The sequence below is a fragment of the Nycticebus coucang genome, chromosome 17, assembly GCF_027406575.1.
Source record: "Nycticebus coucang isolate mNycCou1 chromosome 17, mNycCou1.pri, whole genome shotgun sequence".
NCBI lineage: Eukaryota > Metazoa > Chordata > Mammalia > Primates > Lorisidae > Nycticebus > Nycticebus coucang.
In genome coordinates, this window is record NC_069796.1 from 33,196,246 (window position 1) to 33,338,991 (window position 142,746).

A 142,746-nucleotide genomic window follows, 5' to 3' on the forward strand; every position below is an offset into this window, starting at 1 on the left:
GGGGAAAGTCAAGATAACAAATTACACTGCCAGGCAAGTGAAACCCATCCCAGATACACTAGCAGTGTTGTTTATTTTAGGACTTCATGTCATTTTGCATACCATGTGTAATACTTCAGAAAAATCTGTGGTGGGTGTTTTTTCTATCTGATTTGAAACTATTGATTTCTCTTCCAGGTATAGAAGCCAAGAAAAATGTGATGGTAACTCAAGCTGACCAAATAGGTCCTCTTCCCAGCACTTTGATAAAAAGTGTGGACTGGTTGCTTGTATTTTCCTTATTCTTTTTAATTAGTTTTATTATGTATGCTACCATTCGAACTGAGAGCATTCGGTGGCTAATTCCAGGACAAGAGCAAGAACATGTGGAATAATGATGGACTGAAAGGAGAAGTTGGAAAGAGGAATTTTAACCCTTCATTTTGGAAATTAGGGCAACAGTTTCATTTTCTCTAGTGAAGTATTGACTTGGCAACTTCACTTAGGTTAAAGAAATCATGCATTTGTTGAACTACTGAATGTGTAAAAAATTACAAACTGGCGTTTTAACTAGTATTGATTACAATAAGCAAGTGCAAAAAAAACTTCAATGGCATGCCCTGTTCTGATTTTTCCTACTTGCACGTAGAGTAATCCAGTGTGAAATGTGAAGACCCCCTGGTGGAATAGTGAGTACAATGACAATATGCTTACTAAGAAGGCAGCAAAAATAGTTTTAGAGAACTCCTGATTCCTTATGTATGTTTAAAAAGGTTTTTTAGTTTGTTTGCAATTTCTCTTCCAGAGTCCATAGCAGAAGTGTCATGTTATGGAAAAGTAACTAGAATTGATTAGTGTGAGCCTACAGGTAGCAACTGATGGAAAATAAAAGAGTCAAATACCTGTTATTTGTGTTCTCTGCTTTCTTTTTTCTTTTTTGAGATAGAGTCTCAATCTGTTGTCCCAGGCTACAGTACCATGGTGTCAGCCTAGCTTACACCAACCTCAAACTCACTGGGTTTAGGTGATCCTTCTGCCTCAGCCTCTCAAGTATACTGCTGGGACTGCAGGTGCCCACCACAACGCCTGGCTAATTTTTCTATTTTCCAGTAGAGACAGGGTCTTGCTTTTGCTCAGGCAGGTCTCAAACTCTTGAGCTCAAGTGATCCTCCCACCTTGGCCTTCCAGAGTGCTATGATTACAGGTGTGAGATACTGCACCTGGCCAGTTTTCAACTTTGTGTGATGTTGTGAACAGCTATGACTGGGGTGGTCCCTAGCAGGAGGGGATGATGACTCAGGACAGTACCATTATTCCATTTTACAAGTGAGCAAACTTAGGCATAGAGAGGTTAAATAACTTTTCGAAGCTGGGATTTGAACCTTCAAATAAGCCTACATTTATAAATGTAAGGAAAAAATCCTGTAATGATTCCATCTCTTATAATAACATTTCAATTGTTACTTTGTGAATGCCAGGTACTATTGTAAATAGTTACATACACTATTTTATCCAACAATAGCCCTATGGGATTAAATTGTTAAATATCCTCATTTTAAAGAGTAAACTGAGATCCCAAATAACTTGCTTCAAACAAACCAAATAACTTGCTTATGCTCATGCAGCTTCCAGTGTGGGACCAAGCTTGAAATCTAAGTATAGTTAGAGCAGTGATTTTTTTTTTTTTTTTTGAGACGGAGTGTCACCATGTCGCCCTAGGTAGAGTGCGGTGGCATCACAGCTCATAGCAACCTCAAACTCTTAGACTTAAGTGATTCTTCTGCCTCAGCTTCCCAAGTAGCTGGAATTATAGGTGCCTGCCACAATGCCGGGCTATTTTTGTTGTTGTTATTGTAATTGTTGTTTAGCCGGTCCGGGCTGGGCTTGAACCTGCCAGCCCCAGGGTATGTGGCTGGCGCCCTAACCACTGAGCCAAAGGCGCTGAGCCTAGAGCAGTCACTTTTTTTTGAGACAGAGTCTCACTATGATACCCTTGGTAGAGTGCTGTGTCATCACAGCTCACAGCAACCTCAAACTCTTGGGCTTAAGCGCTTCTTTTGTCTCAGTCTCCTAAGCAGCTGGGACTACAGGCGCCCGCCACAACGCCTGGCTATTTTTTGTTGCGGTTGTTACTGTTTAGCTGGCCTGGACTGGGTTCAAACCTACCACCCTCGATGGTGTATGTGGCTGGTGCCGTAACCACGGGTGCTGAGCCTACAGCAGTGATTTTTTTAACTGGTGTGCCATGAAAAGATCTTAGTTGTTTTGTGAAAATATTTTGACTTCTTTTTTTTTTTACTTTTTGGCCTGGGCTGAGTGGCTGGTTTTGAACCCACCACCTCCGGTATATGGGGCTGGCGCCCTACTCCTTGAGCCACAGGCAACACTCTCTTTTTCTTTCTTTTTTTTTTTTTTTTGAGACAGAGTCTCACTATGTCGCCCTCGGTAGAGTGCTGTAGCATCACAGTTCACAGCAGCCTCAAACTCTTTGAGCTTAAGTGATTCTCCTGCCTCAGCCTCCCAAGCAGCTGGGACTACAGGCACCTGCCACAAGGCCCAGCTATTTTTTTGTTGCAGTTGTTTAGTTGGCCGGGGCCGGGTTTTAACCCACAACCCTTGGTGTATGTGGCTGGCATCATAAGCACTGTGCCATGTGTCATGAAAAATTTTAAAAGATCCTTAATTATTTTCAAAAGAAGTTCAGAGCATAGTAAGTGTATTCTTTTTTATACTCTTTTTTTTTTGATCAATATAATTTAAGTGTGCTATGGAAGTCTAACAATAGGTTCGAGTGTGCCATGAGATAAAAAGTTTAGAAAACACTGCTTTAGAAATAAATCTATGGGGATGGCAGCCTGCTTTGCCTGCGCACCACAGAAATTCATCGAATGCATTTCCCTCCAGTCTTTCTTCGTGTGTGTGTGTGTGTGTGTGTGCGCTTTCCATAATCGTAGTCATAATACAGCTATAATTAAGCAACTTGGCTTTTTTTTTTGCTTAACAAATGATAAATAATGGTAAGTATTTCACTGTTAGTAACTGTTTTCCTAACCTTAGCTATAAGTAGGGCTTTGAGTAGATTCAGCATTACCTACCTAACCTGTCTACTTCTGTTGGATAATACTGTTTCATATAGTCTCATTTCCTTGGAGGAGAATCCCTATAGAGGGAATTATTCTATCAAAGATGTAAGAATTTTCATGCCTTTGGTTTTATAATAGGGCCCTATTCTCATGCAGGGGGTGAGGGAAAGCTTTCAGAATAACTAGCAGATCCATGCCTTTGCTTCTGAGCCTTCACCAAGGCTACATGGTATTCTCCTGGAGGGAAATGTGGAGCAGAGCTTTTCCTTAGAAAGGAGCTATGTGGGGTGGTGCCTGTGGCTCAGTGAGTAAGGCGCCAGCCCCATATACCGAGGGTGGCGGGTTCAAACCCAGCCCCGGCTGAACTGCAACCAAAAAATAGCCGGGCGTTGTGGCGGGCGCCTGTAATCCCAGCTGCTTGGGAGGCTGAGGCAGGAGAATCGCGGAAGCCCAAGAGCTAGAGGTTGCTGTGAGTCCTGTGTACATCATGGCACTCTACTGAAGGCGGTAAGGTGAGACTCTGTCTCTACAAAAAAAAAAAAGTTTAAAAAAAAAAAAAAAAAAGAAAGGAGCTATGTGTGAGAAGAGAGCATTCACAGCTGCTGTTGCTGGATATGACTGCCATGGGCCCTAGCATCCTTCTTTTGTTGCTTTCAAGCCTAGATCTGAGATGCCACAGTCTCAAACAGTGGTGGAAAACTATGAAAGTAAACTTACTGAAGGTGAATGAAGGGTTACTAATACAACATTTTTCAGTTCTCACATTACAAGCAAATTTGAGGAGTATATATTTTTGTGATTATAAACACCCAACGTAAATAGTGAAAATACAACCTTTTATTCCACACCTAGTATGTGTCTGCCTTTGGCGCTAGGCAAAAGAAACCTAAGAGTGCCTTGAGACCAGTGACATTTTATCAGGACCTCTACAGTGACTCCTGCCTGAATTTTGCTTTTGAAATAGTTACAACTTGCCAAGTGGGCAAACAAGAAGGAGGTAGGTCAGGCCAAAAGTCCATTTTTTCTAAGCGTTTTGGATGGACTGCCAGTAATTGCTAGGTTGAACGTAATAGGAATTCTCTTTCTTTTTTTTTTGTGTGGTTTTTGGCCAGGGCTGGGTTTGAACCCGCCACCTCTGGCATATGGGGCTGGTGCCCTGCCTTTGAGCCAAAGGCACTGCCCCTGAATTTAAAGAATTCTCATTCTTTAAAAATCTGTTATGTCGATTGTAAATTGAGCTGCAATAAACAGTCTAATGTGGAAACAGCCCAAATGCCCACCAATCCAGGAATGGATTAATAAGCTGTGGTATATGTACACCATGGAATACTATTCAGCCATTAAAAGAAATGGACACTTTACATCCTTTGTATTAAGCTGGATGGAAGTGAAGACATTATTCTTAGTAAAGCATCACAAGAATGGAGAAGCATGAATCCTATGTACTCAATTTTGATATGAGGACAATTAATGACAATTAAGGTCATGGTGGGGGTGGGGCAAGGGGAGGGCAGAGAGAGAAAGGAGGGAGGGGTGGGGAAAGGAAGAGCAGAGAGAGGGAAGGAGGGAGGGGGTGGGGCCTTGGTGTGTGCCACACCTTCTGGGGGCAAGACACGATTGCAAGAGGGACTTTACCTAACAAATGCAATCAGTGTAATCTGGTTTATTGTACCCTCAGTGAATCCCCAACAATAAAAAAAAAAAATCTGTTACGTCTTCTGCAAAACTGCTTATATTCATTTGCTTAAATTAGTAAGAAAAAAAAGAATGTAATTTTAAAAACTCTATGCTTTAAATAGTTAATTTTATGATAGGTCAACTACATCCTGGAAAAAAAGGCAAAAAATATATTAATACACATCCATATAATACTGCTCCAAAAATGGTACCAGAGAACGCTTATCTAAATCTGTTCACACCTATCTCCGGAGTGTTCATCCTGAGTGGATCCTAACAAGACAGCCAATTTTTTTTTTTTTTTTCTTTTGGCCGGGGCTGGGTTTGAACCCGCCACCTCCGGCATATGGGACCAGCACCCAAGACACCCAATTTTTACAGAGTTATAGTAGTAAAGCCACATTTTCCAGACTGTTTTGTCTCTGCAAATACGGACGAGCCACTTGGCTTAAGGACCTGGCAGCTAAGCAGTGACTGAACAGAGTGTACGTTCGAACCCTGGGCCGCTGACTGACGAGCCCCTCATACTAACCACTGTGGGCACTGTCCCCCGTTGAGTACTGGATTAACGACAATGGGGATAGTCCCCAAGCGCCCGCAGCTCAGGCCCATTGCCCCTGCCCGCGACATCCTCCCGCCCGCGCACCGCAGCCCGGAGGGAGCCCAGCGTGTGCGGCGGGTCTGAGGGAAGCCGCCGCCGGAGGCGAGGGCAGGATTCCGGACCCGGAACTGCAGGACAGAGGCTGGCCAGCTGCCCGCGTCCCGGACACCGCCGAACCAGACGGCCCGTGCGGGGGCGACGCAGAGCGACTGGGAGGCAGGAGCCCAGGGCGGCGCGACGGCGGGGTCTGCCGCGCCGCGCCCGCTCGGAGGCCCGGAGAGTCGGCGGCCACCGGGGCCCCTGGGACCTTCGCGACCCGGGCCTGCGCGGCGGGGAGGGCTGCGAGGGACGACCAGGCGGGCGGGGGCGGCGGGAGCCGCGTGGGGCCGGAGCAGGAGCAGGAGACGGACAGGCAGCCCGCCGGGCAGCCCTCGGCCGGCGGCCATGGCGGCCATGGCGGCGACGCTCCGGGCGCCGGAGACGACGCGGCGCTTGTTGGCGGCGCTGTGGAGCCAGAGCCCGAAGCTCGTGGCCATGGTGAGTGCCGGTAGCGTGCGGGAGGAGCGGGAGGAGCGCGAGCCCCCGCGGTGCCGGCTGAGGGGCGGGAGGGAGGAACCCGGAGGCCCCGGAGTGGGCCGGGCCCGCGCGCTCGGCCTCGTGTCCCTGCGCTCGGGCGCTGGACACCTGTCCCGCTCGCCGGTCGGAGACCACGGTATCTGCGGCATCTGCCACCCTTTCCTGGGCTTAAACATTCTGCCATAGCTTACGAACTTGCTACCAGGAAACAAACGAGAACGAGTTTTGTTAAACAACAACAAAAAGCAGACATGGAAAGCGGTTGTAAAGCTCTTCCGTGATGTGCTTGATGATTTTTTTTTTTTTTTTGTAGAGACAGAGTCTCACTTTATGGCCCTCGGTAGAGTGCCGTGGCCTCACGCAGCTCACAGCAACCTCCAACTCCTGGGGTTAAGCGATTCTCTTGCCTCAGCCTCCCGAGTAGCTGGGACTACAGGCGCCCGCCACAACGCCCGGCTATTTTTTGGTTGCAGTTTGGCCGGGGCCGGGTTTGAACCCGCCACCCTCAGTATATGGGGCCGGCGCCTTACCGACTGAGCCACAGGCGCCGCCCTGTGCTTGATGATTAAAGGTGCTGCTGGGACCTCACGCCACGGGGGAGCTCGGGCCGTCTCGGGGACCGCGGCTCCTGTCAGCATTCACTCAGGGGCAAATTCGGATTTTTTGGAGGAATTATTAATAAATTATCCTTTCTGGTGCCACATTGGGGTTTTGTTTCCACTTCAAGGGGCTTTAAATTTTCCTGCGTTAGAAATTAACCTTCTGGAGTAAATGGAGGGAAAGCTTTACCATGCAGCACCACCTAGTGGAAAAGTGTTGCGTTAAACTTAACTTTTAACTCTTAAATTGCTCGTTAGAGCCTTTCTAGTGGGTTGAAGTTCTTTAACAGAAGAAATTTAAAATAGCTTGAAGTTGGAGAGAGAGAAGCACTTTGTTTCTCACCAAGGTAAGAGCACAAGTGGAGGCTTACAGTAAACTAGGCGTGCCTCAAAGCATGTCTCTGTCCAGGGTGCTGGTGATCAAGTAAAATAGTGTTCTGGAATAAACAGACAAGATCTGACCGGCTACTATGTGCCAGGCTCAATGCTGGTTGCCTTCACATTCGAGGTCTCTTTTAATCCTTTCAAAAAATTTGGCGGGTAGATATTGTAATATCCCCACTGTAGACGTGAGAGAGGACACTGGAATTGAGAGACACCAAGTTCAATGTCCCACAGCTTAAAGTAACAAAACTAGGTTTTGAATCAGTTTACTCTTTCCAGTCCCAGGTTTTTTGCCACTCTCCTACCTGCTATGTAAAAAAATTTATTTTATTTTATTATTAAGTCATAGCTGTGTACATTGATGTGATCATGGGGCACCATACACTGATTTTATAGACCATTTGACATATCTTCATCACACTGGTCAACATAGCCTTCCTGGCATTTTCTTAGTTATTGTGTTAAGACATTTATATTCTACATTTACTAAGTTTCACATGTACCCTTATAAGATGTCCCGTAAGTGTAATCCCACCAATCACCCTCCCTCTGCCCATCCTCCTCCCACCCTCCCTTCCCTCTCCCCCTTCCCCATATTCTTAGGTTATAACTGGGTTATAGCTTTCATGTGAAAGCCATAAATTAGTTTCATAGTAGGGCTGAGTAAATTGGATACTTCTTCTTCCATTCTTGAGATACTTTACTATACGTAAAAAATTTAAGCCCCACACTAAAGGTTCTTTTGAGAGTGTGTCTTCATGGGGGCCACTGGTGTTACTATTTATTTTTAATTGTTTTTTATTAATTCATAACTTTGTACATTGATGCATTTATGGGGTTCAGGGTACTGCTTCAATATACAATGTGAAATGCTTACATTGAACTAAGTAACACATCCATCACAATTTGATACTCATTTCTTAATAGTTTTGGTGTTACTATTTAGATGGAGTGGTTTCATTTCCCAGTCCTGGACATCATCCTTATTGCTAGGTAGACAGGTGCCCTGAGCCTGAATGAATACCCTGGGTCGCATTGGGGATGTGGATGGTGGAGGTTGCTGAGAAAGACAGCTCAGAGTGTGTTCTGCAGACCCCAGGTGCCTGCTGCACTGCCCATGGCATGTTTAATAGTTCTTTGCAGCTACTCAAACTGGACACAGATTTTTCTGTTCCTTTTCCAAAATTCTCAGAGTTGGCTTGGCGTGGTGGCTCACACCTGTAATCATAGCACTTGGGAGGCTGAGGTGGGTGGATAGCCTGAGCTCACGGGTTTGAGACAAGCCTGAGCCAAAGCAAGACCTCATCTCTAAAAATAGCTGGGTTTTGTGGCGGGTACCTGTAGTCACAGTTACTGGGGAGGCTGAGGCAAGAGAATAGCTTGAACTCAAGAGTTTGAGGTTGCTGTGAGCTATGATGTCTACTGAGGGTGATAAAGAGAGACTCTCAAAATTCTCAGAGTTGACAAAACATTTGTTTTACTAAGAATTTTAAATTATTTTTTTTCTTTTTCCTGTCTCCCAGGCTAGAGTGCCAGGGCATCAGCCTAGCTCACAGTAACCTCACACTACTGGGTTCAAGTGATCCTCCTCCTTAGCCTCCTAATTAGCTGAAACTACAGGTGTGCGCCCCCATGTCTGGCTAATTTTTTCTATTTTTAGTAGAGACAGGGTTTTGCTCTTGCTCAGGCTGGTCTCAAATTCCTGAGCTCAAGCGATCCTCCTGCCTCAGCCTCCCAGCACATTAGGATTATAGGCATGAGCCACTGCACCCAGTCATTATTTCATATAAGAAAGCTTTATGTACAGCTATGATTTAATAATAAAAAAAGAGCTTTGTGTAAAATTTCATAACTGTTAATTATAAAACTAGTGGATAGGTCTTTTTGTATTTATTTATTTATTTATTTATTTGAGACAAAGCTTCACTATGTCACCCTGGGTAGAGTGCTGTGGCATCACAGCTCACAGCAACCTCGAACTCTAAGGCTTAAGTGATTCTCTTGCCTCAGCCTCCCAAGTAGCTGAGACTACAGGTGCTTGCCACAATGCCTGGATATTTTTTTGTTGTTGCAGTTGTCATTGCTGTTTAGTTGGCCTGGGTCAGGTTCGCACCCGCCACCCTTGGTGCATGTGGCCGCTGCCACAACCACTGTGGTATGGGCATTGCCAGTTCTTTTTGTTTTTTAATAGTAAATGGCAACAGAGTAAGACTTTGTCTCAAAAACAAACAAAACTAAAAGCAAAAAAGCAAAAACTTCAATGTTTTTTTTTTTTTGTAGAGATAGAGTCTCACTTTATGGCCCTCGGTAGAGTGCCGTGGCCTCACACAGCTCACAGCAACCTCCAACTCCTGGGCTTAAGTGATTCTCTTGCCTCAGCCTCCCGAGTAGCTGGGACTACAGGCGCCCGCCACAAAGCCCGGCTATTTTTTGGTTGCAGTTTGGCCGGGGCCGGGTTTGAACCCGCCACCCTCGGTATATGGGGCCGGCGCCTTACCAACTGAGCCACAGGCGCCGCCCAAAACTTCAATGTTTTAAATATTTTTGTTTAATTAGATATTCTCAGCTTGGCGTCCGTTGCTCAGTGGTTAGGGCACTGGCCACATACACTGGGGCTGGCAGGTTTGAACCTAGCTGGGGCCTGCTGAACAACAGTGACAACTACAACAACAACAAAAAATAGCCAGGCGTTGTGGTGGGCGCCTGTAGTCCCAGCTACTTGGGAAGCTGAGTCAAGAGTATTGCTTAAGCTCATGAGTTTGAGGTTGCTGTGAACTGTGATGCCACAGTACTCTACCAAGGGCAACATAGTGAGACTGTCTCAAAAAAAAAAAAAATTCTCATTTTTCCCTTTTGTTAGTTCGTGGGGAGAGGGTAGCTGATCTAGCAAGGAAGCAAAATTAGAAAATTGGTTCATTAGTATTTTTTGCATTCTCATAGAATAAGTTGTCTAAAGGTAAAACACTTTTGTTCTCTTAATTATATTAACGTATGTGATAAAAGATATTAGGATTTCTGAAGTAAGAATGAGCTGCAGCTTAATGGTGGAAAACCTGCAAAGTGGAGCTTGGCCCCCAGCTGCCCTTTGTTGAGGAGCTCTCACGGTAGTTCAGTCTTTTGAGTGACTGTCTGTCTCTCACTGAGGGTATGATAGCCTTGCAAGCAGGTAAGATAAGGTAGGAGATAATGCCTGAAATGAGAAGCCAGCTTTCCTGACTTCTAGTTGAGTATTTATCTCTTTTTTTTTTTTTTTTTTTTGTGGTTTTTGGCCAAGGCTGGATTTGAACCCACCGCCTCCAGCATATGGGACTGGCGCCCTATCCCTTTGAGCCACAGGTGCCGCCATTTATCTCTTTTCTTTGGCCCCAATGTTTAGAGTTCTTTCAGTTAAAAAGCAGTACTAGAATTGTGGATCTTTAACCAACAGAACCTGGGTTTGTGACTGTCATTATCTGAGTGAGTAGAAATGAGGCGGACAGTGCACATAAGGGCAATGGACTGGGCAGTACTCTGGCCAAACCATGGAGGGAGTTTGTCTTACTGATACTCTGAGAAAAGTGTCTCATAAACTTACTCCACTAGATAAGGGCTCCTTTAGTCTGCAGGATGTGTGGACTCCTGGAGGTTTTTATATAAAATTCTATGTAAATGTGCATTTGTTTTTTTCCCTTTGGGGAATGGTTTTCATTGGATGTGAAAGGGGGTGGTTATTCCATATAGTGAAAACCCATGTGAGTAAGCAGTGAAGGCTACTAAGGTGATATGGGGCCATCCAAAGAGCAATAGACCAGAAGTTTAGAGCTCTGAGTTCTAACATGGGACCTGCCAATGGACTTGGAGGATTTCCCTGGATGAGTTTTTTTCTTTCTTTTTTGAAACAGTCTCACTTTGTCCCCCTTGGTGAAGTGCCATGGCATCACAGCTCACAGCAACCTCAAACTCTTGGGCTTAAGCAATTCTCTTGCCTCAGCCTCCCAAGTAGCTGAGACAATACACGGAGCCTGCCACAATGCCCGGCTGTTTTTGTGTTGTAGTTGTCATTGTTGTTTTTAGCAGGCCTGGGCTGGGTACAAACACGCCAGCCCCGGTGTGCACGGCTGGCACCTTGACCACTGAGCTATAGGCAATGAACCCGGGTGAGTGTTTTTTACCTCAATTTCTTAAGTCCTAGAATTCTGCAGAGTGTCCTAGATGGTCAGTGGTAATGATCAATCTCAGTTTTATCTGTAGTCAACTGGACAAGCTGAATTATGAAGTTTGAGGTAACAAGAGGGCAGAGATAACATATCCTTTGGAGGCAGCTTATTTTGCACAGAGTTAGCCTTGTTTTCATCTGTCTTTTGAGAATAAAGAAATGGGAAGCTAGGGCAGCTCCTGTGGCTCAGTGGCTAGGCACCAGCCCCATATACTTAAGGTGGCGAGTTCGAACCCGGCCCCGGCCAAACTGCAACAAAAAAATGGCTTGGGTGTTGTGGCGGGTGCCTATAGTCCCAGCTACTTGGGAGGCTGAGGCAACAGAATTGCTTAAGCCCAGGTGTTGGAGGTTGCTATGAGCTGTGATGTCACGGCACTCTGCCGAGGGCGATAAAGTGAGACTCTGTCTCTATAAAAAAAAAAAGAAAGAAAGAAAGTAATGGAAAGATAGAATCTGTTGCTCTTGGGACTTTTTTTTATGTATCTCGACTTAAGGTAAAGAGCTATAAGTTTATTTGACTTTAAATTAACCTCTGCATTTTCAGATATGAAATGTGTTCTCTCTGTAGTCAGCAGATGCTCACTGGTTGACAGCAGAGGAGAGGAACCAAGTTATACAAGACCTTAAAGCAGCAGGATGGTCAGAATTAAGTGAGAGAGATGCCATCTACAAAGAGTTCTCCTTCAAAAATTTTAATCAGGTAATTATTATAAATTTTTGCTAAGACCATGGTCTATTGTCACTGTAACTCTTTCTAATACTATTGGTTATCTGGTCCTATGTGGATCTAGTATCCATCCTCTCTCTTCCTTAAGAATTCAGAAGTAAAGTTATGTTCTCGTTGATAGTTGCTACCAGGTAGGCAATTCTTAGTTCTGAGGGAAAAGGGAGGTTTGCTTGTTTGGAAAATCAAATTCTGAAACCCCTATTGCTTTGATTTGGTGTTGGTTAGGGTGTTTGGTTTCTTTTGAAAATTCCAAGAACATTAAAAGTGGGTGTGAGCTTTTTACATTTATCAGAAGGGGCCATGAGTTAAACCTGTTGAGAAATGTTCACCTACTTGATGATTACCCCAACTTTTCCTAGGTGTTTGGGAATTTTTTTTTTTTTTAAGAGACAGAGTCTCACTTGTCTCCCTCCGTAGAGTGCCATGGCATCACAGCTCACAGCAACCTCCAGCTCTTGGGCTTAGGTGATTCTCTTGCCTCACCCTCCCGAGTAGCTGGGACTACAGGTGCCCACCACAACACCTGGCTATTTTTTTGTTGCAGTTTGGCTGGGTCCAGGTTCGAACCTGCCACCCTCGATATATGGGGCTGGTGCCCTACCCACTGAGCCACAGGCACTGCCCTGGCTGGGAAATTTTTTTTTCTTCTGTCTCTAAATCACTTCCCAAGCTACATCTCTTCTCTGATTGGCTTGTTTCCCCAAGCCCAGTAGCCAGCTCTTGATGCTTTTCTTAAAACCTGACCTCCCCTTGGAGACTCAGTTTTAACAAGGTAGCTGTTCCATTAGGGCCCCACCCTGTTTAGAGAGTCATCTCCCATGACTTACTCTTTAATTATTACTCCATTGCATTTATATAAGGTAAATGCTCTTGACTATTCATGTTTGTTCAGTTAGTTTGGTAATCCTTTGGACAGATTTATTGTTTTTATTTAAATTGGGTGTCAGTATCTAGAAGTCAGAGACCATGTTTGCTTAAATAACTGTCTATTGTACCTAATATAGTTCTGGGTACAAATAGGCATTTGATAAATGTACACATTGATAACAGTGTTTGCTAGTTTCGAGAAGGGTGTGTGGGGACCAGATTTCCATCACAGAACCTTTGGCATGTTTTCCTAGTAAATGCCATTGGCTCCACTGAGCTGCATGCCCTATTCTGTGTTCCATCCATCTGGCTGCCAGCGTTCTGCTGTGCGTCCCCAACTCCTGAGAAAACCTGGACCAAGCAGACTCCCTGTCCCTGCTGCCCCACATGCTCAACAGCTCTTGTCAAGAGCTTAGCACGCTGTGGCTGGTGGCAGCGAATCCCATTGGTACAGTAAGCTTGTGCATAAGCTCTAGGTAGCATTTTCCAAGCTTATTAAAATTCTTACATGTGTACAGCTTGACTTCTTTAAGCCAGGCCTAATTTATTGGGCTTGAACATGTGGCTTAAAGTACTTGAACGGCGTTGCCTCAGGCCCTGCCCGTGAGTCAGTCCCTCAGCACCACTCTGACCTTATGCTCTGACTTTCAGAAATGGGAGGAAAGGGAAGCTTGCAAAGCATCATGGATTATTTCTAATGTTAGTCACTGGAACGTTTAATTAACTAGACTTTTTCCCCTTTATCCAGCTTTTAGGGAAAAAAAGCAGATGACAAAAAATATCAGCCCATGTCAGGAATATATTCAGACGACCAGCACTGAGATTATATCCTTTTTCCAACCAGGCTCCATGACTTCTGCATGTACCATGTCCTATAATGGTAACTGATGTCATGGCAACTGTCATTGCCTTCCAGAGAAAGACAACTAGCAACTCTGTCTTGTAGCTGAACAAGTCAGGCTCATTGCTCTCATCACAGTGAGGGAGAGTGCACACTGCAGGGTGCCGTGGGCACCTTGGGAAGATGGCAGTAAAAGGACTTGCTGTAAGATTTATGCTTCTGGTAGTGATATTGGAAAGCTTTTCGTTGTTGTTGTTGTTGTTGTTTGTTTGTTTAAGACAGCGTCTCTCTGTCACCCAGGCTGGAGTGCAGTGGTTCAATCCTAGCTCATTGCAGTTTCTAACTCCTGCCTCAGTCTCCTGAGTAGCTGGGACTATTGGCAAATTTACCCATACCAAGGTAATTTTTAAATTTTCGGTGAGTCGAGCTCTTGCTTTATTTCACAGGCTTGTCTGAAATTCCTGAATTCCTTGTCTGAAATTCAAGTGAACCTCACATGTTGGCCTTTCAGAGTGCTGGGATTATAGGCATGAGCTACTAACTGTGCCTGGCCAATATTGGAAAGTATGTTTTTTTTTTTTTTTTTAGACAGGATCTTGCTTTGTCATCCAGGCTAAAATGCAGTGGCATCATCATAGTTTATGGAAGCCTCAAATTCTTAGGCTCAAGTGATCCTCCTGCCTTAGTCTCCTGCATAGCTAGGATTATGGGCATAAACCACAGTACCCTGCTAATCTTTCTGTGTGTTGTAGAAATGGGGTCTCCTCCTTGCTCAGACTGGCAACATTGGAAAGGTTTTTTTTTTTTTTTTGAGACAGTCTCACTCTGTTGCCTCAGGCTAGAGTGCTGTGCAATCGTAGCTCTCAGCAACCTCAAACTCCTGGGCTCAAGTGATCCTCTTGCCTCAGCCTCCCAAATAACTGGAATTATTGGTACTCGCCACAAGGCCTGGCTAGTTTTTTTTTTTTTTTCCCCTAGTAGAGATGGGGTCTTGCTCTTGCTCACCTGGTCTTGAACTCCTAAGCTCAAGAAATACACCCACCTTGGCCTTGCAGAGTGCTAGGATTACAAACATGAGCCACTGGGATGGCCTGATTCTGTATTTTAATAAATCTTACTTGTAGGGAGAGCAAATTAAAGCAGGGCCACCCAGGATAGTGGCTCATGCCTGTAATCCTAGCACTTTGGGAGGCTGAGGTAGGGAGATCACTCGAGCCCAAGAGTTCAAGACTAGCCTGAGAAATATAGTGAGAGCTCATCTCTGCAAAAAATAAGATAGTTATCCGGGTGTGGTGGTGTGCTCCTGTAGTCCCAGCTACTTGAGAGAGTAAGGCAGGAAGATTGCTTGAACCCAGGAGATTGCGGTTACGGTGAGTAAAGATTGGGTCACTGCACTCTAGCCTGGGTGACAGAGTAAGACCCTGTCTCATAAATAAATCAATACATAATAAAATAAAATAATACATAAAATTAAATAATAAAATAAAGCAGAAGCAGTGGTCATGCATTAGCCAAGAGGAATATTTGGTATTTCACGGCTTAGCCAATGTTTGTGTTTTGTCTGTGTTCAGATACCATTGCAGAGTAGTCATGGAGTGGCCTTGTCTAACACTGATGTTCAGTAGGAGAGGACCAAGGCCTACTTAATAGTCCTAGGCAGTCTCACAAATATCAGGAGCTGCTTTTCTCTTGTGTACAGTTTAGGTGTAGAGTAGTGACCCTCTGGCACTGGCATATCCTCATTCATTCATCCTTCATCTAGGAAAGAAAAGTCATTTTTTAAAGTGTAACAAGAATATTACAATGTAAGAATAGGATGGTGTAAATAAAAAAAAATCTACCATTGTAACTATTTTCTTCTTTTTTTTGTGTGTGTGGTTTTTTTTTTTTTTTTTGGCCGGGGCTGGGTTTGAACCCACCACCTCCGGCATATGGGACCGGCGCCCTACTCCTTGAGCCACAGGTGCTGCCCCATTGTAACTATTTTCATTCTGTTTTGTTCTCTTCTGGTCTTTCTTCATAGCTATAGTTTATTTACAATGTGACAATTATATATGTATTTAAATTTTTTAAAAATTATTTTAATTTTTATCATAAAAGCCATATTCCTTAATTTAACAAATAGTACCAGCCACTGTTCTAAGCTCATTCTAGAGGAGAAAATAGACAATAAACAAATGAATAAGTAATGTAATTTCAGCTAGTGGTGAGGTCCATGATGAGGAATGGAGCAGGCTGTTAGAACAGAGAGTGGTGGCAGGGTGGGTCACCATGGAGGGGGGAGTGGTCTGGAAAGGCCTCTCTGAAGAAGGGATGTCTGAGGGCTGATAAACATGAAGGAACTAGTGTGGGAAGGTACAAGGGGAGAACTGTCCAGATGGGGAGAACAGCAGGTGGAAAGTCCCTGAAGCAGAATGATCTTGGTATGACTGAGGAAGAGCCAGGAGGCCAGTGCTCTGGAACAGACAGAGTGGAGAGAAGGGAGGGGAGCAGCCAGAGCTCTGGGGCTTTGTTGGCCTTGTGAAGAGTTTGGATTTTATTCTGTGAAAGACAGCTATGGGAGGATTTCAAGCAGGGAAGTGTCATGTGGCTTGTGTCCTATAAAAATCACAGTAGGGCGCCTGTCCCATATGCCAGAGGTGGTGGGTTCAAACCCAGCCCCGGCCAAAAACCACAAAAAAAAAAAAAAAAAAAAAAATCTCCCTGGCTATGGCTTGGCACCTGTATCTCAAGCGGCTAAGGCGCCAGCCATATACACTGGAGCTGGCGGGTTCGAATCCAGCCTGGGCCTGCCAAACAACACTGACAATTACCACCAAAAAATAGCCGGGTGTTGTGGCGGGCGCCTATATTCCCAGCTACTTGGGAGGCTGATGCAAGAGAATCGCTTAAGCCCAAGAGTTGGAGGTGGTTGTGAGCTGTGACGCTGCGGCACTCTACCCAGGGTGACAGCTGGAGAAAAAAAAAAAAAAAGGGCGGTGCCTGTGGCTCAAAGGAGTAGGGCACCGGCCTCATATGCCAGAGGTGGTTGGTTCAAACCCAGCCCAGACCAAAAACTGAAAAAAGAAAAAAAAATCTTCCTGGCTGTTCTGCTGAGAATCGATCGTAGGAGGGCAAGACTGGAAGCTTGCAGATTCGTAGAACACTTTGGTGGTTATCTAGGCCAGAGATGATGAGAAACTATGGAGGTAGCAGTGGGGGTGGAGAGAAATGTAGGGTTTCTCATATATTTTGAAGATAGAATAATCAAGACTTACCGAAAGTTGGAAGTGGGAACAGGGGGAGGGGGCTCAAGGATAGCCCTAAAGGTTTGGTTCTGTAGAGTGAGGGTTGGTGTCACAGGTAGAGTGGCAGGGTAGGGGGGTAGGGAGGTTAGCATCCTGTTTTAGACATGTCAGGTTTCAGATACTTGTTAGTCATCCCAGGGGCTCTATCAGGATAGCAGGTGGATAGAAGAGGTTAGAACCAGGCTGGAGATGGTGGTTTGAGAATTTTCAGAGGGGAGAGTTGTGACAGCACAGCTGTAGATAGGCAAGAGAGGACAGGATCACATGGGTAGTAAGGGCACGGGGATGACATGTCTGTTGTGGTAGGAAAGAAGGAAGAGGGTATGGGTATAGATACATATAGGTTGGTACATTTGTAATGCGTAAAGAGGTAATTCTCTTTTAATTGCTTCTATTATTTTAGTGAGGTCATCAATTGAGAGCAAGCGGGGGTGAGAAGGAGGAGTACTAGAGATCTGGGGAGCTAGGAAAAGGAGTGGAAAAATCATCTTGGAGACTTTAATGGACTAACTTGGGAAATGTGGCTGATTGCTGGGCAGTTCTCTGTGTTACTACAGATTTATGGTCAAACTTTTTTTTTTTTGGACACAGAGTGTCACTGTGTCATCCTCAGTAGAGTGCTGTGAGGCAACTCACAGCCGGTTGCCCAGCTCACGGCAACCTCAAACTCTTGGGTTTAAGCAATTCTCTTGCCTCACCCTCCCAGGTAGCTGGGACTACAGGCACCTGCCACAGTGCCCCGCTATGTTTTTTTGTTGTTGTCATCGTTGTTTGGCAGGCCCAGGCCATGTTTGAACTCGCCAGCTCTGGTGTATGTGGCTATGCCCTAGCCACTGAGCTATAGGCGCTGAGCCAGGTTAAACTTTTTTTTTGATTAAACTTTTTTTTTTGTAGAGACAGAGTCTCACTCTATGGCCCTCGGTAGAGTGCTGTGGCCTCACACAGCTCACAGCAACCTCCAACTCCTGGGCTTAAGCAATTCTCTTGCCTCAGCCTCCCGAGTAGCTGGGACTACAGACACCTGCCACAACGCCCGGCTATTTTTTGGTTGCAGTTTGGCCGGGGCTGGGTTTGAACCCGCCACCCTCGGTATATGGGGCTGGCGCCTTACCGACTGAGCCACAGGCACTGCCCTTTAATTAAACTTTTAAAAATTATTTTCTTCTTCTTTTTTCCTTTTTTTGAGACAGAGTCTCACTCTTTTCTCCCAGGCTAAAGTGCTATGGCAGCAGCTTAGCTCTTAGCAACCTCAAACTCCTGGGTTCAAGTGATCCTCCTGCCTCAGTCTTTGTACAACAATACCTGGCTGATTTTTCTATTTTTGGTTGAGGCAGAGTCTTGCTCTTGCTTAGGCTGGTCTTGAATTCCTGAGCTCAGGCGACCCTCCCACTTGGACCTCTCAGAGTGCTAGGATTACAGGCCTAAGCCACTATACCCAGCTGGTCAAACCTTTTTAAAAACTTTTATTCTTTTAGAGACAGAGTTTTGCTCTGTCACTGACGCTAGAATGTGGTAGCATCATCATAGCTCACTGTAGCTTCCAACTCCTGGGCTCAAGTGATGGTCCCACCTCATCCTTCTGACTAGCTAGGACTATAGGCTTGGCTATCATACCTGTCTAATTTCTTTAATATGTTGTAGAGGTGGGAGTCTTTCTATGTTGCTATGCTGATCTCCAGCTCCTGGTCTCAACTGATCCTTCCATCTCAGCCTCCCATAGTGCTGGGATTGCAGGTGTGAGCCACTGTGCCTCACCTCTGGTCAGACATTTATTATTTATTTATTTAAGAGACAGAGTCTCACTTTATAGCTCTCAGCATAGTGCTGTGGCGTCACAACTCACAGCAACCTCCAATTCCTGGGCTTAGGCAGTTCTCTTGCCTCAGCCTCCCAAATAGCTGGGACTGCAGGTGCCCGCCACAACGCCCAGCTATTTTTGTTGTTGTTGCAGTTCGAACCCACCACCCTTGGTATATGGGGCTGGTGTCCTACCAACTGAGCCACAGGCACCGCCTAGGTCAGACATTTAGAGTGAAGATTCTGTAAGTTTGTCAAGCCATGTTTAGCTGCATGAGCATAAGCTTGGTGTAGGTTCAGAGTTGGGCTTAACATAGACTGAACTTTCGGTGAGGCATGGTGGCTCATGCCTGTTAATTGTAGCACTCTGGGAAGCCAAGGTGGGAGGATCACCTGAGCTCAGGAGTTCGAGACCAACCTGAGCAAAGTGAGACCCCATCTCGACTAAAAGTAGAAAAATTAGCTGAGTGTTGTGGTGGGTGCCTGTAGTCCCAGCTATTTGGGAGGCTGAGGCAGGAGGATTGCCTGAGCCTAGGAGTTTGAAGTTGCTGTGAGCTAAGCTGAGGCCATGGCACTCTAGCCTTGGTGACAGAGCAAGATTCTGTCTCAAAAAAACACAAAAGAAAAAACAAAAACAAAGACTGAACTTTTGCCTAATGAGTGCAGTGGAGGAACAGAGAGGCAGGGGAAATAAGGGTGTGTGCAAGGAAGGGATTAAAACCTTGGCCCTTGGAGTGTAGGCTGGTGAAGGAAGTACAGCTGTGACTTGGGAACTAGATTATAAAGAGCTGGGAGTGTCAGTGATAAAATCTTTTTGGAGGGCAATTGAGCAATGCCTGTTAGCTTTTAAAATCCATGTACCCATTGTCCTAGTAGAAATTTATCTTCTAGGTGTATTCCTGCTGGTATGCAAATTGGATATGTAAGGATGTCCATTAGAGCTGTGTGGGCCTCTAATTTTTTATTGTGAGCAGATGTTTCATGTCTCCCATGCTGCAACCCACTCCACAGGAGTTAAAGGACACCCACTGTGCCCCAGCACCTCTCCTGACCTCGATTCTACAAAAGGGAGAAGCCACACTCAGAAATGATGACACCTCTCCTTAAGAGTATGACCCACAGTGGGTGATATCACTGTATTTTAATCTTTGTTGAACATAATAAAAAAATACATTGTTTGGCTCAATAGGTTATGAACATTTTTCAGTCCTTTAAATAACCTTTTCATTTTACTTACAATAAAACTTTTAGGAGTATTATGATTTTATTTTGGTTGGGCTGTTACAGTTTTTAGGTTTGCTATACGTGATTTTAGCCAAAAGGCCAAGAAGTGATTGAATGGTTTGCTTATGTAGTATGTATACAGTGGTATCACAGTTTGCTTTAGTCTTCATTTCTTTTACTACTATGGAAAATGAACCATATTTCAGTGACTCTGGATGAAAAACTTATTTCTCAAAGCTTTGGTCTATTCCAGGTTTTACTATAATAATAAATACCCAGCAAAATACATTGGAACTTCTTTTCTCTCAGAGGTCTAAGATATGTTAGTTTTTTTTTTGTTTTTTTTTGACACACAGAGTCTCACTATGTGGCCCTTAGTAGAGTGCCGTGGCGTCACAGCTCACAACAATCTCAAACTCTCAGGTTAAGCAATTCTCTTGCCTCAGCCTCCCAAGTAGCTGGGATTATAGGCGCCTGCCACAACGCCTGGCTGTTTTTTTGTTGCAGTTGTCGTTGTTTAGCTGGACCAGGATGGATTTGAACCCTCTACCCTCGGTGTACATGGCTGGCGTTGTAACCACTGTGCTGTAGGTGCCGAGCTGATATGTTAGTTCTAAATAGTCCAAATTCATTTGATAGCTCAGATGGATATGAACACTTAAAGATTATAAATGCAAAGATTCCCACAGGATGTTCTGAGCATAGATGGAATAACCACAGTGTCAGCTGCGTAAGCCCACTGTCTCTACCTGTGTGCTGAACAGGCTGTGCAGTGTGCCGTGGGTTGGGTTGTTAGTGTCAACAGATGATGACACTCTCTGAGCAGACAGAGCCTAGCAATGTCAGGACTTGAGGCAGGGAGTTTCCACACTCAGAATGCTTGGCTTAGACTGAGTGGGGTTGGCATTTGTAAAGATGTTTTGCTTTTTCCCATTCATGTAGACTCCACTTGAATGGGAGCAAACCATTTAATCCTGAAGCAGCAATGAAAATAATTTTATGGTTGGGGGTCACCACAACATGAGGAACTGTATTAAAGGGTTGTGGCATTAGGAAGGTTGAGAACCACTGATGTAGACAGAAGGAGACAGGTCTATAAATGACATACTAACTTAGGTGTTTGGGAACTGTGGGCACCTGCACTGAAAGAACAAAATGTCAGAATTGTGGGTATGAGTGTTTCATAAAGATAGATTTTGTTATAAATTGTCATATATGAGGATAAACAGGACACTTACTTACAAAGTCAGAGGAAATTTTAAACTTTAGAAGTAGGTGCAGAAAGAAGGTTAGGCTTTGGAACCCAGGAAAGAGGCTACTCCAGATGCCAGCAGGTGGAGCCCTCCAGGGCAGGAGCCCAGGCCGGGAAGGGTGACCCCCTTCTCTCACTGCTGGATACCTGGGCCACCCTGATAAAAAGCTTAGTATCAGGAATAGGTAAGCAGTGGTGCTAGGCACTTACTGGGTTTGGTACCTTTGGGGTGAATGATGAATTTTGTGTGGATGAAATGAAGAGTTTCTAATTGATAATGGAAGGCATATTTGATTCAGGAGAAAGTGACCAAGATTTATGAGAAAGCCTTGTAGTTCTCTGCATTCTTGGAGCAGCTCCTGTACTTTGTGCTTCCTTCGGTGGGTCTGCCCAGCAGTTCAGTTATGTTAGATTGGATCATTGGAACTGGGTGATGTTCGGCTACTTTGACCTATAAAAATGGCACTTAATGCAGTTCAATCTAATTGTTTGTCAAAGTGTCATATCTTTTGGGCGGCGCCTGTGGCTCAGTCGGTAAGGCGCCGGCCCCATATACCGAGGGTGGCGGGTTCAAACCCGGCCCCAACCAAACTGCAACCAAAAAATAGCCGGGCATTGTGGCGGGCGCCTGTAGTCCCAGCTACTCGGGAGGCTGAGGCAAGAGAATCGCTTAAGCCCGGGAGTTGGAGGTTGCTGTGAGCTGTGTGAGGCCACGGCACTCTACCGAGGGCCATAAAGTGAGACTCTGTCTCTACAAAAAAAAAAAAAAAAAAAAAAAAAAAAAGTGTCATATCTTTTTGCAGGGCAAGGTCCAAATTTTATTTGTTCTACACTTTGTTTTGTTTTTGTAGAGACAGAGTCTCACTTTACGGCCCTCGGTAGAGTGCCGTGGCCTCACACAGCTCACAGCAACCTCCAACTCCTGGGCTTAAGCGATTCTCTTGCCTCAGCCTCCCGAGTAGCTGGGACTACAGGCGCCTGTCACAACGCCCGGCAATTTTTTGATTGCAGTTTGGCCGGGGCCGGGTTTGAACCCACCACCCTCTGTATATGGGGCCAGAGCCTTACTGACTGAGCCACAGGCGCCGCCCTTGTTCTACACTTTGGTCATCACATTCACACACATATTGGTTATTGTAATACTGCCCTGGAAGGCTAGCTGGAGGGGAGTGAGGAGGAGCCTTCTTAATGGCCCGGGTCTGTAGTGGTAGTCCAGTCCAAACACTGCAACTTAGGTGTGTTTGGGGATTTCTTGTGCTCAGAGAAACTCCTGCTCTAGAGCAGCTGAAAGTTACTATTGCTGACTACTTCGTAAAAATGTTTATTGAGAAATTGGATAATAGGGTTATGGTTAACATTTTGAAACACTTAGTGTAGTCAAAGGCTTGATGATACCAGAAGGAACACAACTGCTGATGAAAGTCTTACCAATTACCTGCATTGATGCAGGATGTTGGTTGGAGTCTTAACAGCTCTCAGTGAACCAGTTAGTTCAGGTTTATTGTCCTTTGTTGTGCATATCAAAGTTAGAGTCAGTAAGGCATCTGAGCACTCTGGAAAGTGTCTTCTACCTGTTGAGGGTAGGAAGAACTCCCGAAGAGGATGTTCCCCACGGTTTGAGCATCTGTAGGTTAAAAGGTGTTACTTTGCTTTTGTTCTTTCTTTTTGTTTTTTTGAGACAGAGTCTCACTTTGTCACCCTCAGTAGAGTGCAGTAGCATCACAGCTCAAGCTCAAACTCCTGGGCTTAAGCAACTCTCTCTTTTTTTTTATTTTTATTTATTTATTTTTTTTATTAAACCATAGCTGTGTACATTAGTATGATCGTGGGGCACCATACACTTGGTTCATAGATCGTTTGACACATTTGCATCACATTAGTTAACATAGCTTTTGTAGCATTTTCTTAGTTATTTTGCTAAGACCTTTACATTCCACATTTACTAAGATTCACATATACCCTTGTAAGATGCACCGCAGGTGTAATCCCGTTAATCCCCCTCTTTCCCCTCTCTCCCCCCTCCGTCCCTTCCCTTTCCCCTTTCTCCCTATTCTTAGGTTATAACTGGGTTATAGCTTTCATGTGAAGGTCCTACATTAGTTTCATAATAAGGGTGAGTACATTGGGTACCTCAGCCTCCCAAGCACTTGGGACCACAGGTGCCCGCCACAACAGCTAGCCATTTTTTGGTTGTAGTTGTCATTGTTTAGCAGGCCTGGGCTGGGTTCAATCCCACCATCCCTAGTGTATGCGGCCAGCGCCCTAACCACTGAGCTATGGGTGCCGAGCCGTCACTTTGTTTTTAAAACAAGTTTGTGTTTCTGGGACCAGGTAAAATGAAAATTTATATTGTTATCACACATGGTAGCTTGTATTTAACATGCGCCTCCTGGTGGGCTTTTACCCTCAGTAGACTAGAAACCTGAGAAAGTGCCCATAGTGTTCGTATGGAGAGTAAAGACATTTTATTTATTTATTTTTTTATTAAATCATAGCTGTGTACATTGATATGATCATGGGGCATCATTCACTAGCTTCACAGACCGTTTACCAAGTTTCACATATACCCTTAAGACATTTTAAAAAACTTTGCCTGGCTCGGTGCCTGTGGCTCAAGCTGCTAAGGAGCCAGCCACATACACCTGAGCTGGCGGGTTCGAATCCAGCCCTGGCCCGCCAAACAACAATGACGGCTGCAACTAAAAAATAGCCAGGCATTGGGCGGTGCCTGTGGCTCAAAGGAGTAGGGCGCTGGCCCCATACACTGGGGGTGGCGGGTTCAAACCCAGCCCGGCCAAAAAAACTGCAAAAAAAAAAAATAGCTGGGCATTCTGGTGGGCGCCTGTAGTCCGAGCTACTTGGGAGGCGGAGGCAGGAGAATCACTTGAGCCTAGGAGTTTGAAGTTGCTGTGAGCTGTGATGGAACGGCACTCTACCCAGGGCAACAGCTTGAGACTCTGTCTCAAAACAAAACAAAACAAAAATGTTTTGCCTAAAATTTAAGAAGCTAATAAAAATATCTGTGTGATGTTCATGTTGGTATTGATTTTGGAGTTCTTCCTGGAGTTTGGGGAACCCTGGGCAGGACCATGTTGATGCTGTCAGCTGGTGGCTGGAACATTAGTGCTGGTGTCCACCAGGGCAGGGAAATTAGAGCCTAAAATGTTGTCATCTGGAGTCTTGTTTCTGTTGTTTGTGTCATGCAATAGGTTTAGACCTGCTATGTCTTTATAAAAGCAACATACAATAGATAGATGAGGAGAAATGTTAAACAGGTGTCAAGAAGGCAAATACGACACCAAACTGCAGTGTGAAAACACAGTGGTCATTACATCGTCCTTTAATAAAAATGGACTTTTAACTGCATCGGTTTTTCTTAGTTGTGCATTAAATCTTCTGTTTAAAAAAAAAAAAAAAAAATCTTCTGTTTACAGAGCTTAGCCTGAGTATTTTGTGAAAGTCAAACAGCCAAGAAGTATAATTTCCTCAACAGTCTTTGTCTTGCCCTTTTACAGATGGCGTAAAAGCAGGTGTGTAAAAAATAAAAAAGCAGTTTGAGCTGACGTGAAAGGTATTTCAGATTTACGCTTTGCAGATGATATTGGTATGATTAATGCATTCATTGCTTTTTTTTATTGCTTTTCACAGATAATGTACGTGATGCATGGAAAATGTTGTGGGTTTAAATCTTTGCCAGATTTAGACTGTGAATATCAACAGATGTTATCATATAAGTACCATAATTATTATAAAATAAAAAATTCGTCATGAAATATATTGACATAAATTTCATTTATGTAAATTGCTTTCGTTAGTATAAAACCTTAGTGTAGCTGTTGGGGTTTGTGAAGCACTTTCGATGAGATTAACTTGGTATAAAGTGGTCACAAATGGGTTGCTTTAAATTTAACTGACAAGAAAATAACACTCAAGAGTTAGGAAATTACCGAGACATTTGTTTTCAGTCTGTGTTGCTTAAATAGGTTGACTGAGAATTAATAACAGTGGACTGCTGGCTCAATAATTGCAGAAAATAACTGAAAGGAGACTTTAAATAATAACTTAAAAATATTTTGGTCTTGCTCTTTCTTGATCTGTTTCTGTTTTTCTTTGGTGTGCCTGCCCGCTGCTTCAATATGGCCATCATCAGTAGTATCGGGTTTGCACAGGAGTTTTGTCAATAGAGTTTTGGTGCATTAGGGCTGTGTCATAGAAACTTGCATTCAGATGTGTCAGAATACAGATCCTGGGTGCCTAAGGGAGCAGCTGTATCAACTAGCCAGCTCTTGGCTAGTGCTATACGCATGCTCCTGTGACTGGGTAGTGGCCAGTTGCTGTCTGCCCTTAGGAGGAATTGGGTTCAACATTGTGGACAGGTGGGGGAGGTTCTTTTTCCCTGGTTCTGAGCTGTACATATTTTGGGCTTTTTTCTACATCATTTTAAAATTCTGTTTATTTTTTTATTTTATTTTATTTTATTTTTCTAGTTTTTGGCTGGGGCTGGGTTTGAACCAGCCACCTCTGGCATATGGGGCTGGTGCTCTACTTTCTACACCATTTTAAACAAAACAAAGCAGTGACATCCTTTTCCCTGTGTTGTAGGTAATTTACCATCACATTGCCATTCTGATGAGGCTAAAATGGGGCACTCAAACTCAGTCACTGAATTTTGTGGGACACTGAACCAGACTGAGACCATGGGATTACTTGTGATTATACTGGGTCATGTCACTGTTAGTAGGGGCCAGACTCACATCCCCAGTTCCTACAGCAACTTTTTAGAACGTACTGTGATACAGAAAGGTGGTTGTTTTGTATTTGTTTTTTTTTTTAGGAGATACCTTGTTTTCCAAGGACTACTTGTTGGATTAGTTTTCTCCCTTAAATGGGTTTTACCATACTTCCCTGAGAAGGGGAATATTCACCAGTTGAAACAAACAAAGCTGTACTTGTCTGGGAGTAGCCCAGGTATCACTGTTGAGCAATCAGAGGTCATTTAATTGTATCGTTAAAGTCAGTCCTGTCAAAATAGCAAACGCTGCTAATGACTCTGTGTGCTTGTGTGCTCTCATCCAGCAGGGCAGGATTGAGGCCTTTTACCATATCATACATCCAACTGACTTCAAATGCCCTGTCCTCGCCATTGCAGCCCTGGCTAGAGCTGCCCCAGACTGCTGGGCCAGGAGCCACATAGTCTGGCTCTGTCAGCATCAGTGAGCCCAGTAAGGCATCTGGGCTGCCAACCACAAGGGGCTCTGGGCCCTAGATGCAGAGGAGGAAGAGGCAACAGAAGTACATATTCCATTTCTGCCCGGGAAAGCTCCCAGTTTTGTTGGGGAGCTGGCACATCTGAATTGTACGGGTGGTTGATTTGTTTTCAAGTTGACGTATTAATTGGACATTAAAATGTGAAGCACTGTACTAGTAAGCCAAAGGAGTTGTGTTCCAGGATGGCTGCCTGGAGGAGGAGAATTTTGAATTGGTCCTTGATGATGTCATAGGTTGTGAGGGAAGGCCCTAGGTGAGAGATTTGCAGGTGGCATAGGCCACGAGTGGGGAGAAAGGACTTGGGGAAGCGAGGTTCCTGAGATTGGTTCCGTGAGCTGGGCTGCAGAATGGCAGGTGTGGTTCTTATGGTGCAGTCCTTCCTGGGGGTTGCATCAAGGTTAGGACACCTGAAGCCAACAGCCGCATCCTCCCTTTCCTTTGACTTGCTTGTGTCCCCTGCAGGAGAACCACCATCCTCTCAAGCACCCAGACCTGAAACTGAAGAATTACCTTTAGTATCTTTCTCCAGGACTCCTAGAGAACTCCCTAGAGTTTCAGTTAGAGCTCCCTGGCTCCCTTTGCCATGACCAGGTTGGTCTTTGCTCAGAAAATCCCAATGTTTTCCTATTTATTTTACAGGCCATGCTTCATCTTCTCAGAGATTTCAAAGCTGCCCACAGCCCAGCCTTAACCCTACCTCACATTACTCCTTTGCAGGAAGCCTCTCTACTCAGCGTTTAGAACTGTAGGGACCTTTAGGGTCACCCAGTTATTCCCCTCAGTGAAGATATAGGAAAACCCAGGCTTAGATGGGGGAATACCTTGCCCAAAGCCATAGAAAATTAGTGGCTATGCTGGACCTGGAGCTAAGACCTCTAGCATCTCAGTTCAGTTTTTTTTCTGCCTTTATCCAAGCTGTTCTCCCTCCCCTGCCCCATCCCACCCTATCCAGCCCTCATCTGTTTACTGTTGGAAAGTGTTTCTTGATTTTTATGTACTTAATAATAACGAACACTTATTGAGCACTTACTATAGGGTAGGCAGTGTACTGGACACAGTGAGTGAAGCAGATTCTGTCCCTGTCTTCATGAGTATACAGTGGGGGAGGGGGAGCGTAAGCAAAGGAAAAAATGAATATATCATTATGAGGTATGGTAAACGTCAGGAAAGAAAATCCTAGCAGCTTATGCTTAAAGAACACTCAGACTGGGCGGTGCCTGTGGCTCAGTCGGTAAGGCGCCGGGCCCCATATACCGAGGGTGGCGGGTTCAAACCTGGCCCCGGCCAAACTGCAAAACCAAAAAAATAGCCGGGCACTGTGGCAGGCGCCTGTAGTCCCAGCTACTTGGGAGGCTGAGGCAAGAGAATCGCTTAAACCCATGAGTTGGAGGTTGCTGTGAGCCGTGTGAGGCCACAGCACTCTACCGAGGGCCATAAAGTGAGACTCTGTCTCTACAAAAAAAAAAAAAGAACACTCAGACTATGGGCCAGGCAGTACAGTAAGGACTTTACATGTATTCATTCCTTTAATCCTCACAAAACCCTGTGAAGTAGATATTTCCTTTATTTCACAGATGAGGAAACTGAGGCTTGGACTGAGTGACTTGCTCAAGATCCCATGGCTAGTAAGCTGGGTCAAGATTTGATTCCAGGCAATCCAGGCCTCTGCCACAGAAAAGGGGCCCTGAGGGAGAAAAATGAGAAGACAATTCTAATTGATAAGAGTGGTCAGGGAAGGCCTCAGTAAGGAAGTGATAAGCTGGTACATTTCTTAAACAAAGACCAATCAGAGGATGTAGAGAAGGAAGAGGCCACCTTCAAATTGGGGAGAAGAGTGAGGAGGCTGTTGCATTCATCCAGGTGAGGCATCATCACTGGAGTGGACTCAGAAAGAGGTTATGGACTGGGGCAGGAACAGAGCAGAAGCAGAAAGGTGTAGCGGCTGGAGTTGTAGTTAGTTTACATGAGCGGAAACCAGTGGTAGCCCAGGTAACTCTTAGGAAATGCAGATAGAGCATACCCAAGTTCTTTCGACTAGTAATGACTGATAATGGATGGTAAGGAAGAAGAGCAGAGGGTAAGAATGATTTCCAAAATTTGGGCCTGGAGGACCTGGGTGGCTCACGCCTGTACTCCCAGTACTTGGGAGACCGAGGTGGGTGGATTGCCTGAGCTCGCAAGTTTGAGACCAGCCTGAGCAAGAGCAAGAACCTGACTCTAAAAAATAGCCAGGCGTTGTGGTAGGCACCTATAGTTTCCGCTGCTTGGGAGGCTGCGGCAAGAGGATCATTTGAACCCAAGAGTTTGAGGTTGCTGTGAGCTAAGACGCCATGGCACTCCACCAAGGGTGAACAAGTGAGACTCTGTCTCAAAAAAAAAAAAATGAGTCCTGGTTTTGACACTGTTAAGTAGGAGTGCCATGAGACATCCAGATGTTAAGTTCAAGAAGGTAGTTTTTTGTCTGAGTTTGGAACTCAGAGGTAAGGTCTGGGTTGTAGATAATTAGGGAATCATAGGTATGCGAGGGGAAAAAGCCAAGGTAATAGGTGAGATTAGTCAGGAGGAAATTACAGTGTGACAAGAGAAGGTTGCTCAGGATTCAGTCCATGTAGGGGTTGGATTGATGAGGAGTTGGCAACAATTGAGAAAGACTTTGTTAGAGGAATAGGAATATCAGGTCAGTGTCAGTATCACAGAATCTAAAAGATGAGAGGGATCAATTCTGAGATGCCACGTAAGGTGAATACCAAAGGATGGCTATTGGATTAAGCGACATGGAGGTCACCAGTTATTATAACAAGAGGGCTTTGGTGGGGTGGGGGTGCAGGCCAGCCAGAAGAAGAAATGGGGCTCATAGGCTTTCTACATGTGATAAATGCTGAATTCCATTTAGAATTCATTCCTTGTTTGTAATGTTTTTTTCAGCCTTGTTTTGACGTTAAACCTATGCATCTTAGAGTTTTGATATTGAGCCTATGATTTTAGAGCTAAAAAGGATGAGACACCTGAGGCTCAGGGGTAAAGTGCTTTGCCAGGTGACAATTAATCAGTGGCAAAATTAGGACAACACTAAGTGCAACTTAGATCTTGTAACAGGACAATGCAACTATTTATCTATGTCTCTCCAGCTGAGGTATAAGTACCTTGAGGACAGACTTGGGTTATGCTTGTGTACATCTCCTGCAGTAACCAGTCCATTATTACCTAGATATGTATTTTGAGTACCTAAGGTCTCCTGATTTGGTTCACTGTGGGTGAGCTGATCAGCACTCTTAGTCCCAGGGGAACATAGTGTTTTTTATCTTTCTGTCTCCTGCATGTTATACATACAACTCTTTCTCACTGGGGACTTTGCATCTCCCTGACCTCCCTACTCCACTTGTGATTCTTGACCAGCCTATCTGGCCACTAAGTTGCTGTGTCTGTTGGGATGAGAGAGGGTGATCTGTATTGCTGTGGAGCACTACCCTGGAGAACACAGCATTGACCGTGCCTTTGTTCTACATGCAGTTTTGCAGCATCTGAGAAGAAAATGGGCATCTTTAGTCAGTTGTCTCCTGTAATGAGAGACTTAGGCCGGCACTCAGTATTTTAGCACCACTGCTTCAGCCACCCATAATCACAGCCAGAGTTTGTTATCAATATTGGTGTCCCTAAGGCCCATGGCAGATTCTTCTCAGGCCACAAAGTGCCAGCTAGGAAGCTGTCAAGATCTGTTTACCTCTACCCATTAGTTACCATTTCTGTTTCAAGACAGTTCTTTTAATTTCCGATTTTCTTTTCCTTTCCTTTTCTATGACTGTTCGTCCAGCACTCTTTGCTATGCCTTCCTTCCTTCCTTTCTTCCCTCCCTCCCTTCCCTTCCTTTCTTTTCTTTCTTCAGCCTCGTCTCGCTCTGTTGCCCTGGGTAGAGTGCCATGGTGCCATCTCAGCCCCCAGAAACCTCAAACTCTTGGGCTTGAGCAGCCCCTTGCCTCAGCTACTGAGTAGCTGGATCTACAGCCATGTGCCATTGTGCCTGGCTAGTTGTTGTTTTTTTTTTTTTTTTTTTTTTTTCCTATTTTTAGTAGAGATGGGGTCTCACTCTTGCTCGTGTTGGTCTTGAACTCCTAAGCTCAAGCAATTCACCCATTTCAGCCTCCCAGAGTGCTAGGATTACAGGCATGAGCCACCACACCTGGCCTTCTTTTTTCTTTTTAATTATAACTTGGTTGTGTTCTATATAGAAAAGTTAAAAGCTATTTACTGTATGTTTTAGAAATTATTTTTAGAAATTTTGATGTAAAAATGTTGCTTTAAGGTCATTCAGAATACAGATAACTCTTAATGTATTATTTACCTGAAATGTAGCCATATTAGTTTCCTTTGAGATAGTTTAAAAGATCACTAAGTATTTTATGAACTAACATGTGTTTGAGTGTCTGTTAGATGTTAGTAGTTGCTCAGTGTTAGGTGACCTATGAAATAACATAGATTGTTGCAAGTTTGTTTCTTTGACGCTCTCAGGGGCTTTGTAAAATTAGGTGGTATTATAGTATCCCAGTTTTGCTGATGGTGGAAAAGTCAAGAAAGTTAAGGAGCTCGCTTACAGAGAAAGCAGGTGGTGGGACCATCTTTCTAAGCCTAGGCAGTCTATTCTAAAGTGGCTGCTCTTCTCTTAACACAAACCTGTTTTGAAGAGTTGTAGAATTACTGAGGATATAGGTTGCAGTTTTGTTTAGAAATGTCTTAGGCATTTCAATGAAAAACTCTGCTGTTCAAAATTGAGCTTATCTTTTGTTCCACTTAAAAAAAAATGTTTGGGGCTTGGCACCTATAGCTTAAGCGCCTAAGGTGCCAGCCACATACACCAGAGCAGGCATGTTCCAATCCAGCCGGGGCCTGCCAAATGACAATGACAACTATAAACAAAAAATAGCCGGGCGTTGTGGCGGGCGCCTGTAGTCCCAGCTACTTGGGAGGCGGAGGCAAGAGAATCACTTAAGCCCAGGAGTTGGAGGTTGCTGTGAGCTGTGATGCTATGGCACTCTACCCAGGGTGACAGCTTGAGGCTCTGACTCAAAAAAAAAAAAAAAAAGTTTGGAGTGCCTAAAGAAGGCTATGTGTTCTTTCCATGTTTTGAAGAAAAAGGTAGCCAGCTACTGATAGGAAGTTGACCTGTAAACTGCTACGTGGTTCCCTATGCCCTATCCTAAAAGTGTTAGTTTATAATATTCAGTCCATCAGTTATCAGTCCTAAATCTATTACAAGTTGGAGGTCAGCTTCTGTCTAGAGGGGAAAGTCACTTCAGAAAAAATGTCTTCAAAGAGCAGCTGAAAACTTTATTTGGAGAATTGAAACTCTACACAGAGAAGATAAACATATCCTGCATTGAGAGACCCAGGCTTTCTTATTTTTTTTTATTTATTTTTTATTTTTATTTATTTATTTTTTTAATTAATTTATTTTTATTGTTAAATCACAGCTGTGTACATTAGTGCAATCAAAGGGTACAATGTGCCGGTTTCATATACAATCTGAAATATTCTCATCAAACTGTTCAACGTACCCTTCATGGCATTTTCTTAGTTGTTGTATGTAGACATTTGTGTTCTGTATTTAGTAAGTTTAGCCTGTACCCATTCTAAGATGCACCGTAGGTGTGGCCCCATCCATTACCCTCCCTCCACCAAAACCTCCCCCGTCCCTTCCCCTTCCTTGGCCCTTTCTTTTTTTTTTTTTTGGTAGAGACAGAGTCTCGCTTTATGCCCCTCGGTAGAGTGCCGTGGCCTCACACAGCTCACAGCAACCTCCAACTCCTGAGCTTACGTGATTCTCTTGCCTCAGCCTCCCGAGTAGCTGGGGCTACAGGCGCCCGCCACAACATCCAGCTATTTTTTGGTTGCAGTTCAGCCGTGGTCGGGCTTGAACCCACCACCCTCGTTATATGGGGCCGGTGCCTTACCAACTGAGCCACAGGTACCGCCCCGGCCCTTTCCCCATAGTCTTGTGCTATAGTTGGGTTATAGCCTTCATGTGAAAGCTATAAATTAGCTTCATAGTAGGGCTGAGTACATTGGATACTCTTTCTTCCATTCCTGAGATACTTTGCTAAGAAGAGTATGTTCCAGCTCCATCCATGTAAACATGAAAGAGGTAAAGTCTCCGTCTTTCTTTAAGGCTGCATAATATTCCGTGGTATACATGTACCACAATTTGCTAGTCCATTCGTGGGTCGATGGACACTTGGGCTTCTTCCATGACTTAGCAATTATGAATTGGGCTACAATAAACATTCTGGTACAGATGTCTTTGTTATATTGTGAGAGACCCAGGCTTTCTAAGCCGCTGAGCATACAGGTGGACAGAGAAGAGGGCAATTATGAGTCTGAGTTTCTTAAAGTATGGTTCTGTAACGTAACCTTCAGGGTGAATTGCTTCTATTTGTTTAAAACTGTGAGCTTTAACTAGAAAGGTTTAACATTTGTGGGTTATTCAAGGCTGCAGAGATCAGTCAGGCCTCAGTCTAATGAGAATGCTAGCACCATGTTATATTTGGGTGTTATGTTTAGCTGGGTAACAAATACAATTGGTTTTTTTTTTTTTTTGGTTTATTTTTTCTGATTGCATAGTATGTTTTATAATTTGGATAACATGAAAAAGTACAAAGAAGAAAAATATATCTGTAATCCTTCTGCTCATTTAAAAATAATATGTGTAAGTATGTATTTGTGTGTTTATGTATGTATATATGTATTCGTATATATTTGGGGTCATTGTAAGATACTTTCTGGTCAGTTGATTTTTTCTCTTTTTTGTATGGTAAACATTTTTCTGTGCCACTAAAATATTTTACCTCATGATTACTAGTGCTGTGATACATATAATGTTCCATTGAGTGGAAAAAGCCATATTTAATTGGCAATACCTGTACACAGTAACCGTGTTCACAGATGGGGCTTTGTGAGCCTGTCTTTTAAAATGCTGTGTATAAATGCCGTCAGTTGAACACAGAAGTGTCAGGGAGCCCTACCAGGTGGTTCTTGCCAAAGATACTCAGGATCTGGATGCCCACAGAGATCAGGCATAGATCCACTCACTTGTTAACAGAGTAAGTTGAAATCATCACCTACATAGAATTGATCTATTGAAGTTAAAAATCAAGGCCTCCGAGTTACCTGAGACAGCCAGAAGGAAAATGTCATGTTACAGGGCTTTGTAGCCACCATTCTCACAGCTTAGTGCAGTGGTGTAGGGAATATTTTCACAGGAATGTTTCTCTTTTAGAGAATTTTTTCAGATAAAGAAGGCTTGTTTAATTCAGGAAGAGTTATTTCATAGGAAATTAAATCTTTGTAAATCCTCTATCACATTTCCACACTTGCCAGTTCTCTGGCAAATGATGGCTTCTGAATGGTTCAGGAATGGTCTCTTGAAAGCAAACAATTTTATGTTTTAATGTATCTATTTTTATTTTGAATTGGATAAGTAAGAGAATTATGTTTTCCCTGTGTATTTGCCAATATCATTGTTGGTGATGGTTTGAGTTCAAACTCAGAATGTTAATTAATTACTTGTAATGATTTTTTAAAAAAAATTTACTTGTGATATATATTTAATACATATATATTAAAAAAATTTATTAAAAAATTTAATTAAATTGAATTAAAAAAAATTTATTTGGTGAGAATGTTTTTTTGGGTGTGATGAATGACTCCAAAGAACTTAATAACAACCAGTGATATTGGCCAGATGCTGGAGTATTGCTGCTGCTTAGAGATTGTGATGGTAACTTCTTGGTTTGGTGTGCTGGATGGTGCTTAGAGATTGGTGATGGTAACATCTTGGTTTGGTGTGCTGGGTGGTGTCTAATCATGTCACACACTTGGGGACCATGAAAGAATTTTCTTCTCAAGTCTTAGTGCATCATCTTTTCCAACCTTGATCAAAGGTTGGAAAAATAGTGTTATGTACGTGGCTAGGGTATTCATAACTGTCTTACATTCTTAATCTTTTGGCTATTTGGTTGAAATATATCTACGCCTCTTAAATATTGAAAGCATAATATCCTTTAACCTATAACTGCAGAGTTAAAATGAATTTTATGTGAAATATTTAGTTGTGGACCACATCTTCAGCTTTTTATATGCCACAGTGGTCTTGTTTTTTTCCCCTTCCATTGTCTGATAGTGAGGTCATTTTCAGTCCTCTGAGAAATTCTATTCCCAGCCAGATGCGGCTCATATATTAAAAGTAGCACCTGTGGCTAATATCACAGCAGCTTACCATAAATTTACATGGTAACTAGGATTATATCTGTCAAGACTGTTAAAAAACATCTAGATTTAATTTGATTTCCAGTATTGTAGAAGCTATCCAACATTTTGCTTCATAACTATATTTTAAAAGTTAAAAATCACTCCATTGTTAAGTTTTATAGCACTCCTAGTGCCCATTAAGTTGATTTGTTCAATGGAGGTCAGGGTAAAGCAACTTGGCTACATTAAGATCGGAAACCAACCCATTTGTGACAAATTTAGTCCTTTTGTGTGAATCTTCTCAACGTCTCGGCACTGATTGGATTCAGGTGTAGCTTATGTCAGTAGCATTTAATCTCAAAAGAATGAGCAATGTGATTGGGTTGTTGTAAATTATGAAGCATTTTGCCTTCCCTTGTTTAAATGTAACTGTTGACTCTGATGCCCATGTCTGACTGCTCCACTGCATCTGCCTGTACACGAGTACTTTGGTTTTAATGACATCTCAGAAAATTGGGGCACATGTCCCCATCTCTTTCCCTGCTTTATGTGACCTTCCTAAACTACCTTATTCCCCATTATCCTTTGAGTCATCTCCCACATGTTATGATTTGCACACCTGCAGTTATAAAATTATTTTGGGGTGTCATTATATCATGTTGCTCACCAACTTTCCAGCATTTATGAATACAATAATGATTCACTGTAAATCAAAATAATTTACATGTTACAGAGAATCTGCTCCTACAAATAAGAATCAAATGATGAATTTCTTTGGTGTCCTCCCATTTGACATAGGTTCTTAAAAAGAAACAGGTAACATATTTGTATTTGTAAAAAAATGCAAAATATATATGAGAAAAATATATGTATATAACTCTGCAGTTACAGGTTAAAGGATATATGAGAAATATATATATATTTATTTTATATTATATTAAATATATATATATTTAAGACAGAGTCTCAAGCTGTCATCTTGGGTAGAGTACCATGGCATCATAGCTCACAGCAACCTCCAACTCGGGCTCAAGTGATTTTCTTGCCTCAGTTTTTTCTATTTTTAGTAGAGACAGGGTCTCCCTTTTGCTCAAGCTGGTCTCAAACTCATGAGTTTAAGCAATCCACCTGCCTTGGCCTCCCAGAGTGCTAGGATTACAGGTGTGAGCCACCACGCCTGGCCGTATTTGTAAAAATAGATGAACCAACCAGAACTGAATTCAACTATAAGTTCAACTTACTGGACATTTTATGTTTTAAAACATGTAAACATGGGCTCCGTGCCTGTAGCTCAGTGGCTAGGGCACCAGCCACATACACTGGAGCTGGTGGGTTCAAATCCAGCTTGGGCCTGCCAAACAACAGTGACAACTACAACCAAAAAATAGCCAGGCATTGTGGCGGGTGACTGTAGTCCCAGCTTGGGAGGCTGAGACAAGAGAATTGCTTAAGCCCAAGAGTTTGAGGTTGCTGTGAGCTGTGACGCCATGGCACTCTACCAAGGGTGACAAAGTAAGACTCTGTCTCAAAAAAAAAAAAAAGTATAAACCAATTAAGAAATCAGCAAAGTCGCGTCGTTTTTTTGTTTGTTTGTTTTAGTCTCACTGTGTTGCCCTTGCTTGAGTGCTGTGGTGTCACAGCTCACAGCAACCTCAAACTCTAGGGCTTAAGCGATTCTCTTGCCTCAGCCTCACAAGTAGCTGGGACTACAGGTGCCTGGCTATTTTTTTGGTTGGAGTTGTCATTATTGTTTAGTAGGCATGGGTTGGACTTGAACCTGCTACCCTTGGTGTTTGTGGCTGGCGCCCTACCCACTAAGGTACGGGTGCTGCCCAGCAAAGTCTGTTCCTTAATTAGCCGTTGTATTTACCTTGGCAATAATCTTGCTCCTGAATTAGATAGCAGTCATCACGTGACATGTGGGCACCGTGGTGGGCAACCTGCAGCTCCTCAACAGAGTCCAGAGGCCTGAGTATATATGCGCATGCTCTAAGTTGGAGCTCAGTGTGGAGGTTCTTTTTGCTCTGTTGACCTTCATTCTGGAGGGAAGTTTGTTTGCTTCTTTGGTCTGATTCTCACCAAGGAAATGAAACAGCAGCCAAGAATTATTATACTGAAAAGGTTGTGGTGACGGAAAAAAGTGAATCAAAATGAGGCTAAATTATAAATTAGTGTGTTAAGTTAGTCACTTAACAGTGTAAAAAAAATGCCATTAATAATGAATATTTGTAAAATTTTTTTTTGGCAAATTATGACATCTCATCTTTATGTACCTAAGATAACTTGAGCTCCTTGGGTAATTTAGGTGCCCATTTGTCAATGTGGATTGGCATTGCACTTTCTGCTTGGACATCCGTAGAGTGGAGGGGTGAAAACATAAGCCTCTCACACAGCCTTTCTTGATTGCTTTTCCCTCTGCCTCCTCTACTCCTTAACTGCTCTTCATGGTAGACCCTTACGCTCTTACCCACCACACTGTAACCTCCTTGAGTGGCAAGAACTGGGATCCAGAGCCTAGAGCCCAGGAGGGTGCTGGGTACAGAGCAGCAGACTGGTAACTGTGTATCACATGCTTGCAGGAGCAGACTATTGGGAAGATTCTAGTATTTCCAAATACATTAAAGTTTTCAGATCCTGTACAGAAAGAAGAAACAAAGGAAATTGATAACCTGTTTTTCCAACAGTGATTCTTTTTTTCCTCAGTCATCCATTGCAGTTGGAAGACAATGTGTGGATTTTGTTTCTACAGGTATCAATTGATGTTCTGAAAGAGACAGGGGTCATAAAGTCGCCGGGAGTTTAAGCCTACAAAGGGCCTAGGGACTACATCAGGCCAAAAGCCAAAGATAGAACCTCAGAAGGCTGATTTTGAGAATAGAAATGAAATTTATTTTAGAAAACCTTATTTTTAGAGAAGCATTATTTCCCCTCAGTTCAGAAATGAGTTAAATCCCAGAATAATCCTTGACATGCATCGTACCAGCTTTTATCACACGTTAATGCCAAGTTACCTGAAGTGCTTTAGATACAGGAGAAATGGCTATAATTTAAAGCTGAATGGACCAATTTTATAGCACTAATTAGGGAGAAAGGATTTTTGCATGCATTGGCAATATTTAGCTTGCTTCTTTCATAATTAACATTCTGTGTTGAAAAATGAAAGCTGTGGGATTAACTGCATTTTTAATTAGAACTTTGTTGTAAGCCATGAGGCATAGTAGTGTGTATTGGTTTTTCAGCTTATAGTGTATGAATATCTTCTAATGAAATTCTTTTTTTTTTGTAGAGACAGAGTCTCACTGTACCGCCCTCGGGTAGAGTGCCGTAGTGTCACATGGCTCACAGCAACCTCTAACTCTTGGGCTTACGCGATTCTCTTGCCTCAGCCTCCCGAGCAGCTGGGACTACAGGCGCCCGCCACAACGCCCGGCTATTTTTTTGTTGCAGTTTGGCGGGGGCTGGGTTTGAACCCGTCACCCTCAGCATATGGGGCCGGCGCCCTACTCACTGAGCCACAGGCTCCACCCTCTAATGAAATTCTTATTTCGCAAATTTTGGCTGTTACAGTGATAATGGTTGCTCTTGGATAAACAAATATATCCATTTATATGAAAATATATTTTTCATTCATTTTATACACAAACATTTATGTCTTAAATACATGCAACTTTCCCTTCACTAAATTACTAAAACTGAGTTTTATTTGAGAAATGTTACTTTGATATACTGAGACCATGTTATAAATCTAATATTGCAGTGTTCTAGGACTATAATTAAGAATGGATTCTGCTGGCAAATGCTGGGCAGAGGCAAAGAAGAAAGTTGCAATACGTTGCCTATTTACCAATTAACCATTACCTGCCAAAGGCACATCAGACTCACACAGCGGACATCCGCTAATCCAGTGGTTAGCTGTTCCGGGCTCTAATGCACACTGTTTTACACGTTAACGGTTTTGAAGTCCCAGGCCAAAGCTGACCTTTCACATGTGCTCCGTTCACAGTAGGAATCTCCACTCACTGCTTCCTGTCAGAATGGATTACGGTGACACAGCCCAGGGCTCACTTTGGCTGCAATTAAGTTTTTGATCAGAATTATTTCGTTCACAAACAATCACATTTGTTAAAATGTTACATCTGCCCCGAGAACCACTGGCAGCCTCTCAGTTTATCAGTGTGGTGCGAGTGTAAGTTTTCATTTGTTTTTCATAAAATGACAAACCATCTTGTATATGTTATTTCATTTTTTTCTTTTGTTGGTTTTTCCCCTTTCATTTCATGGGGTTTGGAAGGAAACTGTGTCTTGAAGTTAGTATGAAGCTGCTTGAAGACTTTGGGAATTTGATGGAATTGTTTTTGGTGCAGAACAAATTATCTAGTTAGGAGCCAAGACTCGAATATTATTTCCAAAAATTGTTAATGCTGGTTCTGTTTCTCACACGAGGAAACATTTTAGTTTTGTGAGTTATGGGGTTTGAGGGTTTGATTCTTGGTCTGCAGAACCTATAGTCTCCATGCCTATGAAGTTGCTGCCTTTCAGCATTTATCACAGTGCCTGTCTCCAGATCTGGTACTGTTGCCATCGATTTTGGTGCCAGAGTGAGACCAGCACTGGCTTTGTTAGGCTTGCCTCTCATGGTTCTTTGCCTTGCTTTTAAAAGTAATTTTCTCAATAAGAAATGACAGCAGAGATATACCAAAGTAGCTTCTTTTTTGTTCACTGGCCATTTTTGTCTATAAAATAATGTGGATAGCAGCGGAACTTCTGAGTTTTATAGCTGATTTTCACTGTTTGACGAGCGTGTCCTCTAACCCTCTCATGACCTCCTCCCATTTTGGAGAAGAGTCTGTGTGCTTGGTAGTTTTATGTGTTGGGTGGTATACTTTGGGAGCCCAGGATTAGCATTTGGATTAGAGTTTGACTTAGAATAGAAATTAACCTTTGACTTAATTTTGTGTTGGAACAAGGCTGGGAAGCTGGCACGGAGGTAGTGGTGAGGAGGGAAGGAATGGAGTTAGGAGGTTGTGAAGTTAGGAATGCCTGGATGCTGTCTGAGAGGCTTAGAAATTTTAATTACTTAAAAAATATATATATACTTAGAATGCCGTCAAAGGAATTTATTACTAGGTTTTAAAATATTGCATTAAAACTCAAACCATTTCCCATTTGTTTTGACGTAACCAAACTCATTTATTACTAACTCATAAAATTACAAGTGGCAAAAGAAAGGTGTTGCACCAAAACCTCTCTTTATTTAGCTATAATTATTTAATCTTTTTAATAAAGAAGGGCCTTGCTGCACATTTAGAACCCAAAGGCTTTACTTAAATGAAATGATAGAAGTACTGGCTATAGTAATATAGCCTTCATTTCCCCTCTTGTCAGATTTGTGAGCAGACTTTCCTTAAATCCATTACCACAATTGTGTTTTTAACTCTTTTAAGAAATATCATATTTGGAATATATCCAATCATGCTTACTGTGTACAGGAAATACATTTAAAGAAAATAATTAAATTTTGAAAGAAAACTCCCACCTAAAACCCTCCCAACACAGGCATTCCTAAATTTCTTTATCTGTCACTGTTCAATACAGTCTTACACAAACAGAAGGTGGCCAGGCAGAATTTGTACTTCATTACAAGTTTATGTAATTGTAGTCATTTTCTTATTTTTAGGTGTTGTTGATATTTTTGAGATTCTGAAATTTTTACAATTGTGTGTTCATAACCTGTTAAGCCCAGTTTATGAATTGTAATTTTATGTAATTTGGGCATCTGCTGGGTCATAGGAGGAACCCTCATTATTTGGGGGAGGTATTTTTAGGGAAATCTGAGGCAGTTGAGAAAGAATGATATAGTGTGCCCTAGTCTGTGCAAAAAAGAGACCAGGAAAGTCTTGTACCAGCACCCATGAAGTGTAGACCTCAGACCTTCGATGCATCTACGGAGGGCACCACCTTCTGCTGACAATGAGCGACAGCTTCACAGCAAACAAGAAGGTTCAAAAATACTCTTTCTGGGTGAGACAGACATCTGTGACTTGGGGTCTGCCTTGCAGTATATGAAACTGAAAGGTAAATTGAATACTTGACTACCTTAAAAGTTTTACTGGAGCTTGTAAAAACACTTCTGAGGTCCCAAATAGATCCTTCATGCCAGAGAACTCTAGATTCTTTCCCAACTACCATGAAAAATAAACTTTCTCTTCTTAAACAATATAATTGCTACCTTTGGGAGATCCCACCCTGTGCTATGAAAAGAACCCCCTCCTTTTTTTTTTTTTTTTTTTTTAAGAGACATAGTCTCACTTTGTTGCCCTTGGTAGAGTGCTGTGGCATCACAGCTCACAGCAACCTCCAGCTCATGGGCTTAGGCAATTCTCTTGTCTCAGCCTCTCAAGTAGTTGGGACTACAGATGCCCACCACAATGCCTGGTTTTTTTTTGTTGTAGTTTGGCTGGGGCTGGGTTCGAAACCACCACCCTCGGTATATGGGGCCGGTGCCCTACTCACTGAACCACAGGCGCCACCACCCCCCACCCTTTTTTTTAATTGCCTGGGAGCGCAGATCTTTTCTCCTTATGTTGGTCATCAAGTTACACAGTAGGAGGAACTCCACCTATCATGGGTCCACTCCCTTCTCAGGATGGAGAGGCTGAGGCCAAGAGGGAGAAGTAACTATCCAAGGTGACAGAGCTAGGTCTGCACCTCATGCACATTTTCCCTTTTCCATCTGTGGACTTCCTGTATGACAGGACTATTTGAGTACCTTTCCATTACATTCTGCACAGGCCCAGAGGGATTTAAAGAAAGCAGAGCAGCACATTTATAAATATAATGAACTCAAACTCTAAAAATTGTAGGCATGATTTCCTGAGCCTCCAGGATTTAGGGCAGGTAACTGCTGCGGTCCCTGGCAGCTCCAACCCTTTTGGTCTTAAGGCTGGTCCCTCTGGGTCATGCAGTTCTTTCAGAACCACCCCAATTTATTTCTGACCTCATGTTCACTCCCCATAATCATGGCATAGCATATTTTTTGTTTTATTAGAACTCTAGATTTTTAACTGTTTATAATTCCCAAGGTTTCAAGAAAGAATGCATCTCAGAACACCAAGGTAAGGATGGGCCCCAAGTTTACACTTGGTGCTTGAGGTAAGATTAGGCAAATCAAAAGAGTAATGGAGACTTTGACCTCATTATGAAACTCTTCAAATATTTTTGAAAACTTCAGATGTGTGTCAATTTAGAGCAGTACTCTGTTCTGTAAGCACTAGAAAAAATACAAAACTCTTCTGCATCCTGACTTATAGCCCCTTGGTGAGAGGCCCTCTTCTGGGCAAATGCAGAAGCTGAATGTGGAGGTTAGGTGGCATTGTCCACAGGTGCGTGCCTGTGGCTCAAAGAAGTATTTTGAACATAAAGACTTGGTTCCTTGAAATGTCTACTTTGAGGATCTTTCCACAGAATATACTGCCTGCACGTTGGTGGAGTTGCTGACAATACCCCTTCCATTTCAAGTTTGGTGGGTAGATTATTTGTTCTAACAGGTTTAATTTTCATTGTTTTGACTCAACAGACTGTTAATACCTGAACTAATTGCTTGCTTTAATAGGTGCTCAGCTAAAGAGGACTTTATTATATTATCTAGTATAATATTTTCACTGGGCATTGAAAAGTAGGATTAAAAAAAAAGACTTTTCATTTATTCCATAAGCCCCCAATTTTGCAATCGCCCTTCTAATTTTGTCCTTGAAACTCTGCAGCATATATTGGTGGAGAGTACAAAGAATCTTTATGTTCAGAAGGTCTGGCTTTAGGATATATGTGGTATACATGTCTCTCTTCTATGCGATTAAACCATTTATACGAAATCATTTATAAAAGATACACTCAAAAAAAAAATAAAAAAAAATAAAAATAAATAAAAGATACACTCTATGTGAGATTGTGGAGCTTTCTAAAAATAAATAAAAGAAAACTATGGTTCCACATGGAAAATGAACATGATGTTTTAATGTTATCAAGTGATTCAAGATACATGATTAAATATTATAACAATTGTGGGGGGGGAAGCACAGAAAAGACCCCAAAAATACATAATAGTTTTTTTTCTCATTTTTCTTTTTTTTTTTTAAGAGACAGAGTCTCACTTTATGGCCCTTGGAAGAGTGCCGTGGCGTCACAGCTCACAACAAGCTCCAACTGCTGAGCTTAAGCGATTCTCCAGCCTCCTGAGTAGCTGGAACTACAGGTGCCTACCACAGTGCCTGGCTAATTTTTTTTTCGTATTTTAATTGTTTTTTTATTAAATCATAACTTTATACATTGATGCATTTATGGGGTTCATGGTACTGCTTCAATATACGATGTGAAATGCTTACATTGAACTAAGTAACACATCCATCACAATTATACTCATTTCTTAATAGTTTTGAAATGTACCATTGCATCATGCACATTAGGTGAGGTCCCCCCAGATACCCTTCCTCCTCCTGTATCCCCCCTCCCTCCCTTCTCTCTCCTCTTCCCTTCTATTTTCTGGACTATGGTTATGTTTTGCCATTCATATGAGTGTGTAGGTGGTTATATATTGATTTCATAGTAGTATTGAATACATTGGATACTTTTTTTCCCATTCTTGAGATACTTTACTAAGAAGAATATGTTCCAGCTCCATCCAGGTAAACATAAAACATGTGAAGTCACCTTTTTTATGGCTGTGTAGTATTCCATGGTGTACATATACCACAATTTGTTAATCCATTCATGGGTCGATGGGCACTTGGGCTGTTTCCATGTCTTGGCTATTATGAATTGGGCGGCACTGGCTATTTTTTTGTTGCAGTTTGGCTGAGGCTGGGTTTGAACCTGCCACCCTCAGTAAATGGGGCTAGTGCCCTACCCACTGAGCCATAGGTGCTGCCCTTTTTCTTTCTTTTTTTTTTTTTTTTGGTTTTTGGCCGGGACTAGGTTTGAACCCGCCACCTCCGGCATATGGGACCGGCACCCTACTCCTTGAGCCACAGGCGCCGCCCCCTTTTTCTTCTTTTTATAAAACCTTCTATTTTTCTCTTATAATTCAAACTTTAAAATATAATTACAATAAACTTAATTTTCTTTCTTTGTTTTGTTTTGAGACAGAGTCTCATTATAAATGTCACTGTTGGTAGAGTGCAGTGGCATCATAGCTCACAGCAACCTCACAAGGCTCACAGCAACCTCAAACTCTTGGGCTTAAGCGATTCTCTTTCCTCAGCCTCCCAAGTAGCAGGGACTACAGGTGCCTGCCACAACGCCCGGCTATTTTTTGGTTGCAGTTCAGCCGGGGCTGGGTTTGAACCCGCCACCCTCGGTATATGGTGCTGGCGCCCCACTCACAGAGCCACAGGCGCTACCCTTCATTTTTTTTTTGAGCCAGAATCTCACTCTGTCACCCTAGATAGAGTGCCGTGGTGTCATAGCTCACAGCAACCTCAAACTCCTGGGCTCAAGCAATCCTTCTGCCTCAGCCTCCCACGTAGCTGGGACTACAGGCTTGCACCACCACACCCAGCTAATTTTTTTACTTTTAGTAGAGATGGGGTCTCACTCTTGCTCAGGTTAGTCTTTAACTCTTGAGCTCAGACAGTTCTCCTGCCTCTGCCTCCCAGAGTGCTAGGATTATAGGCACAAGCTATTGAGCCAGGCCCCAGCTTCACTTTTAATGAGATGTGTGATTCTGGGCAAGTGATTTAACCTCTCTGAGCATCAGTTCTCTCCCCTATAAAATAGGAATGATAAATCTATCATTGCTCATGGGGTTGCAATGAGTGCCTGGTTTGGAGTACTTTATACATGCTCATTGTATTTACCCTTCTCTTCTTTATCACCAGAACTGAACAATGAGAATCAGTGGTCAGAGCAATAGCTCTGAGGTATACTAAGATTCATATTGAGCAAGGATCAGTTGTTCAGAAGGCGCAACTTTATCAGAAAAGAGTCTACCTACGTGTTTCCATGTAAATGATGAAAATTAAAAAGTAATTTATGTTTAATGCTGAAATAATTAGAAAGTAATCAGAGACATCCTGTTCCTTGGGCATACTAGATGATACATATATTTAGTTTTTTAAAAAATTGAACATTTCCCCGTATGTACGGGTATGTGCCATGTGGTTGGAGCATATCATCTCCTCTTAGCTAGATGAGGAACTCAACCCAGCCAAGTTGTGTAGCTTACTCATGGTCTGGATGGAGAACCTAGAGCTGAAGTTTTGGATTCCTGGTCTTCTGTTATTCTTTCATTATGTTGCACTACTTCTGATACAATAGACTTAAAAAAAATTTTTTTTTTTGAACACCTGGACTAGACTGCTGTAGCCTCAGCCTAGCTCACAGCAACCTCAGACTCTTGGGGTCAATCAGTCTTCCTGCCTCAGCCTCCCAAGTAGCTGGGACTACAGGTATCTACCACAATGCCTGATTAATTTTTCTATTTTTAGTAGAAACAGGGTCTCCCTCTTGCTCAGGCTGGTCTTGAACTCCTGAGCTAAAGGGATCCTCCCACCTCAGCCTCCCAGAGTCCTAGGGATTGTAGGTGTTAGCCTCCACACCCGGCCAATAGATGTGTTTTTAAAATATTCTATTTCCGGGCGGCGCCTGTGGCTCAGTCAGTAAGGCACCGGCCCCATATACCGAGGGTGGTGGGTTCAAACCCGGCCCCGGCCAAACTGCAACCAAAAAATAGCCGGGCGTTGTGGTGGGCGCCTGTAGTCCCAGCTACTCGGGAGGCTGAGGCAAGAGAATCGCTTAAGCCCAGGAGTTGGAGGTTGCTGTGAGCTGTGTGAGGCCACGGCACTCTACTGAGGGCCGTAAAGTGAGACTCTGTCTCTACAAAAAAAAAAAAAAAAAAATTCTATTTCCTTGCAAATCAAATATGTAAATAAATTAACTATAATTTATCTGTTCCCCTATCGAGAGACATTTAGATTCTTTCTGATGTTTTTTGTTACTGTCAATTCTCTAACCAGCATCCTTTCAGATCCTTGTGTATAGGTGTAAGAGTTTCCATAGGATAAATCTAGAAATAATTACAAAGATAATTTCTGGTATACAGATTAATAAAAATGAAGATTGAGAGGGGCGGTGCCTGTGGCTCAAAGGAGTGGGGCACTGGCCCCATATGCCCCTCTGGGGCATACCCAGCCCCGTCCAAAAACTGCAAAAAAAAAAAAGATTGAGGATTTTGAGAAGGTCCAGGCTTGGTGACAGTTACATTGTAGCCCAGGATAGGCTCTTTGTCATGAGACAATCCCTACTTGTGCCTAGGGCCAGAATAACCTATAGTGACCTAAGCCCTTGTGACTTCAGAGCAATGTGAGCTGATTTTGAAGTGATTCTGAAAACGGGAAGATATACATAAAGTGCAAAAATCATGGAAACATGAATTAGTAAGTGGTGTCTCAGTCCAGGTTATGAATGCTTTAGGACAGAAAATAGTCTTACTTTAAATCTAACTCTAGTAAGATTAGCCCATATCACAAAATCCCAAGACCAGAGATGTTGGCGTGGATGTGGAGAAAAGGGAACACTTCTACACTGCTGGTGGGAATGCAAATTAATACATTCCTTTTGGACTGATGTCTGGAGAACACTTAGAGATCTAAAAATACATCTGCCATTCAATCCTATAATTCCTCTACTAAGTATATACCCAGAAGACCAAAAATCACATTATAACAAAGATATTTGTACCAGAATGTTTATTGCAGCCCAATTCATAATTGCTAAGTCATGGAAAAAGCCCAAGTGTCCATCGATCCACAAATGGATTAACAAATTACGGTATATGTACACCATAGAATATTATGCAGCCTTAAAGAAAGATGGAGACTTTACCTCTTTCATGTTTATATAGATGGAGCTGGAACATATTCTTCTTAGTAAAGTATCTCAAGAATGGAAGAAAAAGTATCCAATGTACTCAGCCCTACTATGAAACTAATTTATGGCTTTCACTTGAAAGTTATAACCCAGTTATAACCTAAGAATATGGGGAAGGGGGAGAGGGAGGGGAGGGAGGAGGGAGGATGAGTGGAGGGAGGGTGATTGGTGGGATCACACCTACGGTGCATCTTACAAGGGTGCATGTGAAACTTAGTAAATGTAGAATATAAATGTCTTAGAGCAATAACTAAGAAAATGCCAGGAAGGCTATGTTAACCAGTGTGATGAAAATGTGTCAAATGGTCTATAAAACCAGTGTATGGTGCCCCATGATTGCTTTAATGTACACAGCTATGATTTAATAATAAAAAAAATAAATGGGAACTTGCTGCTAGTAGCACTAACTTTCTTTTACATTAAATTTTTACAAGTGTGCATAGCGTCAAATTCAAATCCAAGTTACTGAATATCTGTTGGCAAAAAGGATACTCCAAAGTTATATTTTCTTTTTAATTTCTTGAATTAAAAATCTCCAGATTGGGCAGCGCCTGTGGCTCAGTGAGTAGGGCGTCAGCCCCATATACCCAGGGTGGCGGGTTCAAACCCAGCCCCAGCGTAACTGCAACCAAAAAATAGCCGGGCATTGTGGTGGGCACCTGTAGTCCCAGCTACTCGGGAGGCTGAGGCAAGAGAATCGCCTAAGCCGAAGAGCTGGAGGTTGCCGTGACGCCATGGCACTCTACCCGGGGCGACAGCTTGAGACTCTTATCTCAAAAAAAAAAAAAAAAACTCCAGGTTGTCTGTAGGTTGCTGTCTCCATTCTGTACAGACATCCCTGAAAGATTGAAAAATGGTGTCAGTCAAGCTGACATAGTTCCTGTATATAGTGGAACTGGTAGAATTGAGTTAGGATGTTGCCATGTAGACTGCGATGGAGCTGGGGTTAGGGAGCAAATGTCTGGTATCTGCTGGTGCCATCTACTTGTGTTTTGGTAATCTCATTGCTTTCAGTGGAGGGATCCTATTTTACACTGGCTTTATGGGCAAAGATAATTATATATATTTGCCTGGGTAAGCAAATTGATAAACTTGTAACAAAGTGTATCAGACCATTTCTTTGGCGGGACCTACCAGAACAGCTTGTGAAGCAGAGCCTTTCCAATGAAGCATGAAAAGCTTTGAAAATTCTCAGAAACAGCAGAAAGCAATATTTGAAACCACCCTTAAACAATTGTTTTCCTCTTCCCCAACTAAGTTTATAAAAATTTAGTCAGACAGGCGTTTTGTTTTGATTTAAAATATTTTCAGTGAATTGTTATCTGCTGAATGCATATGTGTTCCTGCACTTTTTATTTCATGATGGAAACTTTAAACCCTTCCCTTAAGTTCTCCTAAAAATCTCCTTGTGCCTAGTAAGGTTTTGCATATGTGAGGAGAGTGAGGGGGTTTAGGCCCTGAAGGAGCCGTGCGGTCTGCGATCCGCCTCTGTAGATGTGTATCAGAAATGAGCACGGTCTGTGCCATCTTCCACCAAGACTCCTCACCCTTCCGAGATGTTGGTTATTACAGGCGTTTCAGTTTGGCTAATCAGATCACGAGTGCCTGTTGAGCATGCTAAGAGGCATGATGGAAGCATTTGCAAAAATTTGTCTCATAGTAAGCTCTATAATTTGAATTATGAATTACATCTTCAGTGACATTAAAACAAAACAAAACACAAAACAACAACCAAAAGACTGTGATTTGTAACACCACACCTGGTCCAGATTATACTGGATGAATCCATATTTGCTTTGCTGTAAATGATTTTGACGGTGAAATTCTTGGATTGTTTTCTGTCTTGTAAGCCCTTGACATTGTACTGGTACCTGTGTGCTCACATACCTCCTGACATGGGAAAGGCCAGCTCAGCCTCCCACTGAAATATGCAGGTTGGCTACATTTATTCTGCATGTTCTTAGAATGAGGAAATGATATGACAATAAACAGAAATGCTCTTGCTGAAGAGAGAAGGGAAGCTGGTGTTTATCTGGTCAGGTGGTTTAGATTAGCTGTGATGCGGCTCTGTATTATGTTACTTTAAATCATTGTGTCCCAACAGGACATAAATTATGAAGATTGTTACAGTATGTTTCATCCTATGTAAGATCAACAAATTGGAATAATTTTTTTATAGGAAAATCACAGTGCTTTTGGCAAAGCTATTGAAGCCTTTAATTTGACTTGAGTATTTCTTAAATATTATTGCCTAATATATAAAATATGATTTGCATAAGGCATGAAATAATAAACTTTTTAAAACAACAGGGAAGGCTTTCTCTACAGTTGCATCAAATGGCAGAGTGCTCCCACTCCATCAATATGGTTTATTTGCCCCTGTGTTTTAGGGCCAGTTGTGTTACTTTCCTCTGGTGAATTTTGTAGGGGAGCCGAGCAGTCTTGGTGCAAAGATGCAGTTTGCTGCCTGCCCTTCAGCCTCACCTGCCTGGAGGAGGGGACTGCTTTGTAGTGGAATGGAATGTGAGCACACTGAGGATGAGAAAACAAATGTTCTTATTTACATACATTAAGGAAAACAGATCATTGTTTTTTTCTTTTGGGGATAATATGAATTATTAAAAAAAAAAGCCTACCCTCAAAAAAAAAACCCCACTGAAAAAAATTGACTTAAGCATTTATTCTTTTAAATGTTTTCTTTATTCATTGCTATTTTCTGAGTTATTAACATTATTTGTGAATTTTTGACATAGATACTTAAAAGTTTTCATTTGTACTCAGAGTGCAGCAAAGTTTATTTGGGCACACAGAACAAATTTTCTAGGTTTTTAAAAATATGGCACAAAACTGCTTTGCGAATGATTCAAGGAAATTGGAATCTTTTCAGTGTCCCATAGTAGCACATTTTCTGCACAAAGCACTCTGCTTTTATGGAAACTCTTCACTCCTAGCCATGGTGTTAAGGTGTAGGAGAGCCTCAGATTTACAGACTAGTAGAGGTGAGAGCGGTTTGGGCTTCGCTGAGGACCATACAACATGACAGAGCTAGGCCGTGATGACACCACCCATTCATTAGACCTTTGAGTCTTTGATATCAAAAATAGGGTAAGTACTTTACTCTGTATATGGCCATAAATACCGAAATTTTTCTTTAATTATTTAGTAAAATTGTTTAAAGTACAAAAAAGCCCCTACTTTCAGTCTGTAAGGGTAGGAATTTTTCTCTCCTTAAGCCCTATCATAACAGGTTGAGGATAAATTCTGACTATATTTGTAGTTTGCTTCAGCTCAGCGTCTGAAGACTCTGACAGGTTCAGGGACCTTTCCAAGTTCACAACCCATGTGTGTACTTTGAAACAAATAAATACAGACAACTTACGAGATGGTCTCCTTCCTGGGCTTCTTCTTGCTTGGCACGGTTTTCTGAAACGTGAGTCTGGCAGTTTTTTTCCTTCCAGTGACGCATTGCTGCCGTCTGTCACACGAGGTTCTCTATGGAGTTATCAGGAGGTCTAATCAGGCTCCAATATTTGGGTGATGTAGTTTTCTTACTGAGAATATTGGCAAATGTTGCAGAAGCTATGCTTAAACACTCTCAAAAGGGAAAGTGATTTCTGGTTTAATAAGTAAAAGAAAGGATAAATATGGATTCATTGATGTTGTGCAGACCACTTTATACCATCAGATATTTTGTGATGTGAAGTGGGATGATATTCTACTTTACAAAATGTGCACTACTCATAGAAAATGTGTTTACTGCACCACTAAGCCAAGGTAGGTGTTGCTTTGTTTCTTTAAAATATTAAGGTTCCCCATCCTGTGTCCCACAACTGGGGGTGTGGGAGGCCCTCGTCCTCTTCCACCACTCTTTTTGGTTATTGTTATAAGATCTTCACTTTCAGTTTAATTTAATGTGTTCCACTTTGAGCAGAAACTGTTTTGCCTTTTCTCTCTCTCTAAAAGTAGATACGTAGTCTCTTTTTGTTATAATAGGGCAAGACAGTTTCAGATCAGATATAAACTGGAATACATAGTGTTAGTAGTAGTTGTGTCTCTTGAAAGGAGCCAGTTAAGTATAAAGAAGAAAAGCTGGGGAGTAGATGTCTGTTTTGCATGTTATTCAATTAAAAAAATGTATTGAGCCAGATAATCTGTTTCTCAGTGGCTGGAAAGCATGAAGTTGAAGCCTAGGAATATTTTTTATATAAGTTTGAATTTTTACATACTTTATAATGATGACAATACCAAGGGAGCTTAAATTCAATTTCTAAAAGTATTGCTAAAACAAAAAACTTTGGTAGTCTTTGTAATACCTCTCACCTTAATAAGACCCTGAAAGCTAACAAATACGGGTTATCAGCAGACTAGCAGAGACAGCCTCCAACAGGACTTTTCCAAGGTGGCTGATTGGCAGCAATAAATAGCCCCAGTGACCAGTGTGAGGCGTCAGAAGTTATTTTGATACTAGAGAACTTTGGTAGTGGCTCCTGTGGTGGATTCCTCTTGGGGTGGTTTTGAAACCAGGGTTTTGGGCGGCTTTATGGGGAAAATAAGTGAAATATGTGAAAACTCGTAAAATATGTTGGTTCCAAGAGAGCAAGATTGAAGGATTGTGAGAAATACAAGAAAGAGTTCATCTAGGCCGGGTGTGGTGGCTCACGCCTATAATCCTAGCACTCTGGGAGGCCGAGGCGGGTGGATAGCTGGAGCTCATGGGTTTGAGACCAGCCTGAGCAAAAAGCGAGACCCTGTCTCTACTAAAAATAGAAAAACTGAGGCAAGAGGATCACTTAAGCCCAAGAGTTGGAAGTTGCTGTGAGCTATGATGCCATGGCACTCTACCCAGGGTGACAGCTTGAGACTCTGTCTGGAAGAAAAAAAAGAAAGAAAGAAAGGGCTAATCAAATGGAACAGTTGGTTTGCCTAATGGTAGCTGATAAAGATAAGAGGAAATGCGACTTAAACTTAGGTGTGGAGGAATGTAGAAATGAATAGCGTCTTTTCAGGAAAAGATACTTACAGCTTGTGATCATCCTGATCCCCGGATGTCCTTTTGGCACACACCAGTTGGTGAAGTGTATCTAATAAGAGAACTTTCACTAAAAATGGGACAGAAATGAAGGGCCTTCATGCATAATTGTGTGTATGTTGGTGTAAACTCTGTCTGCTGGAGAAGAGTACATTTATATCAGTAGACTCCTATTAAAGAGTTTGCCTAACCTGGGGATTCACTAATGCAATAAGACCTAATTCTCAAAGGAAAGCTTTTGCACCTTGCTTTTTCATTTAACAGTGTATATTGAAGATGGTACCATGTCACTAGCTGAAGAATTACCTTATTTTTTCAATTGGCCATTTAGGATATTATGGCAATTGCCCAAAATGATGATTTAAAACTATTTTTTTATTTTTTTTTTGTGGTTTTTTTTTTGTCCGGGGCTGGGTTTGAACCCGCCACCTCTGGCATATGGGACCGGCGCCCTACTCCTTGAGCCACAGGGGCCGCCCATTTTATTTTTTATTTTTTTTATTTTTTTATTTTTTATTTTTTCTAGAGACAGAGTCTCACTTTATGGCCCTTGGTAGTGTGCCGTGGGCCTCACACAGGTCACAGCAACCTCCAACTCCTGGGCTTAAGCGATTCTCTTGCCTCAGCCTCCCGAGTAGCTGGGACTACAGGCGCCCGCCACAACGCCCGGCTATTTTTTGGTTGCAGTTTGGCCGGGGCCGGGTTTGAACCCGCCACCCTCGGTATATGGAGCTAGCACCTTACTGACTGAGCCACAGGCGCCACCCCTAAAACTATTTTTTAAAGATTCTGAAATGTTAATGGTCTGTGGACATAGATTTTGAAGGTAGTATTTGGAAGTGTGCTATCTCACAGGTGGTGTGCTTATTACCACCAGTTAGCTAGTGGTGGGGATTGATTTAGCCAGGGCATGGCACAGCAGGCTGCTCTTTCAGTAGCTTGTAGACATTGTCTCCAATGCTTGGGGAAGCAGGTTTTAATTTCAGAGTTGGATATTCTTGGCGTGAGTTATTGGAAATGTTGAGCTCTGTAGTGGATCAAGTAGAGGGCAGGAAGACAAGTGGCCAATGATTGGTGGGTGTTGTGTCTGCCCCCATACACACACATCAGCCTGCTGTTCTTAGGCAAGGCCTTTCTTCAGGCCCGCTTCCTCAGGAGACATGAGTCAGCTGCTTGGCTAAGATGCTTGCCTCCATATTGCCAGTTGCACAAGGAAATTGTCTTATGCTGACACTCACTTAGAGAAGTAGTTCTAAAGATGTTTCTGTTTTTCACAGCCTTGTAAAGGTGAATTTCTTTGGCCTTCTCATTGATCTTCTGCTAGGTTTGGAAAGGAATTCTTTCCGGGCCACAGACACTATAACATTAGAGTGTTGATGATGATAATAATCACCAGCATTAACTGAGTGCTTAACAGAGTGCCAGGCATACTGTGTAAATTATGTTACATGAATTAGCCCCTTTTTTCCATATGAGGAAACTGAAGGTTGTTTCAATGGTTAAGTAATTTTTCTGAAGCCACATAGCTAGTGAATAGCAGAGTTAGGAATTGAACCTAGTTAACCACTATGTTTAAGATATGGGTGACAGTTGGAGAAAAAAAGCATACATAGCTCAAGTACATCTTTGCTGGGTCTGTTCCTTTCAATTCTAATTGAGAATATTCTTGTGTTGCTTCCAAATTAAGATCTGATGTTTCCTCTGCAGTGGCTATAACAGTTCACAGCATTTTCCATGTGAAAGTCATGGTGAGACAGGTAATCATGTTCTAGGTCAAAGCATGCCTTTCCTTGGTACACCAAGCAACGTTTATGTGCTTGATAAGTCACCAACACCAAAGGAAGGTCCTGTTGTGTGACATGAGCGTGCTTGGCAGTGATCTTGCCTTGCATTTTGCTTAATAATTTTCATTATTTTTAATTAAAGTTGAAGAAGTGCAGACTCTATCTGAAATTAAGGTAGGTTGTGTTGCCGGAATCTGGTAATTACTTTAATTGATCACAAGATAGTTTCCTTGATCACCAATTAGAGTAAATTGCCGATCATGTTTCAAGACGTGAAGAAATGCCCAAACTGATTTATGTAATAGTGTTTTCATTTCTAATCAGACATAAATATCATTTCCTTCCATAGCAATTGTGTTCTATAAAAGAAGGGTTATAGGCCTACAAACATAAAGGTGATTCACAAACAATAGAGTTCTAATTCATTGAATTAGTAAAGGAAGTATTTATAGGCTTAATGGAGATTGTACTGGGGAAATTACTTTGGAGTAGCTGGTGCTCATTTTCTTAGTGGGAGATATGTTCTTTTTTAGTGCATAATTAAAATAGTCTATAATCAAAATATAAAAGGCAGCTGATTTAAAGAACATATATCAAAGAGAATTACTCTGAGTAATGAAAGATTCGTATTGTAAATATGTGCTAGAAGTCTGAGAACTTTAATAAATCATACATGTTATTTGGACTGAAGTTGCATTTTAAATTCAGGGTGCTGTTAAAACATTTCACAGATTGATACAAGGTTTTTTTTTGTGTGTGTGTATGTGTGTGTGCGCATCTTAGAGTCTTTCATAATCACATGAAAGAAAATGAAACAAAAGAAAAATTAGAGTTCCTTTAAGAAAAATTAGAGTTCCCGAAGAATATTTGATTTGGGGTTCATGGAAGAATCTTTAATTGCTGATGCTTTGGACATTTACAAATGACAAACTTCATTGACCCAATTATTGTGATTGTAATGCTTACATTCCTTAAAATGGCAGAGTAACTTAAAAAGTCATACTTCATCATGCATTCATTGACTTGTTCATAAAATGTTTGTAATTTGCAATAGAGGAAAGACTGAAACTATTATCAGCCATTATACGTTATTTGTTGGCCATATGTTTGTTTGAAATGGCTGTGGCTCAACAGAACATGGCTCATAGACAAACTATGCTGTAAATTGGCACTAAACTCCACCTAAACAGGTAGGCATATGTTAAGAAGCTAATGTGAGCCAAAATATTTTAATATGAAACAGGTTACATACTTTAAGGGATCCTTACTCCCTTTACAGTGGGAACTTTATTTGCATGGCTTATTCATTTTTTACCAAACTAACAATTTTTAAAAATAGATCATGTATACATTCAAAAGGTACCAGAGAATACAGTCCCTTCCTGTTTATGATTCTCAACTACCCAGTTCCACCTCCCAACCCTCAGTATTCACCATTATTCCCATCATTCTTATATGTAGGGGGGTGTCCCAAAAGTCACCCCTGAAATTGCCCTACATAGGAAAAATGGGAAATTGTAGTTACATGTATTTGTACCTTTATTTACAAAGTATTCATTACAAAATTTAACAAAATACTTACAAAATATTCTTTTTTTTTCTTTTCTTTTTCTGGATTCTCACTTGTCACTCTTGGTAAAGTGCCATAGCATCACAGCTCACAGCAACCTCAAATTCCTGGCTTAAGCGATTCTCTTGCCTCACCCTCCTGAGTAGCTGGGACTACAGCGCCCGCCACAACGCCTGGCTGTTTTTAGAGAGGAGGTCTCACTCTGGCTCAGGTTGGTCTCGAACCTGTGAGCTCAGCCAATCCACCCGCCTTGGCCAGCACTTGGGATTACAGGTGTGAGCCACTGCGCTTGGCCAAAATATTCTTTATATTTTGTGAACTTTTGTATTATTGTAATTATTTTTGTATTTTTCAAAGGTATTAATGCATACAGAAGCATATTTCTTTTACTCCCTTTTCATATAATTTGTAGGCTGTTCTTATGCTTTTTCATTTAGTAATGAATGTATTGTGGTAGTACCTCTATGTCAGAGGAGAGTTTTCTTATTCTGCTTAATGGCTGCATAGTATTCAGTTCCCTATTGATGGATAAGTGTTTAATCAGTTCCCTATTAAATGTTTAATCTGATTAAGTGTTTAATCAGTTCCCTATTGATGGATATTTGGCTAATTCAAGTCTACATCTATTATAAGTAGTGCTGCAGTGACCATTCTTATACTTTATGAGTGTGTCTTTGGGACAGATCCCTGGAAGTGGAATTGTTTGGACTGAAGGCATGAACATTACAGCGTGGACATTTTTAATTTCGACAGTATTGTCAAGCTGCTTTCCTTGGTGATCACGTCACTCTGTCTTCACCATCCGTGTATGAGAATACCTTTTCTTCTCCATCTTTGTCAACAGAGTATTAGCAAACTTTTTCATCTTTGCCAAACTAATAGACTTAGTTTTAATTTGTGCGTCCCTTTTAATGAAAGAGATGAGCAGTTTTTATGTTGCAGAATCATTTGAATTTTCTGTTATCTATTATGTATTTTTTTCTTGGAAAAATCTTTTTTTTTTTTTTAATTAATTGGTTCAGGTTCACTGAGGGTACAAAGAATTAGGTTACACTGCATTTGTTAGATAAAGTCCCTCTTATAGTTGTGTCCTGTGTCTTTTACATCTTTTGCCCATTTAATTTTATTTATTTTTATTTTGTTCTTTCTTTTGCCCATTTAAAAAAGGTGGGTGTTTGGTCTCTTTCTTAAGTAATATGTAGAAGCTCTTTAAATGCTAAGGAAGTATATACTCCAAATAGAGTATGTTTGATTTTGTTTGTTGGTTTTTATTGTCATACAGAAAAAAATAAATGTAAGATTTATCTTTCTAGTAGAGTTTTAAAGTTTTTCACAAACAGAACTTATACATTTCTTGTTAATTTTACTCCTAGATCATTTTTGGTGCCATTTAAAATGGGATCTTTTTTTCCAGTATACTTTCTAATTGGTCATTGTTTGTATAAGAAGGCAGCTCACTGCAGCCTCAAACTGAGACTTTGACTTTTGTGTGTGTTTAACTTATTGTTTGACTTTTATGGGTATTCTTCTAGGTTTCTCTATTAAGAATGATGTGGCCTGGGCGGCACCTGTGGTGGGGCGGTACCTGTGGCCTGGGCGGCACGTGTGGTGTGGCCTGAGCCACACTGGCTCAAGGAGTAGGGCGCCGGTCCCATACGCCGGAGGTGGCGGGTTCAAACCCAGCCCTGGCCAAAAACCACAAAAAAAAAAAAAAAAAAAAAAAAGAATGATGTGGCCTTAGACGGACGTTGTGGCGGGCGCCTGTTGTCCTGGCTACTGGGGAGGCTGAGGCAAGAGAATCGCTTAAGCCCAGGAGTTGGAGGTTGCTGTGAGCTGTGTGATGCCATGGCACTGTATCGAGGACCATAAAGTGAGACGCTGTCTCTACAAAAAAAAAAAAAAGAATGATGTGGCCTTTTGGACTGAGAATATATTCTATCATTAATGTATTAAGAAGGGTTTAAGGGCGGCGCCTGTGGCTCAGTCAGTGGGGCGCCGGCCCCATATACCGAGGGTGGCGGGTTCAAACCCGGCCCCGGCCAAAACTGCAACCAAAAAATAGCCGGGCGTTGTGGTGGGCGCCTGTAGTCCCAACTACTCGGGAGGCTGAGGCAAGAGAATCTCTTGAGCCCAGGAGTTGGAGGTTGCTGTGAGCTGGGTGAGGCCACGGCACTCTACCGAGGGCCATAAAGTGAGATTCTGTCTCTACAAAAAAAAAAAAGAAGGGTTTATTTATTCCTATCTTTTCTATTGTTTTTGAGACAGAATCTTGTTCTGTTAGCCAGGCTGTAATATAGTGATGCTATGATAGCTCACTGCAGCCTCAAACTCCTGGGCTCAAGCAATCTTCTTGCCTGAGCCTCCCCAAATAGCTGGGACTCTAGGCATGGACCATCATGCCTGGCTTGTTTATAGGTGGGGGTTTTGTTGTGTTGCCAGGCTGGTCATGAACTCCTGGCTGCAGACGATCCTTCTACTTTGGCCTCCCAAAGTACTGGGATTACAGGCATGAGCCACCATGGCTGGCCTGTTCCTATATTAAGAGTTTTAATAAATAGTAGATGTTGAATTTATCAGATATCTTTCAGAATTTATGAAAATCATTATATGATTTTTCTCTTTTGATTTATTAATCTGGTAAATTATTTTAGTATATTCCTTTATATTGAACTATCCCTCCATTCCTAGAATAAATCCTCCTTGGTCATGGTATTTTGTGTTTCTAGTGTCTTGCTAGGTTTTGTTTAAGATTTCAGTAATATGAGATTGGTCTACAGTTTCATTATATATGCTATCTTTGTGGGATCTTGGAGATAGTATTTGATGGATTATGAAAATAATTTGGAAGTATTCCTTCTTTTTTCTGTTCTGCAACAGTGTAATTAGTGTTAGCATTAACTCTTCCTTGAACATTGCTAGAATTCCTCTGAATTCACAGAATTCAGATCTATGAAATGATGTGGATCTGTTCCTTTTTGGTGTCACTCTTAGATGCATTTCTCTTTTATGGTTATTTAGTTGTGTAGTTTTTTTTTCTGTTCTGGAATGAGTTTTGATAATTTTTTTCTCAGAAAACTGTTTTACCTATGCCTTAAAATTTTTTTTTCTTACAATTTATTTGTATAAACTTAGTATTTAAAAGTTTTAGTATGTTTTATAAAGTGTCCCCTGTGACTGTAGTTCCCCATTCTCATTTTATGTTTATTAATCTAATCTAAGCTGTTTTTCCCTATCTTATTGTTTGCTTTTGTTGTTGTTGTTGAGACAGTCTCACTGTGTCACCCTGGGTAGAGTGCTGTGGCGTCGCAGCTCACAGCAACCTCAAACTCTTGGGCTTAAGTGATTCTCTTGCCTCAGCCTCCCAAGTAGCTGGGACTACAGGTGCCCGTCACAATGCCTGGCTATTTTTTGGTTGTAGTTATCATTGTTGTTTTTTTAGCAGGCCCAGGCCAGGTTCCAACCTGCCAGCCCCAGTGTATGTGGACGGTGCCCTAGCCACTGGGCTATGGGTGCCAAGCCTGTTTGCTTCTTTTTAGGTGAAGTAACCACTTTCCTATTATATCTGTTTTTTTCAGATAACAAGCTTTTGCATTTATTAGTTGTGTACCATTTTTCTCTTTCTTAATTCATTTGTATCTGCCTTTTCTTTTCTTTCTTTTTTTTTGAGACAGAGTTTCACTTTGTCACCCTGGGTAGAGTGCTGTGGTGTCATAGCTCACTGTAATCTCAAACTCCTGGGCTCAGCAATTCACTTGCTTCAGCCTCCCAAGTAGCTGGGACTACAGGCACCTGCCACAATGCCTGGCAATTTTTATTTTTAGAGAATGGGTCTCAATTTTGCTCAGGCTGGTCTTGAACTTGTGAGCTCAAGCAATCCACCCTCCTTGGCCTCCCAGAGTGCTAGGATTACAGGTGTGAGCCACTGCCCCTGGCTCCTTGCTTTTTTCTTTATATTCATTTTTGCTTTTCTCTCTAAGTTAATTTTTTTACTTATTTACCTTCTTGAGTTGCTCACTTTATTTTTATTCTTGTAATTTTATTAACTTAAGGTAATGTAAGTATTTGAGGATTGTGTTTACTCTGATTATTTCTTTTTAAAAAATTTTTTTAATTAAATCGCAACTTTATACATTTATGGGGTTCACGGTACTGCTTCAGTATACAATGTGAAATGCTTACATTGAACTAACACATCCATCACAATTATACTCATTTCTTAATAGTTTTGAAATGTACCATTGCGTCATGCACCTTAGGTGAGGTCCCCCCAGACACCCTCCCTCCTCCCATATCCCCTCTCCCCTCCCTTCTCTCTCCTCTTCCCTTCTACTTTCTGGACTATAGTTATGTTGCGCCATTCATATGAGTGTGTAGGTGGTTATATATTGATTTCATAGTAGTATTGAGTACATTGGATAATTTTTTTTCCCATTCTTGAGATACTTTACTAAGAAGAATATGTTCCAGCTCCATCTAGGTAAACATAAAAGATGTGAAGTCTCCATCTTTTTTATGGCTGCATAGTATTCCATGGTATACATATACTATAATTTGTTAATCCATTCATGGGTCGATGGGCACTTGGGATGGTTCCATGTCCTGGCTATTATGGATTGGGCTGCAATAAATATTCTGGTGCAATGTCTTTGCAATTTGGCTGGGGCTGGGTTTGAACCCGCCACCCTCAGTATATGGGGCTGGCACCCTACTCACTGAGCCACAGGTGCCACCCAGGTTCAAATGTCTTTGTTGTAAAATAATTTTTGGTCATCTGGGTATATACCTAGTAGAAGAATTGCAGGATCAAACAGTAGGTCTACTTTTAGTTCCTTGAGTGTTCTCCAAACTTCTTTCCAAAAAGGTCGCACTAGCTTGCATTCCTACCAGCAGTGTAGAAGTGTTCCCTTCTCTCTGCATCGATGCCAACATCTATAGTTTTGGTGATTATTTCTTTAGATATATCCCAGATATAATGTTTGTATTATAAATTTCTGTTCAATTTTAGTTTGATTTCTTCTTTGACCCAACAGTTTTAAAAAGAGGACTTCAGTTTTTTTTTTTTTGAGACAAAGTCTCAAGCTGTTACCCTGAGTAGAGTGTTGTGCTGTCACAGCTCACAGCAACCTCAAACTCTTGGGCTTAAGTGATTCTCTTGCCTTAGCCTCCCAAGTAGCTGGGACTACAGGTGCCCGCCACAATGCCCGGCTATTTTTTTTGTTGTTGCAGCTGTCATTGTTGTTTTAGCTGGCTTGGGCCAGATTCAAACCCACCAACCTCAGTGTATGTGGCCGGCACCCTACCCACTGAGCTAGGGCACCGCCCAGCAACTTGAAATTTTTTTGAGGTAGTACTTTCATTGCTTTTATGTCTGAGCTTTATTTATAATTTTTTTTTTTTTTTTGAGACAGAGCCTCAAGCTGTTGCCCTGGGTAGAGTGCTGTGGTATCACAGCTCAAAGCAACCTCCAACTTCTGGACTTAAGTGATCTCTTGCCTCAGCCTCCCAAGTAGCTGGGACTACAGGCACTCACCTGTCATTGTTGTTTGGCAGGCCTGGGCTGGATTCAAACCTGCCAGCTCTGGTGTATGTGGCTGGTGCCTTAGCCACTTGAGCTACAGGTGCTGAGCCTTTATTTATAATTTAATCAGATGATATTGTCAATACTGTTTTGTTTTTTGTTTTTATTTTTGAGATAGGGTCTTGCCCTGTTGCCTAGGCTAGAGTGCAACGGAATCGTCATAGCTCACTGTAGCCTCGAACTCTTGGGCTCAAGGGATCTTCCTGCCTCAGCCTCCCAACTAGCTGGGACTACAGGTACATACCCACTCCTGGCTATTTTTGTATTTTTTTTAATAGAGACAGGGTCTTGCTGTGTTGCTTAGGCTGGTCTTGAGCTCCTGGCCTCACGTGATCCTCCTACCTTGGCCTCCCAAAGTGTTAGGATAATAGGTATGAGACACTGTACCTGGCCAGTGTTGTCAGTACTATGTTTACTTTTTGAAATTGATATTTTCTTTTATTATTATTATTATTTTATTAAATCATAGCTGTGTACATTAATGCAATCATGGGGTACAATGTACTAGTTTTATATACAATTTGAAATGTTTTCATCAAACGGTTAACATAGCCTTCACAGCATTTTCTTAGTTATTGCGTGAAGACATTTATATTCTACACCTAGTTAATTTCCCATGTACCCTTGTAAGATGCACTGAAGTTGATATTTTCTTTATGGGCTAATATATGTTTAATTTCTGTGTTTGATGGATACTTAAAAAGGTGTGTTCTCAGTTTTCTGAGTTTAAAATATAGCAATTAGACCTACCTTTTGCTTAAATATAACAATTAGACCTACCTTAAATTATATATTTAAGAAGTCTGTATCTTTTGTCTGCTTAGTCTGTCATGGGTTAAGAGATGTGAATTAAAGTCTCCAATTATAAATGTCTCTTTCTATTATATGTTGTACATTTCCTATAGTTTCTACCTGATTAATTTTGATACTATGTTATTTGTAGTGTAGATAGATATTCATACTTAATCTTCATTGTGGACAGACTTTATAGATGCAAATTACCCTTCTTTATAATTTTTAGTGTTTTGCCCTAAGTCAGCCTGATATATATGTTTTTTCATTTGCATTTGCGTATGTGCTGTTATTTTCAGTGGTTGAGTTTTGTGATCCAATGTGAAAATTTTTTCTTTTTGGATTATTTGGATTTAGCCTCTTTACATTTACTAATTGGACAGATACATTTGGTTTTATAAAACCATGATAGTACCAATATACATTTTTCTCACTTATTTTAAATCATGATATGGATTGGTGCTTCATTTTCGTTATGTTTCTCTTTATTTAATTGTGTGTTTATATTTTTGTTTTAGTTCTTGTGAATATCATACCTATAGTTTTACATAGCAAATTTAGTCCATTGTTTCTTTAGATAGCATTGGTAGTCTCCCCACTAGGTAGTACCAACATAATACCTCAACTTTCTCTTCTTTCACTTTCAATTTTAGTTTATATTATTTTTCGATTTAGTGCTTATGTTTTATACCTTTGAATGTACTCATATCTCTAATACTTGATCTTGCAGCTTTCAAAGATTTTGTTTACTTTCTTCATTTCTTGTCTATTCTCTTTCAGCCCCTTTAATAATTTATAACATTTGCATTCCATTCTGTAACTATAATCTCCACAGTTGCTTTAAATATATTCTTAGAGCTGAATGAATTTACTGCTCTTCTAATTTCTCCATTCATCTCTTAGTTACTTGTAGTTTATCCTTTCATAGTCTTCTCAATAAGGGTGAATGAGAATTATTAATTATTCCTTGTGTTAATAGCTTTCTAAAATACCTGTCTATTATATTTATTTTTTGAACTACAGTTTAGCCGGGTATAAAATTCTTTGTTTTTTTTTTTTTTTTTTTAAAGACAGAGTCTTGCTCTGTCTCCCTCAGTAGAGTGCTGGGACGTCACAGCTCACAGCAGCCTCCAACTCCTGGGCTTAGGCGATTCTCTTGCCTCAGCCTCCCAAGTAGCTGGGACTACAGGCACCTGCCACAACACCCAGCTACTTTTTGGTTGTATTTCTCATTGTTTAGCAGGCCCTGGACCAGTTTTGAACCCACCAGCCTCAGTGTATGTGGCCAGTGGTGTAACCACTGTGCAACGGGCGCTGAGCCTAAAGGATTTTTTTAATCTTCCAACTTTGTTAAGTTTATTGGGATGTATAGACTCAGTTGAATTCTTACAATTTAGTCATTTAAATATTTTATTTCTAGAAATTTTTCTTCAATTATATGTCTAACTTTTTTCTGTTATGTTTTGTTCTATTAAGTGACAATAATTATCTTCATGTCAGGTCTCCTTTGTTTGCCCTGTACATTTATTATTTTCTACTCTTTTAAACTCTTACTGATATCTGCTTCATTTTGCCCAGTTTCTTCGTTCTATTCTCTAAGTCTTTTACTGGGTTGTTAGTGGTATCTATTCCCCCTTGTTTCCAGCTTTCTTTGATTGGTTTTAGAAAGCCTGTACTTCTGACTAGCTCAGGGCCTTACATTGCAAATGTAATCCTGGTAAGCAAATAATTTGAGCTATAAAAAGAAACCTTTGAAAGAAGGGACAGATGCTTTTCACTATCTGCTAAGTCAGCTGTTTGGTTATATTTCTTTTTCATTATATTCCACATAATCAAAATTCCCCTTTGAAGTTCAGCCTTTTTCCTCTTTATTCACTCATCTAAATTCCTTGCAGTGGTTCTTATGCTTTCACTTGAATGTGCGTTGTTATGGATGTTTTTAATTTGTGGATTTAAAAATAAATTTTTAAATTTTGGGGGGATAATTTGTTCTGTTTATGGAGGAAGGATTATAGAATGAATTATCTTTTTGCTTCCAGAGCAGATTGTGTTATCTTTTCCCTCAGGAAGAATTAGGAGTAAATTTTGTGTAAATGGCTTTGTAGTATTTTATTAAGTACAAATATTATGTGACAATTGAAGGGAAATATGCAAAACTGAGGAAAAGACAAATCTGACAGTCTTTGGATATGTCCCATTTTATTTTTATTTTTAAACAGAGTCTTACTGGGTTTCCCAGGCTAGAGTGCCATGGTATCAGCCTTGCTCACAGCAACCTCAGACTTTAAGTGATACTGCCTCAGCCTCCCAGGTAGCTGGGACTACAGGCGCCTACCACAGCACTCAGCTAGTTTTAGAGAAAGGGTCTCACTTTCCTGAGCTCAAGCAATCTACTTACCTTGGCCTCCCATAATGCTAGGATTATAGGTATCAGCCACTGTGCTGGGCCCTTTCAAAAATTTTTGGTAAAGATGGGGTCTCACTATGTTGCTCAGGCTGGTCTCAAACTCCTGAGCTAAAGAGATCCTTTTGCCTTGGCCTCCCAGAGTGCTAGGATTGCGGGTGTGGGCCACCCTGTATGGCCCCCTTTCTTATTTTTTAATTGTATGTAGATATGTGTTTTCCTTGATCAGTTTGCCCCTGAGGCTGGGTGTGTCACCTTTCAAGTCTAGATCTGTGGTAGAGTGGGTTTTACCATTGTGCTGATAGCATTCTGGTGGTCAAAGATTTGAGGAGCCCTTCTATCTTTCAATCTTCCACTTGATCCATTTGGCTCTTGGGAAACAGTAAGGGGTTCTAGGCATCACTTTGGACCTTTTAGAATGACAGGGTGAGGATGGTGCCTGTGCTCAGTGGGTAGGGCGCTGGCCCCATATACTGGGGGTGGTGGATTGAACCCGGCCCCGGCCAAACTGCAACAAAAAATAACCGGGCATTGTGGTGGGTGCTACTTGGGAGGCTGAGGCAAGAGAATTGCCTAAGCCCAGGAGTTGGAGGTTGCTGTGAGCTGTGATGCCGCGGTACTCTACCAAGGGGAATAAAGTGACACTGTCCCTTAAAAAAAAAAAAAAAAAGAATGACATGATCAAAGAAATTGTGGCCACAGGGCTTAAGAACTTGGTCAGTGACTGCCCACATAATTCCTTGTCATTAAGCTGTTTTCTCAAGGTAATGCGCGGCAGGATACTACCCATAGTATGTTATCTGTTTGTTTGACACGTATGTGAATCTCTATTATAAATGGGAAAAAGAAAGGGACAGCCTTAGGAGATAGCCGTTAGAATCTTAGATTCTCAAGCCTATGGAAGTGCTCTTCAGCTCTCATTGTGTTTCACGAGGTTTATCTGGTAGAGTGGTAGCCGTGTATACCATTATTGATCTCTTCTTCTGTGCCACATGCTGTGCTAAGCACCTTTGTATACTTTATCTCATTTTTTTTTTTTTGCAGTTTTTTGGCTGGGGCTGGGTTTGAACCCACCATCTCCGGCATATGGGGTTGGTGCCCTACTCTGCTGAGCCACAGACGCTGCCCCTACTTTATCTCATTTTTTATTAGAACAATTACATGGTTTTTAAATTACCCCCATTTTACTGAAAAGAAAATTGAGGTTTAGAATTAAGTCAAGTGATTAGTGGTAGAGTTAGAATTTGAATCCAAGACTCCCAGGCTCAAAATGCCTTTCCTTAAAGACTGTATTGCTGTTTATCAGTGGTGATAATTAGTATTGTACATCTTCTAATACTAAACAGGAATAGGCATATAAGCAGAGTAGCAATTCTCACACGTTATTTAATACAGGTTAACTCTGTATTTGATTAATTAAAACTGACTTTTACATTCTTCTCCCTTTGTAATCCTATCATTCTTCATAATCTGGAGAATCAGGCTATGAAATGGGAAGGGCTGGGAGAATGAATATTGTTTTTTTACAGATAATTCCATACATGGTTAAATGGATTTTACTTGTACCTTCCCTCTTTTCCTAACAGGAAACACCTTTAGGCCTTAAATGTCAAAATGGAAATCTTTATCCAAGTAAAACTGACTCTGAGACAGGAACCATAATGATAGAGAATTGTTTAAGATGGCATCTTCCATATTTCTTACTGTTAACTAAGAAATGAGCCCTTGTGTCATTTGGTGATCAAAAATCATAGCCCAACTAGCATCATATCGGTTTTCCTGGTTAGAGGTAATGAAGTTAAATGTTTATTTCTGTGGGTATAATGGGTACTGCCCTGTGAATTCCAGCGTAACTTTCTAATTAATATGCCATTACTTTATTTATACTCTTGCCAAGTATTTCTGCCTTCTGTACACCATATAGACAGATTCTCCTATTTTTTGCAATTACCCTCATAAAAAATTGAAAGCAAACAAAAGAGTTTTTTTCCTTCTCAAGATGAGTTTGCCTCTGGTTAATGACATTATGTTTTCCCTTTTCCTGTGGTGCAAAGACAGAGCCCCCACAGGTCCACACTGAGGCCCGGGGCAAGGTTTGCTGCAGGGTTTGCAGCGCTCTGCTCCTTTCCCGGCTTGTCTTCTGCCCAGAGGTGGGTGCACTGTCACCTCAGGGGCAGTAGCTAGAAGACCGGAACAGGCAAGCCAGTCTGTTTCACTTTAGATGCCAATAGTCTTTCATTCACTCCTGTCTGGCCTGGGAGGGGGATGAAGAAGTGTTCATTCCTGCTAGTGCTTTTGTTTGAGATACTCTTAGTAGACCATAGACTTGTGGTTGTTGCATTAGTTAGCAACCCAATCACTAAAAACAAAAGGAACAGGGCTGAAAGAAAAGTGGCCCCTAAGATTTAAGGCCAGGTAGTGAGACCCAGGGCACTGGGTTGAAGGGAAATTATTCCCGTGCTATTTTGGAGAGTCTCGTCCTGAGGATAATTAAACCGTCCAGACAGGTCATTGGGTGAGACCAATTTCCTGGTTTGTTTATTTGAGCCCGATGGTGTTTTGCCATCCAGCAGCAGGTCACAGTCCTGCTCCACTGTTACCCCAGGCCTGCAGAGAGCAGTCCTTCCACATGTGATTTCTCAGGCTTCCCCAGGGATGCTTGCATGTCTCTATCTGGTTGGATTGCTCTGGTGTCTCTCTCAGGCATAGGGTGGAGGACGGTGTCAGTAATTTCTCTTGACTTCATCTTATAACAGGCATTTGGCTTTATGTCCCGAGTTGCCTTACAAGCAGAGAAGATGAATCATCACCCAGAATGGTTCAATGTGTACAACAAGGTAATGAAATGGTCTTCTTTTGGGGTCACCTATATTATGGAGTTTAAAAAACTTCTTTTTTCTTTGTCACGTTGTACAGCTAAGTATCAATGTGCTTGAGACAGTATTCTCTTATCCTTTCTTTCAGAATCACTGTGTTTTACTGCAAATTAGTAACACATTTTTAGGTCTGCTCATAAGAACAGTAAATAAGCTCTTTATTTTCATACTTCTACTAAAATTAATATGAAAATGTTGGATAAAATTAGGCAACCATGCAGTTACATTTTAAAATTTAAGTTAAATTATTGAAAGAAATGGCAGCAAGTAAGATAGATTTGGCCTTATTGAACTGAATTTGCTTAAGAACTGTGCTTTAAATAATAAGTGTTTATAAAATTCTGTCTCCTCGGTGGGAACTGATCTTATTTAAAACAAAGGGCAGACTAAAAAGTTTTAAGGGTGCTCTAAAAGTTTCCTTGTCTTTATGGTCAAGCCATATGGAATATCTTATCATTTAGATTTCTGTGACGTTTTATTTTCTCATTGGAAGTCCTCTTTGAAAAAAGAGTTTCATGATATTCTTGTGATTTATTGCAGTAATTCAAAGCACACTGTTACCAGGATAAACTTTTCTTTATTAGTTACCTCTCTTAGCCCATCATTTTGCTTTTGCTTTTTAATCAGTTTGTCAAGAAGCTTCAGTCCATTCCTCACCTTCTGTCCCGTTTCCCCAATTTGGAAATGTGCTTTTTTAACATTGCTGCTAAGATATTACATTTGATAGCTTGGTTTTCCTCAGTGCCCTGAAAATAGTCAGTGTAATTAAAGTAATGGGAGTTCAAATGGAACCTCAGTCTCTTTCTCTCTTTTTTTCTTTTTTTTTTCCCCCAAGAAACAAGATTTGAGATTCTGGCAGTTGAATTGCTTCTTTCATATGAGAGAAGCTTTTTACCCCTGAGTGGCTGGTGTGTGTAGACCGTGCTCCTGGAGTTTGTTGGGTTTTAGAAATGCTTTGCTTATTCATAATGTAGTATTTTCTAAGTCACTTAATCCCCCCAATTCTCAAATAAGAATGTTAAATAATAGACTGATTTCTGCACCACCAAAGGAGAATACCATTAGTTTCTGTGGGTTTTAAAACTTGCTTTCTTTCTCTTTTCTTAGGTCCAGATAACTCTCACTTCGCATGACTGTGGTGGACTGACCAAAAGAGACGTGAAGTTGGCCAAGTTTATTGAAAAGGCAGCTGCTTCTATGTGATTTCTCTCAAAATGCATGTAAAATCTTAGACACATCTTAGCTGCAATGAAGGCAATTTGCTTGAACAAATTAGGTTGTAAATTTAGTTCATTCGCTTTTATATGCTACATATTGTAAAATCAGTGCTTAAATACAAAAATGATTTAAACTTGAGCCTGAGGTACTTTTCAGTATATTTAATCCTATGTATAAGATAAACCAACTGAGGTAATTATATTAGTAATATCAGAAAGGGAAACGGCATTCTTTTTTTTTTTTTTTTTTGTAGAGACAGAGTCTCACTGTACAGCCCTCGGGTAGAGTGCCGTGGCGTCACATGGCTCACAGCAACCTCTAACTCTTGGGCTTACGCGATTCTCTTGCCTCAGCCTCTCAAGCAGCTAGGACTACAGGCACCCGCCACAACGCCCGGCTATTTTTTTGTTGCAGTTTGGCCGGGGCTGGGTCCGAACCCGCCACCCTCGGCATATGGGGCCGGCACCCTACTCACTGAGCCACAGGCGCTGCCCGGAAACGGCATTCTTAAAGACCAAAAATTGGGATGGGGCAGTATTCACACGTTTTATAATTCAGAAATACAAACAATTATGGTGACTTTACAAATGCATTGTTGTAAGGTATTGGAGAAGAGTTGTAAGGTGGAAAAAGAATTATGAACTCTGTGGATGATGGGTTTTAATTTTATATTAAATATAACAATTCTATGACATTCAAGTTGATATGGATTTTAGCTGCTCTTAACACATAAGTTACTAGATTATAAAAGTCATAAAAATTAGATAAGCTATCTTGGTATGTTTTCTCTTCACTTCTCTGACAGGGAGTTGAAGGAAGAGGACAAGTGTCTCATCGATGGTGTCCAGGAAAATATGGCAACACAAGCATTCGCTATTATAGTAACCAACTTGCTAGGTTATTATTTTATTTTAGATTTTTTTGAGACAGTCTCTCTGTGTCACTCCAAGTAGAGTACAGTAGCATCATCATAGCTGAGAGCAACCTCAAAGTCTTGGGCTCAAGAGAGCCTCCTGCCTCAGCCTCTCAAATAGCTGGGACTACAGGCACCTGCCATAAATGCCTGGCTAATTTTTCTATTTTTAGTAGAGGCCAAGTCTTGCTCTTGCTCAGGCTGGTCTCGAACTCTTAAGTTCAGATATTCTTCCTGCTTTGGCCTCCCAGAGTGCTAGGATTATAGGCATAAGCCACCATGCCTGGCTGATTGCTAGGTCATTGTTTGACTTACTGAGTTAAGGAGGAACTAAGGTGTCACTTCTTTTCATCACTCACAAGCTGTAACTTCTATACAGAGGGTATGCAGCCACTGAAATGAGAAGCTACTTAGCTATTACCCAGTAGTGAACTTTACTTACTCCATATGATACTGACAGCATAAAGAGGAATGTCAAGTAATCTATTATTTAAATATCACAATAACAATCTTCTTTGAAGGAACTCAGGAATGTACTAACTAATGAGACTATGACACAAATTAAAAGAACAAACATGGCTGGTGTGGTGGCTCACGCCTGTAATCCTAGCACTCTGGGAAGCCCAGGAAGGTGGATAGCCTGAGCTCAGGAGTTCAAGACCAGCCTGAGCAAGAGTGAGACCCTGTTTCTACTAAAAATAGAAAAAAATAGCCAGTCGTGGCTACTGCCTGTAATGCCAGCTACTCAGGAGGCTGAGGCAAGAGGATTGGTTGAAGCCGAGAAATTGAGGTTGTTGTGAGCTGTGATGCCTTGGCACTCTACCCAGGGCACAGAGTGATATTTTCTCTAAAGATAAATACATAAATAAAAGAGCAAATATGTCTTTCTAAGGAGCATGTGTTCTTCCCTGAAGCATGGTGGTAGTGAGATTTAACAGGGATCATCTTTGTAATCCACTTCACTTTAGAGGCCAGAAAAATCACTCTGTGTTATAGAAAGCCAACCTTCTGGTCCCCAACTCTTCCCCCATCCCAAACTTGAGAAGTCATATGGGAACATAGTAAGGAGGCTGAGCTCTCTGAAGGCAGTTCCTGGCTGTTACTGTTGGCCAGAGAGAGGCAGATACAGTCATTTCCCTGTGGGCTAGAGTGTGCAGAAAGAGAAGATTCACTCAGGCTTGATGGGTGCTAGAGGATCCAGAGCTTAACATTAGAACTTCTGTTCCTTAGAATTTCTTCAAATAAAAAGGCAAAGCTATTTTTTTATAAACTTTTTTGCTATATTCATGTATTATGAACTTGGAACTTTTATAGATGTTATCATCAAAAGTGTTTAGTTCTGGCTTGGTGCCTGTAGCTCAAGTGGCTAAGGCTCTAGCCACATACACCAGAGCTGGCAGGTTCGAATCTAGCCCGGGCCCGCCAAACATCAATGACAACTACAACCAAAAAATAGTCGGGTGTTGTGGCGGCACCTGTAATCCCAGCTACTTGGGAGGCCGAGGCAAGAGAATTGCTTAAGCCCAGGAGTTGGAGGTTGCTGTGAGCTGTGATGCCACAGCACTCTACCCGGGGTGACAGCTTGAGGCTCTGTCTCAAAAAAGTTCTATGCTTCAGTTTTTTATGTGAATTTTTTTAACTCGAAAAACTTAAAACATTCAAAGTTAGAGTGAATAATACATTGAACTCTATTATACTGATCACTCAGATTATAACCTTGATTCAAATACAACGATTATTAAGGTTTTACCCCATTTGCTTCATATAATGCCATTTCCTTTTACTTTGCTAAAGTATTACTATTTGAAAGCAAATTCAGATAGCATATTATTTCACTTTTATAACTTTCTCTAAGTATCTCTAAAAAGTAAGGTCATTTTCTAGTATAAACCACAATGCCATTGTCATACCTAACAAAATAAATAATTATTTTTTACCACGTATTAATACTCAGGCAGAATCAAATTGCCCTGAAGGTCAAGAATGTCTTTGGACAATAGTATGGTTCTAATCAGGACTCATATGAACTCTACTCATTACCTCTGGTTGTTGTGTCTCTTTAATCTTTCTGAATTTAGAGCAAGCTCTCCACCCTTTCCCGCCTTTCTCCATGTAATTGATATATTGTCAAAACTGAGTCAGTTGTGCTGAAGAGTATTTTACCTTCTGGATTTATTTGCTCCCTGTGTTGTTACTTAGCTTGTTTCCTGGTACCCCGAATGGAACCCCTTTCCCTGTTTTGAATGTGAGTTTGGGATGCTAAATTTGATGGCTGTGTTAACATATACCATAGTGGAGAAAGCAAGATATGGCTCATAATTACGGTGGTGAAGACCTGAAAATACAGTTACTAATTATCATCTACATGAGGGTTTGACATAAGATTCATGTTAAGGGTGTTGCATCTGCTGGAAGTTACAAACTTTACTATAGAGAATCAAAGATCCTGTATCAGAAGTCAGTGGAAATACTCATTGTGGAAATTTCTGACGGAATGAATCCCTAGACTTGCTACATAACTCACATTTCAACTTAAAAGACACATTGTCAACGTTGGAGGCCCCAAAGTTTCTGTCTGTTCCAAGTCTTTGCGTGATGACAGTGTTTCTTTAATGTGGTAAGCTTTGGTTTCCCTCCATTTTCATTTTAAATGATCATTGGAATAGAGAGGAGTTAAATAGACATAACCTATGACCTATGATCCCTTGCTTGACCTTCATAGATAGAAAACCAGGGTCAGCATGTTTGACAGTATCCTTCTCTAAAATGAAGTTAATGAAAGTTCTAAAAATAGGCTCAGTGCCCGTATCTCAGTGGTTATGGTGCCGGCCACATAGACCAGGGCTGGTGGGTTCAAACCCAGCCTGGACCTGCTAAACAACAATGACAACAACAAAATAATAGCTGGGCCTTGTGGTTGGCACCTGTAATCCCAGCTATGTGGGAGGCTGAGGCAAGAGAATCATTTAAGGTTGCTGTGAGCTGTGAAGCTATGGCACTCTACCGAGAGTGACACAGTGAGACTCTGTCTCAATAAAAATAAAAGAAAGAAAATTCTGAAAATAATGGCTGCTTTCTGACATTGATAAGTTTAGGAAATCTTTGTATAAATAGAATAAGCTTGGTTCTCTACATTGTGTTTTGTACTTTTATTTTGTGTTGTATATTGTATTTGGACACAATACAAGCCTGACCTCCATCAGTGTACTGAGCTGATGGACTACTAGTGTTAGTATGGAGCAGTCTGTGTACTTTCTAATCTGTTGTGTAAATATATACTAGTTGAACTTTATAACTTTCAGATTTGTGAAGTTTTCTGTGAAACATCAAGAGCTACAAGAGGGTTTGGCTATAATAAGTGAGTTTTGTGTTTCAGTGGTAGTTACTTGGACCCTGTCCAGAAGGCTGAAGAGTCACCCAGCAGCCAGGCCTCTGACTGCTGACTTTCCCTGGCTGTATGTGGCTGAGGTCGTGCTGCCCATGCTGGGCAGAGTATGTGTTGCTGCTAAAAAGGCAGAAAAGGTGGCCTTTTAGCTTCTCTTCCTAGGATCCCTGTCCTGCCCATCTGTCTACAAGAAGATCTACAAGACAATAGAAATGATTTCAGTAGGCCCTAGGTAAGCTTGCTACTACCGCTAATTTCCTACTGTTCTCTATTCTCTCAGCTGGAGTTTCATTCCCAGATTGAATGTCTTCGTCAGTGACTCTGGAAACAGCATGTCGCTGTGGCTGGCTGTGCTGATGTAGTATGCTATATGCTGAGAACAACTGGGCCCTTCTCTGCTGCTTTCCTCACCCCTCTAAGCACTGGGAAGTAATTCTTTACATCTTTTAATCTCCTCTCTGTTTTTCCTGGAAGGTATGCTTTGGTGCTTAAAGAGGGAGTGCACATTGCTGACAATTAAGAGCTTAAATAAATAATAAATAGAGAAGGCACAGAAGCATACCGTTAACGATTCCTGGAGATGAAATGCCCTATGCCCAGCTATTTGAGTGAGCAAAGGATTCCTGATGGCACCGATCTGTATATTCATATCACACAGGCTTGCTGAGGGCCTTCTGTGCCTCAGGGGATTAGGCGCATTGACATGTTGGGACAGCTGGAAACAAAGAGAGAACTGATTCAGGCTGTCTGGGAGCAGCTGCCCTAGGAGGCCACCATGGATGGATCTTGGGCAGGAGCCCCAGAGGCATCAGGGAGCTTATGACCAAAGGGAGGAGTCAGTTGTAGGAGGAGCTGATCATGAGGGAGAGGATGTAGAGGGAGAGGATGGAGATGAAGTTTCAATCTAGGGGACATTAGTCAGAGTAGTTTTTAAAGTTTGCTGTTAATGATTTTATTTTTCTTTTTTTTTGAGACAGTCTCACTTTTATGCTCTCTGTAGAGTGCTATAATGTCATAGCTTACGGCAACCTCAAACTCTGGGGCTCAAGCGATCCCCTTGCCTCAGCCTCCCAAGCAACTGGGACTGCAGGCGTCCGGCTATTTTTAGAGAGGGGATCTCACTCTTGCTCAGGCTGGCCTCAAACTCCTGAGCTCAAGTGATCCACCTGCCTTGGCCTCCTAGAGTATTAGGATTACAGTTATGAGCCACTGTGCCGGGCCCTAATGATTTTAAATAGAGACAATGTATAAATATTTTCCAGTTCAGTATATTGTTTGCCAACGAGAATGTTCTCCTACCAGGAATGGTCAGAATACACTTGTTTTATAATACTAGGGACAACAGAAGTGGTGGGGTGGTTACCTCCCTTGCTTACGCTCAAGAACTTAGGTTTTTATGAATTTGACCAACTTAGCTAGATGTAACATGCCGCTACCCAGACCCCTCTTTTTTGATTTGCCTTAAAAGGCAAAGAAAGAGAAGGGGGAAAATATATTAATTCCAAGAATTAAACAGAACAAAAATCTCTATTGCTCTTATTACTTAAAACATCTCTACCCCACAGGCCCACCACTTCCCTTCTGCAGTTAGCCACCAGAGCATGTGTTACCTGCTCTGCTTCTCCTATTTTGTTCTAGCCCCAGACCCATTAAAGTCTTTCCATTAAAGTCTTTCCTTATCCTTCAAAGTGTTTTCAGTGCTGTGCCCTGGACATGCTGTCTCACTCTAGAATCCCAGAGAACTTTGCTTTCCTCCCTTATATGACAGTTGACTTTTTCTAACAGGTTAAGAAGGGCCTTTGTTATCAGAGGTAGGTACTTCTTGAAGGAGGGAGGGTCTAATGACTGCCACTCTAATGACTCCTAGCTTTAGCCCAGAGCCTCATGGTTGCTGGATGCTCATAACCATTTTGCTAAACGGAGGCATTGCCAGTCTTCTTGGGAAGAGAGGACCTGCTGACAGACCTGCTGGGGAGCTCACTTCTTCAGGGGCCTGTAGGCCAGTGACACCCTGGAATGCCCGAGAGTGACTTCATAAAGCAAGGATTCCCTTCACAGTGCTTCTCTGCTGCCTCTTGGAATCCAGACGTCAAGGAAGTCCTTAGGCAGAGGTTTTCTGTTGGGTGATAAAAGGAAGGAATAAACATTGAAAATTTGGGAAATGTCTCAATCTTTTAACTGGAACTACTCAAAAGCCGTTTCTAGTTCACAGTCTGATACTGCACCGGTGAATTTCTGGACAAGATTCAGGAAATTTAAGTAAATATTTTTTGTCTCCATTGCTTGTTAAGAAATGTACAATGGGAAATGTGGAGCAGAGTGTCAGTGTTCTCAGCCTATTCCCTCAGATATTCTGAATCTACTTCCTAAATTGAGATGCTCGTCCTTGAATCTTGTTTCTTCTTTTGGTGAGGTTGACATACTGTTAACTTGACCCGTAGATTAGTTTGGTTCAGTTTTGCCCGTCCCTTCCCTTCCCTCCTCTCTACCCTCCCCTCCCCTCCTCTCCCCTTCCTTCTTTCTCTCTCTCTTTTTTAATATAGGGTCTTGCTGTGTCAACTAGGCTGTAGTTTAGTGACCCTCATCCTAGCTCATTGTAACCTCAAACACCTGGGCTCAAGTGATCCTCCCACCTTGCTAGGGCTAGAGGTGTGCACCACCATGCCAAGCTAATTTTTTAATTTTTATAGAGATGGGGGTCTCATTGTGGTCCCCAGACTGGTCACAAATTCTTGGCCTCAAGCAGTCCTCCTGCTTTAGCCTTCCAAGTGCTGGGGTCACAGGTAGTTTTGTCCTTTTCTGTTACCTACTGTGTTAGATAAATTGAAGTCTTTTTTAGGGGGGCGGGGACAGGTAATAGTTCCCATCTCAAATCATATGATGAAAATTACACATTGTTTTTATAGATTAGGAAAATATGTGTTTATTTGTTATGTATAATGGGGGGGTACTATATACTCTTAAGAAAAATTATAAGGTACAGATAAATATAAATAGGAAAATGAATCACCTATAATCTCATCATCCATAGGTAGACATTTTCAACATTTTGGCATATTTCCTGCTGAATTTCTTGACCTATTTTTGTACAGGTACCATAATTTTGAACAGAGACTTTTGTATCTTGTTTTTGTGTTTGTTATCCAGTGGGTCATAAGCACTTTTCTAAATCATGAAAAATGCATACACATATTTTAATGTCTGTATTTCATGAGATGGATATGCTGCAATTTATTTAACCCGTCCTTTTCATTAGACTTTTTTTTTTCGATACAGAGTCTCAGTTACCCTGGGTAGAGTGCCGTGGTGTCATAGGTCACAGCAATCTCAAATTCCTGGGTTTGAGCCATCCTCTAGCCTCCACCTCCCAAGTCGCTGGGACTACAGGTGCCTGCCACCACACCCAGCTGGTTTTTCTGTTTTTAATAGAGATGGGGTCTTGCTCTTACTCCACCTGTTCTTGCACTCCTGAGCTCAAGTAATCCACCCACCTCACCCTCCCAGAGTGCTAGGATTACAGGCATGAGACACTGCAGATAGCCCCTTTTCATTAGACTTTTAAATTGTTTTAAGTTCTCAATACTATAATACTGGGGAAACATGTTTAGCTAAAGTCACTATCTTTCAGGTTTTTTTCTCTTGGAATAGATTGCTTGGGTCAGTGGATATGAATGGTTTTAAGGCTTTTCAGAAAAGTTGATCAACTTACATTCTTCTGGCAGTTTATTAGAATGCCCCATCATTTTATACTGTTGCCAGCATTAAATATTATCATGCTCATGCCTTTGCTAATTTTATAAACAAAAATAATGGTTTTACATTGCATCTCCCTGATTAGTATTGCTGCTGAATATTTTGGGGGAATTTTATTGGCCATTCGTATTTCTTTCATGAGTAGATTATGTACCCATATTCTCTTAAGGTGTGTAGTTTTTAGTCATTGATTTGTGAAGATATGTATGGGTGGTTATTTTATTATTACCAGTTTTTCCTAGTAGACTGGCAATATTCAGTTTTGCTCATGTTCTGTCCCCTGTGCCTAGAATGTGGTTTTCACTAAATAAAGATTTGTTGAATGAGTAAATGAAGATAACACTTTGTTTTGCTTGAGGAGTGGTGACTATTCTTTTTCAGAGGTCCAGAAGGAGGGAACTGAGTGAGGACAGACTATTGATGAGCATCATCCATATTTCAGTGGTCATTATTCAACATTTCATTGCTACTTAAAATATATATATATATAAATTTATATTCACATAAGGGGGAATGAAGATCCCTGTTTCTAGAAAAAGGTGTGCACTGTGTGGGGATCTAGCCCTGTTATAACATAATTGTATCTCTTATTCAACTTCTTGACAGGAGAAAAGATACTCAGTGTCGGGCATTTGTGAAGAAAATCATAATGGGTCAGCCTTATAAGATACTTTTGATTAGCACCATCTCATATAATGCCTTTCTTATGGCCTTGTGGACCAATCATAAGATAAGTAGCCGCCTATTCAGAGTTTTTGAGGTAAGCAGAAAAAATGGGCCCATTTTCTTCTGTTTTACTTGTTTTATTTCTGGAAATGTTAAGATTTCAAAGACATTTTTTCTTAAGTTTTTGTAGAAATTCTAAGGACCTTTATAATACACTCTAAAATCTTTGAGAATGGTGGTAGGAGCCACAGTGATGACATTGTTTTTTAAATCTTCCTGAGTCCCTTTTTAAAAACAGAACAACTAGATAGTAAAGCCAAGAACCTATGGGCAGCATTTACGTAAGACTAGTTAAGAAGATTTCCTCACTATAAGCCACAGGAACTGCATGGTATTAGCTTTTGTGGAGGAGGAAACAGAGAGATGCCATTAAGTATTCATTAGAAAATGTGATGGTCTGATGTGAGAATAGCATCTGACATCAGGAAGAGTGTTATCTAATCTAATACTGGGTCAGAGCAAGAGGTTCTTGGTAATTGCTAAAGGGGCCAGCCAGAGTTGCCTTTAACAACAGGACTCCATACTAAGGAGAAATACTGGAAATGGAATAAAAATTGAGCAGATTAGAGACAGAGATAAAGGAAGAAAAAGTTCAGATGGCTTCACATCAGAATTTACCAAACCTTTAAAGAGGAACTAGTACCTATATTACTCAACCTTTTCCAAAATGTAGAAAAAGAAGGAATACTACTCAACACATTCTGTGAAACAAACATCACCTTGATCCCCAAACCAGGAAAAAACCCAACAAGAAAAGAAAATTATAGACTAATATCACTAATAAATATTGATGCAAAAATATCCAACAAGATCCTAACAAACAGAATCCAGTAACACATCAAACAAATTATACACCATGACCAAGTGGGTTTTATCCCAGGGTCTCAAGGCTGGTTCAATATACGTAAATCTATAAATATAATTCAGCACATAAACAAATTAAAAAACAAAGATCATATGATTCTCTCAATTGATGCAGAAAAAGCTTTTGATAATAGCCAGCATCCCTTCATGATCAGAACACTTAAGAAAATTGGTATAGAAGGGACATTTCTTAAACTGATAGAGGCCATCTACAGCAAACCCACAGCCAGTATTATATTGAATGGAGTTAAATTGAAATCATTTCCACTCAGATCAGGAACCAGGCAAGGTTGCCCATTGTCTCCACTGCTCTTTAACATTATAATGGAAGTTTTAGCCATTGCAATTAGGGAAGAAAAGGCAATCAACGGTGTCTATACAGGGTCAGAAGAGATCAAACATTCACTCTTCACAGATGATATGATTGTATATCTGGAAAACACCAGTGATTCTACTACAAAACTCTTAGAAGTGATCAAGGAATACAGCAGCATCTGTACAAAATCAACACCCATAAATCTGTAGCCTTTATATATACCAACAATAGTTAAGCTGAAAAAACAGTCAAGGAAAAAAAAAAAAAAAAAAAAACAGTCAAGGACTCTATTCTGTTCACAGTAGTGCCAAAGAAGATGAAATATTTGGGAGTTTACCTAACAAAGAATGTGAAAGATCTCTATAAAGAGAACTATGAAACTCTAAGAAAAGAAATAGCCGAAGATGTTAACAAATGGAAAAACATACCATCCTCATGGCTGGGAAGAATCAACATTGTTAAAATGTCCATACTCCCTAGAGCAATATACAATTTTAATGCAATCCCTATTAAAGCTCCACTGTCATACTTTAAAAATCCTGAAAAAATAATACTTCATTTTATATGGAATCAGAAAAAAACTCAAATACCCAAGACATTACTCAGAAATAAAAACAAAGCGGGAGGAATCACACTACCAGACCTCAGACTATACTATAAATTGATAGTGATCAAAACAGCATGGTACTGGCACAAAAACAGAGAGGCAGATGTATGGAACAGAATAGAGAACCAGGAGATGAATCCAGCTACTTACTGTTATTTGATCTTTGACAAGACAATTAAAAACATTCAGTGGGGAAAAGATTCCCTATTTAACAAATGGTGCTGGGAGAACTGGCTGGCGACCTGTAGAAGACTGAAACTGGACCCACACCTTTCACCATTAACTAAGATAGACTCTCACTGGATTAAAGATTTAAACTTAAGACATGAAACTATAAAAATACTAGAAGAGAGTGCAGGGAAACCCCTTGAAGAAATTGGTCTGGGCGAGTATTTTATGAGGAGGATCCCCCGGGCAATTGAAGCAGCTTCAAAAATACACTACTGGGACCTGATCAAACTAAAAATCTTCTGCACAGCCAAGAACACAGTAAAGCAAGCAGACAGCCCTCAGAATGGGAGAAGATATTTGCAGGTTATATCTCCGACAAAGGTTTAATAACCAGAATCCACAGAGAACTCAAATGTATAAGCAAGAAAAAAACAAGTGACCCCATCGCAGGCTGGGCAAGGGACTTGAAGAGAAACTTCTCTGAAGAAGACAGGCGCACGGCCTACAGACATATGAAAAAATGCTCATCATCTTTAATCATCAGAGAAATGCAAATCAAAACTACCTTGAGATACCATCTAACTCCAGTAAGATTAGCCCATATCACAAAATCCCAAGACCAGAGATGTTGGCATGGATGTGGAGAAAAGGGAACACTTCTACACTGCTGGTGGGAATGCAAATTAATACATTCCTTTTGGAAAGATGTTTGGAGAACACTTAGAGATCTAAAAATAGATCTGCCATTCAATCCTATAATTCCTACTAGGTATATACCCAGAAGACCAAAAATCACATTCTAACAAAGATATTTGTACCAGAATGTTTATTGCAGCCCAATTCATAATTGCTAAGTCATGGAAAAAGCCCAAGTGCCCATCGATCCACGAATGGATTAATAAATTGTGGTATATGTACACCATGGAATATTATGCAGCCTTAAAGAAAGATGGAGACTTTACCTCTTTCATGTTTACATGGATGGAGCTGGAACATATTCTTCTTAGCAGAGTATCTCAAGAATGGAAGAAAAAGTATCCAATGTACTCAGCCCTACTATGAAACTAATTTATGGCTTTCAAATGAAAGCTATAACTCAGTTATAACCTAAGAATATGGTCAAAGGGGAGAGAGAGGGGAGAGGATGGGTGGAGGGAGGGTGATTGGTGGGATTACACCTGTGGTGCATCTTACAAGGGTCCATGCGAAACTTAGTAAATGTAGAATATAATTGTCTTAACATAATAACTAAGAAAATGCCAGGAAGGCTATGTTAACCAGTGTGATGAAAATGTGTCAAACAGTCTGTGAAGCTAGTGAATGATGCCCCATGATCGTATCAATGTACACAGCTATGATTTAATAAAAATAAAAAAGAAAATGTGTCAAACTGTTTATAAAACCAGTGTATAGTGCCCCGTGATCGCATTGATGTACACAGCTATGATATAATATTAATAAAAAAAAAAAACCAGAATCCACAGAGACCTCAAACATATTAGCAAGAAAAGAACAAGTGATCCCATCTCAGGGTGGGAAAGGGACTTGAAGAGAAACTTCTCTGAAGAAGACAGGCACACGGCCTACAGACACATGAAAAAATGCTCATCATCCTTAATCATCAGAGAAATGCACATCAAAACTACTTTGAGATATAACTCCAGTAAGATTAGCTCACATCTCAAAATCCCCAAACCAGAGATGTTGGTGTGGATGTGGAGAAAAGGGAACACTTCTACACTGCTGATGGGAATGCAAACTAATACGTTCCTTTTGGAAAGATGTTTGGAGAACACTTAGAGATCTAAAAATAAGACCTGCCATTCGATCCTACAACTCCTCTACTAGGTATATATCCAGGAGACCAAAAATCACATTATAACAAAGATATTTGTACCAGAATGTTTATTGCAGCCCAATTCATAATTTCTAAGTCATGGAAGAAGCCCAAGTGCCCATCGACCCATGAATGGATCAATAAATTGTGGTATATGTACACCATGGAATATTATGCAGCCTTAAAGAAAGATGGAGACTTTACCTCTTTCATGTTTACATGGGTGGAGCTGGAACATACTCTTCTTAGCAAAGTATCTCAAGAATGGAAGAAAAAGTATCCAATGTACTCAGCCCTACTATGAAACTAATTTATAGCTTTCTTTCTTTTTTATTATTAAATCATAGCTGTGTACATTAATGGGATCATGGGGCACCATACACTGGTTTTATAGACTGTTTGACACATTTTCATCACACTGGTTAACATAGCCTTCCTAGCATTTTCTTAGTTATTGTGTTAAGACATTTATATTCTACATTTTAATTTATAGCTTTCATATGAAAGCTATAACCCAATTATAGCCCAAGAATATGGGGAAAGGGGAAAGGGAGTGAAGGGGAGGGGGGAGGATGGGCGGAGGGAAGGTAATTGGTGGGACCACACCTACGGTGCATCTCACATCTTACATGTACAGTGTGAAACTTACTAAATGTAGAATATAAATGTCTTAACACAATAATTAAGAAAATGCCATGAAGGCTATAACACAGTTTGATGAAAATATTTCAAATTGTATATAAAACCAGCACATTGTACCCCATGATTGCATTAATGTATACAGTGATGATTTAATAAAAATATAAAAATAATAATTAAAAAAAAAAGAAAAGAAAACTACTAAATTAGGCTCGGTGCCTGTAACTTAAGCGGCTAAGGCACCAGCCACATACACCACAGCTGGTGGGTTCGAATCCAGCCTGGACCTGCCAAACAACAATGACAACTACAACCAAAAAAAAAAAAAAAAAATAGCCAGGTGTTGTGACAGGTGCCTGTAGTCCCAGCTACTTGGGAAGCTGAGGCAAGAGAATCACTTAAGCCCAAGAGTTGGAGGTTCCTGTGAGCTGTGATGGCATGGCGCTCTACCCAGGGTGACAGCTTGAGGCTCTGTCTCGCAAAAGAAAACTACTAAATTGAGGGAAAGAATCAAGCATTACTGACCTTTCTTATATGAATTGTAACTACATAGTAGGTAAGGAGAGAGACATCTTTTTATAGAAGTGTCCCACTTAATAAATGAAAAGGAATTGATAGAATATCACTATATTTCAATTCCCAGTGAAGTAATGGGCTAGACATTGAGCCTCAGTGGTTGTTACCATCACACACAGAAAAAGACATCTAGACATTATATGCCTCCTTTGAAATAACAGCAGAACGGCACCTATGATCTTGCCAACTAGATCAAGCCTGAAACCGAGGAAGCTTTTGGATCCAACTACCTGTCTTCAGGAAATAATAAGACCAGAGGAACACATTGAACTGTAACATGAGTATGCGGTCAGCAAAACTCAGACTGGGAGATTCTGTGAGTCAAACTAATTGTAACGGATAAAAAAAGGAACAGAACACTTAAAATATATACCAACATTTAAAACATTTATAGAATGGCAAGACTAGGCTTGGCACCTGTAGCTTTTAAGCCCAAGAATTTGAGGTTGCTGTGAGCTGTGATGCAACAGCTCTCTACCAAGGGCGACATAGTGAAACTCTGTCTCAGAAAAACAGAACAAACAAACAAAAAAACTTGGAGCTACCTACTCTGTCATTTTCACTGACATTACTCCTTTTTGAAGGCTAGTTTTTCTGGATGTAAAATTCTTGATTAATGGTCTTTCTTTTATCACTTTGAATATGACATCCCACTACTGTCTGCCTGTCAATGATTTCTGGCAATAAATCGGCTGTTAACCTTACAGGATCTCTTTTATGAGATGAATCCCTTATCTGTTAATGCTCGAAATTCTGTCTTTGACTTTCAACAGATCGTATAGGTGTAGATCTTCCACTTATAGTTCACTGATCTTTCTGGATGTATAACTTAATGTCTTTCATCAAATTTGAGAAGTTTCTGACCATTATTTCTTCACATATTCTTTGTGCCCTTTCTCCTCTTTCTGGGACTCCTATTATATGGAGCAAAAACTGCTAGAAACCTGGAAAATAGTCAACCAAGCGAACAGTGAATCAAGATAGAGACAACTTTAAAAAGGTAGTTTTAAAAGACTAAAAAACTAAACAAGCAAGACTAAACAAGCAAGCAGACAAATGCTGGTAAGGATGTGGAGAAATGAAAACTCTTATATACAGTTGCTGGATGAGTACAACTCTTTTTTTTTTTTTTATTAAACCATAGCTGTGTACATTAGTATGATCGTGGGGCACCATACACTTGGTTCATAGATCGTTTGACACATTTTCATCACATTAGTTAACATTAGCAAGAAAAGAACAAGGGATCCCATCACAGGCTGGGCAAGGGACTTGAAGAGAAACTTCTCTGAAGAAGACAGGTGCATGGCCTTCAGACATATGAAAAAATGCTCATCATCTTTAATCATCAGAGAAATGCAAATCAAAACTACTTTGAGATATCATCTAACTCCAGTGAGACTAGCCTATATCACAAAATCCCAAGACCAGAGATGTTGGCGTGGATGTGGAGAAAAGGGAACACTTTTGCACTGCTGGGGGGAATGCAAATTAATACATTCCTTTTGGAAAGAGATATGGGGTACAACTCTTACACACAGTCGGTCTAATGTAAATTAGAACAGCCATATGGACAACAACATGGAAGGTTCTCAAAAAATAAAACTACCACATGATCCAACATTCTTACCCACTACTGGGTATATAACCAAAGGAAATGAAATCATATGTTGGAGTGACATCTGTATCCCCATGTTTATTGTAGCACTATTCACAATAGTTAAGATATAGAATCAACCTAAGTCTTCATCAATGCATGAATGGATTTTAAAACTGTGGCATATATACACAATAGTATACTATTCAGACATAAAAAAAGAACAAAACCCTGTCATTTGTAGCACAGATGAACGTAGAGGATATTAAGTGAAATAAGCCAAGAACAGAAAAACAAATACTGCACAATCTCACTCAAGGGGAATCTAAAAAAATTGATTCATAGAAGTAGAGAGTAAAATAGTGATTCCTGCAGGCTGAAGAGAGTAGGGAGAAGAAATGGAAAGAGTGTGGTCAACAGGTACAAAGGTATAGTCAGAGAAGAGGAGTAAGTTCTGGTGTCTTACTGCACAGTAGGGGAACTATAGTCAACAGTATGTATTATATACTTCCAAATAGCTAGAAAAGAGCATTTTAAATGTTTTCATCTCAAAGAAATGACAAGTGTTTGAGGTTAATTAATGATAATTGCCCTGATTTGATCATTACATAGTATATGTGTATGCGTATATCACACTGTACCCCACAAATATGTACAATTGTTATATGTCAAATTAAAACAAAACGCCCCCAAATACATATTTTTAGTATAAGGGCTAAAAAACAAGTGTATAAAACTCCTACAGCAAATATACTTAATGGTCAGAAACTTGATGCTTTCTTGCCACGAGCAGGAAGAGGCGAGCATATACATTTTCAACACTCCTATTTAACATGCTGAAGTGTTGGCTAATGCAGTGAAACAAGGAAAATAAATTTTTACAGGCTGGAAAGGAAGAAATAAGACTATCATTGTGTATATAAATATATGTGGAAAATTTTATTATATTTTTACTTGCCTTTGTCCCACTTTCCTCCTCCTACATTATAAATATGAGACCCTGGTCCCTGGTTCCTGGGGCAGCAGAGCAGACCTCGTTCTTTTTTTCTTTTTTTTTTGTGGTTTTTGGCTGCGGCTGGGTTTGAACCCACCACCTCTGGCATATGGGACCAGTGCCCTACTCCTTGAGCCACAGGCACCGCCTCAGACCTTGTTCTTAAAGAACTGTGTTGAAGGATTGATGGGATGTGATTTGCTTATATTTTATCTAACTTGGAATTTTGTCAAGGTGGAAAGGTGGCTATGTAGAAGGAGTTTTTTTTTTTTTTTAGTTTGTGTAACATCATTTTTTTTTTGTTTGTTTGTTTTGTTTTTTGGCCGGGGCTAGGTTTGAACCCGCCACCTCCGGCATATGGGACCGGTGCCCTACTCCTTGAGCCACAGGCGCCGCCTGTCATTTTTTTTTTTATTGTTGGGGATTCATTGAGGGTACAATAAGCCAGGTTACATTGATTGCAATTGTTAGGCAAAGTCCCTCTTGCAATCATGTCTTGCCCCCATAAAGTGTGACACACACCAAGGCCCCACACCCCTCCCTCCGTCCCTCTTTCTGCTTCCCCCCCCATAACCTTAATTGTCATTAATTGTCCTCATATCAAAACTGAGTACATAGGATTCATGCTTCTCCATTCTTGTGATGCTTTACTAAGAATAATGTCTTCCACGTCCATCCAGGTTAATACGAAGGATGTAAAGTCTCCATTTTTTTTAATGGCTGAATAGTATTCCATGGTGTACATATACCACAGCTTGTTAATCCATTCCTGGGTTGGTGGGCATTTAGGCTGTTTCCACATTTTGGCGATTGTAAATTGAGCTGCATTAAACAGTCTAGTACAAGTGTCCTTATGATAAAAGGATTTTTTTCCTTCTGGGTAGATGCCCAGTAATGGGATTGCAGGATCAAATGGGAGGTCTAGCTTGAGTGCTTTGAGGTTTCTCCATACTTCCTTCCAGAAAGGTTGTACTAGTTTGCAGTCCCACCAGCAGTGTAAAAGTGTTCCCTTCTCTCCACATCCACGCCAGCATCTGCAGTTTTGAGATTTTGTGATGTGGGCCATTCTCGCTGGGGTTAGATGATATCTCAGGGTTGTTTTGATTTGCATTTCTAATATATAGAGATGATGAACATTTTTTCATATGTTTGTTAGCCATTCATCTGTCATCTTTAGAGAAGGTTCTATTCATGTCTCTTGCCCATTGATATATGGGATTGTTGGCTTTTTTCATGTGGATTAATTTGAGTTCTCTATAGATCCTAGTTATCAAGCTTTTGTCTGATTGAAAATATGCAAATATCCTTTCCCATTGTGTAGGTTGTCTCTTTGCTTTGGTTATTATCTCCTTAGCTGTACAGAAGCTTTTCAGTTTAATGAGGTCCCATTTGTTTATTTTTGTTGTTGTTGCAATTGCCATGGCAGTCTTCTTCATGAAGTCTTTCCCCAGTCCAATATCTTCCAGTGTTTTTCCTATGCTTTCTTTGAGGATTTTTATTGTTTCATGCCTTAAATTTAAGTCCTTTATCCATTTTGAATCAATTTTTGTGAGTGGGGAAAGGTGTGGGTCTAGTCTCAGTCTTTTACATGTAGACATCCAGTTCTCCCAACACCATTTATTGAATAGGGAGTCTTTCCCCCAAGGTATGTTCTTGTTTGGTTTATCAAAGATTAGGTGGTTGTAAGATGTTAGTTTCATTTCTTGGTTTTCAGTTCGATTCCAAGTGTCTATGTCTCTGTTTTTGTGCCAGTACCATGCTGTCTTGACCGCTATGGCTTTGTAGTACAGACTAAAATCTGGTATACTGATGCCCCCAGCTTTATTTTTATTACTAAGAACTGCCTTAGCTATACGGGGTTTTTTCCAGTTCCATACAAAAAGCAGAATCATTTTCTCCAAATCTTGAAAGTACGATGTTTGTATTATGATAGGAATGGCATTGAATAGGTAGATTGCTTTGGGAAGTATGGACATTTTAACAATGTTGATTCTTCCCATCCATGAGCATGGTATGTTCTTCCATTTGTTAATATCCTCTGCTATTTCCTTTCTGAGGATTTCATAATTTTCTTTATAGAGGTCCTTCACCTCCTTCATTAGGTATATTCCTAGGTATTTCAATTTCTTTGAAACTATGGTGAAGGGAGTTGTGTCCTTAATTAGCTTCTCATCTTGACTGTTATTGGTGTATACAAAGGCTATTGACTTGTGGACATTGATTTTATATCCTGAAACATTACTGTATTTTTTGATGAGTTCTAGGAGTCTTGAGGTTGAGTCTTTGGGGTTCTCTAAGTATAAGATCATGTCGTCAGCAAAGAGGGAGAGTTTGACCTCCTCTGCTCCCATTTGGATTCCCTTTATTTCCTTGTCTTGCCTAATTGTATTGGCTAGAACTTCCAGCACTATGTTGAATAGTAAAGGTGACAGAGGACAACCTTGTCTGGTTCCAGTTCTAAGGGGAAAAGCTTTCAGTTTTATTCCATTCAGTAAAATATTAGCTGTGGGTTTGTCATTGATAGCTTCAATCAGTTTTAGAAATGTGCCACCTATGCCTATACTCTTCAGTGTTCTAATTAGAAAAGGATGCTGGATTTTATCAAATGCTTTTTCTGCATCTATTGAGAGGATCATGTGATCTTTATTTTTGCCTCTGTTAATATGGTGGATAATGTTTATGGACTTGCGTATGTTAAACGAGCCTTGCATCCCTGGGATGAAGCCTACTTGATCATGATGAATGACTTTTTTGATGATAAGCTGTAATCTATTGGCTAGGATTTTGTTGAGAATTTTTGCATCTATATTCATGAGTGAGATTGGTCTGAAATTCTCCTTTTTGTTTGGGTCTTTTCCTGGTTTTGGTATCAGGGTGATGTTTGCTTCATAGAATGTGTTGGGGAAGACCTTCTTTCTCGATTTTTTTGGAATAATTTCTGCAGTATAGGAATAAGCTCTTCCTTGAAGGTTTGATAGAATTCTGGTGTAAAGCCATCTGGACCAGGGCATTTTTTGGTTGGAAGATTTTTTATTGTTTCTTTGATCTCAGTGCTTGAAATTGGTCTGTTCAGGAGCTCTATTTCTTCCTGGCTGAGTCTAGGGAGAGGGTGTGATTCCAAATATTGATCCATTTCCTTCACATTGTCAAATTTCTGGGCATAGAGTTTCTGGTAGTATTCAGAGATGATCTCTTGTATCTCTGTGGAATCAGTTGTTATTTCCCCTTTATCATTTCTGATTGAGGTTACTAGAGATTTTACTTTTCTATTTCTCGTTAGTCTGGCCAATGGTTTATCTATTTATTTTTTTAAAAAAACCAACTCCTTGTTTCATTAATTTTCTGAATGATTCTTTTGTTTTCAATTTCATTGATCTCTGATTTGATTTTGGATATTTCTTTTCTTTTACTGAGTTTAGGCTTAGATTGTTCTTCTTTTTCCAATTCCATAAGATCTCTTGTGAGATTGTTGATGTGCTCTCTTTCTGTTTTTCGAATGTAGGCATCTAAAGCGATGAATTTTCCTCTCAAAACTGCTTTTGCAGTATCCCACAGGTTTTGGTAGCTTGTGTCTTCATTGTTGTTAATGCTCAAGGAAGTTAATGATTTCCTGTTTTATTTCTTCCTGCACCCATCTGTTATTCAACAGAAAATTGTTTAATTTCCATGCCTTTGTGTAGGGTGGAGCGTTTTTGTTAGAGTTGAGTTCCACCTTTAGTGCCTTATGGTCTGAGAAGATACAAGGTAAAATTTCAATTCTTTTGATTCTGTTGATATTTGTTTTGTGTCCCAGGATATGATCAATTTTGGAGAATGTTCCATGGGGTGATGAGAAGAATGTATATTCTTTATCTTTGGGATGGAGTGTTCTATATGCGTCTATCAAGCACAGTTGTTCTAGGGTCCCATTTAAATCTCTTATATCTTTGTTTAATTTCTATTTAGGGGATCTGTCCAGCTCTGTAAGAGGAGTATTAAAGTCCCCTGTTATTATGGTATTATCAGATATCATATTGCCCAGACTGAGTAAGGGAGCATTACTTATTAAATCTGGGAGCATTTAAATTGGGTGCATAAATATTTAGAATTGAAAGGTCTTCTTGTTGTATTTTTCCCTTGACCAATATAAAGTGACCATCTTTGTCTTTTTTGACTTTAGTTGCTTTAAATCCACATGTATCTGAAAATAAGATTGCAACTCCTCTTTTCTTCTGAATTCCATTTGCCTGAAAAATTGTCTTCCAACCTTTGACTCGGAGCTTTATGTCTTTTGAAGCCAGGTGTGTTTCTTGCAGACAGAAGGAGTTTTCTTACCAACATCAAAAATCATATGAACAACCTGTTGCTACCTGGGACAAACAAACATTTCAAAAATAGTTGAGGCAAACAGTGAACATGCTGAAAGTCAGGAAGGGAACTCTTTTGGTAAATTAGGGCATTGAGAAGCACCTGTGCATGTGGAGGAATTTAGAAAGCCACCCACGCCTAAGGTAGAACAAAATGCTTTGAAAAGACTTGAGAAGATCCCAAGCTTTCTTTCACTTCCAGCTGACCTTCAGACTCAGTGCAAGTAGGAAGTGAAGCCTAAAGGTAGAGTTGTGAACAGTCTTGCTAATATTTAAGGAATGCTCTAACAGAGAGCAATCTGAAAAGAGTAGGAGAGTTTTTTCTCTTTTTTAAAAATGTGTTAAATATGTAGGAGAAACTAAAGAAAATCATGGGCAAAGAATCAAAGGAAGCCAGGAGAACAATGTTACAGCAAAGAATATCAATGAAGAGACAGAAATTATAAAAAGGGAGCAAAGCAAAGTCTGGGGCTGAAAAGTAATAGTTGAAATGAAACACTAACTAGAGCAGCCCAGTAACAGGTTTAAGCAGGTAGAAGAAAGAATCAGTGACCCTGAAGACACATGAATTAAACTTATTCATTCTGAGAAGCAGAAAGGAAAAAGAATGAAGAAAAATGAACAGGTTAAGAGACCGTGGGACACCATTGAGCACACAAACACAAATATTGGGCCCATAAGAAAGGACAAGAGAGGGCGGCATCTGTGCCCAAAGAGTAGGGTGCCGGCCCCATATGCCAGGGGTGGTGGGTTCAAGACTGGCCCCAGCCAAAAACTGCAACAACAACAACAACAACAAAAAAAAAAAGACAAGAAAACCAGGCAGAAAGAACATTTGAAAACATAATGGCCAGAAAATTCCAAACTTTGATTATTGAGATAAATATGCATATCTAAGAATTCCAACAAATTCCAAGAAGGAAAAACAAAAATATCCACATTAAGACATGTTATAATCAAACAGTATAAAAAACCAAAAACAAAGAATCTTGAAAACAGCAAGAGATAAACAATCTGTCACAAGAAGCCTTAATAAAATTAACAGCTGATTTTGCCTCAGAAATTATGGAGGCTAGAAGGTAGTGAAGTGACATGTTTATAATAAAGAAAAATACTGTCAACTAGAAATTCTATGTTCAGCAAAGCTATCCTTCAAAAATGAAGGGGAAATTAAGATATTTCAGAAAAACAAAAATGTGGGGGTTTGTTGTTGACAGACCTGCTCTAAAAGAAGTGATAAAGAAAGTCCTTTAGGTAGAAATGAAAGAAGGTAGTAACCTGACGCCATACAAAGAAACAAAGAACACTGGTAAAACAATTACATAGACAGATACAAAAGTCAGTATTACTGTGTTTTTGGTTTGTAATTTTTTTCCCTACATGATTTATAATTCCAATGTTATAGTTAATGGGCACACAATGTATGAAAGAGTAACCTCTAAACAGCAGAAACATAAAAGGAGACAGATGGATCTGTATGGGAGCAAAATTGTTATCTTCTAAGGTTGTATTCATTAAAAATGGATTGCTTTAAGTTTAAGAATTTAACTGTAATAACAGGGGTAACCACTAAGCAAACAACTGAAACTACACAGAAAAGGAAAGGAGAAAGTGATCAAATGGTACATTACAAAAGGAATGATTAGACACACAAAACACACTAATGGAAGAATTGAGGAAAAGAGTATGACATACATATTTGACAAAACAAATAGCAAAATGGCAGAAGTATGTCCTTTACCAGTAATTACTTTAGATGTAAATGTGTTAAACTCTCCAATTTAAAAGCAGAGACTGGCAGAAAGGATTTTAAAAATCCAACTACAAAAAATAAATAAAATAAAACAAATCTAACTATAGTAGAACCTCTGTAAATTGACCACTCAAGGGACTGTGACAAATTGGTAAATATATGGAGGTGGGCAACTTAAGAAACTAGGCCTATTGTACTAATATGTACATGTACTTTACTTCCTTATATAGCTTTTATTAAATATATGAAATCATACATAATCAAATACAGTAAAATCATGCGTACAGTATCCTATGAGTTTAATACATTTACTGTTTTCTCATTGTTTAATCATTCTTACTGTAAAAAAAGAGTTGGTCTCTTATTCTTATTACAAATGTAAGTGGTGAAAGCACTGTTGGTGCTGGCTATGCTGCTCAGCATACTTGAACATCTTCCCACAGTGAATCACTTCAACTGCATTGTCAGATGCCTGACTTTTTATTCTGTTAGAGTCTCTGCAATTTCTGTGTCATCCTCACTTCTTGCACTTCATCAGTTGCTTCATGCATTTTTATGCTTGTTTGTACTTCGGTCAATATTGCTTGAAAAATTGATTCTGGGTCAGGTTCATTATAGGTTGCCACCTCATCATCCATTGCAACAAAACCTTCAAAATCTATTCCTTCAAATTCTGCCATGGGAGATGGACTGTTTGATGGGACCAAAACATTTAGCTCTTGGGTTGTGACAAATCCAAGTTTTTGAAACACTTCTGTATTATTTCTGGCTGAACTTTATTCCAAGCAGAACTGATCCAAAGGACAGCATCTAGAATGTGAACTGATGTAGCAGATGAACTTTCTTCCACAGGTGGACCACAGGTTTGTGTTTTAGTAATGACTCTCTGCAGGAGCTGGGCTTGGTAGTGCATTTTAAATGTTTTGATGATGCCTTAGTCAAGAGGTTGGATTTTTGAGGTCATGTTTGGAGAAAGAAATTTCAATGTCATGTGAGATGAGTGGCCAGGACAGTTGTCTACTGTCAGTAGAAGATACCATTCCTTCTTCATTTTGCAGTCAATACCCCTTACCTACTCACTTCTCAAATAGAGAACCAATAATCTATGTGCATTTGTTTGATATCCAAGTGATGTGGAGGTCTTTGGGCTTCAAGTTTTTGAATGCATGTAGCTTTGCTGATTTACAAGTCACCAAGGGTTTTAGTTGAGCTAGGGCAAAGCAGAACTGTGAAATGTTCTTTGGAAATTTTTCTGCTCTTACATTTTTCACCCTTTATGACAAGGCTTCTGTTAGGCATCACCTTGAAAAAGAGTCCACACTCATCAATGTTAAAGATGTCATCTTTGAAGTCTCAGGTGAAGTCCAGGAACTTTTTGATGAACTCTTCCACAACTTCTTCTGGAACTTCATGAGATTCACCACACAAGACTTTCTGGACGATTTTGTATTGCACTTTAAATTTCTTGAGCCAACCACCTGGTGCTTGGAAATCTGCCACTTGAATTCCTGTGCAAATTATTTAGCAAGTTCTCAGATCATCACCAGGAGATTCAGGTGTTAATTGCCCTCATTTGTTAGAATCAGCCTAATGTGGCTTCCTTGACTTCATCAAGGAAAGTTTTCCTTCTTTTCTGCTGTAAGTCTCTGTTTTTCTTACCATATCTCTCCAAGTACTCATGTTTATGTCTTTGGATGTTGCTAACTGTGGTCTTGCTAATGCCAAAATGTTCTGTTGTCTGTCTTTGGATATTGCTTTCTAGAAAATGTAGATCAACCTTTTCCTTCAATGTCAGCTGTTTGAGTTTTTTCCTTTGGACCATCATGTCTCAATTAACTATAACATTTTTGAGTAATTGTAGGACTTATCTATAATTTGGCACAGTCCTTGATGTTGAAAAAAATCTTCTACAACACTTGATAAACAATAGGACATTGGACCTAATCCAACAACATAATAATAAACATGAAAAAAGAACTTATACTAAAGAAAAAACCAATACAATAAGGGGCAAAGCCTACATCTTTACCCCTTGGTGTAGAGTGGTCTCAACTGGTCAAGTTATAGAGGGTGAATTAATGTTGTGTGTCACAGTCCAAGTGATCAAGATACAATTTACAGAAGTGGTCAATATATAGAGGTCAGTCTTCCATTGAGTACGTGTGGTACATGACCAGTCTATGAACTTTGGAGGTGGTCATTATAGGGAGGTGGTCAACTATTGGGGTTCTACTCTATATGCTGTCTATAAGAGATTCATTTTAGATCCAAAGATACAAATAGGTTGAAAGTAAAAGGATGGAAAAAGATACTCCATATTAGAAACCAAAAGAGAGGGTGACTATACTACTGTAAGACAAAATAGAGACTATGACAAAAACTCTTATAATAGATAAGGAAGGACATTATATGGGCAACACACTAAATTCATCAAGAAGACAAAACAATTGTACTAACAATTTTCTTTAGTACATAAGGAGCATTCTCCAGGGCAAATCATATAGACTATAAAACAAATCTCAATAATTTTATAAAAAATTATGGCGGGTTCGAATCCAGTGGAGACCTGCCAAACAACAATGACAACTAAAACCAAAAAAATAGTCAAGTGTTGTGGTGTGTGCCAGTGATCCCAGCTACTTAGGAGGCTGAGGCAAGAGAATTGCTTAAGCCCAGGAGTTGGAGGTTGCTGTGAGCTGTGATGCCAGGGCACTCTACCCAGGGTGACAGCTTGAGGCTCTGTCTCAAAAAAAAATTATGGAAATCAGGCGGTGCCTGTGGCTCAGTGAGTAGGGCACCGACTCCATATACCGAGGGTGGTGGGTTCAAACCCAGCCCCGGCCAAACTGCAACAAAAAAAATAAAATAGCCAGGCATTGTGGCAGGCGCTTGTAGTCCCAGCTACTCGGGAGGCTGAGGCAAGAGAATCGTCGAAGCCCAAGAGCTGGAAGTTGCTGTGAGCTGTGACACCAAGGCACTTGCACTCTACCCAGAGCAACAAAGTGAGACTCTGTCTCTAAAAAAAAAAATTATGGAAATCATACAAAGTATCTTCTCTGGCAACAATACAATGAAACTAGAAATTAGTAACAAGAAAAACTGGACATTTTCCAAATATGTGCTAGTTAAACAACACACTTTATTTTTTTTCTTGAGATAGAGTCTCACTTTGTCGCCCTTGGTAGAGTGCCATGGTGTCATAGCTCACAACAATCTCAAACTCCTGGGCTTAAGCAATTCTCTTGCCTTAGCCTCACAAATAGCTAGGCCTATAGGTGCCCACCACAACACCCAGTTATTTTTAGAGATGAGGTCTTGCTCTCGCTCAGGCTGGTTTCAAACTTGTGAACCTAGGCAATCCACCTGCTTTGGCCTCCCACAGTGCTACCGTGCCTGGCTCAATTTTTGCAATATTTTCATCAGTTCTGCTCATTACTGGCTGCCCTGACCTCTCTTATCAGTGATGCTTTCTCTTCCCTCAGAAAAACATTGAATACATTTGTACACTGCCCTTTTCTTCATGGCATTATCCTGATAAACTTGGACTAATATGTCCCTGATTTCACTTCCATTCTTGCCAAATTAGCAATAAATTTAACTTTTGTTTGTTGCATCTGACATTCTCATGATGGCACACAAAAACACGTAACAAACATGAACGCCACTCAGCAAGACATTGCCACATGTCGACATGAACACAGCTCTGAGACACAGACATACCAAGATTATGAAACCTAATTGAGTTGTTTGTATAGCACTGCCAATGTAAGCACACAGTGGCAAGTTTGTGAACTTAATTGTCAGACCTAGTAATTTGAAGTCTGCTAATATGGTGCTTCTGGATTTTTTCTTTTGGCTTAAGATTGCTTTGGCTATTGAAGCATTTTTCTGGTTCCAAATGAAGCAAAGCCAATAAGGAGCAATGAGATTGAAGCAGTAATAAAAAAAATTTCCAACAATGACAAAAAGAGCATTCAAAAATCCTTAATAAAATACTAGCAAACTGAACTTAGCAGCACATCAAAAAAAAAATAATAATAATCTACCATGACCAAGGATGCAGGAATGGTTCAACATACTTAAATCAATAAATGTAATTAACCACATAAATATAAGCAAAAACAAAGACCATATGATTTTCTGAATAGATGCAGAAGAAGCATTTGACAAATTCTAGCATCTTTTCATGATAAAAGCCCTCAACAAACTAGGTACAGAAGGAACATATCTCAAGATTATAGAAGCCACGTATGACAGTCCCACAGCCTACATCATATTGAATGGAGAAAAGTTGAAAGCATTCTCACTGAGAACAGAAACAAGATAAATGTGCCCACTGTCACCACTTTTATTCAACATAGTGCTAGAAGTTCTAGCCAGAGCAATCAGGCAAGAGAAAGAAAGAAAGAAATGGTATCCAAATCAGGAAAGAAGAGGTCAAACTATTGCTTTTTGCTGATGACGTGATCTTATACCTAGAAAACCTCAAAGACTCCCCTAAGAGACTCCTGGAATTGATAAATCAGCAAAGTCTCAGGATACAAAGTCAATGTACTCAAATCAGTAGCATTGATCAAAGAGTCAATACCATTCACAATACTACAAAGAAAATAAAATACCTAGGAGTATGCTTAACCAAGGAGGTGAAAGATCTCTACAAAGAGAACTGAAACATTGAGGAAAGAAATCGCAGATGACACAAAAATGGAAAAACATACCATGCTCATGGATCAGTACAACCAATGTTGTTAAAATATCCACACTACCCAAAATGATTTACAGATTCAATGCAGTCCCCATCAAAATTAACATATTTCACAGATTTAGAAATGTTTTTCTTAAATAAGACTCGAACGTTGAAGTGACTCCTTATTCTGTGTTAACAGGCATGAAAACAACAGTAATCTCCTTAAACATCTCCATCAGTGCTCTCAGGTGATTAGGTATATTGTCCATGAGTATTAATATTTTACAAAGAATCTTTTATTTATTTATTTTGAGAGCGTCTTACTCTGTTTCCCCAGGCTAGAGTGCCCATGCATCAGCCTAGTTCACAGCAATCTCAAACTCCTGGATTCAGGCTGTCCTCCCGCTTCAGCCTCCTGAACAGCTGAGATCACAAGCCTGCCACAGCACCTAGCACGTTTTTATATTTTTAGTACAGATGGCTTCTCACTCTCTCTCTTTCTTTTTTTTTTTTTTAGAGACAGAGTCTCATCTTTGTCACCCTCGGTAGAGTGCTGTAGCGTCACAGTTCACAGCAACCTCCAGCTCTTGGGCTTAGCGGATTCTCTTGCCTCAGCCTCCCGAGTAGCTGGAACTATAGGCGCCCACTACAATGCCTGGCTATTTTTTGTTGCGGTTTGGCCGGGGTCGGGTTCTAACCTGCTACCCTCAGTATATGGGGCCAACTCCCACTCACTGAGCCACAGGTGCCGCCCTCACTCTTTTTTATTTATTTTGTTTTTTTGAGACAGAGTCTCACTTTATCACCATCGGTAGAGTGCTGTGGCCTCCAGCTCTTGGGCTTAGGCGATTCTCCTGCTTCAGCCTCCCAAGTAGCTGGGCTACAGGTGCCCACCCGCCACAACACCCAGCTATTTTTTTTGTTGCAGTTTGGCCAGGGCCGGGTTTGAACCCACCACCCTCGTAATATGGGGCCGGCGCCCTACTCACTGAGGCACAGGCGCCGCCCTCACTCTTTCAGTCTGGTATCAAACTCCTGAGCTCAAGTGATCCTCTCACCTCAGCTAGGAATATAGGTTCATCCCTATATTCCTAGCACTCATTTCAGAGTGCTGGGAATATAGGGATGAACCACCTTGCCTAGCCTGGAATCTTTTTATTCTGAGCAGTAGGTCTCAACAGTGAGTTTAAAACATAAAGCAAACCACACTGTAAATGTAAACAGATAAGCCATCATCTAGGCTTTGTTGTTCCATTTCTAGAGCAGAGTAGATTTACGATTTTCAGAATGGTAATAATCATTGGCTTCAGTTTAAAGTCACCAACTGCATTAGCCGCTAAAATATAGTCAGCCTCTCCTGTGAAGCTTTAAAGCCAAGCAATGACTTCTCTAGCTAGGAAAAATCCTAGGTGGCATATTCTTCCAATATAAAGCTGTTTTATTTACATTGTAAACCTGTTGTTCAGTGTGGCCACCTTCTGCAGCTTCTGTTTCAGCTCCTGCTGCTTTACCTTGTACTTTTCTGTTTCAGAGATGGCTTCTTTAAGTCTCATGAACCAACCTCTGCTAGCTTCAAACTTTTCTTCTGTGGCTTTCACCTCTCTCAGCCTTAATAGAACTGAAGAGAATTGGACCTTGCTCTGGGTTAGGCCTTGGCTTAAGGGAATTTTGTGGTGTGTTTGATCTGTCAAGAGCATTCAACCTTTCTCCATATCAGCAGTATGGCTATTACAGAAGTCAGGTGAGAGAGATGGAGATATATATATATATATATGTGTGTGTGTGTGTGTATATATATATATATATATATATGTATAGCTTTTTCACTTTCTTATCATTCATGTGTTCGCCGGAGTAGCACTTTAATTTCCCTGAAGAATTTTCCCTTTGCATCCACAACTTGGCTGTTTGGCACAAAAGGCCTACCTTTTGGCCTGTCTCAGCTTTCAGCATGCCTTCCTCATTAAGCTTAATTTAAAATGAAAGACAGGAGACTTTTTCTTTCATTGAATCACTTAGAGGTCATTGTAGGGTTATTAACTAGCCTAATTTCAATATTGTATCTCAGGGAACAGGGAGGCCCAAGGAGAGGAAGAGAGTTGACAGAACAGCTGATTAGACAAGCAGTCAGAACATATTTATTAAGTTTGCTGTCTTTAGGGTATGGTTTGGGGCACCTCAAAACTGTACAATAGTAACATAAAGATCATTGATCCCAGATCACCCTAAGAGATAAAATAATAATGAAAAAGTTGAAAATTGAGAGAATAATGAAAATGTGACAGAGATAAGAAGTGAGCATGTGCTGTTGGAAATATGACACCAATAGACTTGCTTGATACAGGGTTTCTACAAATGTTAAATTTGTAAAAAATGCAGTATCTGTGAAGTGCAATAAAACAAAGTATGCCATCTCTATTTGCAATGACTTGATCTTGATCTTACACACATATATAGAAAATCCTAAATAATCCTCCCACCACCACCCACGCAATCTATTAGAACTATTAAACAAATTCAACAAAGTTTCATGAAATAAGAATAAGGACAAAAATCTGTTGTATTTCTATGTACTATCAGCTAATAGTCTGAAAAGAAATTAAGAAAATTCTGTTTACAATAGTATCCAAAAGAATAAAATCCCCAGGAAAATATTTAAGGTGATGAGAGGTGTAAATGCTGAAAATTACAAAACATTGCTGAAAGAAATTAAAGAAGACTTGATAAAATGGAAAGATATTCTGTGTTCATGGATTAGAAGACTTAATCTTATTAAGGTGCAGTATTTTTCAAAGTGGTCGATGTATTCAATGCAGTTCCCATCAAAATTCTTACAGAATTCTTTTTGGGTTGTTATTGTTGAAATGGAAAAGCAGATCATCAAGTTCATATGGCAAAGGGCCCCAAATAGCCAAAACAATATTGAAAAGAATAATAATGTTGGAAGGCTTATACTTTCTGTCTTCAAAACTTACTGCAAAAACATGGTAATCAAAATAGTATGGTCCTGGCATAAGGGTACACATAGAGACCAATACAATAGAATTGGGAATTTAGAAATAAATCAAAATAGCTATGGCCAATTAATGTTTTGACAAGGTTCCAAGACCATTCGATGGGGGAGAGAGTAGTCTCTTGAACAAATAGTGTCAGGACAACTTGGTGTCCACCTGCAAGAGAATCAATTTGTACCATGTACAAAATGAACTCAAAATGTTTCAATAACTTAAATATAAGAGCTTAAACTCTTAGAATATAACATAGGAAGAAATCTTCATGACCTTGGACTTGCTAATAACTTCTTACATATGAAATTAAAAGCAAAGGAAATACAAAAATAGATCAATTAGACTTCATCAAAATTAAACATTTGTGCATCTAAGGGCACTATTAAGAAAGTGAAAAGACAATGTATAGAACGAGAGAAAATACTTGCAAATTATGTATCTGATAAGGGATTAATATCCAGAATATATAAGGAACTTCTACAACTCAGCAACAACAGCGACAAGAAAATAAGCAACCCACTTAAAAAATGGAAAGAGGACTTGAATAGATACTTCTCCAAAGAAGATATAAATGAATAAGCACATGAAAAGATGTTCAATATCACTAGTCATTAGGGAAATGCAAATTAAAACCACAATGAGATTCAATTTCACATCCATTAGGATTCTTTATAAAAAAACAAAAAACTCCAAGACAATAGCAAAAAACAAGTGTTGGTGAGGATGTAGAGAAATTGGAACCATTCTGCATTGCTAGTGGCAAGGTAAAGTGGTGCAACCACTGTGGAAAACAGTCTGGCAGCCTCTCGGGAAGTTAAACATAGAATTACCAAATGACCGAGCACTTCCACTCCTCAGGATATGCTTGTATATCCATGTCGATAGCAGCTTTTTCACAATACGCAAAATGTGGAAGCAGCCTAAATACCCATCAACAAATAAATGGATAATCAAAATGTATTATATATATACAACGGCATATTATTAGGATTTAAAAAGGAATGGCATTTCTAGGCCAGGTGCTGTGCTTATGCTTGTAACCCTAGCACTCCAGGAGGTCAAGGTGGGAGAATCCCTTGAGCCCAAGAGTTCTAGACCAGCCTAAGCAATAGGGAGACCCTGTTTCTACAAAAAAAAAAAAAAAAAAATAGAAAAATTAGCACATGTGGTGCTTTGCATGAGTAATCCCAGCTACTCGGGAGGCTGAGGCAGGAGGATTGCTTGAGCCAAGAGTTTGAGGTTGCAGTGAACTATGATGATGCCACAGGAGTCTAGTGTGGGAGACAGAGCAAGACCCTATCTCCAAAATAAAAAAAAATAAAATAAAGATACACGGTACAACATAGATGAAACTTGAAATTGTTATACTAAATGAAATAAGCCAGACACAAAAGGACAAGTATCGTGCTGATATGGGGTGTGTAGAATAGACATGCAGAAAGCAGAATGGAGATTATTATGGCTGTGGAGAGAAAGGGATGGGCAGTTATATTTTGGGTACAGAGTTTCTGTTTGTGATGATGAAATAGTTCTAGAAATGGTGGTGATGGTTGCACAATATTGTGAATGCCACTGTACTCAACGTGGCCAATGTACTTAATGACACTGAATTGTATTACTTAAAATGGTGAATTTTATGTGGTGTATATTTCACCACAATAAAAAGATAAAAAATACTGAAAGCTAAAACAAACCCACCGAATTTTACACTTTGTTTTTTTTTCTTTTTACTCTTACCAGTTTATTTTATTTATTTATTTATTTTTTATTGTTGGGGATTCATTGAGGGTACAATAAGCCAGGTTACACTGATTGCAATTGTTAGGTAAAGCACTTTGTTTTTTTTAACTAGCAGATCTAGTTAAAAACTTTTTTAACTAGCTGACAGAAGAATCGTTTATTTTTTATTTATTTTACTTATTTTTTTTGAATTTTATACTTTAATAAAAATGGTGAATTTTATAGTATGTGAATTATACCTCAATTTAAAAAACATTAATGAGCTGAACTGCTGGGAAGGAAAAGAGCAATAGAAACCAAAACTGTAGGAAGAAGAAATAGTAAAGTAAGAGTAGAAATTAATGAAATAGAAAAGGAAGATTCCACAGAAAGTATCAACAGAGCCAAAAGTTAGATGTCAGAAGATAATTATAAAGACTTTTATTCATGAGACAGTCAAGGTAAACAAAAGCCCAGAATCATGGTAGGAATTAAAAAGGGGAAGTACAGATATAGTAGATATCAGAAATCTAATAAAATTAAATACATAAAATAAAATTATGCCAATAAAATTGAAAACTAGCTGAAATGGATAATTTTCTATAAAAAGTTTGTAAAACTCAGTAACAGGGCAAGAATGCTTGTCCTTTAATTGACTTAGTAGTTTAAATTTTCCACCTTCTAAAACAAAAAAATAAATTACTCTGGACTAAAGGGTATCTACCTGTATGGAAGATACAATTCCAAACATAACACATATAAAACTCTTCCAGTGATTAGACAAATGAGTATACCTGCCCTGCTCATAGACAATTCATCTTGTATAACTAGTATAACTTTCATGCCAAAAGTAGACAAGGACAGTATAAAAAAAGAAACTTAACATCCCAATATTATGAACTTGGATATAAAAGTCCTAAACAGAGGCTGGGCATAGTGGCTAACACTTATGATCCTAACACTCTGGGAGGCCGAAGTGGGAGGATTGCTTGAAGACAGGAGTTTGAAATCAGCCTGAGCAAAAGTGAGACCACCATCTCTACAAAAAAATGGAAAAATTAGCTGGGTGTTGTTGTGCATGTCTGTAGTCCTAGCTACTCTACTCTGGAGACTGAGGCAGGAGAATCACTTGAGCCTAGAAGTTTAAGGTTGCAGTGAGTTGTGATGCGGCCACTGGACTCTGGCCCAAGTGAGACTCCACCTCAAAAAAAAAAAAAAAAAATCCCAAATAGATTGTTAGGGAGCCAAATAAAAATATGTATGAAAAAGATGATATACCATTGCGAAGTTGAGTTTTTTCCAGAATGCAAACATGGTTTAATATTAGAAAATTGTACACATTTTATTAATCAACTTAAAATATTAAAGGAGAAAAAAACTTGTAAGATCAATTCAAGTGATGCAGAAAAAAGTTTATCATAAATGTTCTTCAAAAAAAAAATCTTAGCAAACTAGGAATAGAAAGGATTTATTTTTAACCTGATTAGGTACACCTATAAAAAATCTATATCCAAAATCACACTTGTGGAATACTGTGTACCCTCCTCACACCTGAATGAGTGGCCCAAGCAGGTAGAGAGCCAGCACTCTAGGGCTCTGCAGCCTGGTCTGACCCTTCCCCCTCTTGCTACCCATTGCAGTTATCGGAGATCACCTTTATAAGCATCTACAGTGCTGAGTTTTACATGAAACTCTATGTAGACCCCATTGACTACTGGAAGGATGGCTACAACTTGTTGGACGTGATCATTATTATCATTCTGACCATCCCCTATACAATCCGCAAAATCGAGGGCCCACACCACTCCTACCTGCACTTTGCTGACGGCATACAGTCCCTGCGCATCCTCAAGCTTATCACCTATAGCCGGGGCATCCGGGTGAGTGCCCTGGGGGTACCATGGCATTGGGAGGGCAGGTTAGGATCCATCTGCCCACCAGCCCCTAAGGAAATAATAATTCAACTACTACCTTCCAGTTATTGAGTGCTACTGTGGGGCAGCTTGATTTACCAATTTTTCTCATTTAATCTTAAAACAATCGTAAGAAAAGTATTATTAAAAAAAAAAAGAAAAGTATTATTAACTCCATTTTACAGATGAAGAAATTGAGGCCCAGGCTAGGCATGGTGGCTCATGCCTGTAATCGCAGCACTTGGGAGGTCCAGGTGGGTGGATTGCCTGAACTCACAGGTTCGAGATCAGCCTGAGCAAGTGTGAGACCCTGTCTCTAAAAATAGCCAGGAGCTGGGGCAGTACAGTACAGTACAGTCCCAGCTACTTGGGAGGCTGAGGCAAGAGACTCACTTAAGCCCAAGAGTTTGAGGTTGCTGTGTGACACCTACTGAAGGTGACAAAGTGAAACTGTCTCAAAAAAAAAAGAAAAGAAATTGAAGCCCGAGGTCACCTAGCAGTTAAATTTGAGAGCTGAGATTCGAAAAGTGTGTCTGACTCCAGAGACCATCTGGAATTTTCCCCTTTCCCATACTACAAAGTGACAGGTTTTCTTCAGCTCCAGATCCTTTCAACCACATGCCCAGGAGTCTCTAGCTTTTTGGTGGCCTCAGCCACTAGAGTTGCCTTCCCCAAACAGCTAAAAATCTGCTGCTTCTCTTGATGGAATTTGTTAAGGCAGTTCTGGAGGTGCTGTTTTTGCTGAGACATCTTTCTGGGTTATTGAGAGTGGTGGAATGACCAGCCTTTCCTTGACTCAAAAGCTTTCAGAACAAACCTCAGACCTGAGTCCTCGCTCTCAACTGTGCCTTCAGGCTTCAGCCTACAGGCAGTATGTTTGTCCCAACTCTGCACCCAGTATCCATGCTTCTCCAGCAGCGGACCGGTCTGGACCTATTTGTCCAGTCGGGATATGTCAGCCTATGGTGCTGAGAAACTGCCCCTCGCCTGGCTGTCTAGGCCCTGAGCCCTGCACTCAGCAAGTCCAGTGCTGGGTAGGGAAGAGAAAGGGAATATTCGAGAGCTCCCCGTGCCACACATACTCACTCATTCCTTGCTCATGTAATCACGTCTCCGTGTCTGTGTGTGCGCATGCGTGTATGCGTGTCCCCTCCCAAATAATACAGCCCAGCTCTCCCTCTCCTTTTCTTCATGGCAAGTTTCTGGAAAAAGATGTCTGTACTTCTGGTGTCCACTTCCTTGTCCATTACTTATGCCCTGGCTTCTTTCTCTCCACTACAGATTAGCCTCCCTGAGGTTGCCAACAACGTTGTCACCAAATCCAGTGGCCATTTCCCTGGGCATCCTTGCCCCTGGTATTCCTCCAGCCTGACTTCTTGGGTACATTTTTTCTTTGCCTGACCCATAAATGTTGTTTTCTCCTGAGTTTTCCTCCTCTTCTCCCTCTGCTTAATCTCTCTGGGTGATTTTTTCCACTTTCCAGGTTCTTCACTTGCCTAGGCCTGTCTCTTTGACTTTCAGACCCAAGTTGCCTTCTGGGCATCTCATAGGTTCTTCAGACTCAATATATAAACTGGAAGCCATCACTTTCTCCCTTCCCCCACCCCCAGACTTAAATGCCAAATCCTGGCTCCTCCTCTAGCACTTTCTCTTTTGATAAAGAGTGTTCCCTAGCCCAGTCGGTTGCCACGTCATACATTTGAATGTCAGCTTTGACTCCTCTCTCTCAAAGTCTTATTGTGTTGCCTCCTAAACAGCTATTGTCTTGTCCACATCTTTTTATCCCCATCACCTTCAGCCTTTACCTGGATTCCTGCAGTGGCTTCCCACAGAATTGAAAGCTCTGAATGGAAACAGCCCAGAAGCTAGGGAGGATCTCTAAAGTGTACATCCGATCATGGCGGTCTTTGTTCCAAGCCTGAGAGTGGCTGCCCTTGTTTACAGACTAGAGACAGACCCTGTAATGTATCCTAGAAGGAGAGGAGGAGAGGATCTTATGTGCTGGGCATTAGAGTTAGTAGGGACAAAAGTAAGGCAGGCGGACAGGAAAGAGCAGGTCCTTGGTCTTCGGTGTCAGGTGGTAGTGGACACCTCGGAGGGAGTGATCAGACAGTGGGAAGTACAGCCTGGTTTCTCCAGGTGTTTGGTACCAAGGGAATAAGGGCCAGGAGTGCTACAAGGGTCACCAGATGGAAAGGCTTGGCAGTTGGTAGGTGATTCATAAAGATGCTAGAGTTCCTCAGAATGACAGCAGGATGGGGTGGAGAAGTGGGTGGTCATCCTGGAAGGCAGAGATTTCAGCAGGTGAGGGGGAGTAGGAAGCTGGAAGGTTGGTCCTGCCTAGAAGCAGAGACCTTGGTTGTGGAGGCAGGTCCTCTGAGGAAAATGCAGTGGTCAGATCCCCCAGATCTGAACTCAGTGGGAAATAGGCTGCTTCCTTAAATGATGCTGGGAAGGATTTTCAAGTGAGGTCAGAAATGGGGTCGCTGTGGAATGAGGATGCCAGAGGCTGTGGGAATCATGTGAGGAGCAGGCAGGTAGCAGTGGGCTGGGGGGAGCCCAGAGCCATGCAGAGAGGAACTGGTCACAGGAGGGGCTTCTGCCTTGGAAGGAAGGGGTGTCGACTCAGATCGGCACCTGGTGAGGCTGAGGGCACTAGATGTCTGCTGAGAGCACCTGTCTAGGCTGTATTGTGACAGCCTGGCAGGGCAGCCCATCTTCCAGACCAGGGAACCTGCCTGCTGGCCAAGGGCTGTATCCAGAACAAGCTAGGCTGGATTGGCCACTGAAGGCCTCTGCTCATCCTCCGGCTCTTGTGGACATGCTTATAACCGTGCATGTGCAGACACAACATGTACCAAATATGTCATTTTTCTGTCCTTAAGCAGAGCCTTGTATCCACAGTGGTTCCCTGGGGATCACCAGGCACCCTGGCTGTGACTGTCCTGTAGTCTTTGGGATGTTGTGGGACCCTGGATTATATGCTCTCTGCATGCTGTCCAGGGGGAGCTGGAGCTGCTCAAGGTGGGGACTTATACCTCTGTGCTAATTTGTATTCATTAAAGTCTAAAGGAGCCCTTGAAAGAGCTGCCATCTTGGTGCCCAGAGCTGACACTCTGGGACAGTCCTGGCTTCCAACTCCTGATTAATTAAGATGACACTCTGCCTTCTACCTCATGGTGATATGCCTGCACTATGAGGAAGTGGTTCCTTGTTGTTTTGCACAGGAAGAGGTTTTGTTAACTTGGCATCAATGCTGCTCCTGTCCATCTGCGTTTCAGCCTGAAAATAGCCTTCAGATGCTGGGCTGTGGTGTGAGTCCCAACCTCCCCTTTCTCTGCCTCCTCCAGGGGCTGGCTCATTTCCCAGTCATTCAAGGGACAGTGCAGAAGGGCTCCCTCAGAGCACCTGCTCTCCCTGGAGCCCTTTCCATACACAGAATATCCTGGAGGAGAGCTGAACTGAGCACTGGGACTTGCTTCCCTAAAGCATCTGGGAATTCAAAATAAGGCATCTACTGGGGGCCAGACTGTAGGCCTCAAAAGTCCAGGACTTCCATCAGGAGGGAGATACTGGCCTAAGGGGATCTGGACAACCATCCCTGGGACTAGATTTTTACCAGCACCCTTTCTGGATTGCCTTGCCTGGACTGTGCTTTAAGAACTTTGCCAAGACCAGCTGTCAGGGATTCTACATGGGGCTTTCCAGAAACCATGACCTTTTCAACACTGCCACTCTCAGGGTTGCTCAGGTTGGACTGGAGGGGGAAGACCTAGCCAGGGCTCTCCTCCCTTCTGCTTGTGTCTCACTCTGCTACTTGGTGCCCCACACTACCCATCACGCAAACCTGATGCAGATGGGAGACTATTGCAGGATTTCTCATGAGAGTTTATTGCTTTAACCTTACTAGTATTGGGGAAAGAGGTTCTGCCTATCTCTCGCAGGGAGGAAGGCAATTTTTTTTTTCCTCTAAACTCTTTTACAGTTAATCCAATAAAACTGATTTTCTTCCCCCAAGAAAGGAGGGAAGCATCCAGCATGCATTCACCCTGGTAGGCAGCTGCCAAATCAGTGAGGCAGGGCAGCCCAGAACTCTTTCTGCTTTCTAGATTAACCCAGACTGTCCAGACTTCACTGTCCTGTGTCTTAGCTCTAAGTTCTTCCTTTCCTACAGTTGTGTTATGGGATGAAGGGCTTGGGAGTTTATCCCAGCTCTGCCATTTATTGAAGTATGATCCTGGCCAAGACATTTTGCTTCTATGAACCTCTAAATCCTCATTTTGAAATGGAAGAATGATAATGCTTACCTCCCTTAAAATATTGTCTGTGAAACAGCAAGGTGGGTGAGCATGGCTTGAGTAACTACTGCATGCAAGACTCTGGCGTGAAGAATGAACAATAAGGAGCCATTTACTGTACCCCGTCGGAATAGCAATGTAGTGGAAACAAACAAATGCCCTTCATGGGTGGAGGGAACTGAGGTCACAAGACAGGGACCATCCTATGAAGCTGTGCCCCAGAAGGAATGGGGAGCCATATTGTGTCAACACTCTCCATTCTCACTCCTAGGGTGGCTTCTCTAGTTCTCCTGGTCCCGGGGCAAGGAGTGTTCAAGGCTGGCCCTCAGCTGAGAGGCAGGAGCAGGACACCCTGGGATGAGAATGGAGCCAGGTTAGGGTTTAAGTGGAGTGCTTGGTGGTGCTGATGGGAACGCCACCCTAGATCTGAGGCAACACAAGCCATCTGCCCATAGGTGACTGAGTGTAGATGTCTGACATTGGTAAATCACTCTTTGACTGATCTAGCAGTCGCTCTTGGCACAGTTGATTCACTTCATTCATTCATTCAATAATTCAACCAACCAACACTTACTGAGCATCTGCTAAGTGCCAGGCACCCAGTGCTGCGGCTAACTGCAAACTGGGCAGAATTACCTTAAGAGCTGTACTGTGAGTCCACCCAGCCTGGTGCCCTTGCCTACTGCAGTTCCTGCCTTGCAGACACTCATCACTGCCGTGGGGCAGACAGTCTACACTGTGGCCTCCGTGCTCACCCTACTCTTCATCCTGATGTACATCTTCGCTGTTTTGGGCTTCTGCCTCTTTGGAGTTCCAGACAACGGTGACCAGACAAACTGGGGGAATCTGGCTGTAGCTTTCTTCACCCTCTTCAGTTTAGCCACGGTACCATGTTTGGGAATGTGGTGAGGACAGAGGGTTTGAGGAGGGACTGCCGAGGTGGTGTGAGCACGTGGACATGCTGGGGCTCCCATGGGGCCTTGACCATGTTCAGGTATTTGGCTGGGCTGGAGAGGCTGGGGGCTGGTCCCACTCAGAGGCCAGGGCTCTAGACAGAAATTCATCTCTGTCTCTGATCTTGCAACTCCTTAGAGCATTCCCATATGTCTCCCAGGGTCATAAAACTTCTCAAAGAGTTCTCAAATGGTAATACATTTGGATTAAGTTTAATTTACGAATGAAACCCACATCACCTAGACTTTTGTGGAACACACTACCATAAATCCACCCGGAATAACCATACAAAGCCCAAGTCTAGAAGTCTAGATTTTGTTGGACCCTGGAAAGAGTGGGGTCTTTTCAAAGGTCATCCTGGCAGAGGGACAATGTCTAGTGGGGGAGTTGGGGAGACCTTGAGAGAAGAGATCCCAAGACACATCAGCCAGCAGTGCCTCTATCTGGTGGTGCCCTGCATTTCTGGGCCACCTTGTATAGACTGGAGCCAGTGGACTGGGGAGGTTCTGAAGGGCTGATGTGGAGGTAGAGCCATCCTCCTCCTCAGTGGGGCTGAGCCAGGAAGCGCCCTTGGGACTGGGACTCTCATAGTGTAGGTAAGTGGGGGGGCCCGCCCCTCTGGACCTTGACCCTCAGCATACCCTCCCCTGCCTGAGCAGGTTGATGGCTGGACAGACCTGCAGGAGCAGTTGGACAACCGGAATTTTGCTATGAGCCGGGCATTCACCATCTTCTTCATCTTGCTTGCCTCTTTCATCTTCCTTAGCATGTTTGTGGGCGTGATGATCATACACACTGAGGTAAGGCCATGCTTGTACGGATCAGAGGGCAGGGTGGATGTGGCAGGTAGGGTTACCAGCCCAGTCTCCCTGAGCTTTGTCTCTTTCCTGACATGGAGTGGAGGTGGCTGGATAGGCCCTTTCCTCACCTGGCCCAATTGTTCTTCCTGAGCTAATGCATTTGCCTTGCCTTATGACCGTGGTCAACAGGGGGGCTTGGGCAGTTGGCAGCTTGAGTGTAGGGCTGGCCCTGTGTGCGGGAAGGGTCTTCCTGCTGAGGGACCTGAACAGCAGAGTGAGGATAGGGAGGAAGAAAGACTGGGGGTGGGGATGTATTGAGAGCCTGTCCCCACCTCCATCACCTGACTTTTTAGGACTCCATTAAGAAGTTTGAGCGAGAGCTGATGTTGGAGAGGCATGTGACACTCATGGAAGAGAAGCAGGTGATTCTGAAGCGACAGCAGGAGGAGGTCAGCAGGCTGATGCAGACACAGGTGGGTAATCACCACGGCAGGTTGACAGACAGATGACTGTGGGAGCTGAAAGAATGGCCAGGAAAGAGGGACTCTGGGACCTGTGTAGCGGACAGGTGGTCTCGGGCATCTGTGGCTTTAGGCAGGGCAGGTACCGTATTTCCAGAGTCAGGCTTTACTCTCTACATTTTTGTGCTTCTCTGAACCTCCTGGAGTGGTGAGTGCTGTGATTATGATGTCTTCCTCTGGGGACAGAAGTCCACTGCTGGGCCCTCGGGGGCAGGGACTCTGTGCTGAAGCTTCTCATGGAGGGCTCACTGGTGCCCGGCGGCTGTGGCCCAGTCCACTGAGTGGGTGAAGATGCTTTGATAGGTTGTCACACAGCCTCAGTTTTCTCGTCTTTCTAAAACCAGAACAAGAATGAGCACAGCAAAATGGGGACTTTCTTTTTCTTTTTGAGAAAGAGTCTTACTCTGTTACCTAGAGTGCCATGATGTTAGCCCAGCTCACAGCAACCTTAAACTTGGGCTCAATGATCCTCTTTCCTCAGCCTCACAAGTAGCTGGGACTACAGGTGTCTGCCACAACACTCTGCTAATTTTTCTCTTTTTGGTAGAGACGGGGACTCTCTCTTGCTTAGGCTGGTCTCAAACTCCTGAGTTCAAGGGATCCTCCCACCTTAGCCTCCCAGAGTGGTAGGATTACAGGTGTGAGCCACTGTACCAGGCCCACATGGAGATTTTCTGTCAAGTGTGATGCAGCTGTGAGCGACTGGGGGTGATTCTTCTCCCTCACTGGGTTGCTAAACCCTCCTCAGCCTCTTCTCCGAGGTGGGACACCTGCCTGTCTTGACTGTGCCCAAGGTGTGTTCAGGGCTGGGGAGGACGTTTGGGCCATATTCAGACCCTGGCTGATTCCTCTGTGTGCCACCTGTCTTCATGTCAGTGGTCTCTACCTCATCCAGGGGGCTCTAGGCTCAGAGGGGGTCAGGACTCCTCCTGGGCCAGGGTCAGGCCTTTGCCTGGGCCCGTCATGGAGAGTCTCCAGTTCTCTGTGTAGGTTGGCTGTCACCTCGTCCTCCTCATTGCTCTTTCATTATGCTTTCCTCTCTAGAAAGATTCTGACCACAAAAGTTTCAGTGAGCTGGTGGAGAACTTTAAGAGTACCCTGCTGCACACCGACCCCATGGTCTTGGATGATTTTGGCACTAGCCTACCCTTCATTGATGTCTACTTCTCCACTCTGGACAACCAGGATGCTACTATCTGCAAGTCAGTCCCAGCCCCAGCCTTTCCTGGTCTTTGGGGCTTCTTTCAGGTTGGGCTGTGTTGGGTTCCCTGGAAGAGTGAAGGGGATGGTGGGCTGATGTGCAGGGTGGGTAGACCCAGGCACCTCAAAGATGCCACATTCCATGTATGCACAGGGCTGGACTACTGTGTTGGCAGGCCATGGCTGGGCGAATCTGCTTCCCCTGCCCTCCCCCCCTCTCCCCAGCCTTCCTTGGCTTGTATTTAAATGCCAACTCCTTCAAATCTCCAGGATTTTCCTCACTAACCCCTTTTCAGAGAGCAGAAGAAAGAGCATTAATGGCAAATCAGGAGCTCAGACTCCTGATCTGGTTTTGCCGCTACCTTGCTATGTGACCTTGGGCAAGCTTTTGCCCTTTTTCCATCTGTCACCTGAGAGGCTGCTGGGCTGATTCAGTAAAAATGGTGTATGTGAAGCTTTGAGTTTGACATGGCCCAGGGCTTGTGCCCAGGGTAAGGTAGCTGGGATTATGATGGGCCATTACTAAGCAGGAAGGATGGAAAAACCTGGCAGAGGGACTGTGAGCAATAGGGAGCCACAGTGGGCTCTTGAGCAAGGACAGACATGATTAGCTTGGCTTCTCAAAAAAAGACACTGGAGAGCTTCCGAGACAGGAGAGACTAAAATGGAAAGGTTGAAGAATGCCCACTTTTGGCCCGAGTGTAGCCAGCCACTGTCTGGGCACTCCCACATAGCTGCTGCTCTCAGAGCCCAGGGGTTTCCCTCCAGCCTGACACATGAGGTGAATCCCTCACTGCAGGGGCCTCAGACAGAGTGGCAGACCTGGGATTCCGGCTCAGCCTCATCTGGCTCTGAACTCCTTGCTCTTCGCTGATCCCACAGCGGCCAGGCGTGGCAAATGTACAGGCGAAAGTGTGTGGTGACTGGAGCCTGCCTCGACCTCAGATCTTTCTTTCTGCTCCACTTTTCAGGCTTCAAGAGCTATACTATGAGATTGTGCACGTGCTGGGCCTGATGCTGGAAGACTTTCCCCAGAAGAAGCAAGAAGAGTCCTTGGAAGAAAATGACGATGAAAATTAGCTAGGCATGTGGGCCCTCATGCACCAAGGGCTTTGCAGACTGTGACCGGCCCCCATTAAACACAGGCTTTCTGAGTTGGCCTCTCTAGAGTTGCTGTGATTATGGTGTTTCTCCACCTTTAGGGAGTGGGCCTGGGTTGGTGCTCATGAAGTTTGATTCCCTAGAATGTCCTAATCCCCCAGAACCCAGTGGACCTAGCGAGTAGGGAGAGGGAGGCTCAATGACCTGCTCCGGACAGAGGCCACATGCAGGGGTCACACTGGATCTAGTCTCCCTGTACTTAGCAACAAAGGTCTCGGGGAGCTTCCTGAGGACTTCAGACCAAGAAGGACCCCCAGGAGCTCCACGAAAGTATGTGGGCTTTTTGAGCTGGTGTGGCCCCGTTGATCTGGCAGCTCTAGTTCAGGGCTGGGGCAAGGCAGATCTTGCTTAACTGCTCACACTGAGTGTGCCAGCACAGGTCAGGGGACATTAAAGCATACCCAGCTGCTCTAGCAGGAGTGCTGGGAATTGCCCTAGGCATCTGGGAGTGAACAACAAATTTGCCTCACAGGGGTGCCATGGTTTTGGAGTCAGAAGACCCAAGTTTCTTAATAAGGTGACCTTGGACAAGTTGTCCGGTCTTTTGAGCCTCAGCTCTTTCCTCTGAGAAATGGGATGATAAAACTGCTGAGTTACAAGGATCAAATAAAATCTATGTGAAGGTGTGAGAAAAGAGGCAGTCAGCTCATGGTTTGTGTTTCCCAGTTGTCAGCTGTCTACCTCTGTTGAGGGCCACCTGCAGTGGGCTGTGCTGGTCAAGGGCTGAGAAGAACTGGGTCAGAGTCAATGTGGTGGGAGCAAAGTATGGAGCTAACATCAGGACACAGAGGTTAGGAGCCTACAGAGGAGAGTGTGACTGGGTCTTCAGGTGGACCTGGATCAGAATGGGCAAGGGGCATCTCGGACCCAGACAGGCTAGGGCCCAGGCCCAGCAAGGCAGCCCTGGACACAGGCCACAGGGTGTGGTGTGGGAGGGCAGGCCCCCTTTAAAGGCACAAGAAGAAGGCTTTCTGAGCAGAGAGCTGGGAGGAGGTGACGTGCACAGGACTGGCTCAGCACTGCTGGCAGAACAAGCTGATGGATACTTGGCCCAGAGTCCTAGAGCAGCATTTCTGTCTGGCTCTATTTGCCTGCAGAGCAAACATTGGCAGATTGGAATTCCCACTTGGGCTCTCACCAACTCAAACAGGCTTGGCTAAGACCTTCAGTTGACTTGTTTGGGGCAGAAGTGGCTCCACTTGCCTATGCCTGGCTATGGAAAGCAGGACCCTCCTTAACCCTCCTCAACCCTGGGATCCAGCAGGGCTATCCCTGAATGGCTTCTTCATCCCCAGCTTGTCAGCCAGGTGGGACGCAGGGGACCTGGGCCCAGGGCTTCTCTTGGTCATGCGCAGGCCCTCCCCCAGCTCTTATGGGAAGGATCTCGAATTCCAGGCTGGAGTTGTTGTACATTCTTTTTTGTTTCTTTAACTGCCTGTTGATTCCACGAGTAGGAAGCAGTCCCAATACTGTGGAGATCCAGGGACTGATTTGAGAATATACGTTCTCCTGTTTATTCCAGCAGCCCCTAGAAATCTGACACTGAGGCGCAGGGAAACATGCACCTTGATATTGTCTTCAAATGCGGCGAGTCAGAACACCTCATAAAGCAAATGGGCCTTCAGCGGGTCAGGTTTTGGTCTCGGTGTCTTCATCTGTTTCATTCCATGGTCCTACAGGCTCCTGAGAGAAAAGCTGGGTCTGAATTCCTAACTAGGCTACTCAGAAAGGAGGGGCGCTTGTTATGAGCCTGGTCCTAAGAGCTGGATAGCGCAGGAAGGTGGGAAATGTGATGGTGCCAGATTTATCAACACAGGTGCACCCTCATTCTTCCCCATGCTCTGCTGCAGAGAATTTAATCTGTGTTCGGTCAGCCATGTGCTGCTCCTCCCCGAGCTGTGTCTTTGATTTTATTTTAGGGTTTGTGTGGTGTGGCACCGGGAAAATGGTGGTAAACCAGGACTGGAGAGCTGGAAGGAGAGAGGAGTTTTCCTGCTTTCTCGGCCAGCTCCTGGGTCCTTCTCTGTGGTGGAGAGTCAGGGTAATGGGCAAAACAGAGAGGACATTAGAAGACCAGCAAGGCTGGGTGAATCCACACCGCAAAGAGCCTGAGCAAGGGAGGGAAGAAGGAAGTAAAAGCTGGGCAGTGGTCCTGACAGCTGGCATGTCAGCTCTGGGGAGGTTGGAGGGTTTAGAATGGGATCTCCATTGATGTTCTCTGGGAGAGGCAAATAATGATTGGACTTATCTTAAAATTACTCTTGGTTGCTGTACTGTACCTTTAAAAAATAAAACCCATGAATAGAGTCCATGGAGTCTGGGCTATGTGCAGGTATTACTGACACCTTTTGAACTCAAACTGGGAAAGAGGGCTTCCCATGGACTCAGCTCCTAGCTAGGATCAAATGCCTCTATGTGAAGTATACGAGGGGCTGGTTGCACGAGGCATGACTGGCTGCTTGCAAAATGAAACTGAAGTCTCTAAAGTGAAGTGTAGAAGAAGCCAGAGGGGGAAGCGGATATTGACCACCACCTGTGTGAACTGGTGATGGGACAGTGGTGTTCTCATAGCAGAGGCACCCCACTGTCCCCTGATTCCTTCCTTAGTGCTTGGATCATGGCCTGAGATAAAAGAGTCTTCAAAACTCTGGGCCAGAGAAGGAGGGATCCAGACAGATCCAGGGTTTCTCTTTGACTGTGGATATATTGCCTTCTGTTTTGCCAGAATTTCTCTTTATAAGATACTTTCATATGTATAATTTCGATCACAAAACAACACATATATTTTCATTATTCTTATTAAATAGGTGGCAAAATTGAGGTTCAAAGAGGTGATGTGACTTATATAAGGTTGTATAACTAAGGAAAATGAATTAGAATTCACAAACAAGTGTGTCTGGCCTTTTAACCACTCTCCTATAATGCCATGCAACAATCTTCTGAGGAATTGTTATCATCATTTCATGGGTGGGCAGGTGGTACGCAGAGACTTACATGGCCAAGATCATATTTAAAGGGCAGAGTCAGTATTTGAACGCAGGCCACACATGTGGTCCTCTGAACTACTGCCTCATAACAACCTTGTTCTTTCTCATTAAAGCTATTTCTTGAATTTTAAAAACCAGGCTATGATTCTCTTCTGAGCAGGGCCTGACTCTTGGAGGAGGGAAGGTGGTTGCTCAGCTGGACTTCTACGGCCAGTTCCCTGGCATCGTCTCACTGCTTGGTGGAGGCTCTGAAGTCTGCTGGCCCTGGGAGTTTCAGGAGCCCCAAAGATTGAGGGGAGGGCAGGAAGCAATCAGTGTGTGCAGAAAGGGTGGTGACTGCGGCGCCTAATCAGGAAATTACAGCCTAGGCAGAGAGGAGAGTTTGGCTTAGTTGCCACCTTTCCCTGGGCTTCAGTACAGCAGGCCCACATGGAGACTTGGCTGCAGATGGGGTGTGCTGAGCAGGGAGAGCGGGGCTCAATAGGCAGCATGTGCCAGCGTGTGCGTGAAGGGCCACCCTCGTGGCAAGAGGCTGGCCTCTCGGGTGGTGACTCTAGGCAGTTCTTTCTGGCCCTCTGCCTGCTCCTGTAGCCACCTCTAACTGGTCAGAGGGGGAGAGAGCTCTGGGTACCTGGAGGGGGGACCTTGGGAGACTCTTGATTAGAAAGAGGAAGGAAAGAGGGCAGGAACTTGTTGAGGGTTTGGGAGTACTGAGAAGTCAGTGTAGCTGGGACTTGTGGGGGGACTGGAGGTTGAGGAAGCAGATTGGAGCCAGATCCTGAGGGCTGAGTGCTCAGCTGGGCAGTTTGGACTTTAAAGGATGGGAGGGACGGCAAGCAGGGCGGTGACCTGGCCGATTTGAATCCCACTGCCACTCGGAGGGTGGCTGTATTCCCTTCCCCTGGCATTTAAGGCTCCTCTGTTCTGTCTCCCCTTTCTTCATATGTCCCAGGGCTCCCTTTGCCTGGCTTAGTCTCACCTCTACTCCTGCACACCCATCCCAATCCTGCCTTCAGTGCTCAGGACCAGGCCTCTTCTAACAGGAAGCCTTCCAAGATTGCTCCCATTAGCCTTGATTTCCCCTTTCACACTCTCACCCTTGACCTTTCATATCTTACCTTGAATCAGACCTTAATTCCTCTGCCTGTGGCTATTTCTTCTCCCAGTCTTAGATTGGTGGACCACGGATTGAGAGGTCAATCTCTAACATGTGGATGTCAGTGACTACACTGTTTAAGACATGCCAGCTTTAGAATCCTGATGGAGGGAGGGAGAGAGTGGATAGCAAAGAGATCAGTAATTATATTGAGCATGTATGTCATTGGTACAGTGCCAAACACCATACATAACTTTTCACCTTTCTCCCGCTTTATAGATGAAGAAACTGAGGCTCACAGACATTCTGTGGCAGTGAATACGTGGTGGTGCTATGATTTGAACCCAGGCTCTGCCTTACTTCACAGAGTTCGTGCTCTTAACCTCTGTGATCATTTTGTCTCTGGCCTTGGCTACCCTGGAAGTGCCTGGGCTGAGGCAGGGCCTTCCTGTGCCTTGGTCCCCAGGGCCCAATAGCAATGCAGGGGCTGGAGGAAGCCCAGGATTCAAGAGACTTCAGAGAGTAATGGTGGCTCCATCTCACCCAAGTGGTAGGTCCTGACCCAAAAGCAGATCTGGGAGCAGTGCAGCGTCCCTGCTGAGGGCTTAGAAGTGCCACTATGCCCAAGTAAGCAAAGTGAGATACTTCCCTGGGAGGCTTGTCTATAGGGGTAAGAGGCTGGACATGTTGACCAAGAAAGAGCATCCTCATTCAGAAATTCTCCAGTACCAATAGATCAGTGAGATGAAAAAAAATTTTGTGCCTCTAAAGGGCCAACTTGAAAACCACATATATGGATTTGTCCAGGATCTCTTCAAACCCTGACAGCAACTCTGAGAGAAGGCCAGTGGGTCCAGCACCTGCTTGACAGAAGAGGAAATTTGGGCTCCATCAGGGGAAAGTCATGCCCTGGGAAGAGCCCCGCTCAAGGGCTAGAATCCTGGCCTCTTGACTCCCAGAGGAGGCCCTGTCCTCCTCTGAGCCCCCCCGTCAGCCTGGGCTTAGTTGGTGTCCCTGCCTTGAGGAGCTGGGTGAATCTTTGTGAGCCCATTTTGGGGTCTGCACTGTGGTAGAATTAAGAAGCTAAGAGCAAGCTCAGGAGAACCCAGGGGTTCACCATGAATTGTGTGTGCCTGTACTCACACCAGCCTGGGTGATTCAATAGGAATGCTAGCTTGGGGCTGGAGAAGGGATCTTTGGCCGTGCTGTGTCTGGGGACAGAGGTCTTTAATGTAAGTATATCTTTTATTAAATTGGGTTTACCCATGGGGGAGAGTGTTGTGTGTGTGCCTGTGTGAGCATGTATGTGCAAGAAAAGGCTGGGGTCTGGGCGGGGATGAGCATCTATCCCAGTGTGTCCTGGAAAGTACCCAGATAGGCCACAGGCAGGAACAGTTTGGGGAAACCCTGGCTGGGCCCCACCACAGCCTGGCAGGCAGTGAAGTGGCCAGCTACTTTGTGGCTGCAATGTCTTGGAGAGTTTGCCAAGCACTTTCTGTGAAGTCATTGGGACCTTAAACCCGTGGTTCAATTAAATGGGTTAATAAGCTTTGTCTGATCTTGATGAATAATAATAATATAATGTGATAATAGCAATAATGGTACTATTAGCTGTGATTATCACACATGCCACACTGTCCCAGGCACAGAGTGAGGTGCAGCACACATTGTCCCATGCTCAGGCCACATTTTCCACTCATAAAACCCCATTCTTCAAAGCTTTTCCAGCCCAACTCCCTATATCCATTTTCAGGACAAATTACCAACACTTAAAAGATTGGTCCATTTTGCATGAAAGCCAAGTTCAAATTACTGTTACTTTCCCCTTTCTGTTTGAAACTTTAAAAAGGGATAGAGGTGGGGAGCTGAGGGGGACACAGGGGACAGAAGAGGAGGGGAGGAAGAGGGGGAAGGAGGGAGGACTGTACAAACGAAGAAAAACACGAGACTTCTTGTTTCAGTAAAAATGTATTTCTGGAACGATATTTCAGTTTACTCAGGCAGAAAAAAAATTAGAAATTGTGCTTATTAAACAGGCTAAGTAAGCATGACTATTTTTAGTAGTATAGTAAAACCTTGGTAATTTAGACCTCTTTAATAAAGATTCCATGATCATGCTGGCTGGCAGGCATGCACTATGTGTGTGCGTGTGTGTGTCAGAGCAAGGTGGGAGTGCAGACAGGTTGCTGCATTGGGGTGAGAGGATGCAACAAGGGACAAAGGGGAGACCAGATGGACTCTCGATTAAGAGAGCTTTTTCAAATACTGAGCTCTCAGCAACCAAAGAGCATTACAGATTATTCTTCTTAGAATAAGACATGGACATTTCTTATTGGCACTTACTAGTTTGACATTGGTTTAAAGAAGAATGTACTTGCATTTGAAAACAAAAAGTTCATTTCTGTAAAAATCTGGAAAAGTTTACTTGATACCTGTCTCAAATGAGACTGGAATCCAGAGGGTGATGCATCTCAGGTAGGTGACAACTGACACCTCAGGGTGAGGACAGGAACCCTGTGGGCAGCGGGCCACTCCCTATCCTGCAGATGGTAGGTTTTTCTGTCAATATTTTTATTTTTTAAAGTAATACATTTTGTTTTACTTCATCATTACAAAAATAATATATTCTCAGAACAGAAAAAAAAAAGAAAGGAAAAAAAACTTGTAAAGAACAAATGAAAAAAAAAAAAGTCATTTCCTTCCTCCCTAAGGTAGCTAGTGTTAACACATCCAGAAATTTTTCTGTGCATATTTAAGAACAAAAGTGGTAGTGTGCTTAAGACTGGTAGATTTCCTTGTTTAGGATTTTGACAGAGAAGCTCAGTTAAAAAAAAAAAAAGCAATAGCGAAGCTATCACTTAATTTTATGCTAAATGCTAAACTTACAGAGAAAAGTCATCCATCCCGGGCTGCTCTCTTCTAGCCACATAGTAGACATTCAATAAGGGAAGAGGCTGTCGTTACTGGGATCCCACTGCTGCGCTGCATGAAGGATGGAGAACTGGGTTGAAGGCCATACAGGGGAGGTCAGTGGGTTGCTGGGGCCTCAAAGGAGCTACTGGTTGAGAGGATTGTGGAGAAAGGTTTGCCAAAAAGCAGTGGACACAATCCCTGGGAGTACTGGGGGCTCCAGCCTCTGAATGCCTCTTTCTTTTTTTTATTAATATTAAATCATAGCTGTGTACGTTAATACGATCATGGGGCACCATACATTGGTTTTATTAACAGTTTGACACATTTTCATCACACTGGTTAACATAGCCTTCCTGGCATTTTCTTAGTTATTGTGTTAAGACAATTATATTCTACATTTACTAAGTTTCACATGTACCCTTGTAAGATGCACCTCAGTGAATGCCTCTTTCGATAAGGTAGGGGCATAACCACAGATAAAATTTCAGAAAAAAATTGTGGTAAAATATACATAACATAAAATGTATCACTTTAATCTTTTTAAAGTGTATAGTTCAGTAGCATTAAGTATACTCATATTGCTATGCAATTGTCACTACCATCCATCTCCAGAACTTTTCATCTTTCTCACCTTGAACACTAATTCCCCACTCCCCTCCCTCAGCTGCTGGGAGCCACCATTCTATTTTCTGTCTTTATGAATCTGCCTATTCTAGGTACCTCATATAAGTGTAATCACAGTATTTGTCCTTTCATGACAATTTCACTTAACATACTGTCCTCAAGGTTCTTCCATGTTGTGGCATTTGTCAGAATTTCTCCTCCACTCCCTGCCCCACTTTTTTTTTAAAGAGAGAGCCTCATTCTGTGCCCTGAGTAGAGTGCTGTGGCATCATAGCTCACAGCAACCTCAAACTCTTGGGCTGAAGTGAGCCTCCCAAGTAGCTGAGATTATAGGTGCCCACGACAATGCCTGGCTATTTTTTCTATTTTTAGTAAAGATGGGGTCTCACCCTTGCTCAGGCTGGTCTCAAACTCACGAGCTCAAGCAATCCTCCTGCCTTGGCCTCCCACAGTTCTAGGATTACAGGTATGAACCACATTTCTTTCCTTTTTAAGAACCACATTTTGTTTATCCATTCATCTGGACACTTGGTCTACTTCCACTTTTTAGCTATTGTGATGAACATGTTTTAGCTACTGATGTGAGCACAGGTGTACAAGTATATCTTTGAGTCCCTGCTTTCATTTCTTTTGCATATACATGGGTTTTGAGACAGATTGAGTTATGGTCCAGTCGACAGCGTCCTTTCTGATTCACCCATGCCAGTTCCAACTTGCCCGGCTTATCCGTGTTGCTGGGAGGGCTTCATTTGTTTCTGTCCAAGATTTTATGTTTCTTGATTTTTGTGTATCTCAAAACTTTTGTAATAACCCATGTATACCCGGAAGCAGAATTGTAACCAGGAGTGGAATTGCTAGATCATATGGTAATTCTATTTTTATTTTTTTGAGGAATCACTGTACTGTTCTCCACAGTGGCTATACCATTTTACATTCCCACCAGCAAGCACAAGGGTTCTGATTTCTCTACATCCTGTTAACCTTTGTTATTTTTGGTTTTTTATTTTTTTATTTTTATTTTTTTGAGACAGAGCCTCAAGCTGTCACCCTGGGTATAGTACTGTGGCATCACAGCTCACAGCAACCTCCAACTCCTGGGCTCAAGCAATTCTCCTGCCTCCACCTCCTCAGGTAGCTGGGACTACAGGTGTTTGCCACAATGCCTGGCTATTTTTTGGTTGCAGCCGTCATTGTTGGTCATTGTTGTTTGGCCCCTGGGCTGGATTGGAACCTGCCAGCTCAGGTGTATGTGGCTGGTGCCTTAGCCTCTTGAGCCACAGGCGCCCACCCGCCCGAGCCTATTTTTGGTTTTTAAAATAATAGCCATCCTGATGAGTGTGAGGTGGTCTCCTTTGTGGTTTTTGATTTGCATTTTCTATTGACTAGTGGTGTCAGCTTCTTTTCATGTGCTTATTGGTCATTTGTATATCTTCTTGGGTGGGGGGGAGTCTTTTCAAGTCCTTTGCCTATTTTTTTTTTTTAACCTTGCACCTCTGGTTAGGATTTGCCTATTTTTGATTGGGTTGTTTGTTAAGATATACTTTTCTAGGCACTGCCAAGAGCTGTCTGTACTGAGAAAGAGTGAGTGGAGGAAGAAGGAAAAGAGCAAGAGAGAGGAGAGAAAGGAGTGGGGGGAGGAAAGGCAGCCCCTCAGTTCTTTTATTCAACAGATATTTATTGAGCACCTACTATCAGCAGGTGCTTCTATAGGTCTTGCTGTCTACACCTGTTTAGTTCGGTCCAACATGCTGGCTCTCTGTGGCCGCAGTGACCCTGTCTAGCTGCTGGGTTAGCCTGCAGGAGGCAGTGCTCATAGTAGTTAAGCCCACACACTAAAGACGAGTGTCATGTCTTTGGACAGGCTACACCACCTCTCTGAGCTTCACCTCCTCTGTCTACAAAATGAGGCTAATAGGAATAAAACATTGCAGGGACCGCACAGAATGAGATATGCCTCAGTTATCTGGCACAGCTGTTGGCCTCCACCAAGGTCATCCTGCCCTCTACCTTCTCCCTGTTCCTCATACAGCTTCTTGCACTTGACCCTGCTCCTCTGCACTGGTTTGATTGACAAAATCGCAGCCCCTCCCTCCGACTGGGCACCGCTGCAGTGTTTGCTGTGTGCCCTGAAGCTACTTGATGGTGGACCCCTGCTCTGGGCAACACCAGCCATCTGGGAGGTAAGATCCAGAGACCCGCAAAGGCAGCACAGGAGTGTGAAGGGGGGGTGTTCCCACGAGGAGAGGGGCAGGGACGCAGGGCCTGGGAGGAGGCTGTGCCTGCAGACACCAATCTAGGGAATGGGAAGCTGGTGATATGCCTGAGGTGAGAGCTTGGATTCCCCTTTCTTCACCAGAAACCGGCTCTGTGCCCGGCCTGCTCCCACGCCATGCCCTCTGCTGCTCTCACACAGCCAGAGCTTGGGAGGGCACATTCTCAGCCTAGGGTGTTTTCTTTCTCTCTCCTGGCCTGTGGCTGAGCTCAGCTTCCTGAAGTGAATTCTAACTTTTAATTTCCTTTCCCCGTTGAATACAAATGTGATTCGTGTAAGGGTAGTATATGTATAGTGCAGTGGGAAGGAGCACAGGCCCTGGGCAGAAGGCCTGAGGTCAAGTGCCGCCTCTACCCCTCATTAGCTGTGCCATCTTGGAGAAGTTACAAATTCCCTTCACACCTGTGAAAAATAAGGACAGCAAGCCCCTCCATTATGGAGTTGCTGTGAGGAACAGGACATAAGAACTGCTTGCATGTGGTCTGGCGCTCAGTAGCTATTGATAACATGATGTGCCAACAACAAAAAAAAAGTGTTCAGGCAGCTTTATCCCTCATGGCAGTAAGCCCTTGGAGGAGACTTCTGGGATGAGCACTGACCGTGCTGAACTGTCTCTCCATAGAGGCCCAGTAGACAGCAGGAATTGGGCCTGATTCCTCTAGGTCTCCCAGGCCTGATCTGCAGAGGATGGAGTGGAGATTGTACCAATAGACAACAAGCTATGCCACAGAGGGCCTGAGCCTAGGGTGGTTGCTGGGGCCGGGATGGGGGGGGGTGTAGGTTGAGGTGTAGAAGGTGGGCCAGGGATGTGGCAGGGAAAAGTTGGGCCCCAAATGACATTTCAGAAATGACCTATTGAGAAACTTTGACTGAGAAGTCCTATTAATACAGAAAGAGGGGAACAGGGGCTCAAGAGGAAAACCAGGACATTTCATTTTAATAATTTTTTTTTTTTTGAGACAGAGCCTCAAGCTGTCCCCTGGGTAGAGTGCCATGGCATTACAGCTCACAGCAACCTCAAACTCCTGGGCTCAAGAGATTCTCCTGCCTCAGCCTCCCAAGTAGCTGGGACTACAGGCACCTGCCACAATGCCCGGCTATTTTTTGGTTGCAGCCATTATTGTTGTTTGGCGGGCCCTGGGCTGGATTCAAACCTGCCAGCTCAGGTGTATGTGGTTGGCACTTTAGCTGCTTAGGCTGCAGGCGCCGAGCCTTATTTTAATAATATTAATAATAAAATAATAAATAGTACCATCCCCACAGGGTTGTTGCACAGGTAAAAGGCTCCTGAGTGAGAAGTACACATAGAACAGGGCCCTGGACCCCATGTGGATTCCATAGAGGTTAGTGTCCATCCCTGAAGACAGAGATGGAGCTGTCTCCTGGGACCAGCCTTGCCCAACCACTGTGTTTAAAGCAGGACTCCCATTTATTCTTACTTATGGCAGCCCTTTGTTTTTCCTCAACCCAGGTTGTAATTACACATGTTCATTTACTTGTCCAGGAGAGCAGGGACTGTGTCTGTTTTCCACCATTCCATCTCTAGCACCAAGAGCAGGAGCACAGTCAATGTCGAATGAATGGATGACCCCCCCAGTCTTTAGTTGGCAAAGAAGCCTAGGCCTTTCTGCCTTTTTTCATAAGACGTGGCTTTCAGACCTCCCTATATTTCCTAGGCAGGGATGACCCTGTGTAGCTGGTATGAGAAGGGCTGGATGCTATGTCTTTGCAAGCTATGGAAGAGTTGGATGAAAAACAACTGGATGGGGCCTGAGGCTGGTCTTACACTCACCTGCTTGGTCATGGTCCTTGATAAATTGTGGGTTATTCTGGGACTACTTCTGTCCCTCCACCCATCTGCAGCTGTTTGGCTTGTGGCCCCATGGCTACACTGGGCCTCTACCAGAGCCCTGTGCAGCCTGTCTCACCTGGGGCAAGGCCTGACTTTCAGGAGAGGCTTCATTTTTGCTTCCCACTTTCCTCCAGCCCACCTCCTTCTAGGTCTTCTCTGTCTCTTGTCCTCAGCTGGGACCAGGGCCCCCTGGCCTTAGCAGATGTGTGAGGCTGGGGGAGGCACTCTGAGTCCAGATGTAGTTGTGTTTATGTTTCCAGAAAGTGAGAGGTCGGAGCTCTAAACTGGAACTGTTGGGGGAGGGGTGATCTGGCTCCAGCTCCCAACCTCCAGCCTGTGTATCTAGCCCTGTCCATCGCAGAACCCTACACTGCAGCATCAGGCTGGGCCATCTCTAGGAAGACTCTTCTTTATTCCTCATTTAAAGGTGAGAAAGTTGCCTGGTTTGGGGATCTAAAAACCTATTGGTTCAGTGTGTCTTTGGCCCAGGTATAGTCTCATGGCACCTTGGTTCCATATGTAAAATAGGGCTAGTACTCCTGACCTCAGAGGTAGTGTTGACCTGGTTTGAGAATGTGCGCCAGAGTTCTGCAGCTATTAGCTTATGACTAAGCCTGTGGCTGTGCCCTACTCCCAGCTAGGGCTTGCCTGGGTCCAGCTCTAGGGCAGTGCCAATCCCCATCACAAGGTGATTCTAAAGCAGAATATCAACCCCTCCTTCCTCCCCCGCTGCAGCTGCAAACATTTTGTTTTGCCATTAGAAATGACTTACTTAAGGGAAACAGATTTTACAGGCAGTTTACAGGCTGGTCTTGTTCAGTAGTTTCCAAAAGCCAGGGGAGGGTGGAGGCAACCAGCAGTTCCCATAAGTTGGGATACAAGGGAAGTGAAAAGTGAGTCCTATGTGATGGACACTTTCTCTGGCACAGCCAGCATAGTCGCATGCCCTTGGGTGGGATCTTGGCTGGGGCATTAGGGGTAAAGGTAGAGGATGGTTCTGGCTAGGCTCTGGAGGATCCAGTCCTGGAATGGAATAGCCAGGAAATAGCTTCAAGGGCGGGTGGTGGTGGTGGTGGTGCCTGGGACACAGGACAAAAGGCCACCTAAGGCCCAGAGAGCCTCTCAGCAGCCCCCACCCCAACGCTGCGGGCAGCCAGGGCCCCATAGCACCCTGGGGGCCTCAGGAAGGTCAGCGCAGACCCAGCCAGGAAAAGCATGCAGAGTCTGGGAAGGGTTGGGAGGTACTATAGGGAGACCAGGCACACCGCACAGACTGACTAGCTCAGCGGGTGCGCACGGGGTGGGAGTGGAGAGGGAGCTCAGAACCATCACCCCCGGCCCCGCGCGGCTCTCTCACCGCAGTTGTGCTAAGTAAGTCAGGTATGACGGTGAGGCAGGGAGGCGGGAGATGCCTGCCCGCGGGCTGCCTCTTCCCTCCTACGCGCGGGGCCGAGGTGGCGCAGTCCCGTTTTATCTACCTCCCTCCTCGGCCCAATGAAGCAGTCAGGGCTCAGCAGTGCTTAGCACGCTCAGACTATGGTTTTAATAGACATACATGGACAAGTCGATATAGACAAATTTATAATTCTATACAGTCGGTCCGACATACACAGGGACGCTGTAAACAGGGGCGCGGGCCGGAGAGCGGGTGTGCAAAATGGGCGCAGGGCCCTGGGGCCGCGCCCCGCGCTCTCCCGGCTCCACTCTTGCACGGCAGGCGGTGAGGAGGGGGCTGTTCGCCGGGACAGGGGGCCACCTCCCGGCCCAGGAGCAGAGCAGAGGGCCTGAGCCCGCGGCTAAACTTGGGGTTGGGGTACTCTGAGACAAGCCTTCCCCGTCCTCCCGCCATGTCCACACCACTCGCTGCAGCTCCCTGGCCTTAATATAGGGCTCGGGGCGCAGGGCGGGCGAGGGCTCTCCCTGGCAGGGTCATGTGCGGCTCCCTGGCGAGCGCCCGATCCGGTGCGAGGCACTGTCACCCCCGGCCCAGCGCCTGCTCCAACTCGGATGCGAATGGAGCTAAGGTGCGCTCGGCCGGGCCCAGCTCGGGGAGGTGTCTTGGTTCGTACCGGGCCGAGGGATCTCAGGCTCGTTCGGGCATGGCACATCCAGTTCGCACAGGCGTGGCCGCTCAGTCCGCGTACAGCGCGGCGGGGATGCGGGCTACGAGGGCGTCCTCTTCGGGCCGCTGGGCCTCAGCACTCGCTTCCCCCGCCGAGCCCCCTCGGCGGAGTGGGCCACCGGGGCCCACGGGAACACACACCACCCGCGCCATCCCGAGGGCAATTGCAACTCATCCATTATTTCGCGGCACTTTTTCCCGATGTCTTTTAACTTTCTTTTCTTCTTTTTTTATTTTGAGGGCTGAGTGGGGTCCGGAAAAGCAAACACAAAACCAACCCAGAGGCGGGGAGTGGAGGAGGGGGCGCGCAGACACGAGCCCCGCGGCGCGGCTGGCTGCAGCCCAGCGTGCGTCCTCCGCGCCCGCCCCGCCCGGCGCAGTGCCGGCCGCCGACCCGCGTGGCGCAGCGGGGCGGTCAGCTGTTGTACTGGCACGCGTTGAGGCCCGTAGCCGGGCCCTGCAGGCCGCCGTAGCCGAACGACGAGTGTTGCTTGGACTTGAGCCGCAGGCTGGCTAGGCTCGAGTTGCACGTGTCCCGGTAGACGCTGTAGGGCGAGGCTGGGGTGCCGTACGGGCAGGCGCCGGGTGACATGGCCGAGTTAAGCGAGGAGCCGGTGAGGTTGTTGATGTTGTTGAGGCCGGAGTTGGGCATGCCAGGCACGGCGCCTGGGCCCATACTGGACGGCATGGTCATGGAGGAGATGGAGCTGGGTGCTGAGAACATGGACTGCGACGACAGCGGGCTCATGGAGTTGAAGAAGGTGAAGCTTTTCGTGGACAGCGGCGCTGGAGCCAGGCTCTTGGCGGCCCAGTTGTTGTAGGAGTAGCCGGCGGCGTACACGTCCTCGTAGGGCTGCACCAAGCCGCTGAACTGCGGCACATAACCGCCCTTGCACAGGTCCAGCTGCTGGTTACGCTCGCGCTTCCGCCACTTGGCTCGCCGGTTCTTGAACCAGACCTGGGGGAGAGGGCGGGAGAGGGGTCAGGGCTGCCGAGGGCGGGAAGACCCCCACCCCCACCCCCACCGCCCTGAACCCTCCGCCTTCTCTCCCTACTTCGTTTCTTTTCTTTGACCGACCAACCAATATTTCCGCTTCTGCCTTCTCTCCATAATGGTTGCTTTCCAGTCCCCCGGAAATGTTAGGGTTTTTGTCCTTTTCCCCATCTTTATCCTCTTCCCCAAATTAAGTTCGTTTTCTTCTCTTAATAACGGATTCTCTTTTATTTTTAGCAAATATTCGTTTTCTTCCTTCCACTTTCAACTAGTCTATCTTCTGTTTTCCCTACCGAACCGGTTCCTATCTATCCACTAAATATTCTGTCCCTCTCTTCTCCCTCAAATGCAAAACTTAGTTTCCTTCCTTGAGACACATGACTCTCCGATTCCTCCAGTTCCTTCTACCTATTTCATCCGTTCAAATAGTCTGTTTTCATCTTTATTGGCAATATTTGATATTTCCATTTCTGCTTCAAATATTTTCATTCAGTCCACCCCGCTATCTGAAACTCTTTCTTCTCCCTCAGTCTTTTATTCCCCACTTTGATCTCTTTGATTCTTCCCCATTCTTCCCAAATACGACCTTCATTGTTTCCCTTGAAACAATGATTCTTTTTCTTAAATACTTGATCCTTTTGCTTCTCTTAAATATTTAATTTCTTTTCTGCCACCTAAATATATGCCAAACATGTTTCCCTGCAAATATTTAATTTCCTTTTGATTCTTACTAGTTTCTCTCTAATCTCCCCTCCTTCGATTTCTCCCCCCAAATTTGGTAAGAACCCCTTTTTTCCCCTAAGCCCCAGGTCTTCCCTGGTCCTCACTTATCTGCCTACCACATGCCCCCTACCCTCCCCAACCTTTCTCCAGTGCTGGGCTCAGTTTACTGAGCTGGTTTGCGAGACCCCTGCATCTCAGCTTCCCCATTCCCTACCACTAACACTGCCTGATTCCACCCCACCCACCCCTTCCACTGTAAACCTGGTCAGGATTAGTGAGTGTGGTGTTCCACTCCAGGTCTCACTGGGCTGGCCAGCCTGACTAGGGAGGGAGAGGGCTGGGTTACGGTAGGGAGTCTGTGGGCTAGGTTGGTCTGGCTTGAAAGGTGCTTCCAATACCTAATTAAATATTGGTGCACCCAGGGAAGAAATGATTCTCTTGATGCTCTGGCAGGAAAGCCTTGCATTTACTGGGAACCAAAAGGGTGAGAAGAGGGAGAATGCAGTCTGTTCTTAGGTTTGAGACCTCACATCCCAAAAGGGACTGGGAAGGCCACTTGCCCACCAGAGCCACCCGCTTCCAGACCCAACACTTATAGGAAAAACCATTAGGCAAAAGGTCTAAGGCTAGGGAAGGTGGAGAATATCTTGAGATTTTGGAAGAGCTGGTTGCAGGATAGGACCACAGCTCCAGAAGGTTTTGAGAGCCCCCAACTCAAGCACATTTCAAGCCTCTCCGAGGCAGCTAGTCAGGACCTGCCTTTCCCTTTCGTTTTTGCTGGAAGGCCAGCAGCTCCCGAAGTCCGCATCGGCAGGGAATTCTCGGCCCAGTCTCTAGCTCAGGGCATCCTGCTAACATCTGAGTGGGCCTGGAACCCTGCAGGGCTCTCTCCCCTGGAGCCACACGTTTTTGGGTTGGGGCTACCGCAGAGCCAGTGGTCAGGTAGGACGTAGGTCGGAGGGGCTGGAGTCGGGAGTAGCCTAGATTCGCTAGGGGCCTTGGGGCCTAGCTGACTCTGGGTGGGCCAAGGCCTCAGGTGAGGTCTCTGGTGGAGGGAGGGAGCAGGTCTGAGCGGTGGGAGAGTGGAAGTCTGAATAAGGGATAAGCTTCCCCGGGCTGCGGCAGAAGCGGCCCGGCAGCTCTCTGCGTGGGTCCCTTTAGGCGCGCGCCTGGTGCTCACCCGCACGCGCGGCTCGGTGAGGTTGGTCCACACAGCGATTTCCTCCCTCATGCTCATGTCGGGGTAGCGGTTCCTCTGGAACGTCGCCTCCAGCTCTTGCAACTGCTGGCTTGTGAAGTGCGTACGTTGCCGCCGCTGCTTCTTCTTCTTGGCTGGGTCCTCCGCGCCGCCACAGCCCGCGCCGCCCGCGCCACTGTCCTCTGGCCCCTTGGGTTCCCCGCCGCGCTCCTTCTCTGCAGCAGGCAGGACGGGATACGGGTCACCTCGGGCTTACGCCCTGTTGCACCCCGTCCCGGCTCCACCGAAGCGCCCGCCATCAGCGCAGGTATCCTCCCTCCCAATTCCAGGCAACTTTAGTCTGGCGTGCCGAGGAGAGGAATCCAGGAGCCCGAGCCGGAGCCGAGCCGTAGGCCTGGGTTCCTGGGTGGGCAGGGCCTGCTCCCACGGCAGCTCCGCTTAGGTTTTGGCTGTGCTGCCTCTGTTACCCCCAAATGTATGCTTTTTAAAAAACAAATTTTGCGGAGTCTTGGGTGGGGGTCTAAAGCTGAAGGGGTCTCTGCTTTTCTGAACTAGAATCAGATTTTTCCAGCCTGAACCCGTCCACTTTCTTCTCCCCAGGGCTGTGTGGGAGCCCCACTGGGCAGGCAGCACACGGCCCGTTCTCGGCCTTACTTCCAGGCCTCCAGTCTCAAGGCCTAGTAAGTCCCTCCAACTGCAGTTGGGACAAGACAGACTCTGTGTAGGTGACCTAAGGGCTTTAGTCTCTCTCTCTTTGGAGCTACACAAAACACATACGGTAATAGAAACATTGAAACATAAAACAAAAGAATTTTAAAACAAAACGCAAAAGCCCAGAAAAGCTCACAGCCCTCTGCCTAAAAAGAGGGGCTGAGGATGTCACAAATTCTCAAAAATAGGCAGGTAGAAACACAGAGCAAATGTAAATTAAGAAGCTAGAAACTTCCTTGAAAACACACCCCTGACTAAATACAGAGTTGTGTGTGTGTAAACTCCAGGCAGACAGAGGCATTTATTTCTCTGGGATTAAAAAAAAAATCAATGTACCGTTGGTAGATAGATTTTTTTAACCCCTTCCCAATAACATCCTTTTAGAGATAATTTTTAAATTCCAGAGCAACACAACATTACATTTAGATAATTTAAATTCCCCAAATCACACCGCTGTAAATGGATTTTGAGAAAATCCTGGAGAAATGCGCCATTTTGGATCGACTTTAAAGTCTCCAGAAGAATGATGTTGCATGTAGATATTTTAAATTCCAGAGAAATACACTTAGCATATTAGCGCTTTCAAAATCAAAAAAATACTGTTTAAATTGTTAATTCATCCTCATAGGTCTGGTTTAAAAAAATCAATCTACAGTTATATATTTCTTTAGGTTTTAATAAATAATCAAAGACTACACTTAAAACTTTGAAAACAAAAGTACAGTTCAACGTTATTTTTTGAACCAAACAGAACACCTCAGAGAAAATTACGTAGGGATGGATGTAAAACACAAACACAGATTTAAAAACGCAGAGAGAAACAGCGGTGAATTAAGGAATGAACTCAGTAGCGCGCCCAGGCTGCGGGAGCTTGGAGCTCGGAGCTCGGCTGCACAGCCGAGTTAGGACCGTGAGCACGGGAGTCGCTCACAGACCCTGCCGGCCGGGTCAGGGCAGGATTCGTCGCCACACTACCGGCGCCCTCACCCGCCGGCCCAGCTCGTAGCTGCGAAAAAGGTTGAGCTCGGACAAAAAGGAAACGCAGAGGGAGACCTGCCAGATCCAAAGTCAGGGCCCTGGTTGGGCGGCTGGAGACTCCAGGCTCGGGACGTGCACGTGGGCCTGGATCCCTGGTCAGGGTTCGGGCCGGCCCTGTCCGCAACACCCCTTGGCCTGCTCTCGCTCTATCCTCGGTCTTCCTTTTATTTGTTGTCTCCCCCTCAATCCAGTTTGCTCTTCCCTCCCGCTCCTTCTCTTCAGTCTCTCCTTTTCAATCTGTCGCCCACTGACAGGATGTCTTCCCCACTCTGGGTCTCTTTGGGCACTTTTCTCGCCCGTCACCCCCATTTCCTTCTAGATCAGCTCCTGTCCCTTAGTCCTGGCTGCTTCTCTGCGCCCAGTTGAGCAAACCCAACTTCTTCCCGCGTTCTCTGTGTTCCTGATGGAGAGGGGCTGTCAGTCCAACCCCCCCAGTTGTAGGCTCGTGCGACTGCCAGTCTCTTGGCGGGTGGGGACCGCGTGGAAGCACCTTCATGTACGTGTGTGTATGTGTGTGTGTAAATTTCCGCGTTCACCGTCAGGTCGAGAACGGGAAATGGGGATCTCCCATCGCTCTTCGGGCGGAGAGGGAGACCGGCTGCGCGGCGCGGGTGTCAGGCCCTGCTCCCCAAAAGGCTCCGTGCGCGCCGCGCGGGGAACCACGCTTACCTGGCAGTTCCGTGTCAGACGACTCACTGGCTGAGTTCTCGAGCTGCTCTCGGGGGTCGGCCGCGCGGGCCAGGTGGAAGGCGGGCCCCATGTCATGGGACGGTGGCGGCGGTGGCCGGAGTTCCTCCGGCAGCCGCTCCAGGCTCATGCCCCTTTTGAAGGCGTCCATGGAGGTGGGGACCGCGGAGGGCGCTCCAGGGCCCGGGGCTAAGCGCTCCCGACTGCCCTGGCTGCGACCTGCGGGGACAAGAGCGCAGCGCCTAAGCAGCTGCCCCCCAGGGCTGCCCGTGCCCGCCGCGACGCCGCGCCCGCCCCATGGACCGCCCTGGGCTGCGGGGCCGGGCGGGCTGCGGCGGAGGCCGTTTCTCGCGATTGGGTGCCTGGCTCCGCGCTGCGATCCCGCCGCTCGGGCCTCAGCCGCCCGCCCGGCCCCGGCTACGGCTCCGGATCCGGGGCCGGTTTCTAAGGCTCCGGACGGCGCCGGCAGAGTCTGTCTTAAAGCGACAGCGCGCACCGCCAGGTTCCAGCAGTCCCTGCGCCAGGGGTGCAGGGTGGGGTGGGCCCGAGTGGGAGGGGGCTGAGAGGGAGGGAGCGAGCGAGCGAGGGAGCGCGGGCGGAATCCAGCTCCGAGCCGCCCGCGCCGCCGCGCCCTCTTTGCCGCCCTCCCTCCCTGCCTCGCCCGCGCCCTCCCCCTTCGCAGCCACCTTCCCGCCGCCTCCCCGCCCCCCGCGGCCTCGCCGCGCCTCTCCCTCCTTCCCCGGTGACACACCAAGTTCTCCCTCGACCGCACAAAAGAAACGCATCTGGCCTCCAAGTCCCGCGCGGCTCATGCCCACCTCAGGCTCAAAATGACTTGTATTGCTCAGAATCAACTCCCATCTCGGCCTCGAAGTCCCCAGCGCCCCCCCCCGCACCCCTACCCCCGGCGCGAACAGCCCAGGATGAGTGTATGTTTGCTGAGCAGGATCGTACAGAGCGGGCGCCTGAGAGCCAGCGCCAGGGCGGGGGCAGAGCCCGGGGCCCGTTCCGGCAGTTCCCAGCGGTGTCCTCGTCGAGGGGCAGTCCGCCCCTCCTTACCCGGCCTCTGCTCCCGGGAACTCAGCCCTGCTGAGTGACAGCAGCCTGCACTCTAATGGGCCCCCGGATGCTGCTTCCTAATTAGCTTGGACCCTCTCCCCTAAGGCTGCTTCTCAGGTCTCCCTCTCTGCACCGCAGTCAATTTTCCGGGATTGAGATAGAAATGATGGTTACTAATCAGACGAAACGTTTCTGTTGGCTCTAGGTGGCTGGTTGGGAGTGCAGCAAGCGACCCCAAGAGCCCAGGCAGTCCTCACAGCCTCTCCTACCTCTTGCCTTGTTTTGCACTTTCAATGGTTCTGCCAAAACTCTGGGCCCTGGCCTTGGCAAGCATGGGGTTGCCCTTGGCAGCCTCCCCCCTCCTTCAGGGTAGCTTTGCCCCATCCTAGGGCCTGTGCTCTAGCATAGGCCTGGTAGCCCAGGTGACTGCTGTCTCCCAGCCCTGGGCCGGCAGCCAGGAAGCCTTCAGTTTTCTAGCTGCTTTCCCACACAGTGGTAGCTAAGTTGCAGCTCTGATGAGCCTTTGCTGGGCACAGGCAAAGACATTACCTTCCCACTTCCAAAAGTGATCCCCCTCCTTCAGTGAAGTTTGTCAAAGGATTTTGCTCAGCAATTGTTAACTGGCCCCGACCTCAGTGTCTTGAGCAAATAGGCCCCAGATGAGGCGGCAAGGTGTGGCCCTGACCTGCTCCTCTGGCCACAGGCAGTCCCCAAGTTGCCCTCTGCCCCTCACCTGCCAACCAGCCACAGCAACCGAAGAGAGAGCAGCGCTGGACAGGTGGCCTGGGGAGAAGCACTTCCCTACTTTCCAGCCCCAGTGCCCTTACCCAAGGTCTCCGTGCCTCCTTAGTTCCTCCTGGGGGTCTCTGGTTGGGACTGACCGTGCAGGTGTCAGCATCTGGGGAACTCCACAAGCTCTGCCTTTGAGTCCTCACCTTGTCCCCTTCCTATCACAGGGAAGACCCAGGCTGCAGGCTGAGCTCCTTGGTGAGCACAGGGTTGGGGCAGGCACACAATTCCACTCCCTCTGCTTCTGGCCCAGGGTGTCCAGCTCTGGGCCATGGAGCGAAGGCACAGTTTCCTGGGCCTGGCCTACTCTAACTCTGTGTCTGTGGCCATAGGAGGCATTGGCTGAAGCCCAAAGGGAATACACTTTCCAGAGTTTAGATTGAGGAGGCTCAGTGACTCCTGCCTTCTCCTTCCAAGTTGAGATCCCTGCTCCATGAAACTAGTCTTGGTCATGGGGAGATGACATGGGGGAAGTGCAGTTGCCTAACGTTTGCCCCTGCCACACCTCTTACTACATTTCTTGGCTGACTCTCCTGCAGCAGCAGATACCCCCTTTCAGGAGGATTTGGGTGCTGCAACATGCTAGGAAGTGCCCCATTCACCAACCACTCTTCCTGTAGCTGTCTTGCCCCACAAAACATCTTAGATGCAGATGGGCATGGGAGCACGCACACACACGTGCATCCTGCACACCACAAATGTATGCTGTGTACACATAGAAGTGCACTTACTGCCTCCACATATGGATGTGCTGGGTACAGGCATAATAGTGCTGTTTGGCATGAAAACTGGCTATCAGGGATAGGAGGTATGTTCTAAGCCCACTAAATGTCAAGCCAAGTTGGGAAGCTCAGTGCACCTCTGGACAGGGACATGGAAATGAATGGTCTGCCTATGGGTGTCCAGAGGGTAGGAATCACAGCCCCCTACTCCCCGAGGCCCAAGAGTCAGGCACTGTTATGTATGAGGACTGTTTTATGACTCAGCAGCTCCAGCTGCTCAGTCTGAGGGGCTTATGTCCCTCACAGTTGATGTATTTAATGCAGCTATTGAGCACCTGCTGTGTGCCCCTCTAGGCCCAAGCCTCTGGCGGTGGTCCAGGCAGGCACAATAGTCTTATTATTTGGAAATCTTGATGCTTGCTGTGTGGATAGAAAAGCCCTCAGACTGTTTTGGGTGAAGGGCCTGGTATCCGGTAAAGGGCCCAGAGCCTCCAAGAAGGGCTGAGGCTAGTGGTGATTGCTCAGGGCAGTCTCCTAGGCAGCACTGAATAATCCAGGAGCAAGGAAATACTGACAGGAGGCTATGGTCCCATCAATTGGCTAGAGAAGGGACCTGGACATGCTCTCTGTTCTTCCCCAGCTATGCTATCCCACTTGGGCTAGGCTTCTGGCATACTCAAAGGCAGATCACACACAAAGGCAGCACTCTTTTAGGAGTAAGAGCAGAGGTTCAGTGTTCCCCCAGCTTTGCTGCATACCTGCTTTTGCCTCAAGGTCAAAGCTTGACCTGCACTTTGCCTTGGGTCCCATGTCCAGCCTGGGACTCAGCTGTCTGCCTGCTGCTTCAGCCTCCAGCTCACTCAGTGAGACATAAGAAGAGGAGGGAAGGGGGCATGCTGGAGCTGGAATCATGTGCTCTATTCTCCATTCCTCCTTCGTTGCCATACAGAGCCAGCAGTGGTTGTGTGACTTTCAAGAATTTTGGAGTTTAGGGTCCTGGTTGGGCTGAGCAGAGGAGCCTAGCCTATTGTGGGGTTGAAGTAGTCACCATTGGGACTCTTTCTGAAGCTAGGTTCACTCAAAGCAGACTCTGTGCCCAAGAATAGTTTAGTAATTTAATTTGGAAAGGGTGGTTGGGAGGCTGTCATGGGGGGCATCCTTCCACCCACTTATGGGGATAGCCTGCCCTAATCCTTGCTCCCAGAATAGAGGTATTTTAGGAAAAAGGAAGGAATGTGCCATAGCCTGCCCCCAGGGCTATCCACGACTCTCCTGGACATTCCAGCTCTAAGCCTCTTAGGCTGTGGAGAAGTTCAAACTAGAAAACCCAGTTTTGGGAGTGCAGCCTGGACCACCTACTTCCTCCTGCCTGATCTAACATCCCCTCCCCAATAAAAACACTTGTTTCTTTGAATACAAGTAATTACTGGGTAGGGGGGGAGGAGGGTGCTCAGGTAGGGACTAGAAAGACCTCACTGGATCCTTTGGCTTCCCAGGACCCCAGTCTGAGGCTTCCTGCCAAACAGGGCTCTCCAGCCTGTCCTGGGGCAGGATGGCCACCAGCTGGGGGGCACAGATAGGAAGTACCAGAACTCTGTGCTGTGGGCTGCTCCATCAGTGGCTGGTAGAGCCCATGACTCTCCCCAGCCCGTTGCTGGTTCCTGAGAAAGGCTACTCACACAACTGGGAAGCAGAGGGTCAGCTTTTGCTGTACCACGGCCTCCTCTTCCCGGCAGATGCTTTTGTGGGAGAAGGGCATTCATTCTCTGTATCCTCCAGTCCAGGCAGCCTGCTCTCCACATCACCAGCCTACCTCTTTTCCTTTCCGTGGCAGAGGTGGGGGAAGCCTGAAGCAGCTTGGGGAAAAGGCAGGAGGACAGCAAGTCCCCTTCTGTGTTAACCCTGCTGCTTGTAGCCTTGCCCTTACCAGACCCAGCCATTACCCTAGACCTGCATCCTCTGCTACCTGGACAGCAACCTGGGGTTTCCTCCCTGCCGCCCTGGTGGCTTTCAGAGGTCGCTGGAATGCCAAGAAAATACCCAAGCCTTAGTTCATAGACAAGTGGACTCAAGTAATTTTAGCTTCAGGGAATTCCTAAATCAGAAAATCTGGGGATCAGTATTCCAGCCTACGGTTCCTATTACTTCGATCCCGGCATGGCAGAATCTGCCTCCGACTTACGAAGCTGGTCAATTTCAGAATTCCCAGACTTGGTCCCAGAGAAGCGGCTGTGTCCTCGGGGACCCTGCGCCAAGGACCAAACCCGGGAGGAGCCTCGGGAATACCTTTATTGGACTTTGCGAAGATAATTTGAGGTTTCTCTCAGGGGAGGAAAGAGCTGTGCTGGCGAGAGCAGGCCATCGTGGGCCGGGGGCAACTTCGAGACCGGCAGCGGGACATGGGGGTATGGGACGATGAGAGCTGCTGCTCCGGCCGATTCTGCTGCTTTTCTGCGGCATTGCTGCCCGAACGAACGAACGAATGAAGCGGTTTCGTTTAGGCAAAATACCCTCTTGACGCGAAGCTACGGCCGAAGTCCCGGGCCGTGCAGAGGGCCCAGCGTTTCCACTCGTGGCGAAGCCCTCATCCCTGGGCACAGCAAGGAGCAGCGGTCCGCCCTCTCCCTGCCCCTGTCTCCCGGAGGCCCCCTGCGTCCTGTGCCTCTGCGAGGGGCTGCAAAGAGCTTCCCAGGTTGTGCTCTCCGCGGGGCCCAGGCCCTCACCCCCGAGGTTGTTGCCCTTTTGGGGTGCCGGGGCCGAAGCGCAGGGTGGGCCCATTGGTTAGGTATGGTAGCACCCGGTGACGGCCGCTGTGACCATGCCCTGGGCGCAGGAACAAGCTCCTTGCGCTGCCTCGATGGCCCCCGACATTCCCCGCGTTTTCTTCTGTTTCACGCCGCGGGCCAGACCCGACAGACTCTTGGAGCAAACAGTATAGAACTCACGCCACCTCCCTGCGCCCCGCCACCTCCCCGCGCCCCCTCCACCTTCGAGTCCCTGTGCCCCTAGCCCAGCCTCTTACCCCACCTGGGCAGCGCTGCGTCCGCGGCTCGTCAGCTCCGGGCTCGCCCGCTGCTGATTCTGGTTGAGGTTTGGGCTCCGGCTGGGGCCTCGACGCCGGCTCAGTCTCTGGCTCTGCGCGCTGCTTCGGCCCTCGCTGGTTCGCTACATCCCAGCGTGCAAAGTCGGGGCTGCCTCGACTCGGCCCGCTCCTCCTGCCGCCGCCGCCCGTCGCCCGCGGGGAAGGCGGGGACACGGGCCGGGGAGGCGGGAAGGGGGGAGGGGAAGCTAAACGTTCGCCAGGATCGGCGGGGAGGGGCGGCGCGGTTCTGCTGACTAGGGGTCCCGGCCTCCCTCGGGGCTCAGGCTGGGGTCTGCGCGGCTCTCGGGCAGTTCACGGTGCCGAGGAACGCACCCTGTGACAGCGCGCGCCGGGGCCGGGGCTGGGACTGGGCCGGGGCCCGGGCCTGGCCCGGCCGCACGCGGACGAAGCCGCTGCGGGTCCCAGCCTGGTCCCGCGCGCTTTCTCTCCCTGGGGTCGGGTTCCCACCTGACTCGTGAGGGGCCGCCCTACTTCGGTTTAGTCAGGGTCTGGTCAGAGTCTCGCGGTCCAGCCAGGTGACTGTCGAGCCGGGGTTTTAAGAGTGTACCTTTCCTCTTTGGGCTCAGCCTGCGGGAGGGAGCTGGTCTTGCATGTTGGCAGGGAGAGTCCGCTCCACAGAGTTAGGCAGCTTCAGAGGTTGGAGGACAGACCCTGGAGTTTCTCTGTGTATAGGGTGGGGGGTCCTAGGGAGGGGCAACCGCTCGACCTGCCCTGCTAGGGGAATTCCCTCCCTCCCCGTCCTCAGGGGCCGGGCTGGTGAGGAAAGGGAGATAGATACTTTTTTGGCCCCCTCATCCAACTCCTACGCCGCACATCCTCCAGAGGTCATCGTGCTGTGGCCGGGGAACTGGGAGGCCTCGACCCTTGTGGCGCGGAGGCCTGTTCCAGGCTGCCTGCCACTGGGAGCTGGACAAGACGGAGGGCAACTAGGAGCCTGCGCTTCACCCACTCTCAGGCCTCGGTGTTCTCCAGCATCGCCCGGTGGCCAGATAACCCTGCCGCACGAAACCTCCTGGAGGAGCCCAACTGGCCAAACCCAATCCTGCTTCCCGCGACAGCCCAGTCTGAGCTTGCGGCTGTTGGGACTTTGGGATGGGATGGCGGGTCGAGCTGTGTGGCCTGGCACTCTTGGGGACAGGAGCCGAAAAACGTGCTCTGCCGACAGCCACAGGCCGACGTCCGGCTACAAGCTCCAGAACGGCTGCTTCGGGTGCAAGGTGCCCGGAGATGGCGGCGCGGCAGCTGGGCATTAATGTTTCATGAGGCGCCCTCCCAGGCGGCACCTCCCTGCCTGGGTCTTGGTGACAGCTGCTGCGGGAGAGGCCGCCGCCTTGCACCCGCCCTGGCGCCCTGCTCCTTCGTGCCTCCAGGGCTGCCTGGCCCCTGAACACAGAGACCAGAGACTCACTTCTCACTCCCTACCCCTAAGCTAGAAGCGGTCAGACCCGAGCTCACTGAGGCCTTGACGTTTAGGCCCTGAGGGGTAGCCCCTGCACCCTGACATGCAGTTGTGGGAACTCCACAACCTCCTCTCAACCCTCAGCAGCGGGAATCCCTCTTGGGTGGGTGTGTGGGACTTTGTGTAGCAGCATCCTAAGATACAAGTCCCTGAATCCATGCTTCCTGGCAAACACGGGCCTGAGGACTGCCTGGCTGAACTGGAATCTCCAGACTAGGACCCTGCAGCAGCAGCGGGGATTCTATACCCCGCTTCTCTTATTCTCCTTCCCAGTGGCTGTTTTATGTGTGTAAATGGCCTGTTGGTGGGTCCAGCCAGAGAGCTGCTTAGCTAACTCCTGACCTTGTCTCCAGCAACTTTCCCCCCAACTGCAGTGAGGGGGAAATCTTTGGGCACAACTGCAAGTTTCACCCTTGTTATGGGGGCAAGCAGCGGCCTAAATGATGGGTAGCTTTTACACTGGCATCTGTGTGTATCAGGAAATCACAACCTCCCTACTCCTGTGCACTAGCAGTTTCCTGAGTTTTGTTCCCATTGAGTCACTGGGCATATGTGAGATTCTCTGCATGCCCTTTCTTCCCAGGCAGGGTCTGTGGTGCCAGAAAGCTCTGCCTTTGGCACCTGATGGCCAGAGTTAGAATCTTGCTTGTGGCTTTTACTAGCTGTGTGGCTTTAGGCAAGTAACATAACCTCTTCCAGTCTCAGCTTTCCCATCCATGGGGAAATGATGAAAGTTCCTACTTCCTTGATAAATGGATGAAACGATGAAGGTGAGACACTTGGCCTTGCATCCTGTGGGCAGAGAGGCTGAATGTTAATGGCGACACCTGCCCATTGCTTTGCTCTTTACAATAATTTGCTCCCCCCTCCCCTTTTTTGCAGTTTCTGGCTGGGGCTGGGTTTGAACCTGCCACCTCTGGCATATGGGGCTGGGGCCCTATTCCTTTGAGTCACAGGAGCAGCCCAGTTTTGCTCTTATTTTTGTTTCCTTTTCCCAGCATGGTCATGTTGATTAAGGAAAGCAGGCAAAGACCCCAGAGCCCTTTTCTGAGTTTGTGGACCTGTCCCATTCCCTGCTTTGCTACTAGGAAGTTTTGGCCCAGGAACGCTGGGCAGACTTGGGGAGTGGGAAGTCTGGAAGTTCTTGGTGAACTGGGGTGGGCCAAAATACACTTTTAGTAATCTTATTTTTGTGTCTTCAAAAATAATTTTTCGCAATTTCCCTTTAGGTTTTGACATCTTGGGTCATGTATGTTTTCACTGTGAAAGCTGATGAATCAGGAATCAGAGAGCAGAAGGTTGGGGTTGGATCCACCAGTAGCCAAAGCAACAGTTCCTGTGTATCTCTTTAGCTTTGAGCTTCCAGGTGCCTGATCAAAAAAGGGTTAGGAGAATTTGCTGACACATTTGGTTTGTCTCTCCTTCCAAACTGCCACACTCCCTCAAATAGAAAAATTTCTCCTTGGTACAAATTTCTACAATGCATTTGTTCCATGGGTTCACACCAAATATAATGGGCAAGTGTCTTCAGCCACAGTTATGTAGAAAGCCATTGTAATTCTTCAAGCAGTGTTTCTTATCTCAATTATAAGTAAGCGTAGGGAGTGTCCTTTCCCTTCATAGCTCTCATTGCAATAGTATGGAAATTAATATTTGTATAATGATTGATTAGAACTTGTTGCCTCTACCAGTTGAAAGCTTCTGGAGGTTAGGGCTGAGCTTCTTTTGTCAACCATAGGACCTGTCTTAGGGTGAGCAAGGGGATTTGGTTATGCTGATTGGGTGGGTGCAGCTTGCTGCCCACTCCTGAGCCAATCACTTTGTGAGGAAGAGTGGCCAGGGTCACAGGCTCCAACCAGAAGGGTGAGAAGGAATACTCACCACATTCCCCCAAGAATCCTGGTGGCTACCTGGAACAAGTTCTCTGAGTTGGTGGCAGGGGAGGGATTATTTCCGAAGAAGCTCCTGTTCTGTCAGAGTTCTTGGGGCTGCTGCTGGTATGAGTAGGGAGTTAACCTCAATGAGATTTGCTGCTGGTATGAGTAGGGCGTTAACCTCAATGAGATCAGAGGCCTATTGGGCTCTATTGGGAGAGTCTGAAGTCCATCAGAACTCTCCCTGCACTCACCTGTGGGGAGAGGTGGAGGGCTAGCAGAAAGTCTGAAGGGAGAATACCTACATGGATGGATCCACAGAGCAAGGAGGGAATCTATTTGTACTTTTTCATCTGTAAGGAGGGAGTTGGAATCTCTAAAAGTAGAGAAGAGCCTCTAGGATCAGGCAAGATATTAATGTGTTTGAGCATTATTCTACTGCACTCTGAGATTCCTGGCAGCCAAAGCAAAAAGAGAAACTATTTGGGCATCTCAAGTATTTTTTTCAAGTAGACCTGTCAGCACCTGCATAGAGTAGTAGAAAGAGCCCTGGCCTGGAACTCTCCTGGACAGGCACCTTTCATGTCAGCAAAGGTCTAGAGAGCACATATTTTGTGCCTGTGATTGCAGAGATATAGAGATGAATGGCTCCTGCTCACTCAGGTTGTGCAAAGGAGGCAGACACACAAACCCATAGCCATATTTGGAGTACAGTGCTGAGAGAGAAATCTGCAGCCTGCTATTGAAGGGGCTTGAGCGACTTACTGAGGAGTTGCCTGTAACCGTTTTTTCCTATCCCCACCCCACCCCAGGAAAGCAGCATGTGCAAAGGCTCCAGGTGAGAGAAGCTGTGCTGCACGCACCAGTCTAAAAGAATGACTGGGGAGAGGTGAGAAGACACAGCATGGGAGAAGAGGAAGTCGGATAATCAAGTGGGGAGCAGATATCAGAGGGCTGCCTAGCTCTCATTAGGAGGGAGGGATGCTATCCTGAAGGCAAAGAGGGAAAGTCTGATCAGTGAGATACCTGGTCAGAGGCATACTTGAGGAAGACTGCTCTGCCTGGAGAGTGGAGGCGGATTTGAGGCGGTGAGACAGAAGCAGACTATTGCAACATCGTTCACTCCGCCGCTCCACTATCTGCTCCACTATCCGCTCCACTATCCCTCGGTTTCTCTGTCAGTCCATCTGCCTGTACTTTTATCTACCATTAGCACAGGGGCCACAACTTGGCCTGGGAAATATGAAGGTGAGAAGTCATGGCCCCTTAGAAGGCCTCAGTTTACCCATCTGTAGGTCCTGTCTCTCTCCCACTCACAGGCTCTGTGGCCAGTGCCTCAGCAACAGCCCTCCTGCTGTCTGCTTGCTGCACAACGACGCAGGGTGCTCAGGGCCTAAAGGGGCACAGCCACTAGTGCAGACAGACAATTTAGGGAGCCAGTGCTGTGAACAGCCCTGTCAGGAGCTTTTAAAATAATTACCTCTGCTTACACTGGCTGACTGGCTGATGGCCACCTATTAGCCCTGAGTGGGAAATTCTGAATTGTTGCATGACAATTGAAAACATGAGTGGAGACTGGGAGGGAGCTGCCCCATGAAATATTTATGTTTCCTTAGTATTGTGGGGCAGCTTCTCTTCAACCTGGGAACCCTGGGTGCAGGGCTGATAGCTTCAAAGTGACTCTGTTGTTCCTGGGGGTCCTTGCCTGCCCTGCCACAGTGAGGTGGGAGGGTGCTTTTGTGCAGAGTTGTGAGGGTGGTTTGGGAACCTGCACTGCTGTTGCCTCAGTCCAAGCTGTGCACCCCAGCACTCCAGCCTCACTTGTAGCCCAGTGGGATAGAACGTGGGGATTTGAGATGCTCTGTGTGGCTCCAATCCTCCCTGGTAGTCAGGCTTACTGGGAGGCAGCTAAGAGCTCTTTCCTTGCAGGGCTGGGAGGTACAGGGATTCCCATATATGGGGGGTCTGGCTCATAGCTGTAGGAGCCCATGGTGAGCAACCCTGGTAGATCCTGGGGCCAGCCTGGAGCTGACTATGGGAGCCTCTACTGGATCCCTAGGGCTTTGTGGTCTCTTTTCCTCTGCAGAATGCTTTGAAGTCCTCTGCGTTTTTCCTTTTTCTGCAAATCCTAAATAAATATTCTTGTGCATTGGCCTGACAGGCATCTCTGATGGGTGAGGTGACCTGGGGTCTTGCTAAAAGACCCAACATGCCCAGCCCAGTCCTCTGCTCATGGGTTGAGGCTCTGCCCTGGCAGAGGAACCTGGCGGGTGGTCCTTGCCTGGCTGCCTGACCTCAGAACCTACTCAGGACCGCAGGAGAAGGACCCCTGCTGTTTGAGCCCTTGACTTGCCAGCTACAGTGAGTGGCCCACTTTTTTCACTGTAGGAGGTGGCAGCTACCCATTTTACAGATGAGGATAAGGGAGGCCATACTTTATTACTTCATTCAACACCTACTCTATGTGCTGGCATTAAGTAGGGTGCTAGGGACCCAGGTGAAATTGACAATCCCAGTATACTCCTTTACAGGGCGTTGAATCTGAAGATGAATGCATCTTTGGAAATGGGGCATGTTAGGAGCCATGGGTGCAAAGAACAGCAATAGGATACCTAACCCAGTGGTGAGGGCAGGCTTCCCTCAGGAGGTGACCTTTCTGCTGAACCCTGTGGGTAGCAGGGGTTTACCCTGGAGCTGAGGTAGGGGCAGGGCCCTGCCAAAACTAGTGAAGAGCAGGCTGGTTCAGATGTTCTTATCCATCTGGGCCTGGGGCACAACACCCTGTGTCGTCCTTCCCCACCAGCTGCCATGAGGAAAAGGCAAGACTCCATGGTTCCAAGGTGCCAGGTTCCTTGTCATTGGGCCTCTCTGAGATTTATTTATTTTTTCACCTGAAAATGAAGCAGTGGGGTTAGTTCTAGTGGTAGGGCACATTTTCAGCCGAAACTTTGCTACTCCTAATAGAGGAAGGCAGTGTGCCTCTGTTGCTTATCTGCTTCCTCAACAGCCCCTCTGGCCCTCCAGATACCCCTAAGGAGCTCCCGGACCCATTGGGCCACAGGATGCTCTTTTATTTATTTTCTTTTTTCAGTTTTTGGCTGGGGTTGGGTTTGAACCCACTACCTCCGGCATATGGGGCCGGTGCCCTACTCCTCTGAGCCACAGGTGCCTCCCTAGGATGCTTCTCTAGCCCCGCCTCAGAGTGGCCAGGTGGCCTCCCCTGTCCATTACTCATGGGCCTGCTGTTCCTTGCTCCTTTTAAATTTCCTGTTAGCCATTTTGATGTGAGTCAGCAAGCATCTGTTAAATACCTACTAGACATGTGCAGAGGGGAATGTTCATATTTTGAGTACTAGCTGTATGTTCTGTCTGAGCTGGGCTCTTTGTATCAGGCCGTTTCCTCATCACAGCCAGCTGTCACGCCATTTTACAGATGAGGAACTTGAGCTTGGAGAGGCTCACTGACATGTCTGAGGTCCCACGTAATAGTAATAATAGCACCAGCTCCCAGGGCTTAGGTGCCCAGGTGTGTGCCAGGCCTTTGCTGACATCTTCTTGTGCATTTGTCCCCTTTAGTTTTCAAAGCAAATCTGTAGAGCAAGGGCCGTTTCAGTCTCCAAGAATCAAAGATGTCAAGGTGCAGGAAAATGTCTGCCTGGCCCTTAGCTCTGTGTCCAGGGTTGCTCCCTCTCTCTTGTCCTTGTGCTGTGGAGCTTGAGGCAGCTGCAGCCATGGCATCCAGGAGAATGGGCTCCCTTCTGTGTTCCAACTATGTATAAGGGAAACTGAGGCCCAGAGACTCACTCCCCTTGTAATGTCTCTGGCCTCTGAGGCTCCATCTGTCTCCTCCCTGGCATTAACTATGAAATCAGAGTCTGGCATCTCCCCAGAGAACCTGCCTTTCTGGGGGCTGTCAGTGTTGATCAGGGCACATTGACCTTGACTGGCTGGGTGGGACCGTTTTGGTGAGTCCTAGCCACAGGGTGGGGGCAGCCCCTCCCATGGAGGCTGGAGCTG

General features: G+C 44.0%; 4 protein-coding genes across 9 annotated transcripts in view; 3 read left to right on the forward strand and 1 right to left on the reverse strand.

Moving 5' to 3' along the window:
* Positions 1-598, forward strand: part of TXNDC15 (thioredoxin domain containing 15) — a 19,482-nt gene extending 18,884 nt beyond the window's left edge. The window contains exon 5 of the mRNA XM_053565949.1: positions 178-598. Coding sequence (XP_053421924.1) covers positions 178-374 — 197 coding nt within the window. The 3' untranslated portion in view covers positions 375-598. The remainder of the gene's footprint in view (positions 1-177) is intronic.
* Positions 599-5,198: 4,600 nt separating this feature from the next.
* Positions 5,199-67,906, forward strand: PCBD2 (pterin-4 alpha-carbinolamine dehydratase 2). Of its 2 annotated transcripts, XM_053565957.1 has the most exons (4): positions 5,222-5,877; positions 11,663-11,794; positions 66,431-66,511; positions 67,658-67,906. In XM_053565957.1, exons 1-4 carry the CDS (start codon positions 5,785-5,787, stop codon positions 67,751-67,753), a joined length of 402 nt encoding a protein of 133 aa, XP_053421932.1. In that variant the 5' UTR covers positions 5,222-5,784; the 3' UTR covers positions 67,754-67,906. The 2 variants fall into 2 exon arrangements, with proteins under 2 accessions (XP_053421933.1, XP_053421932.1); XM_053565958.1 differs by lacking the exon at positions 11,663-11,794 and having other exon boundaries at positions 5,199-5,877.
* A 263-nt stretch (positions 67,907-68,169) lies between these two features.
* Positions 68,170-113,405, forward strand: CATSPER3 (cation channel sperm associated 3). 2 transcript variants are annotated; one of them, XM_053565951.1, is made up of 8 exons: positions 68,170-74,325; positions 76,426-76,579; positions 101,300-101,539; positions 106,573-106,755; positions 107,484-107,624; positions 107,978-108,097; positions 109,190-109,347; positions 110,317-113,405. In XM_053565951.1, exons 1-8 carry the CDS (start codon positions 74,228-74,230, stop codon positions 110,423-110,425), a joined length of 1,203 nt encoding a protein of 400 aa, XP_053421926.1. In that variant the 5' UTR covers positions 68,170-74,227; the 3' UTR covers positions 110,426-113,405. The 2 variants fall into 2 exon arrangements, with proteins under 2 accessions (XP_053421926.1, XP_053421925.1); XM_053565950.1 differs by having other exon boundaries at positions 68,171-72,298.
* Positions 113,406-123,767: 10,362 nt separating this feature from the next.
* Positions 123,768-136,654, reverse strand: PITX1 (paired like homeodomain 1). Of its 4 annotated transcripts, XM_053565953.1 has the most exons (5): positions 133,052-133,181; positions 131,610-131,729; positions 129,706-129,942; positions 127,270-127,502; positions 123,768-125,330 (listed from the first exon to the last, which is right to left on the reverse strand). In XM_053565953.1, the coding sequence occupies exons 3-5, from the start codon at positions 129,872-129,874 to the stop codon at positions 124,788-124,790; spliced, it is 945 nt and encodes a 314-aa protein (XP_053421928.1). In that variant the 5' UTR covers positions 129,875-129,942; positions 131,610-131,729; positions 133,052-133,181; the 3' UTR covers positions 123,768-124,787. The 4 variants fall into 4 exon arrangements, with proteins under 4 accessions (XP_053421928.1, XP_053421929.1, XP_053421931.1 ...); XM_053565954.1 differs by lacking the exons at positions 131,610-131,729; positions 133,052-133,181 and adding an exon at positions 135,321-136,654; XM_053565956.1 differs by lacking the exons at positions 131,610-131,729; positions 133,052-133,181 and adding an exon at positions 135,316-136,654.
* Between the last annotated feature and the right edge of the window lie 6,092 nt (positions 136,655-142,746).

Bases quoted from the DNA above. Each gene is read 5' to 3' on its own strand.
- PCBD2 (XM_053565957.1), top strand. From the start codon at position 5,785: ATGGCGGCCATGGCGGCGACGCTCCGGGCGCCGGAGACGACGCGGCGC. The intron at 5,878-11,662 runs GTGAGTGCCGGT...TTCTCTCTGTAG, and splicing joins GCCCGAAGCTCGTGGCCATG to TCAGCAGATGCTCACTGGTT. The intron at 66,512-67,657 runs GTAATGAAATGG...CTCTTTTCTTAG, and splicing joins GGTTCAATGTGTACAACAAG to GTCCAGATAACTCTCACTTC.
- CATSPER3 (XM_053565951.1), top strand. From the start codon at position 74,228: ATGTCTCAATCTTTTAACTGGAACTACTCAAAAGCCGTTTCTAGTTCA. The intron at 76,580-101,299 runs GTAAGCAGAAAA...TACCCATTGCAG, and splicing joins GCCTATTCAGAGTTTTTGAG to TTATCGGAGATCACCTTTAT. The intron at 106,756-107,483 runs GTACCATGTTTG...CTGCCTGAGCAG, and splicing joins CCCTCTTCAGTTTAGCCACG to GTTGATGGCTGGACAGACCT.
- PITX1 (XM_053565954.1), bottom strand. From the start codon at position 129,874: ATGGACGCCTTCAAAAGGGGCATGAGCCTGGAGCGGCTGCCGGAGGAA. The intron at 127,503-129,705 runs GTAAGCGTGGTT...TGCCTGCTGCAG, and splicing joins GTCTGACACGGAACTGCCAG to AGAAGGAGCGCGGCGGGGAA. The intron at 125,331-127,269 runs GTGAGCACCAGG...CCTCTCCCCCAG, and splicing joins TCACCGAGCCGCGCGTGCGG to GTCTGGTTCAAGAACCGGCG.